The 144,179-nt window shown below is 41.0% G+C and overlaps 4 protein-coding genes and 1 long non-coding RNA gene across 7 annotated transcripts; 3 read left to right on the top strand and 2 right to left on the bottom strand.

The window, feature by feature from the left end:
- Positions 1-4,761: 4,761 nt before the first annotated feature.
- On the bottom strand, positions 4,762-17,477 carry LOC146499024 (uncharacterized). Its single transcript, XM_085138534.1, has 2 exons — positions 13,558-17,477; positions 4,762-13,310 (listed from the first exon to the last, which is right to left on the bottom strand). The coding sequence occupies exon 2, from the start codon at positions 7,178-7,180 to the stop codon at positions 4,928-4,930; it is 2,253 nt and encodes a 750-aa protein (XP_084994660.1). The 5' UTR covers positions 7,181-13,310; positions 13,558-17,477; the 3' UTR covers positions 4,762-4,927.
- A 4,833-nt stretch (positions 17,478-22,310) lies between these two features.
- LOC146499025 (adenylate cyclase type 1-like) lies at positions 22,311-86,340 on the top strand. 2 transcript variants are annotated; one of them, XM_085137661.1, is made up of 21 exons: positions 22,311-23,139; positions 24,756-24,905; positions 29,486-29,604; positions 34,354-34,465; positions 44,205-44,332; positions 46,059-46,217; positions 50,115-50,256; positions 52,419-52,574; positions 55,265-55,459; positions 57,561-57,658; positions 57,805-57,889; positions 58,629-58,718; positions 60,456-60,730; positions 61,136-61,262; positions 61,362-61,505; positions 61,661-61,777; positions 73,590-73,736; positions 74,960-75,058; positions 75,537-75,651; positions 77,780-77,904; positions 81,491-86,340. In XM_085137661.1, exons 1-21 carry the CDS (start codon positions 22,525-22,527, stop codon positions 81,818-81,820), a joined length of 3,528 nt encoding a protein of 1,175 aa, XP_084993787.1. In that variant the 5' UTR covers positions 22,311-22,524; the 3' UTR covers positions 81,821-86,340. The 2 variants fall into 2 exon arrangements, with proteins under 2 accessions (XP_084993787.1, XP_084993785.1); XM_085137659.1 differs by lacking the exon at positions 61,362-61,505 and having other exon boundaries at positions 22,312-23,139; positions 81,491-86,339.
- Positions 86,341-106,189: 19,849 nt separating this feature from the next.
- On the top strand, positions 106,190-108,782 carry igfbp1a (insulin-like growth factor binding protein 1a). Its single transcript, XM_085137708.1, has 4 exons — positions 106,190-106,695; positions 106,834-107,006; positions 107,313-107,441; positions 107,614-108,782. Exons 1-4 carry the CDS (start codon positions 106,314-106,316, stop codon positions 107,722-107,724), a joined length of 795 nt encoding a protein of 264 aa, XP_084993834.1. The 5' UTR covers positions 106,190-106,313; the 3' UTR covers positions 107,725-108,782.
- Positions 108,783-114,164: 5,382 nt separating this feature from the next.
- LOC146499027 (insulin-like growth factor-binding protein 3) lies at positions 114,165-133,168 on the bottom strand. Of its 2 annotated transcripts, none has more exons than XM_085137706.1 (4): positions 132,805-133,168; positions 128,950-129,193; positions 126,354-126,473; positions 114,165-114,336 (listed from the first exon to the last, which is right to left on the bottom strand). In XM_085137706.1, the coding sequence occupies exons 1-4, from the start codon at positions 133,166-133,168 to the stop codon at positions 114,165-114,167; spliced, it is 900 nt and encodes a 299-aa protein (XP_084993832.1). The 2 variants fall into 2 exon arrangements, with proteins under 2 accessions (XP_084993832.1, XP_084993833.1); XM_085137707.1 differs by having other exon boundaries at positions 114,200-114,336; positions 128,946-129,193.
- LOC146499028 (uncharacterized) lies at positions 114,326-137,727 on the top strand. The gene is made up of 3 exons (XR_014870157.1): positions 114,326-114,409; positions 114,642-133,202; positions 133,622-137,727. It is a non-coding gene; the product is annotated as an uncharacterized LOC146499028 (long non-coding RNA).
- The last annotated feature ends 6,452 nt before the right edge of the window (positions 137,728-144,179 follow it).

Genomic DNA, 144,179 nt, shown 5'->3' on the forward strand with positions numbered 1-144,179 from the left:
TTCCCTCCTATTGTCACCAAAGAGCTTGCTCATAGTGGGTCATCTGATTGTTGGGGTTTTCTCTGTATTATTGTAGGGTCTTTACCTTACAATATAAAGTACCTCGAGGCAAATTTGTTACTAATATAAATATAATTTAACTGAACTGAACTGAACTGAACTGAACGGAAAAGCTGCAGAAGTGACAAGCTAACAGTAAATGGTTTGGTTAATAGCAAACATGTAGCTATAGTGCTATACCAATCATCCTTAGCATTATTTGGTTTCTGTCATTTCCACTACTGGTGTATCATGTTATTGTGTCCCCAGAAACACTTCTGTTGTGTTTTGTGAGGTTGATCTTGACCTCTCAAGATCACCATACAGTACATTTCATGTATTTCAATGAGATCAGGTTGAATCTGGGAGGTTTTTCAAGCTGTCGTGACCTGTATTTTCTTATAAAATCCTTCAGCACATCTATCCATGGAGACATTTAAAGCATTATTTGCTTGGGGTTAGTATTACCAGGGGACTTTATGTAATTTAAAAATGCACCTCCTTCATCTGTGTTTGATGTTTGCACAGAATGAACAAAGTCCATTTTACATGGATTTACTGATATTATCTCCAGATACGATGACAAATAATGACTGGAACGTGTCTGGCTGCTGGACACTATTAATATGCTATTAATATTGAGCCTGTTGAAAGACACCAAACTGTTCCTTAAATGCTGCCATTTATGTCAAGCAACTTATCATCCTCTCTTGGTGAATTTGAGCTTGCTGTGAATATAAATGGGTGTCCATGCTATGTAACAAAAGGAGCCTTATAATTTCCCTATACCAGGCTACTTTGTTGCTGTGAAATTTGTTGCTGTGAAAAGAAGAGGCGACAACTGGCAAAGCAGATATCTCTACACTATGGAGTCACTGTAATAGGCTTGTTTTGGTGTTTCAGCCTAAGGAGGGCATTCTTAACTTTCATTCAGACCTCTCTGAATCTCATACTGAGAGTTCTAGAAAAAGGTTACCAAATACATGTTCAACATGGATATTTGTCTCCTTAATATGTCATGGAGTAATAGAGGACTAGTTGACGTAACTGAGGTCTGAAAATTGGAACTGTTTATAAAAATGGCTGTAATGCCTAAGCTACTAATTTTTCTTAAACCCCTTGAGTTAAAACTCGAAATTGGTGCTCAAATCACATCTTGATTGTGGTTTGTGGTTTACCGAGTTAAAATTCCAAAAACAGTGTAGTTCTACTAAGGTATATGTTAACAACTTGCACATATAAAACATATTCCCACAGGAGAGAATCTATTGGTAGCTGCTTCAGTTGCTCCTCTCTAAGTTGAGAGAAATCTATCTCGGTTCCCACCCACTTCCCATCACCAGTGGTTATTTTTCCTGTTGTAGCTTGAAGTTGCCACAGTGTCCGCCACAGTCTATCTGGTCTGCGCATCTGTCATGGTACCTGGGCTTGTGACCCAGTGTTTTGAGTCAGTAGGTGTCCTAGTTTTGTTTATTATGAATTCTGCGGTTGGTTAATGTTTATATAGTTTGATTCATTCCTTTGGTAGATTTAGTCTTGTTATTATTCCTTGTATTGAATAATTCCTCCCTCGGTGTTCCCCATACTCTTGTGTCTAGTTTCCTGTGTTAGTTATTGGTGTGTCTTTGTGAAGTCAGTTTCACCCTCTCTCTCTCCGTCCCCTGATGTCTCTGTCCTTCAGTTCTGCCTGTCTGTCTGCCCAGTGGTCTGTCTGTCTGGTTTCTCTCGCCCTCTCTGTCCCTCGCTTTTCCGTCTTCCTAGTCTTGTCTCTGTCTCTTCTCTCTGTACCCTGTATTTAGTCAGTCTATATCTCAGTGTGTGTTTCTCATGTTTCCTGTTTTATTCTGACAATCTCTTGCCCTGTGTGCATCATGTTCAGCTTTGCTTTCCCTGTCTTGTCAGTTAGATTATGTACAGCCGTGTTCCCTGGGTGTTTCCTCTCTGCTCTGATTCCATATTGTTTGTGTCTCCCTCCGCCCAGTGCCGCGATCTCCGTCTTGTGTCCTGTTTGTTCTTCAGTGTTTGAATACATGTGTTCTTGGCAGTTTCTTCAGTAATAAAGCTATTGTTAAATTCAGTCCAGCCTGAGTCCTTCATTTGGGCCCAGTCTGCCTGCTCCACACAGCATCATATCATGACAGAAGATTGTGACATCGTGAAAGGAAAGAGGAAAAAAAACCCCTCTAGATTCAGACATGTCAACAAAGGTGAAGTGTCTGAAGATACTGATGCACAGGACATGTGAGACCTCACTCTGCTTCAGTCCTTCGCCCTGTTCATTGGGTTTCCATGTACAGTTACACAAGCTCTCTACCTCTGTCACCAAGTGCTTCCCACCCATAAAACAAGGGCTCTCAGTAGCAGAGAAAGGGTCTGTCATGGTCCCCGCACCTCGCCAGCTGACAGCAGTCAGGTGCTATGTTTTGTGTTGTTTGTTCTCCTCTCTTGCCTCTGCTCTCTTTCTCTCTCGTCCTCTCCCACTCTCTTTCTCCTGCCGGGGCGGAGCTCAGTATGGGCTCCCGCCCCTGGCCCACGCACCTGGGAATGATCAGCACACCTGCTGCTGATTACGAATCAGAGTACTACTTAAGATGGCGAGTCTGCTCTACTCGTCGCTGGATCGTTGAGCCATCAGCGTCAGTCACCCTGCAAACCTGTTATTTTGAACTCGTGAGTACTTGTGAACCTGGAAGCTGACTGTCTCCCTTTATGTGTGTAGATCTCCCCTGGACCCTGAGCAACTGCGACTGAGTGTGTGCAAGACGAGTGGTGGTGAAGAGAGGAGCGGTCGTCTGTGTATGGAAAGCCCCCACCCTGGACTCCTTCCCCTGTCACTCCTGGACCCCGAACCCCGACCCTTTTCCCGCACACCTTTGTATATATATTGCACCTGTGGGAATCACTGTAAATAAATTCACTTTTGTTTGAAGGAACTAGTGGTCTGCGCCTGAGTCCGCTTCACAAGCCGTGACAGGGTCATGTGCCTGGGTCCCGAGACCTCACTCTGCTCCATTTCCAAAGATATTATTTCTAGTGACTCTTCTGTTATAGTGTCTGCCAGTGTTTATGAAAGGTGTTTAACGACCCATTGTCATTCCAAATGAATCTTTAGTTTCAATGTTAGTAAATCTTTTGTTTCTGAGCTGTTTGATTAATCATCTTCAATTTCTGTTCCTGAAATATGCAATATTGCTGAATGGCCTAATAATGCAAGTAAACATATTCTTGAACTAGCTAATATAAAGGAGATGTTTAGTGTTTTGGTGCTGACTTGTTCTAAAACCATAACCTACTCTCAGGTAGCCTCTTTAAAGACTCCACTCACAAGTCCGGCAGTATTCTGCTTGTTTCTGAAATCTGTAAATCTGCAAATTCTGGTAATGATTTGGACATTTCTGTTCCCTAGAGGAGGGGTCCAAGTGTTCTATTCTGCTGTCAAGATAACTAGCGACGAGTTAAAGTCCTCTGTTTCCAAACATGATTATTGTAAGCCTGTCCATTTTTCTCCAAGAGAGTAAGTGCTGTGATTTGTTTCTGAGCCAGACAGTTTTAAGTGTATGTTTACTTTTGATCAACCGCATCAAGGAATTTAGGGAATTTCAACCAGGTAACACTGTGACTGCTTATCAGAAACCTCATTCTGATTGTGTTTTTCAGTCAGCTCGGTCAGTTTCAAACAATAAACTAGCCCCCTCAGAGATTGTTTATTGTACTGCTGTGAAAGTTGTTCCAAAGACACCTTACTTTGCACTGCCTTCACCCACTGGAACTGTTTTTAGTACTTCTAAGCAAAGACTTCCGAAACTGTTTTTGCACCATTCCGTCCTCTCCAAGACTGTCCACTTATCACCACCTGCTCCATTTAAGTTTATTCTCAAGTTACCCCCTGAGCCTTCTCCTATGCCTGTTCCTGCTTCCAGGGTGGCTAGGGGTCAGCCCATCCCTGTCCTTGTTGCCAGGGCAGCTAAAGCGCCGTTGGTTCCTGCACACGTACCTGTTCCGACCGTGACTCAGCCAACTTCTGCACCTGTACCTATTCCTCGGGTAGGAGTGACTGGTACCCGGTCTGCTCCAGTACCCATTCCAGTTACCAGGGTGAGGCCAGCGAAGACACAGTCAACCTCCGCACTCGTACCAGTTCCTTGGGTGAGGTCTCTGTGCCTTAAACAACAAAACAAAGCAAAAAACCCCAAAACACTTGTAGGGTGTTGTTTATTGACCAAGTCTCAGAACATGGTTGTGATCTGACATGTTTGAAAAGATCCACAGTCAGACGTCAGAGGCCAGACTCAATAAATCAGACTATCACATAAATGAAGTAAATACTGTTAGATTTGTATTGTTTATTGTCATTTATGCTTAGAAATATTTAACCATATATGCTTAAACCTATCAAATACCACAGGTAGTCAGGAATTTTAACATAGACTAAGTTTACAAATGTCGAAACTATTTTCTTCTTCTTCTCTAATTTTTATCTCCCAAAATGCTGTTTTCGAGTGTTCTTTTGCAGAAATTCGACTCTTGGTACACTAAAGACCCTAATTTCCCTCGAGTGCATTTGGTGTATTGTATAACATTTAAGACTTTACAAACATTTCAGGCATCTTTTGAAATGCACTGCTCTCCAAGTATGTCAGCGGTTGATTACAGGGTCGGGTGCTGAGTAATCTTCTCTCACTGTACTGGTTGAACCTTTTCTGCCTTTTACATATAATCAAAGGAGCTTGCAAAGAAAAGCGTCTGGACTTCTTTAGTTACTTGAAGACGTTTCACCTCTCATCCGAGAGGCTTCTTCAGTTCTAAGGTCAAATGGTGGAGAGTCCCAGATATAACCCTAGTGGGAGTGTCCCCCCACAGAGGGACAAAAGGACCCCCTGATGATCCTCTAATCGCCTGAGCCAAGGTGTGGAACTGGGTGTGGGTCCCAATCAGCCAGAGTTTCGGGTGATTTCATTGTGAAACCTGGCCCCACCTTATCATGCGAATTCCTGAGGTCAGATGGCCCAGGGTGTGAGTGGGCCTTAAGGCGTCTGGGAAGGGATCTCAAAACTGGATTATAGATGGCAGAGAGTTGGTGTCGTAAACCACCGCCTCTGTTCAAAGATGGTCGCTCACAGTGGACATAGATGGCTTCTTTCACTCCTCTTTCAAACCATCTGTCCTCTCTGTCCAAAATGTGAACATTGGCATCCTCGAAAGAGTGTCCTTTATCCTTAAGATGCAGATGGACAGCTGAATCTTGTCCTGTGGAGGTCGCTCTTCTGTGTTGTGCCATGCGCTTGTGAAGTGGCTGTTTGGTCTCTCCAATGTAGAGGTCTGGGCATTCCTCGCTGCACTGTACGGCATACACCACATTGTTAAGTCTGTGTTTTGGCGTTTTGTCTTTCGGGTGAACCAGTTTTTGTCTGAGTGTGTTGCTGGGTCTGAAGTACACCGGGATGTCATGCTTGGAGAAAACCCTCCTGAGTTTCTCTGATACACCGGCTACATAGGGGATGACAATGTTGTTGCGCCTGTCCTTCTTATCCTCCCTCGCTGGTGTCTGATCTTCTTTTCTGTGCCTCTTTGCTGACTTTAAAAACGCCCATTTAGGATAGCCGCACGTTTTGAGTGCTTCCTTTACATGTGTGTGTTCCTTCTTTTTCCCTTCAGGCTTAGAGGGAACATGTTCTGCCCGGTGGTGTAGGGTCCTAATTACTCCAAGTTTGTGTTCCAGAGGGTGATGGGAGTCAAACAGGAGGTACTGGTCCGTGTGTGTGGGCTTCCGGTAAACTTCGATGTTGAGGTTGCCATTCTCTTCAATGTGCACAGCGCAGTCCAGGAAAGGCAAACAGTCATCCTTCGTGTCTTCCCTGGTGAACTTGATGTTTTTATCCACAGCGTTGATGTGCGCAGTGAAGGATTCCACTTCTTGTGTCTTGATTTTGACCCAGGTGTCGTCTACATATCTGTACCAGTGGCTGGGTACTCTTCCTTTGAAAGAGCCAAGAGCCTTCCTTTCCACTTCCTCCATGTAAAGGTTGGCTACAATAGGTGACACGGGGGAGCCCATAGCACAGCCATGTTTTTGTCTGTAATAGCCTTCGTTGTATTTGAAATATGTAGTGGTGAGGCAGAGGTCTAACAGTGTGCAAATCTGATCGGGTGTGAAGTTGGTCCTGTCCTCCAAGGAGCTGTCTTCTTGTAGTCGTTTTCTGACAGTCTCCACTGCCTCCATGGTGGGTATGCAAGTGAAGAGAGAGACTACATCAAAGGACACTATGGTTTCATCTGGATCCAGGGTAAGTTTCTGGACCTTGTCAGTGAAGTCGGTGGAGTTCTTGATGTGGTGTGGGGTGTTCCCCACGAGAGGAGCAAGGATGTTAGCAAGGTGTTTTGCAATGTTATAAGTGGCTGAGTTTATGCTACTGACTATGGGTCTGAGTGGGACAGCTTCCTTGTGGATTTTTGGAAGTCCGTAAATGCAGGGTATGGCATCCCCTGGGTAAAGGCGGTGATAAGTAAGGCGGTCAATGATTTTGTCCTTTTCCAAGTCTTGAAGGCAAGCTATAACTTTCTTTTTGTAGCTGCTTGTGGGGTCTCGCTTTAAGGCTTCGTAGGTATTGTTGTCACTGAGGAGAGTAGTGATCTTTGTATGGTAATCTGTAGTGTTTAGGACCACGGTGCATCTTCCCTTATCCGCTGGTAAAACAGTGATGTTGTGGTCTTTGCTCAGGGAAGAGACGGCCTTCTTTTCCTGTATTGTGAGGTTGGACGGAGGGACTTTGGCACTGGAGAGGGTGGCTGAGACTTTCATCCTGATTTGCTCTGCTTCTGTCTGTGATAATTTATTAATCCGAATGGCAGATTCTGTGGCTGTGATGAGGTCCACTATGGGCAACTGTTGTGGAGAAATGGCAAAATTGAGACCTTTGGCTAATACTCTCTTTTCAGGTTCAGTGAGATTCCTGTCTGAAAAGTTCTTAACCCATTTCTCCTGACTGTCTTCAGGTGTGTTTTCTTCTATGGGTTGTGTAGGTTCAGATTCAGAATGAGGAGTGTGTGTTTTTGAATGCAAGGTGTGAAATTTCCTGCGTTGTCTTTCTTTTCCTTTCGAGTGTTGGGCCCGCTGAGCCTTTTTTACATATAATATATACATTGTCCTTTTTAAAAACAAAAAACAAAACAACACTCCCTTTCTTTGCTGTTTTGCTACAGTGTGCGTATTCGTATTTACAATATGTCTTCATGAATGCATTTGCGTACAAACATAGATAGATCTATGTTTCTATCTGTGTTGGGTAGGTTAACTGAATTAAGATGACTGAGGCTGGTGCTCTTCCCAATCGCCCCAGATTGGGCTTTCGGAGTCAAAATCCTCCAGGGAAGCACTAATCCCTGACTGTCGGGAGCAATTTTTATTCCGTAAGCAAAGCTTTCTCGCTCTATCTCACTCTTGCTTGCTCTCTCTCTTGCTTCATTGCTCTATTTATAGCCCTCCTAAGCTGCTCTGTGTTGTACTGTTTACATTTAGAGCCCCCACTCTTTAGATTTAGAGCACCCCCGCCTCCTTTTGCTTGCGGTCTTCCCTTGGTTCTTCAGCTGAAGAAATAAAAGCAAGAAAATCTCTACTGACTAGCATTCTCCCAAAAAAGTAGGGGAGGAGATGGGCAGAGAGATTATGAGAATGTGTGCTAGACAGATAGAAGTTGAGAGAGGAGAAGGAAAGACAAAGACGAGGAAGATGTGAAGTGACAAGCAGATCTGAATGTGTATTCAAGGCGGTTAGGCAAGCTGTCTGTGTTTGAGTAGACGGATTGTTATAGAAAGGAGGAAGAGGCTATGTTTTGAAGGAGAAGGGAGGCAGAGATTGTTTATGTGAAAAATGACGACAAGTGATTGCATCTTTTATGTTTTCCAGCAATTGGAGAGTTTTATAGGAATAGTTTCAACAATTTTTAAAATTCTCATTTGCTTTTGGACTAACACAGATTGATACCAAACACTGATTACATTTGCAGGATCTGTCATGGAGTACATTAATATAGCTATCCTGTTTTTGTTCAGAGGTAACAAATATCCTATTCCCTTTGGACTTCTAACTACCAGTGTCCAGGAACTCCCCAAAAAAATAAGGGTTCCTCCAGGTCTTTGCAGCTATCCATGTTCCTATCAAAGATACAGTCATGGTCAGAGGTTTACATAGAGTGGGGCTCGAGTAGAGCCACTACTCCTCCACATTGAAAGGAGGTGGTTAGAGTGGTTCAGGCATCTGACAAGAATGTCTCTTGGGCAGCACCTGGGTAAGGTGTTCTATGCATACCCTACCAGGATAAGGACTTGGGAAAGATCTAGAACACACTGAAGAGATTAGCTTTCTCAGCTGACTTAGAAACACCTTGGTGTCTCCCCAGATGAGCTGGAGGATATGGCTGGAGAGAGGGAGGCCTTGGTTTCTGTGCTCTGGGTGTTGATGGATGCACGGATGGATAGAATTATTGTAAACACGCATCTTTTGTTATTTTAAAAAACAAGATCAGGCAAACCTGTTTGAATTTAGGGCGTGGAGATTAGCACTGTTGCTCACAGCACAGAGGTCCTGACCTCGATTTCACCACCTGGCCGGGCCTTTCTGTGTGGAGTTTGTATATTCTCCCCGTGTTTGGATGGGTTCTCTCCAGGTAATCTGGCTTCCTCCCACAGTCTAAAGACATGCAATTAATGGGGTTAGGTTAATTGGTAATTCTAAATAACCCATAGGTGTGAGTGGCCCATGGTCGTCTGTCTATATATGTCCAGGGTGTACCCTACCTCTTGCCCTATGGTAGTTGGGATAGGCTCCAGGCCCCCTGCAACCCTGACAAGGATAAGTGGAAGAGAATGGCTGTTTGAATTTTTATTTAGATTTTTCTCTAATACACACGGGATCAAATGTATATATACAGGAGCATGCTGATGGCTACTGAAAGTGTCTGGCTGAGGTGCAACTTCATAATGATATGAATGATGATTAGACATATGACGTTTAAATAAGACTTAGCACTACTCCTGCACAAGATAATGTCCTCACAGTAATACCAAAAGACACATGTGATGGAAACAAGGAAATCAATGACAATGATGATGATGCAGTATAAATAAAATTGAATTGAACTGAATTTAAATTAACTGAATTAAATGTCTGTTCCTGATATTTGCCTGTACATAGATGGTGAACAAAGAACGAACTTTAATGGTCCATTTATTATAGGATTTATTTATTTTTTCTGTTAAACAAATATCTGTACTTTTTAATCTTACATTTTCAAAACAGGCTTGTTACTTTTGGTTTAAGGCATTTAATGGGAGCCATTATGCCACGTCACTGTGGGCCTTCAAACATCAAGCCGTTTTGAGCCCAAAGAGTAACACATTAAAGACCGTCCTGTTTGAATATTAATCATCAGCAGATGTCGCATAAATAGAGTGCCGAAGTCAGGGGTTGCAGATGTGATACTTTAGCATCTAGCTAGCCCTACAGAAGATGAGCAGGCGTAGATGGAGTAATATTTTTTAAGTTGCCGGTAATTTCCAATGCAGTGTTTCTATAAGCTCAACAGACAGAAAACACACAAACTGTTTATGTGGAGTTTGTCTCACAGTATATTGCTAACAAAAGATGGAGATTCAATCAGAGAAGGAGAAAGATAAGAAAGACAGGACAGGAAGAAGAGAGGTGATATTTAAATGTTTAGTTGTATTTGATACACTGGGTCTGCACATGTGACATGTGATATGTTTTTTTATATTGTGAAACCTGCTGCAAAAGAAACTGAGGCAGACTGACGGTGTTATTTAAAGGTTGCATGAAAATATTGCAGGATAAATGGGTTAGTTTGCTGTACCGTGACGGATTCAAAATAAAGAACAGTGTGTGACTGGTACACAGTGGCTGTGGTGCTCATGGTTTGGTTCAGAGTCGGGTTACATCAAGTTACATTCACTGAATTCCACCTTCATACCAGCTGTATACTGTCTAGTATGAAGACACCATAAACAGTGCCAATGTAAAGGATGGAAATCAGACAGGACAACTCATGAAACATCTGCTGACATCTGGTTGAATTCAGTTGTGTACATCCACAGAGAGCAGCAGGTCAGCTGATCACACCATGTGTGAAAATCTACTGAGCTCTCAATAGAAAACATTCCCACACTGAACCATTACATGTGATTTAAGTGTCCTCCCACCTGCTGAATCCAACTTTAACCTCTTCCCTACTCATTTTCCTGTTTAGAGGCAATGTCACTCTCTACAATGTAGGCAACAGAAAATAATCTATAAAAATGTCCTTCTTTTTCTGACCACCTGTTTGAGCACTAAGGATTTAGTCAGTGGCCTTTAAACCTCACCCACACACCAGTTAGCGACTGGTTGACAAAACCTCAAAACAATAGGTTCACCTACTGGTCTTTTAAGGACTTTCAAGCACATTGAATGATAATTCTGAAGATTAACTCTAGATATATAAATCTGAGTTAATCTCAAATTTTTGATAATTCTTGTCATTGGAATCGTTCAAATAATCCCCCCCCCCCCCCCCCCCCGTTTTAGCAATTTTACTGTTACCTTGTGAAAAAATATGTGTATTAAAAAAAGAAATATAAAATTATGACATATATTTGACATGTGTTTAGTCTAGGTAGGCATTTAACCACCAGACATTTTAGATAAAACTACAAACATTTCTCATTGAAATTTGGGTTATTCTAAAAAAAGACCCTAAACATGTATTTTGCACTGTTGCAAAATAAACACTTCCTTTATCGGTTGTGATCTACTGGATGAGAGTGGCTATGTTCAATATTTTTTGTTGTTGTGGTCAACAAACCCCACAAAAACACCAAAATGACAAATGTGTACACTGACCTCCCTAATCTGTCTATATGGCTCTGAGCTGATAGCTTTAGTTCTTTATAAAGCTCTACTCAGACAGTCAAACACCAATTTGGGGAATATGAGCAGAGTAATCAACATTCATACTCTATTAAAATATCTGGGGCAACAAGATGTGAGACTAACTTAAATACGCTTCAGTGTGTGGTCACTGAAATAAAGGGAACCAGTTCAATAAGTAGCACTTTAATGTATTTTTTATATTTTGTATTCCCCTGTGACACAAAGCACTGAGATCATCAGGCTTTAGTTGTTGTTAGAATTTCTTTGATGGTCTTGGTCTCTCCCTGAAATTTGCTAACAATAAAATAAACATAGTATATATTTAGATACATTACTGTCAAAAAATACTTCCCTAAGGACATCCAGATTGAATACAAAGGCTTCTGGAGCCTTTGTATTCAATCTTGTGGAGGTCAGCTTGCCCCCCACAGCTAAGAAGTAGCAGTTTAAGGCAGCAGCTAACATTTAGCTCATTATGTAAATGCTAATCATCAGTTGTAGCACCGACCCCGGGGCTTTAGAGATGCTCAGACACAACTAAGGCTGGCAAACAACACGCTGCATTAACAATTCTCGTGCACAAACAAACTGATTTATGGATTGCAAGGATTCGCTGTGCTAATCTGTCAGTTTTGTTCCCCGCACACAGAAAAGCAGCGGTGATGTAAACCAGTTATGTCATTTAATAGGATGGAGCAGCCTCGTCCTCTGTGTATTTTACACTCAGCTGAGGCACGCTTCCACTTGTGTTTCTTGCCCAGTGTCAATAACGTAATCAGATGTGGTGCTCGCAGCTGCTCTACCTGTGAGGTTGTAAGTGTGTGTGTGTCTGTTCAGAGAACAGGCAAAAGGACATGATGCAGTATTTGGGCATGGAAATGGCTCTGTTAGCTCCAGTGTGATAGACTTGAGTGAAGCTGCTTTTCTGTGAAGACGTTGTGCTCACATTAGCTAAACTGTTTGAGAACTGCAGAGCTGATACGTTTTGAATATGTAGCCATAAAACCTTCATAAGAAAGATCATTAGAGGTGAGGACATAATTTTGTCTTTGCAAGAGGTTTTTAATTAAATATTTTTATGTAGCGTTTTGTAAAACAGAGCGAGAAAACATAAATACAGCCAGCATGAAAAGCTAAAATAGATCTGCAGTTCCTTTAGTAGCCACTTTGTCGACTCCGGCTGCCAAAGTGAGTGAGTCCTTGCAGACTCACATATTAAAATGAAGTGGAAAGTCATTTCAGTTACACGTGAAAATTTGTTTGTTGCTTGACCTAAACTGGTTCTCATGAGCATGTTTGTTTTGTTGGAATGTTTTTAATGTGATTGTCTGAAGAACAATATCAGAATAAGAATCATCTTTATTTGGCCAAGTTTCTTTAAACAAACAAGGAATTTCACCTTGTGCATACAAAAAAAAAAAAAAAAAAAACAATACAAAAAAAAAAATAGAAATAAAAGTAAGAAAAAATAAGTTACAGAAAGTCTTAAGATACTATTCAAACTTTAAGTGCAAAACTGAGTAGTCAATGTACATATGGGCATTTGACCTGAATGATAACAGTGGGTTGTTTTCATTTTGGTAGATGTGTGTGTCTGTGTGTTGCACCATTACGAACAAGCTTGCTAGTCTTAGCTGGTGTCCCCACATTCTTGTCCATATATGGTCACGTCTGACTCTAAAAACCAACACAGCACCAACCAAAATGCAAACATTAAGGCTCAAAATTGAGTTCCAGAAGCAGTGCATGACATCACGAGGTCCATGTCCATCTTTTAAATACAGTCTTTGTAGAAAAACAGATTTTAAATAAGTCAAGGACTGGCTGACTTCTAAGCTAACTCTTGTGGTCTGATGACCACAAATGCACTAATACATTGTACATAAATTTAATCTGGTGGTTGCAAGCCTAAAATGTGTCAGCACAGGTTAAATGTCTCAGCACCTCTGTACAGCAGCAGTGTATCCGAGGCTCCACAGTTCTACTCAGCTGCCTGTGTAGTACGCACTCATTAGTTCCTCCTCTGCCAGCTGAGAGCTCTGATCTGCAATCATTGATTGGAATCAATAATTCACACCGCCGCTTTAATATTTGATGTATGGAGCTATAATCTGCTGGGGATAAGTGTCAGCGTTAAGTGTGAAACACATAGCTCCTGGTGATAATGAGTATTTGTGATCATGTCCCTCGCTCTCCCTCCTCTCGGTCTCCAGTGTGAGTGGTTTCAGAGTGGCACCGAGGCGCTGCTGAATATTTGATGTGTCAGGCTGATTGTGAAGTTGACCCCAGATCACGGTCAACGCGAGTTTCTCCAGCTCCTGCATTGATCCGACTGTCCACCCGCCACTCCCTCAACCAAAAAAATAATTAAACTGTTGAACTGCACTCTCTGAACAGTAACAGCAAAAAATACTTTCGACTCATGTAAAGATCAGGACTGTAAAATTTGAACTACTATTGCAGTCATTACAGCTTTATTAATTCTGAGCAGTTTTGGGGGAGAACTTACGGGGTGTGATAAAAATAAAAACTTCTGCAACCGTAAAAAATAAAAAAAAATATTCCTGATTTTAAATTTGGCCCACTTTTCCTCTCACCTTCATTTCCACGTGCACCTCTGGATGTCAGGGTTCCTGGGTCGTTGACCAGTGTTTTCAGTTTTGTCATGTTTTTCACTTCCTGTTTTCTGTGCCAGCCTATCGCCTGTGTATTGTGTTCCAGTTATTTCCATTTCCATATTTCTCATTAGTCAGACTAAGTTCAGCTGTGTACTCACCGGTTTCTAATCACTCATCATCCAGCGTGTATTTAAGTCCTCAGTTTCCATCAGTTCATTGTCGTGTCATTGATGTTGATGTCGTCTTTTCCGCATGTGTGTTCAGTCAGCCAGTCAGTCGTTTCAGTTCATGTTCAGTTCATCCAGCCTACAATAAAACACCATTATCCTGCACCATAAGTCCAAAGTTTGGATCATCTCTTCCTCGCCCGCACACAACAACCTGACACTGGACAGCTTCCAGAACTGGTGGAAGATCAGTTTAGACCACCACTGGACTTCAGCCTGGATATCAAACTTTTTCTGGGAGAAAACATCAACTTTGATGCCAAACTGACCACAGCTTCATGTTGGACATCTTCACTGCTGATGAGAGCTGGGTTTGAACATAACACATACAGTTTGGGTCATTTAGGAAATAACCTCAACTGAGATGTGTGATGTTGTACACTAAGAGTACGCTGAAAATATGTTTTGTTTTGTGGTTTGTAGTTATAGAAATAAATAGAATATTTGCTTTAGCTCTGTGTGACTTTGTGTTCTTCTCTAAAACTAAATTCAAATCGAATTTCATAGGGTGGCCATGAGGTCCCCTTCAAGACCTTCAAGGTCATGACATGGTAAATAGACTGGTTCTTATATAGCGCTTTTCTACTCAAGCACTTTATACAACGTGCCTTACTCACCCAAGCACTTCTTTCTCTATCTAAGTGTTTTCTATCTAACATTCACATTCCAATGAATTCATTTTGAGCAACTTGGGGTTCAGCATTTGCGAAAGTTACTTTGACAGCTGGGGATCAAACCACCAACCTTGTGCTTAGTAGATGACCTGCTCTACCTGAGCCAAAGACACAGCATCTTGCCTTTTATTCCTTTTTAAGTATTAAAAAACCCCCAGCTGACTAAAAGATTGGACATAAGGACATAATATTTTCTGTCATTTCTACATGTTAAGATTTCCACAAATTAATTTTAAAATCAGAGGCGACCACACTTTTGAACTTGTAGCTCCTAAATGTTGGAACAGCCTTCCACAGCCAGTCAGGCTGACTGAGCTTGTGATTTATTTTGAACGACTGCAGAAAAAAGATTTCTATTGGAGGTTGGCTTTTCTATAATATTTCTCGCATAGCTTTTGTCTGCATGCTAGAACAGGTATACTTACCTTCAGTGTGTAGTTTTTATTCAAACTGTGAAGCACTTTGTAACTGTGTATTGTAAGTGGTACTATACAAATAAAGCATTAGTTTAGTTTATATTAACATCCTTAAAGTTCTCCTTACGCTGCAACAAAGTTGCTTAGGTTTCTGTTGTAAATCTGCAAATACAAAGAGGATAATAATCTGAACAGCTGAAATCAGATTCCAGAAACATACTTCACCTTCCTCCGAGCAGTCTACAGCTCCAGTAGTCCACAGACAATGACAATTAACTTGTCTGATGTCTTACTGATGCCACCATGGGTAAATTTGTGTCAGTTTGCCTCTTCGCATAGATTTTGTAATAATGCTGCATGAAAACTTTGCTTTGTATTTGGTGCGAACACACTGTACAGTAATACAGCATGATTTATGAATCTGCTTCTTCTTTACGCTTCTGTTTTTGTTTGTATTAGAAGGAAGAAATCATTACTTGGTAACAGGTTAAACACTCAACAAGTCAACGTGTTTGAAAGGAGAGAACCTACAGCGAGCTCTTGGTGACATGCCTGTGTCAGCTGTTGTTTCTGTTCGTATTTTCCCATGTCTCCTCTCTGGGATTCATCCTAAGCATTCAGCTCTGATACAGTGGGCTTCTGCATTAACAAACAGCAGAAAATGCCCTCATACATGGCGAGTATTGGGGATTTTATGCAGATTTTGGAATGCAGATACTGTGTTACAAGTCTGGATAGTCAAATAGAACAGGATGTCTTTCCTGCTAAGGGAGAGGGGGAGCCACATGAAGTGAGTATGCATCCTGCTGTGCTCTGTGTGATTGAGACAATTGTGCTGTTTCACAAGCTTCACTGAAAATAGGAGTGTGAGCAAAATCCATTTACCTTCTACTTGAGAGAAATCCTGCAGCGTATTCCACCAGGATGACCTTAATCCTACTTTGGAGTCCGCTGCGGTTTCACATGCACCTAAAAGCAATAGCATGGAAGAAAGTCATTAGGCCGCTGACGGCTGCTCCACAGGGAATTATTATTGCCATCATCTGCCATATGGTGAAGCATTATTTAGTCACCGGGCCTCAGAGGTGTCAGGACAACTGAAAACCTTACTTGTCTTTCTAAACAGCAGTTGTTGATTTCTTTTTATCTTTTAGCTTGACAGGGAGATTTTAGCAGTCACTTGGATTCACAAGGAGATGTATCCATCCGGGATCACATTCATGTTTTAATCTTGTTCATGTAAAAATTCCCTCACAAGCACTTGGAGGGGAAATTCAGAAAAAAAACCCACTGACAATCTGGCAGGCTTTTTTTTTAACTTTCAAAAACGCAACTGGTGCCATATGAAAGACTTCTGAAACTGTATGTGTTTGCACTAGTGTGTGTGCGTGTGTGTGCAGAAGTGTGTGTATTTAAATGATAGTTGCATTGGAAATGTTTTTCTGCTTCCCTCCGACGTCTCTTGCTGAGGGAGATGAGAGGAGCTGACACACAGAATTAAAAATATCTCTCAATAACACTCCCACACACACACTGTAGCCCAGAGACCACACACGCACACACACACACACTTTTACAATCGTACACACACACACATTCTAACACACAGCCTACTGCTGAAGACTCTTTTTTGTGTCTCTCTCTCATCTATTTCATTTCCTCTCTTGTGCATATGGATGCATACGTACAATCTGCTGGCTTGAAAAAGACATTAAAGCAACAAGATTGAAGTGTCAATGAGATCTTTAGATGCTTTTTTATTACAATTTAAGTAGGTTCCTATTATGTAAAGATGGAAGAATAAAATCACTTAGGATTGCAGGGAGATTATGCGGATGATGGTGCTCACAAGGTCCTTTAGTGGTTGTATAAATGCCAGCGTTTATGTATGAGAGCAGGCTTCTGTGTTTGTCTATTTCTGTCTAGCACATGAGAAGCACGGAGTTAATTGTATTTGTATGAATGGCAGCAAGCAGGTTTTTATTCATGAATGCAAATAACGTTGAAGCAGCAGCAGCACCCACCTCAGCCCTGGTGAAGAGCTCCTATTCATGAATTTACTTAAGAGACGCTTTATCTGTCCCTGTGTCTCCCTGCCAACTGGCTCCAATCGCACACACACAGACAGACATCGGGGCCCCACGACCAGGAAATCACCTGGCTGTGATTACCAGAGCAGAAGGCAGCAATCTCTGCCTCACCTGGTTTGAGACGACGCTGGGTTTGCTCTGACATTTTCAAAGTTAATAGCAAATTTATGGATTTACCTTTAGAAGCATAGCTTCCCCTGCATGCCTACATCTTCCAACGCCACCTGTGTGCTTTTGTGTTTCCTTTTTCTTTTTTTTTTTTGCGGTAGTCGGCCTCAAGTTTTGAGTAGTTCAGTCACTACTGAAGCTTCATTCTCACCGCACGTACTTCATGTCACATCCTCAATCCTCAAAATGTCAACAAGCACAATGAGCCAGCAGGGCAGGGCACTGTGGCACCCCTGTGCAGATGGATACGGACACAAACACATCGGCTGCACTCATCAGCTCAAACTACCTGAAAGAACATCAGACGGGAAAAGAGAGGGGGGGGGGGGGGGGGGGGGGGGGGGGGGAGACAGCAACACACGGGAGACTAAAGGATTGGGAGAGGGAGCCAGGGTGTCAGATTGGGAAACACCTCAGCAGCATATCAGTCACAACTGCTAGCCTCACTGCCTCTGTTGCCATGACAACAGAGGACTGTCAGGCATCCTGGAGGGAGGGACGGTCCAAAACATCTGCAGCTGTCACTTACTTCAGGAGAGAGGGGAAATGGAGCCAGTGTATGTGCTGCCTGACTGCGGTATCACTTCATTTCAACGGAGGAGATGCTAAAGAGGAAAGATGAGACACTTTCAATGAGCCAGTTGAGATGTGACGATAGAAAATAATTCTGCATTTTCTGCTCCAAAACTACTTAAAACAGATCCAAAGCTTGGACTGGTTAAATAATATAACACAACATACAAAGGGGGTGTATCTCAGAGTGTTTTATTGCAGAGTAGGCTACATAAAGAATGAATGTGGCCACAGTGACATCACTTATTGCTTTTAGGGTCTATCTTTAGAAGCGTTGGCTTTAGCATTGTAGTCGCTGCTATGTTGATTTCTTGGAGACAGAAGTCACCATAATGGCAGATGGTGGAGTGCTAAGCTAACAGCTAATGCTACCAAGCTTGGTTACCTAGCTACAACCGCAGGATGTACCAGCAAAATGAACAGATATCTGGTAATTATTGCTAAGGGGGGGACACAAAACAAAAAGGGGTCTAGCAAAAAAAAGTTTGGGAACCACTGGTATACAGGAACATCTTTGCCAAGTATGGAAGCCCTGAGATCAAAATAGGATATGCCCCACGGCGTGGTTAAGAATGAGCAAGCTAAGATCCTGTGGGATTTCCAGATAAAGACAGACAAAATAGTGATGCTTAATCAACCTGACATAGTAGTGGTGAACAAGCAGAGGAAGATATCTACCCAGTGAAAGCAAAATCAGGAAAAAGGAACATGATAAACTAGAGAAACACTAAGGGCTTAGAGAAGAGCTACAGAAGATATGGATTGAGAAGGCAATGAGAAGGTAGATGGGGCACTTAGGGTAGTGACAGAACCCAGGAATGACATCCGAGATCTCTGTCCAGAAGAGTGCAGTCCTGGGAACAGCAAAGACCTCCAAGCTCTCAGGTCTCTGATAGAGGACTTGAGCTTGAAAGAGAAAGACTGCCAGCAGGACACACTGGGAATTCTATTTTATGCAATGATGGCATAGGGAGGACAACATGGTTTTTATCAATAAATGGGAACTGTTTGCCCACCCCCAGTGATTTTCCCTTAGTTTTTATGATTAGGAATTCTGACTCTTACTGTCAATCACTTTGTGAATAAATAAACATGAATAAATAAACAAACAATACACTCAATAGAAAAGAATAAAGTGGGTTTCAGACACTTGAGCTGTGAGTAAAATAGCTTCACTATCTGTAGGTTATCTGCAATATTTAGTGTCCCTGGTCAAGTTTCACCTTTATACTGTTTTTCTAAAAGCACCTCTCATGACTGATTTCCCATATGTTGCAACTCATTCCCTCATCCCGAGGTTGTTGAGAGCAGAAAAGGAAGTCAGCTATATTGCATCCTAGCAGGGACTGAAGAATCAAGAGCAGTGTGTTTTCACTCTGTTGGCTGGCCCACTAGACATAATCTTTCTATTCTCGCCTTAGAATACAGTCAGATTGTCACTATTGATCTCAACACCGCAGTCTATTGATTACAGGCGTGCTGGACGATAGTGGATATTGACCATGTAGTAATTGACTGTGCGCATGTAGAGACTTTTTGTTAAGGGAGCCCAAAGTGCTTCACATTGACTTCTTCATTGATGAACCAGTTGGCTGACTTCTCCAGAGATCTTAGCAATCTAAAGCACACGTTCAACAGCAAACAAGGTCATCAGTGAGGGCACCAAAACACCTGCATTTGTCCTCTGAAGATATGTATGTGCACTCAGCAGCGGCTTTTTTTAGATTTTAAAAGCTTGTTATTTTTGGCTTTGTCTGATATCACAGTTGCTGAGAAGATGCTTCACACTGCTGAGGAGAGTTTATGTATCATTCCTGGGCAGCCACATACAGAATTATGTTTCTTTTGCTTAGGCCATTTCTGAAGGACGAATGTAACCCTGATATGATATAGCCTCTAGCCCAGCTTTTACCAGTGTTTCATTTGGAAATGTATGCACATAAGATTAGTTAGAAGATTGTATGATAACAGCCTCAAGGCCTGATTCACTACTATACTAAAAGGAAGGTGCGAACCGAGAAAAAATTTAATGTGAGAATTGAAACTCTGTACAGTAAAAAAATTAAAATTATATATATATATATATATATATATATATATATATATATATATATATATATATATATATACATATATATAATTTTATTTTTATTTTATCTTTTTTTTGGGGGGGGGGTTATATATATATATATATATATATTTTTTTTTATTCTTGCATGTGGTAAACCCCCATCTTTTCTCACGACCGTAACATTAAGAGAAGGAATGACATGGAATGAGATCACTGGTGCTGTCTTGTGGTGTCTGGCACTGGAACTTTGGTGGTGGATCATTTAGATCCTGTGGATTGTCAGGTGGAACCTTTATTGATCAAGCTTGTTCTGGCACATACATGAATGCTCAGTGGGAACGTGCTCCAAAAGGAACCAATAACTTTAACATTCTTGTGAAGATCAGGTCAGTGACTCAAATTAGTGGATGTGCAGCCTAGCAGAAGACTACAAGCCACATGTCAGTCAACAAGGTCATGAACCTAATATTCTGTCTTAACAGGATCCAGATGGCTCACCTATTGTTTTAAAGTAAAAAATGTTTATGAGGGTCACTGCTCTTTCCAGACTTTCACATTGTCTCTGTTGTGCATGTGTATTAACACATCCATATAATATACACATCACTAACACGCGCACACATGTTTATGTTTCATAGCAAACCTTTGCCAAAGACTCCTGCTGAGCCATCTGCATATTTCACACCAAATTCAAATATTTCTCCCCTTTGATATGTAATTTCCAGCCCCTGCATGGCTTCATTTTTCCTGCTGTTAATCTTTGAGTTTTATATATTTACATATTCTTTTTTAGCTGTATTACTTTCACTAATTCAGGCCATTATTCTTTTCAAAATGGATCTGACAGCATGGAAACTAACAACAAGAACAGCTCAAAGCATATAAAATCTTTATATTTGATCTCTGTTTGGATATATGGACATTTTTAGGTGTCATAGAGATCTGGGTTCTTATATTTTTATACATTTATATGTATTTTTTATATTTTTAAGCAAAATATGTCCTGTCAGAGTGTTTCCGATTCAGCAGATGCTGCCACTTTTCAGGCCTTTAAGCCTTTTACTCCATTCTATTATAAATTAATACGCAGTTATTCCACAGTAAATGGCCTTTTACTTCAGAGCTGTGCCTTCTGACGTGGAGGGAAAGTCCCCCTTACGAGCTGTCCTGTCTGTACAAGTCTTGAAAAAACATTTACTTAAGCACTAATTGCACATTCCACCCCATTACAACTTGGCAGGATACTTTATGACACAGTCCACCGCCTATTAGTGTGGAATGACAACGTAAGAGGTAGCGATTTTGATACTCTATAATACAGCCCACATTCTTATTAGTAATGTACAATTATATTGTCAGAAGAAGAGGTCAGGGAAGAATACTGCGTAATTACATAGTAATTATACACGAAAGCAATCATTGCTTAACAAAATACTTACACTATGGCCTGTATTTCTTTTCTTTTCAAATCCACGCTACTTCTTACTTCAAACAAACAAACAAACAAAACAAACATAAAATACAGACGTTAGAATTTGTTTTTCCTTTCCTTTAGAACTGCCCATTACTCTCCTAGTTCTACTTTAACTGCATTCTAAGCATTAACATGAACCAGAAAGGTACATTTAGAATAATTCCGCGTTAAATGTTGGCGAGCTGTACAATAACTGTATTGAGTGATGAGTGTTATGAAGCGCTACCTGTTCTTTTTGCATTGTGCTTGTTTAGCGATAATGATACGCTTGTTGTACCACGATCCCACCTATTAATGTGGACAAGAGCTTCGAAACTTGAAGTGCAAACTCAGACTCAAATTAAATTACCTACAGCGCAATGCACTAAGATGCGAATAATTATTTACGTTTCTGCAAAAATGCGCCACATTTTGATTTTAATTCGGGCTATTTTATCCCTCTGCGGGATTACCACCTTGTCTGCTTAAGCATCATTTTCTGTTAATTATCTGTGTAAAACTGGCGCTTGACTGCAATAAAACACACGAGGTGTGGAGCTGCGGGAAAGACCAAATTATTGCTATATTGGAACATCCACGGGTGCAGCTGGTCTATTTATAGCTGGGAACTACATCAGCTATGACTGCAGACACTGCGAGGGGAAATCACCAGCGCTGTTTCTGCCGCTGTCTTCTCACCCAGCCGCTGACATTTCACCGAAGTGAATGAAAAGCAGGAGAAGATCGCGGTGCAGAATGTAATGTTTACTCCGTGTCCCACATGGGGAAAGTGCACGCGGGGGAAAAGGATGATTAAATTGTTTTGTTTTGTTTTGTGCGTGTGTGTGTGTATTGAATGATGCCCACTGAACCTCGTGGCAGTGTGTTTTGATTATCACCACGAGCGTGACCCAACCGCTGAGCCCCGCTGAAGCGCAGGATTGCTGGTTACCCTGTGTGAAACGAGGCAGGTGGTCTGAGAGAGAGAGAGAGAGAGAGAGAGAGAGAGAGAGAGAGAGAGAGAGAGAGAGAGCAACAGAGAGAGAGGGGAGCGGGGGGGGGGGGGGCGTGCGGCACACACTAGTCGGGCTACTCGGCAGATCAACAATCGTCAACCTGTGGGTAGAGCGCGCAGCGCCCTGCTGTGTCCTCCACTGCCACCCTCTTCCTTGTGGCGCCGGCCCCGAACCTCGGACATCCGGGACGCACGAACCGGGAGATGGTGCCGGTTCGATTCCCTAAAAGTTGAGCGGCTCGTGCGCCATCCCCGCTTCATGAATGGCCGGAACATGGAGGAGATGCCATTCGAAAGAGTCAAGACGCGGCGGAGGAAGGGTCACTGTCCGACCGGTGCACCCTTGGGTGCCATTGCCTGCGAGGACGAGTTCAACAGCCAGGAGCTGGAGGCTCTCTTCCAGAACTACAACCTGAAACTGGAGCAGACCGCCACCCTCAAAGCGCTGGCTGTGCTCATCGTGGCCGCGTCGTCGCTGTCCCTCGTAGAGCTGCTGTCCAGCCCGCGTCTCACCTTGTCCAAGGGCTCCAGCCCGGTGCACTGCGTGGTGTTCCTGTCGCTGTTCATCGTCACCAATGTCAAGTACCTGCAGGTGACGCAGCTGCAGCAGATAGCGAAGCTGGCCCTGCTGTTCAGCTTCACCTTCGCGCTGCTCTGTTGCCCGTTCCCGCTGGCTTTGGGCACGTCGGAGCTGGTGAATGCCGCTGCCCCTGAGCAAGGCGTGTGGCAGCTCATGCTAGTCACTCTCGTGGCTTACGTGCTGCTGCCGGTGCGGACCCTACTGGCCGTGCTGTTCGGGGTGATGCTGGCGGCATCCCACTTCATCGTCATTGCCACGTCGGTAACGGGGAGGAAGCAGAGGCTATGGAGACCAGTAAGTGCTGCACCTGCACCCCGATCAGTCACCCATCCAACTCGGTTGCTTAACAGTGTCTTCACTTAAGCAATGGGCGTATGCAGGTGGCGAGTTTGAGTTCCAACAACTTCTGTCCAAGTGTGCTTAAGCAGCTCGCTCCTGTGCTGCGTGGGAAGCTCCTAGTTGGACTGTGAAGTAACCGCATGAATGTAGACTGGTGCCGGGAGGCGGCATGCTTACTCAACCGACATTCCCAGGGGGAGAAAAGGTTAAAAACATTGTTAGTGATCGATTTTAGCTGCGAGGCACTGTAGTTGTAAAGCTGGAAACGAGCACTTTCACTTTTGCGCACCAGCAGTAATGAAGTAGAGGAGGAGCTGTTCAACCGCCGGTGCTGAAACACAGATCCTACAGGGTCCAACATACAGCTCAGCATTAGGACAGGGAAATAGATTGTAGATAAAAGTAAGAACAAACAAACAAACAAACAAAAAACACATCCTTAAGCCTTAAATATATATATAAGGGTATTTATTAATATGGTTCCATGAAAAATTATCTTTTGTGAAGCTGTGTTTGCTGCTTGTCCAGTTCACAGCACAACAACACTGCTAAATCTTTGTGTGGAGATCTACAAGGACGCAGTGTTCACCAAACAATAAGCGTAGAGTAGAACAATGGTCCTGACCTCTCAGAAGTAACACACTCAGGAAAAGAATGTTACTGCACCTTTAGAGGTATAAACAGCTCATCACTGAGGAGGTACCCACTAAGATGACATACTTGTAGTCTTTGCGGGGTGTTCTTGTGGTTTATACCACACCGGACACCGGGGACCAGTCTCTAACCACAACTTTTGAGTACTTTTTCCTGTATATTAATGCATCAGCATAACAACGAGATGAAGGTGCAGAATTAAGTACAGGATTCCCCCTTTATTTAAATAGGAAACCTGTTTGGAAAAATACATGTACCTTTATAGACGTTTAAGTTTTTCCTAACCTTTCCAGCTCATGGCCTCTGCAATGTCTAATGAACACACATGACTTGTTCAACCAAAGAGCAATCTTTTTCTCTCTTTTCATATTAGAGATCCGAGGGTGTAAAATCACCCGGTAATCTGGGAAAATTGAATTTCCTGTTAATCATTCCTCACACATCAAATTTATCTTCTGTCTCAACCCCTTAATTGGAAGCCATCGTGCTAAAGCTGTTTGATTATAACCCGGACTAAAGCAGTTTTTGTTTAAGAGGTTGTAATTTGCTGGTCACAGAACAGAGAATGTATCACTCATGCAGCTGTGCTGGGTTACACTGCATGTCTGAGCTTTCACCTCTGACCCTATCGAGAATCAAAGACATGGACTGACTACAGGGTTCAATCTCCAAAGTACGTGTTGGATGGGATCGATAACCTCTATCAATAATGCACTTTGTCTGCCAGCCATTCCTCTGTAGAGCTTTTGATGCTTACCTGACATTAATTTTTTAATCCTGTGTTGACCTTCATGTCTGCCATTGAATCTGTCCCATGATCTAATCTAGCAGTATGCACAGCAGACACACACGTAGTCTTCAAAACAGCATCTGGATGCTGCCAGCTTTGTTTGGCATGTCTGTTCTTGTCTGTGCAGCTGGTGGCCAACGCCGTGCTCTTTACCAGTGTCAACTTGTCAGGCGTGTTTGTGAGGATTTTCACTGAACGCACCCAGAGGAAAGTTTTCCTGCAGGCCCGCAATTGCATCGAGGAGCGGCTGAGGCTGGAGGACGAAAACGAGAAGCAGGTGAGGCGGCACACACGGACGCACCGGTGGGCAGAAAACAGCGGCCACACGTTTTAGCTCATCTTGCAGCACGTATGTTCATAAAAACCTTTGCAGTCTTTGAAGAGCTTTTTGTTGTTTTTTTTTTTTTTTCTTTTTTTCATGAAGGTTTCAGGTGCCAATGTATTCTCACAGCCTTCCCACGGGCACGCAGTAACTATGACAGCAGCTATTTAAGGAAAGAACAATTACTGTGGCACATGCACCAGCGCCACCATCCACCCCCTCTGCATACACCTACATGGATTTAACTGTGGAACCATCAGGCAACTTTAACACACCAGAAACACTCTCTTTTGCACAGCACCCTCCCCACCCATCATGGGCATGAAACCCACTGATTTATAGTATTGATTGTCTCGTGTACAGTACAAAATATGCCCGAATATGAATCTCACCTTTGCTATAGCAAACATTTGCAAGTGCACGTGCACACTTAGCACCTGTGCTTTGTAGATTAGGTGATGTGTGTTTTCCTCAGCAGTAACAGCCTCCCTTCTGACAGGTAATTACACAAACAGATTGCTTTCATGGCCTTCCTACTCCAATAAAGGTCACGCTTTATCTGACTGAGAGAAAGATGTGCAGAACCCTGATTCGGATCTATCAACAGACAGCAACCAGGCTTCTGCTGATGTGCTCATGAGCAAAACATCTCAGGCTTGAATATCTCCCATCACGTGGGTCAAATGAGCGTTTGCTTTCAGGTGGTTCTACGAGTTGCACTGACTCTTGAACATGTGTGGACTACACACTGCACTTCTTGTGCGGTGAATTGATTTCCCCGTTCAATAGTGAAGCTTCCTCTTCCTTCCCACAAGCCGGGAGAGGCAGAATATTTAATTTGCCAGTGACTGCAACAAAGCAGTCCTGACACAAGGTCCACTCGTGAGAATTGTCTGAAGCTTTCTGCTCTATCCCGCAGCCTTCATCAGTCTTCATGAGTGGGCTCAGTTGTCAAGGAGATGGATCTGTTGTAGGAACCCAATATCTGTTAAGCTCCAATGAACTCCAATGCGTTTCAGTGCTCAATGGATCCATTGAGCACTGAAACGCATTGGAGTTCATTTTTGACTTTGGAAATTGTCAGGTAATGACAGATTAGACCATCATCATTATTATTATATTTACTGTACACTCCATGATATCAGTGAAAATTCTATCATCAGATGAAAATGGTGAGACATTGATGGGCCACGAAAAAACAAAACAAAAACAAAACAAGCAAACAATAAAACAAAAAACTTATAAAAAAAAAAGTAATTTGAGTTGGGATGAGCACCAACCTCGAGTGTGAGAAAGTGAGAAACTGCAGTTCCTGGCATGACCACTTGGGGCTGATTCTAAAAGAAGGTCAATCACAATAGATTCCCATTTTAAAACTGCTGAATTTAAAAGCATTCATAATAACTGTACAGAGGCTTTCTTTGTCAGAAATCCATCTGGATTCTGGTAAGAATTATTGGTGTGGCTGCTTTAATTGACAGGTAAACTGCAAACCATAGCTGTCTGTTAGGCTTCATCACTGCTAATCCACTCCGTGAAGTGGACCTCTGTGCTGTGTTTGTGATGCTCCTGCTTTTAGGAGCATTTTAAATCAAAGTGTCTGATAAATAATATTGACTTTCATGTCATACAGACCATAGAAAAAGTGTTTGCTTCAGTTTTGAATGACATTTAAGGATTTTATGTTATTTAGCACTAATTAAAAGATATAGAATGTGTGTCTGAGCATTGCACGTCTACAGTCTATGAATACAGCTTTCTAACCAGGCTTGCTTGCATGAGCTGATGGCTTACTGTAGCAAGTCATGTCAACATCAAGTCTTGAAACTGCAGAGTGACGAATGCCTATTAATGAACACCATACTAATAGCTTTTTCTAATCGGAAGACTTTGAAATATTTGGTTCAGTGTTTTTGGTGTCAAAAATATTTAGTTTTTTTAAACCCAGAAGTGATCCTAATACACAAGTGTCGAACTTCAGGCCTCGAGGGCCGGTGTCCTGCAGTATTTAGATGTGTCCTTGATCCAACACAGCTGATTTAAATGGCTAAATTACCTCCTCAACATGTCTTGCAGTTCAGCAGAGGCCTGGTAATGAACTACTCATTTGATTCAGGTGTGTTGACCCAGGGTGATATCAAAAACCTGCAGGACACCGGCCCTCGAGGCCTGGAGTTCGACACCCCTGTCCTAATGTGATGATAAGGTAGATTTCTTGAATTATCAGGTAATGCTGAAAAAGCTTGGTTAGATAGGTGGTGACATACTACACCTGTTAATTATTGTAAAGAAACACAAAAATATCACACTGTAAATTCACTCAAAACTCAGGTTAGAATACAGCAAGCAGACCTTGATGTAGCTGAGATGGCACCCTGGCAGTCAGCAGCCGGCTTTCGGTCAAAGCCATCGCACTACAAACAATATGAGGTTTTTAGCCTTAATTGAACTTGAATGGTTTTAAAAAGTGTTTTAAAAAAGAAAAAAAGAAATCCACACAGTTGTCATGAAAGGAAAAATCAGATATAGACTACAAAAGTTTCTTGTACATTCTTTATTGATATTTTCACTTTCACCTTTACTTTTTAAGCTCTGGAAGTTTATGCATGCTAGATTCTGGTTTGAGAAAAAAAAAAAGCCCAGAAAAGTTAACTTTGTTTTTGAACAATGTAAAAGTAAAATTTGCATTGAAATATTTCTAATAAGCCAATAACTGTTGTACTTCTTTCTGGCATTTCAAGGGAAATTATAAGTCAACTCCATCATTGCATCCACATTGGAATCTAACAGGTGTCTTCCAGAGAAGTGGAAGACATTAATAAATTATTATTTATTTAATCAATCAAATCAATTATTGTGTTACACATAAGTCAAATACATTAACAAAGCACGGAACAAAAAACGATTCAGACTGTTGTCATCATGATTTGCGCACCTTGCGCACATGTAGAACAGGAAAGATGCGTGCACACACAAACACAGTGACAGACTCACACTCAGTCTCCATAATGGAGAATGATGGCTGTTTTTAAAAGCTGCTCTCCAGTATCTCTTTGTGTTATTCTCAGGTGAGGAGCAGTGATGTGAATGGAAGTATTATGTGAAAAAGAGTTGGAGGGAGACACGGGAGAGCCCTGGCTGCTTTTATAATCCTGCCACTCAACAGCTATTCACCATAGCTGCCTGATGATTCATTGTGCATTTACAACCGCTTGACATCCTGCTAGAGTTTCAAGCATACTTCATGCTGCTGCAACTGAGACTATTCACACAAACAAAAACAAATATGCTTCTAGGTGTAAATGCCACTTTATGCCTGTGCTGAAAGGATGTTGTTGATGAAGTCATTAAATTAGCTTTCAAATGTTCTCTGGGCTGCATTCTAGACATACATGGGCATGCATATCTAGAAAGTATTGTACAATGGGAGAATTAGACAGAGAATTGGATGAAACTACCATACCATACTTTTCAGATCTTTTTCAACCATGAATGAATTCATAGAAGAATACTGGAAAAATAGTCATCCATAATAACCAAAAATATTTCATTTATGAAAGTCAGAAAATGAAACACGTAATAAGCAATGTTTGGGATTCTAACGGTATTGCAGCAAGTGCTGTTGCAAAGATACTACTTCACCAAACCAGGAAGGAAGGTTTTGTTACTTCCTTTGTTATGTTTATTACCAGTTGGGTGTCTGTTTTAGAGCCCCTTGAATCTCAAAGTGTTCTCTGCTGTGTAAATGCTTTTTCTATATTAAGTCTTGCTTAGTCCCATTTTCTGTCAATCTCAGAAACTGCTACTATCTGCCACGACAAATAACTACTTTAGCTTAGGTGGATAAGCTAGCTACTAGGCTAACATCTATGATTTTTAGACCCTTTTAGGCCTTAGCTGTGGGCTAATTAAGTGGCTAAGTGACTTGCTTAGCCAATAAGCTAGTGGCTAACCTAGGCACTCAGCCACCTAGTGCATACCAGGTTTGGCTGCACTGTAAAAGTAACCTGTCAGCAAGGCTACTTTTTGGACATACATTAAATCTGATATGTGCATGGGAAAATTTGAGTCTGGTGAAATAGTGGTGGCAGTACTCAAAGAAAGATTTATTAAGGTTTTTCAGTCACATGACCACTAAACACGTGATGATAACTTGTCTGCCATTTTGCACATGTGACAATGTGGAGTCAAGTGAATTAGGCACACAGAAAAGTCTGTTACCACCTGGTAACTATTGGTAATGAGGGAAAAACCTTTAGCAAAAAAAAGTTTTTGCTAAAGGTTGATGGAAGCTGGTGTGTAACTGATTGCTAAACTGCCATTCATGCAAGCCTAGAGATTGGTCGCTGATCCTTTGGCAGCTGCTGCATTCTTGGGAAAATGTGTATTCCCTGATTGGTTGCCAAAAAGCCTCCTTATGATTGTTTTTTTCGCTCGCAGATATCTGCAACTGCAATACAAAATGACTTATTATGCTTGAATAAAAAAAATACACTTTATATCCTTCTCTCCTCTTTTAACCCTTTCTTCTTCAGGAGCGTCTACTAATGAGCCTACTGCCCAGGAATGTTGCCATGGAGATGAAGGAGGACTTCCTCAAGCCGCCTGAGAGGATCTTTCATAAGATCTACATCCAACGTCATGACAATGTCAGGTATGGGGGTGTCATGACAACTGTGGACCACAGACGTGTGCGGAGCGACTGGAGTGTTTTGATCCAGGTGTCACTGGTTGTGACGTCAAGGTCAAGAATAGAAGCAGAGCAATTAAGATTAGCCATTAACGCAGATGCAATCAGGCAGCATAAAGGTTACAGGGGGCAATGGGCCAGAGTGCTGTTGCCACCATAAACAGATTAAAAAGAATTGTCTTTCCTGCCTCACATACATTTTGCAGACGCAAAAAATGGTTTTAAAAACAGATATTTTCGATACTTTAAACATTAGGTGTAACAGATTAAAACCTGAGCTTTTTTTATTAGAAGCCCTGATGAGATCATTTGATGAAAGGCACATACTGGAACATCTTTATGACTCTAAATCAAAAGTTCCATTAACAGTTAGACACAAGTTTATTTACAGTCATGTAAAAAAGGAAGTTTTCACAGGATTTTTATACAGTCCTGTGAAAAACTAAGCACACCCCATGATTTAGTAGCTTGTAGAACCATCTTTAGCAGCAATAACTTGAATAACTTGATCTTTTACTGTATGACTTCATCAATCTCTCACATTGTTTTGTTCCTCACAACATTATTTCAGGTCACAGAGGTTTAGAGGCATTTGTTTATGTGCACCTCTCCTAATGTCCAGCTACAGAATTTCAGTCAGGTTGACGTCTGGACTTTGACTGAGCCATTGCAAAACCTTGATTATTTTCTTTTTCAGTCTTTTGCTGCATTAGTCAATTTTAGCCAGGCTTTAGCTGTCAGACAGATGGCTTGTCTTGGTCCTGTAGTTGCAAAAAAGGCCAAATCACCACCTCTCCTCACCACCATGTTTTAAAATTGGTACTTTGGTCTCATTTTGTTGTTTTGTTCTTGTTCTCCTACAACATTAAATATGCTAAATGAGCGTGTAGAGTCGGACATATAGTGCATATTTTGCATTTTCTCTAAACTATGCACAGTCTGATGTCGGGTTGAATTTGCTGGGATTTCCACTTTTGTTTGTGGCATTGTATTTACACCCACCTGAATGCTACAGCAAATGAACAACCCCCCTGGTTTTATAGAAGTGGCACACAACACTTGACTGCTACTTACCCTCTTAATTCCTGGCAGTAAAAATGCACTCAGTTTTTCACAGGTCTGGTTAGAATCCTGTGGAAATGTCCTTTTCACATGACTGTGGCTTGTTAAATTGCAATTTCAACACAGAAAAGTTTGAGAAAGCAGACTTGGTCAAACTTAAAATTAAGTGATCAAACAGAGTATCTCCAGCTCCCATCGCATTTTTGTTGCTTATTTGTAGCTCATTTTCGAGCTGTTTAGTTTCACACTCACTGGTTTCATGGGATCATTTTCAGCATCAGCAAGCAGCTGTTTCATTTGTAAAGGAGCCCTAAAATCTACTGTTTCAATGGGAAAATACTGTTAGCAGCTATCTGTCGAACACAGCGGTCCCATCGAGCAACTAAAAGAGCTAGATGCTAGAGTGAGGTAATGATTAAGTTTGCACCCTATCGCACCAAAGGAGACAAAATGACAGATGAAATACCTTAGTTTCAAAATTCACTAACAAAAGGTGTTGCAATTAAGAGGCAGTAGATCTCCAGTGCAAGAATTTGTCTTATACAAACAGTGTTAAAACTCAAGCAAGATAATAACGGGCATGACTGTAAAATGGATAAAGAACAAAACAGACAAAGTTAAACATAATGGTGAGTGTGCATCAGCAGTATAGAAGTTTTCTATTGTGTTCTTTGTAGTAGTAACCCTTGCAAGCTTGAGCTAAAAAACGTCCAGTAACCACGTATGCTTTGTGTTCGTAATGCAGGCAAGTACCATAGATATGGGCTAGCAACTAGCTGTGCCAGTTGTAATTGTCCATGTTCTACAAGTCCAGAACAAAACACTTTCTTCCTGTATTTACTTTTGTTGCTTCTGCCCCGGACATATCTGTCCAATGAGCAGACTTAACACTCTCACGTGGTTTGTAGGGAATCATTTTGATTTGCCTGGAGTTCACTTGGATTTTTCTCTGTGTGAAAACAAACAAACTGATCAATTGGTCTGGATCAAAGTAAGTGAAGTATAGGTGTGAAAATGCCCTAAGGAATGGTTCAGCTTCACCTGATCCAGTCCAAACTATAAGCATTCAAACATCTGGAAAAATTTTTTTTTTTTTTTAAACTTTATCTGAGACATATAGTAAGTTAATTAAAAATATCTTTTGGGCTTATTGACTGTTGGCTGTGCAGAAAAAACAATAATCTGAGCAGAGTTTGGTTTGAACATTTTGTAATTTACATCATTAATAAGTAATCTACTCATCAAGCAGCTAATATTTACAGGTGAATTTTTAAAGCTATTGGATGGGCCAGCTCTAATGCGCTTGTAATGAAAAATGTGTGTGAGAACTTGGCTTGACTTTGAGCTGATTACATTCCAACGAGGCAGTAAAAAGAATAGGAGAGCTGTATTAGTGCTGCTGAGGGTAGGAGTCGAGGACTAGGTAGCATATCAACAGCACTCCTGTCAAGAGACAATCCTCCCCACTCTCTTCTTGCTCATACTGTCTGCCTGTCTGTCTGCTCGGCTCCCACACTCACTCACATCTCAGGAACATTGCCGCCTGTTCACCAGCCTCTACTGGCACTCAGCCAAACATCATGGGGCTGTGCTCAGCGAGCATGCTCCCGCTCGTCTCTGGGGAGCTGCTGGAAACACATACACACATAAACACACGGCAGTAAAAAAAAACCAAAAAAACCAAAACACCTCCATGTTCCAGAGCAGAGACATACAGCCCCCCAGATTTGGTCCACCTTTTGATGTGACCCTGAGAACGTTTGATCATACACCTATTTAGCTCCGGCACCACTGCCACCTTCTCCTCTCTACCCCACTGCCCCCAACACACATCAGCACGATCTGCAGCACAGCACCATTCAAAGATAAATGGCACAACGGAGCGCTTCTGTCGAGCGGCAGTCGTGATCCGAGCTTTGCATACATCAGACTCCTCAAGAACTATAGTGTACTGCCAAAAAAAGAGTGCAGCTACTCAGTCACGATGCAGAAAATAGGCCTTCCTCATGCTATCGAGCTTTCACTCATTTTAGTGACTGAGGGGAATGTGTGTGCGCCTGTGTAACAAAAAACATTTTGTCATCGTGTAATTGGTCTGGTGTGTAGTCTTATTTGTTCTGTGACTATTTTTGTAGCCGTTTGACAACATTTGAGAAAACACAGAAACTACAGCACTGGTCATTTGTTTATATAAAATGGATCATTTGTGGTCCATTTTATCCCTAGTGGTCAGGTTTGGTGTTCCTCTTCACTGAACCTCCCCTCCCTCATCCAGAACATTGCTTAGCAACTACAGTCAGTCAAGGTTTACCGACAGGTTGAACAGGAATGTCCAAGATTACTAACATGAATGGCCTGGTTCTTCCAGAGATCTCTTCCTGTTTGAACCAAGTTCTTTTTCCCCACTTTTGCCAAGCGCCTGCTCATTAGGGTTTTCTCTCTAATATTGCATTCTTCACCTTCCAATATAAAGCACTGTGAGATGACATGGTTTACACTAAGATTATTGACTCTGCTTTATTTATTTCATCTGGGAAGGTTTGATTTCCAGCAAATCTAGCAAAAAGTAACGAGACAGACAGTGCAATGATGTAGTGCTGAAAACAAATTAGTTCTGACTAGGAAAAACTGTGAAAATTGTCAACTTGAATTTGCTGTACCAGGGATTAGTGCTGTCACTGACATTATACAGAGCCAGGAGTGAAAACAGGGGACCTCATTATTTGAAGTTTGACATGTTTCATATGACAATGCAGGAACAGTAAATGTATGATAGAAATTAAGACTAATCTTACAGGTCTCCTTAGAAATTAGTCAACAGAAGCATTTGAAAAAGAAAAAAACTATTTTAATCAACTCTTGCAGCTAAAATTAGCTCAGTCTGCTAAATGATATGCAAGCTGCTGTTGTTTGACTGTAAACGAGAAGCCTGATTATGCCTACCTCTGTCTTAAATCCAACTACAATCTGCCACTGTAAAAGCTATCACAAAAGAATAGAAGGCCTATCAGATGTAGCATAATATCCTTATTACTACTTAAAAACCTCACAGGCTGGAGGTTATGGGGAAAACATGTCATTATTTCTCAAGAGGTATCTATAAAAGTAAACCTAGGCCATTATGATCAGCTCCACACAGCACACGCCGGCTCTGATCTCTATACTCCACCGAGAGCAGTGATTTTTCCACTGAGTCAATAAGATCCATAACACCTTGTTTTGCTGCCATCTGGCCTGCCTCTGAGCAAATGAATGAGGGGCTAAGTAGCTTTCAACACCTTCCTCCACCCCACTTCAGCAGCTAGCCAGAAGCAGGCAATTTAGCTCCGTAATTGATTTAGTGTTTGGCCTAAAAGATGCTTTCACTTATCAGACATTGGATTATAGTATTTGCTGTTTGCTCACTATTAGTCAATTTGTCGCTCCTGTGTGATCTGTTGGTATTGTTTTGTTAAAGAAAAACATTGCTCTGTACAGTTAACATATCCCATCCTTGCTTGTTGAGTGTATTTTTTTTTACTGAATTGAGAACCACAACATGTTTGGTTGATGGTGAACAGGAGGGAGAGCAGGAGGAATCAAAATCAGCTGTCATCGTGAACTGAGCGCTTCACTTTAGATTAAAATCTCTTTTTCATTCTGTCTCGCCAGCATCCTGTTTGCAGACATTGTGGGTTTCACCAGCTTGGCTTCTCAGTGTACAGCTCAGGAACTGGTCAAGCTGCTCAATGAACTCTTTGGGAAGTTTGATGAACTGGCTACAGTAAGTCCTCTTCCTTTCCTCTCTGGCTACTATCTATACTTAATTAATAGCAAAGACCATTAAAATTACATTAAGCCTGTGTAAAGGATGGAATTGTGATTTAACACAGGTGTTATTCTAGAAGGGAAACCCTCCTCAAAAACAGACGGAGCAGTGGAGCAGCCAAGGGAATGCGCTGAATTAAAAACTGTATCACTAAGATATAATTTATTATACAAAACAGTTAAAAATGCAAAAGCAATTAAAACAACCCTGGCCAGGGAAAACTCACAATAAAAATCAATAAAACAAAAACATTAAAAGTCCAGTGGTGTCCGCCACGGCGTAAAAGTCACTAAAAGTTAAAAATCCAGCCAATCAGAGCAGAAGGGAAAACCCGGCATTGTCCTCGCCGTCCTATCAGTGTTTCCGCTCCGGGGTGCTGGAAGAGAGGGGCAGCGACAGTCACTATTCTTATTAGTGGCTACGGTTATTATAGTTGGATAAGTCGCGAGACTTACCCCGGATGGGCAGAGCTCTTAACTCTGCCCGCCGCTTTCCTGTATCCAATGAATACCATAAAAACATTCAATAAAACCCATAAAAATAAAACACTGTACAATATTAAAATATTAAAAAAGTAAAACACAGCAAAACATGCACAATAAAAAACCCTAGGTAACTTGTCCCTTTCCACCCCGTGACACCTGTTCTCAAGATACAAGAGCAGTTAATTGAGATTAAATACCAATTGCTGGCTGTAAATTCTCCCATATTCTCAGAATTCCACTTTGTCAGATTCAAATGTCCAAGTTTCACTAATATGGTAGCCACTTGTTGATATTGGTGTGTCACTGAAGATAGATCATCAAATAGCCACCTATTTACACAGCTAGCAAAAGAGGTGCTAGAAATGCATTTGATCTTATTAACTGAAAACTGTAACTCAGTTACCCTGAGCACTTACACATTATGCAGTAAAAAGTCATTACAATACCTAGCAGTGAAAGCAACAGCAGTTTAACAAGCAGCAAGGAGCACAATTGGAAGGGATTTATGGATAACTATTTTATTCTTTCATGTGCACTCAGCATTATAGAAAACCCAACCCCTAAAAGCACCAAGATGAAAAATCCCCCACGAAAAATAAATTAAATGCTTTACTCAAAAAGCTAAAGGAACACTCACTGGGGGAAAAAACACATGCTGGATATCTAATCCATGTAGACTGGATCCAGACGTACCCGGGTATTTTTGAAAACGCAGATTTTCTATGCGTTTGCACCTTTCGTCCACACGTAAACGGCGTTTTCGGTCACTGAAAACGGAGAATTTTAAAAACTCCGGCCAGGGTGGATATTTTTGAAAACTCAGTTTTTGCATTTACGTGTGGATGAGAAAAACAGAGAAAACGCAGAAAACGCAGCGTCAAAGGTGTGCGCATTTTTTGACGTCACAATGTGTGCCACGTTATTGTTTCGGTGAAATGAATTTCTACAATACTGTTACTGTTAATTGTACTCTCTGCAGTGTTTAAATGCTTACATACACACACACAGTTACTGTCCCTCCACACATACGACTCGGTTCTGCTTCTATGCCCCAGCTTTGTTTACTATTTCCCACCGAGGCTTCTAGACTTCTGATTGGCCAACATTTCTGCATGGTTAGGAATATATCGCCACCTGTTGCTTTGTCATGTTCCTAGCAGCGTGTTCCTTCATTTCTGCCTTTACGTGTGGATTATTTTTTAAAACAAAAACGGAAAATCTCCATTTTCAAAAATACCCGTGTACGTGTGGACGTAGCCTAAGTAATGTGTTAGGTTTAAAAGGATGGAAATAATAATTGAATAATTCATCATTTTGATTATCAATCTGCAGAGGGCTGAATTCAAAGACACCAGTGATGGACCAAAACATAATGTCCCAGAGATGTTCAATTGGTTTCATTGCCATGCACCATGAGGAACCCAGGACCCACTGCAGCAGTGTGAGGTCTGAAACCGGGTCCAAGGTATCATCCTGATACCTAATGTCAGTCAGGGTGCTGTTACCTAGCATGTTTGAGGTCTGTTGTTAGTCTTCTCAGCCCATCACTTACCCACCACCATAGCGGTCATACTGAATGATGGTACAGACAGCTTAATGTTTTCCATGGCTTCTCCAGACTCCTTCACATCTGTCCATATGTGCTCAGGGTGAACTGATCTTCCTGTCTTTAGCCCCAAACATTTGCAGTAGATGAGCCTGTTTCTGCTGGAGGTTCCCTTCTGTTAAAAGCGAGTTTTTCCTTCCCACAGTTGCCAAGTGGGTCGTCTGATTGTTGAGGTTTTCTCTCTGTTATTGTAGGGTCTTTACCTTACAATATTAAGCACCTTTAGGCGACTGTTGTTTTTATTTGGTGCTATGCAAATGTAAATTTGAATTGAATGGAACTGAATTGAACCCTTGAAAAGCACACGGCATCGGTGGTGGATCTGCCAATTCTGGTATTCTATGATAAATGCTAATCAAGTTCCACTGTGCCGGGCTGTGAGCACAGGGCCCACTAGAGGATGTCAGGCCCTCAGGCCACCCTCAAAAGTCTATTTCTGATTGAAACCTTCACATTCAGGTAATAGCATGTATTGATGTGGTATCCTGGTGAAATTGGACTACATGTCCAACAATAATGATTTAAATTAATACCAAAACAGCTGAAACCGATTAACAACCCCTCTGCTACTTCACTGACCTGATCGATATCCCAGAGGTTTAACTGAATTGATGCTATACTCTGATTAAAGAGTGTCCGTTTGATATTTTTCAAGCAGTATATTAACGTATTTTTGAAGTTAGTGAAATTTGCTCAATTTTGTGGCCTTTTTCTTTTTCAACATGGTTACAAGAATTGCTGTAGGTAGAAACCAACTAAGGATTTTGTTGGGTGAGAACAGTCTGAAAGGTACTATAAACCGCTCCACAGTGGGAACAAATCTCAGGCCAGACTGTCTCCACAGCACAGAGAGTAAACTTATATCAAGCTTCTGTTTAGCTTCCAGTGATAGGGAGCTAGCCAAGCCCATGGAACATGTATTACTGGAACTAGTAACAATAATTTATTAATGGATGTAAGCTTGGGAGATAGTTGAGGAAGGAAACTCTAGTTGGACACACATACTACATGCTCCAGTCGCCTCATGTCACTTAGAAAATACATCCTTCCACTTTTGGTGGCCTATTTAAGCGGTAGGATTTCCCATCTCTCCTTCTGACATGCAAATACTGCTGCACTCTTAACTGCTTTTCGTCAACATCATCCACCTGCAGGCTCCGGGAGAGATATTTTACTCATTACTCCCTAATTTAATATATAGCTTATTCAGAGCATATTTCTGCTGCTTTAATACTTTATTCATTTCGATCACGAGTCGTTTGCATTAACACACAGTTGGTGACAGTGATGAGACTTACAAATAAACTAAAAATAGACCAAAAATGGTGATATGAAAGGCATTAGTGGTTTTATTATTTGTATATGTGGCAGAATCAGCATTCACATTCTCCCCACTTCAGATATTCATGTTGTTAGCCATTCATATCCTCGACAGCTTGCTGTCAAACTCTTCCACAAGAGTGCATCATCTCCCATTTGGCTGTTTGCAGTCTTCAGTGCAGAGAGAGCCAGTCGGTTAATTGGTTAAAAAATAATTAGGTGAATGATTGGCCTGACTTCTTGCTCTGGCTCATTCAGTCAGTATATACAGGGTGATGCTGGGATGTGTAGGTGATGCTGTTTTCTTATTGGTTATTCAGCAACATCAGCAACTCATTAAGGAGGATAACAAAAAAAAAGAGAAAAAAAAGTTTTGAAGGCATTTTTTTAGTCCATCACACAACTAAATGACACTTTGTAGCTAAGTGAGAGTTTGAGCATTGCACAGCCATTCATTCAATTGTTCTGTTATTCGAGTGTGCACTGACAATCAAGCTGAGCTACACTCCTGGCAGCGATCTTGGTGGTTTGCTGTATACAGGGCACATCTGTTAAATTGCTTTGGTCTTCCCACAGTTGTTGTACATATTTTAATGCCGGATCCACTTGAACTGCTGTTGTATACAGGGTGGGCCATATGGATACACCGTAATAACATGGGAATGGTTGGTGATATTAAAGTCCTGTTTGTGGCACATTAGTATATGTGAGGGGGCAAGCTCTTCAAGATGGGTGGTGACCATGGCGGCCATTTAGAAGTCGGCCATCTTGGATAAAACTTTTGTTTTTTCAATAGGAAGAGGGCCATGTGACACATCAAACTTATTGGTAATGTCACAAGAAAAATAATGGTGTGCTTGGTTTCAACATAACTTTATTCTTTCATGAGTTATTTACAAGTTTCTCTTTGTTCACAGCCATTGACATGTCGAAGAGGTTAACACATGAGGAGCGGATTGAAATTGTGTTGATATCTGGTATATACCACTGCGGATTCCTCCCACAGTCCAAAGACATATAATTAGTGGGATTAAGTCACCTGATGAGTCCAAATTAGCCATAGGTGTTAATGTAAGTGCGAATGGTTGTCTGTCTCTCTGTGTTAGCCTTGCCACAGACTGGGTGACCCTGGACAGTTCAGGCTCCAGCCTCCCTGTGACCCTGATAAGGATGAGCGGAAGAGGACGGATAGATGGATTTCCACTATAATCCGCTTTTTTTTTTTTTGGAAATAGTAGGAAAATGGGAAAGCGGTTTACAACTTTTGAGTAATGGAGACGTAGACTTACTCCATGGAAAAGGACAAGAATGTGTAAACTTCAGCCCAAACCAGCAACAGCTATCCACCGCTGGTAACATGACATCAGCTCTTTCCCAGCACCTGCAAAGAAAACATGTTAACAAAAAGTATATACAGTCAGGCTCGTAGCCTTCATTTCTATCTGTGTATTTTTCTGCAGTAGGATTGCTCTGTTTTTTGTGTCAAGCGCTCTTTCACCAGCTTTGGTGTTAGCTTATCGTTAACACTTAAGCTATGACAGCAGTCTTGGTCAAGTTCTTTGAAAATAGTAATTAGTTACTAATTACTGATTACTTCTCCAAGAAAGTAATCCTGTTACTTTATTGATTACTTATTTTCAAAAGTAATTAATTACTTTATTACTTAGCTACTTTTTAAAAACATGATACACAACCTGAATACATAAAGCAATAGACCTTTGCCAATTCTATTTTTTCTGCATAGCCATCATATAAAATTGAATCAAATGGAAAAGTCTCTTTTAAAAGCTTGTTTTATTAGTTTTAATCTTTTAACTTTATGCACATTGCATCAAGCAAAATTAAACAATATGCAACAGTCTTTGACTGGGAGAAATTTGTTTAACATTTAAACCTATTTTCTGTATATTCCAGCATAAAAAATAAAATAATGTTTTGTGTTTACACTCTTTCAAATAGATGCAAGTAAAATAGAAAAAAATAAATAAAATCAAGGACTCAGCAGCACTGAGTCCTGTCGCTCTTAAATCTATTTTCACCTGTTTAGCAGGAGTGGGGCGGGTGGAGGTTTGCCTGGTGCCACAGTGATCATGTCAGTGGGGGCATCCGGGGGTTTCTCTGTGAATTTCACATTCCTGTAGCAGCGTGCTGGTGCTTGCTCAGATTTGAAGGTTAATTTTTCGCTGTAGAAAGAAGTTTTCTTCCCATGCAGAATGTACAGCGGATGATAATGTTTTTGTCACTTTTTATGGACTAAAACTTAAGTAATTTAAGTACATCCAAGCTTTAAACGCTGCATGGTCATACTCTCTCCTGCACTCCATATTATTCATTATTGATCTATACATGTCTGTTGCTGCCATGGACGTCGCACGTGCTTACATCATTGTCATGAGACACTGACAAACAAAATCACATTTTAGTAATGCACTAATGCAGCGTGCTTACAGGAAAGTAATAGTAATCTAATTACTTTTTTGCAATAGTAATCCCTTACTTTACTCACTACTTTAAAAAAATTAAATGGATTACAGTAACTTGTCACTTTTAACGTGTTACTGCCCATCTCTGACTGACAAGAAAACTCTTGTGTACAATCATTAGGACAAGGACGTGTGTAGCCTAAACTTCATATTGTTAAGTAGTGTTAATTATCTTAGGCCATGTTCAATTCAATTCAATTCTATTTATACAGTCGCAGCTCTCATCTGATCTCGGAGCTGTGCGATTACAAATCAGGGCCGCATAAATGATACTAGGTGTTGTGACCGTAGTAGTCCATTTACCATATCTGTTGTCAGTGATGCCGTCTCACTGTACCATTAATTTTCTATATTACTAAAACTGAAATTGTAAAATATGTAAAACGATTTAATGGGAAACCTACAATTTCCTTATTAACTACATCAGCTGTAATAAACTGAGGCCTCTCATATGAACAGTCCTTTTTTTAGAATATTAATGCAGCATTACGTTTTACTTTATTGTCATAGAAAAACAGAAAGTTCACTGCTTACAGCATGAGCAAAAGTTCATTCTGCAGAGGTGGATTTGTCTCTTTAAAAATCAATAAAATGAGGAATCTGCATACAAATGTTGTGTTTGTAAGTCTATGTGGTTTTAGTTGCAGTGAGGCAAGTATACGGGATGGTGAAACTTGCAAAACAAAGTTGCTTTAAAAAAAAAGAAATAATGTCACTGAGCCATCACACTCACAGCCTACAGTGAGGGAGGAAGGCTGGCTGCAGCGAGTCCAAACAGTTGGTGAGCTCCTTTTTTCAGCATGTTGTTCCGAAGAAGCCTCCAAGAAAACAAAATGTATTATTTAGTCCTGGAGCTCATTTATTATGCCAAGTCATGTATTGATCCAAAAAGTGAAAGTAAAGCGGGAGAGGTTAACTGACATGTAGGAGGAGGAGGAGGAAGTCAAGAAAGAGAAGGAATTTGGAGGCTGAGAGAGGAAGAGATGACAGGATCGATTTCTAGACAGAGGGGAGATGAGCTGGGCTGAGGAGGAGGACTGTTAATGTGTGTGAGAAGATTCCTTCGCAACAATGTGAGAAACTTATAAAGTCATGAAGTAAATGATTACTTCAAGTTACTGCCTCAAAACATGGTTATACAAGCTACTCAATCAGAGGGTGTACTTTTTCAGAGGACTGCACAGAATCCTGTAAGAACTTTCTTTGTCACATGATTGTATATAGTCAATATATAACATTGTGAATGGATGTATTTGATCTATGATCTTTTCATTATACTAAACAAGGTGCTTTGGTCACTGCTCCTGTAACATTTGTTGTTAATATTCAGCACTTCTCTGGCCTCTGGTAGGTACAAAGAGGCTGTGGCCTTGAGAAAACAGACTGTACCATTAGAAGTCAGTCCTGTCCAAGATATTGCACTCACACTCAACTCTTTACCACATGCTTGACCTCTTCCATGAGGCCAAGAGACAGTTTACTCCTGCTTTCTACATGCAGACACGCACACAAGTCACATGATGGGCAGGATTATCCGTCATGAGCTCATTCTGCATCTCAGCAATCAGTCGTGGCTTAACATAGAGAGAGCGATAGACCGAGGGTGAAAAGAGCAAGATACGAGTTATGTGTCTTGCTAGCAGCGCTTTGAAACTCAGCAAGCCATTATATAGAAACCTTGTGATGAGGATATATTGGGTGCATGTGTGTGAGCATTTGTGGGTAGCTGCAGCTGTAACCTAATTGAGATTTATACCCCGTCGTGTTAGCCAGGGAGAAATTCTCTTTCAAACCAGCTCTGTCACAGCTGCTGAGCCTGTCTGGCTGCTGTATGCTACACAACACATTAGTTCCCTGCGGGCTCAACTTAAACTTAACCACAACAGACACATTCCTAACACTAACCTTCACCTAACCATAGTGAAGACAGCATCAAGCAAAACAGAGGCACAAAGTCTGCACTTGAATCAGGTAGCTTTATTCCTAAATGTGTCTCCCAAAGCAAACAGAGATACCTTTCTCTTGTGACATGGTTTGCTGTCAGCAGATAATTTCTGTTCACGGACACGGACGCACACACAGACACATGCACACTTCTCTCTCTACCGAGTGCCGGGATAATCATGCACGTTCTGAATTCTCATATCCTCCCACGCCAGAATCTTTCTGCTTCCGTGAGCAGAAAACCAGAGCACCCCATCTTCTTTCTTCTCATCTCTGCCTCTTACCCCGCAATTGTCATGAATCTTCTGTATATATGAATGTGTGTGTTTGTGTGTGTGCACATGTGTGCTTGTCAGTCAGAGGTTGCCTGCAGGCTAAGCTTTGTAGGGTCTTCCATTGCAATTTTCTGATGACTCTGTGTGATACAGTGCCAAAAGGAAACCCTGCGTGTGCCACTAAATCTTGTGCAGTACAGTACGTGTGCAAGTTACCATGCAGCTGTTTTTTTGCATTTTTTTTTTTGCAGGTATGTGTCTGAGTGGGGATTTGTGTGTCTGTAAAGGTGTCTGTGTACATTGGTGAGTGTGTGTGTGGCACCATTGCTGAGTTTGTGCACAATGTGCACTGTGACAAATAGCGGATCTGTCTGGAAATGTGGGGGCGGGATTCTACTTCAAGAGCATGTCGGAGCAATTAGAGTTGGCCTCAACTACAAATACACAAACAGTAGCACAAGCACACACATCTGATTAAAATGAATCAAAATGCAGCTGCAGCTTCCATACAGTTTCTGCAGAAGAAAGGGTTTAAAATAGCAATGGTCCTGTCATAATTAGCTATTTATGGGGCATTAAACTTTACAAAATCTGCGATCCAGATGGAAATAAAAGTTAGTCACACCAGCTCACGTCACAGAAACATTTGACCATGCTATCTAAGAACAATTAGGAGTCATGCTCCGTGTAGAGTAATAATGATAGAACCATCAAATAAGATGGCTACAGGTAAATGTATATCAGGGCAAGTACCAGTAGTTTACAAAATCAGGGACGTGCTAGGATTAAGCTGACCCCCCACAAGGGTTATCTACTTGTGATTTTCAATTGAGTTAAATTAAGAATTTCATTAGCTTATAGCTAATGTTAATGCTTTGACATTTAAAAAGAGAAAAAATGAAAACACAAATAAGTAAAACAGGATTAGAGAATAAGTTAAATAAAAAGAAAAGCTACTTTTAGCTACTCCTTTAGTGATCCCTTTATTATGAGTGAATAAAGGGATCACTCATTGTGGTGATCCCTTTATTCATAAGGGATCACCACAATGAGTAGCTCTGCATGTTTGATTGGGCAGCAGGATCTTTTGATAGTTAGGCAAATGTGTAAGCCACTACACTATGGAGGACCTGTTAGACAATAAGTTAAATATTTTGACTTACTAGTGCTTTACCAGTTTAGTTTACCTTGCTAACCTAGCAAGGTAGGCTAAACAGTTCAGTCCTATGTGTAAAACAATTGTTTTCTGTGCTCTTATGCTGGTATTAAACTTTCTCCTCATGCTGGAAAACGGTAAATAAACTCTCTGATATCTGTCTCTATCTCCCTCATATCTTTTCCAGTGTACAGAGCTGTAAAAACGCAGCTACGTTAATCATTATGTGCCACCACACAATTAAAGATTTGTGTTAAAACCAATGGGAATGGATGCATAGTATTACATTAATCCTGTCCAACACTTAATGACATTAAACCTGACAAAGATACATTTAAAGATATGTGTAGTATAAACTCAAAATAACTACATTTTTCTAATCTCCCTGACATTGCTCATCTTGCTTTTTCTCTTTGTGTCTGTAGGAGAATCACTGCAGGCGCATAAAGATACTGGGGGACTGTTACTACTGCGTGTCAGGACTGACCCAACCCAAGGCGGACCATGCCCACTGCTGTGTAGAAATGGGCCTGGATATGATTGATACCATTGCGTATGTCACACACTGACATGCAGGCAAAAATTTCTTTGTTATGATTGTTTTGGGGAAGGACCAGAAGTCAACAGTTACTCTACAATGTGTGATCATCCGAATTGTTTCATAAGAAGAAAACAATTTTATCCTTTTACGTTGCTTTCGGTGCATTGCTTCTATGACAACAGTTTCTAGGAAATCCGAGAAAACTGGGGCACTTCTTACCTGCTTCAACTGTAATATACATCGATCAGGGATAACATTAGGACCACTTGTCTAGTATTGCGTCGGTCCCCCTTTTGCTGCCAAAACACCTGTCACAAAGGTAACCTAGAAAACTGACCTTTGTAACATGTGATTGATATTGAGTGTGTATATATTCCAATCCAAACAATTTCTAACCACATAGATTTGGTTGACTTCCAAATCTAATCCCTCTACTTCTTTTTCGTTCATTTGGCACCTAAAAGACACTTGCTTGCACGTAGCCCTGGTTTCCACCCCTCTCCCTAAAAGCATGTAGACACCACGTACACAGAGAACCTTTGCCTCACTTTCCTGTGTGAACCTGCGCCTGTCATGTTCTTTGCCCCACCGCTCTGTCTGGGAGGATGGATGCCGCAGTGGGAGCCCTTTATCTCAAAGGACAGGTGCTGCCATGCACACGCATTCCTCAGTATGCGTGTGAGTGTAAGATGTCCCTTCTTCAACCTTATGGGCAAACCACATTTTCTTTTCTGCAATCCTGTAAACAGACACCCCCCCACACACGCAAATACACACTTTGTGAACCCTTTGCCATTCTCAATTTCCTTCCTCGTCTGTGACTGTCTCACATCTGAAGTGGGTAACCTCCCACAGGTTACTAGGTGATTTACCAGGGAGGAGAGGCTGTGGAAAAGTCCTGCTTTTTCGTCACTGCCCCACAGTACGACTCAGGGAAGGTGATCCACACATGCGCATTCATATTGTCAACACATACATGTGAACATAAACTTTTTTGAAGGCGCATTGAGTAGTTTGTGCTTTTTTTGGAACAAAGCTGAAATGTGTTGGAAGCGTATGATTACAGATGCGCCTCTCTACATCAAAGATTTTGTACTCACGTAGCAACCCTGAATCAGTTTTGCTACACGATTCAGAACTTTAAGATTCAAGATTAATTCCATTATCATAATCTAACACGAGGCTGTAAAACAATATCCACAAAAATAGCAATTAAAAAAAGGGCTCTTGTGCTCAAATGTGGTTGCGCTACAGCAGATGTTTCTGATTGGCTTGCCACATGGCAGGAAGGTAAACAGGTTGTGGCAAGGGGGGAATTGTCTTTTAATATCTTTTGGGTTCTGCACCAACATTTAACCTCATTGTACAGATATCACTGATGCTTGGTAGATGGTTGCCTGATTTCTTCCAACACATCCCATACCAGTTAGTGGTGTTTCCTGCTGGGAAACAACTATGCTTCTTTAGAGATGTTAATAAGACCTTGTTGTGAGAATTTATCCTCTTTAAGTTTGAGCTAAAGGTCACTGTAGTCTAACCTAGTGTTGTTAACACTCAGTAATCTGGAGAAAATTGCTGGGCATCTTTTACTACCCAGCATTATCATTGCTTCAGCCACACTGCTTCCTATATGGCAACAAAAAGAAAACAAAACAACAACAATAAAAAAATACTTTAAATGTTAAATTGTCCTGGTTTTTGTTCAAGTAGTTATAAATCATTCTTTCCCCCCCTGCAGGTCGGTGGTGGAGGCCACAGAGGTGGATCTGAACATGCGCGTAGGCCTGCACACAGGACGGGTGCTGTGTGGCGTGCTGGGCCTGAGGAAATGGCAGTATGATGTCTGGTCAAACGATGTCACACTGGCGAATGTGATGGAGGCTGGAGGGCTGCCTGGGTCAGTACTGACTGTTACACCCACTGAAAATCAGACGAACGCAGCACACACACTCATGCAAAGACACGGAATACAGTATGTCAGCTACAGTAATATGACACAGTGTTATGACAGACTTTCTGTATGTACACTACTATGTTCATAGACTTCTCAAATGGTTATCATAATTCACAGGGTCATTTACATAGAAATTTAAAATTACCATATTTTTTGGACCATAAGGGTGCGAATTATATTAAGTGAAACAAAACAGTCAGATAAGTCTTTTAAAGTATCCTGCCATGTAATTGCATTTGTCCATAACCATCAGGAACCCTCACGTTGCCATTTAGAGTGAAAAAAAGTTAGCGTTCATCCTCCAGTTTCACTGTGTTTATGTTATGCTAACATAGCTGTGTTGCTAGTGATCACGTAGCACATCATTATATACCAGCTAGCCCAACTTCAGTAACCCTACAAATGTCACTGCTGTTTAGTTTTCTGTATTCATTTATGTTGGAAGTGATAGCAGAGCTGTAAGTTTTATGTTTTTCAGAAATTTCTCAGTCAGAATATGCTATATCATGTTTAGGTGGTAACTAGCAAGCTAACTTCCCGCTAACTTCTAACTCCGTTAAATTTAATAAATTCTGTTTTCATGGATGCCTGGATGTTAAACTTAATTGTTACACCTGGTAAAGCTGCAAAACAATCATTTTATTAAAGATGAAACAATTTAGACCATGTTTAACTCTCAGTAATGCCTCAGTGTTCGTTTGACTTTGGAACCTGAAGAGGACAGATTTTTGGACCCAGATTACTCCGTGAGGCTCCTGATTACAGGAGGCATAATGCTCCGACAATCCATCAAGGGGTGCGGTTTTGTAGCTTACGAAGTCGTACTAAAGCATTTTTTGACAGATTTTTGAGCCCGTGTACCACATAAAATCGGTTTGAGGTCAGTAAGCACAACCAGAATTCATACATAAGGCGCACTGACGTTTTTTGGCACACTGATGATTTTTGAGAAAATTGAAGGATTTTAAGTGCGCCTTATAGTGTGGAAAATATGGTACCTTTAAAAAAAAACAAAAAAAACAGAAAACAATGAATTTAGCAAGCTATTGCTTACCTAAGTATTTTTCAAAATGTATAGAAATTGTGAAAATGCACTTGATCAGTCACCCATTTTCCATCCATTAACTGAAGATCAATGAAAGAGTGTAAAAAATAGTGTTTGTGCATGAGCTGACATTGTTACCAGATATGAAAGAAAGCTTTCGCAAGACTCTAAGCAGTCCCATGGAAAACTGTATCATTAGCTTGTTGGACAAACTTTAAAAAGCTAGAGGCTGAAGTACTGATTTTCTGTAGGTCTCTATCAGTTTTTTACATTATTGTGAAAGTTTAGCCCCTCTGTTTGAGGCCATTGTCCTGTTGCATGATTCCATTTTGGTCCAGCTTTACCATTTAGACAGATGCCCTCACATTTGACTCTATAAAATGTACAGGTTCTGTGCCTGAATCATCACCTCTCCAACACTGTGTTTGACAGCTCGTAGGATGTGTTTGTACTGATATGCTGTCTTTGTTTTCTTCCAAACATGTTTCATCATGGCCAAACATCTTTACATTGATTTCACCTGTCCAAAGGACATTGTTCCATTCTCATGAATTCTTTAGCTACAGCTTTGCAAACCTAAGCCATGCTGCCATGTTCATTTTAGAGAGAAGAGGCATTCTCCTGGCAACCCTTCCAATCAAGCCATAGTTCTTCAGTCTTTTTCTAATAGTACTGTTCTGAGCTTACCATTTTACTTGCTAACTGGGGCCTGTAGAGTGCATGGTTTGCATGGTTTGACTTGGTGGGATGTCCACCCCTGCTGTGGTGTCTTACCTGAATACTCCAGACTAGCAAACTGCCAAAAAATCTGCCTTTATCGACCTGCTCACATTTACTGATGATGATTTGAATAACAGCATCCAACTGCTACTTACCAATTCCTCTGGAAGCAGTGAGGGTGTGAAAACTTGTTTTTCACTTGTTTTTTCCACATGACTGCACATTGTGTAGCACTTTCTCTAATAATCTATCACATCTGATAAATATAAATTCTAGATTCAAAAGCGTGCTCAGAATAAGAGCACATCAAATCATTAGTTAAAAGAAAAATCCTACGACTTTAGCAAAAAAAATGTAAATTGTGTATTTACAGAATTCACACGCAAGTATTATAAAATATAAATAAGATATAAATTCACTAGCTGTGTCCATGTCCTCATTTTAGGCTTGACAGCGTTTTAGTAGATAATACGCCCTGCCACAAAGCAAAGATGGTACAAGAATGGTTTGAGGAGCACAACACAGAGTTTGAGGTGTTGACTTTGCCTCTAAATATGACAGATCTTGAGATCTGTCATATTTAGAGGCAAAGATGCTCGACTGGATTGAAGATGCTCGACTGATCCAGTCGAGCATCTTCGATCCATGGAGGCCCCACTTTGCAACTGGTAGGACTTAAAAGATTTGTTGCTAAAAGCTTGGTGCCAAATACCGCAGCACACGTTCATATTAAGCAGCGGGTCATAATGTTATGCCTGATTGGTGTATACATATATGCAGCCATCAGATTGTGTTTTGGACAGCACCACATTTTTTGACATCAGAAGGGATCATATTGGAAAAAAAATACTAGAATTTCTCTCACCTCACTCAAGCACAAATTTATTGGACTTTACTACATATAATTTGTGTAATAATATCATACTATAACTTATACTAAGCTACGGTTTACAGTTTTCGTACTTTTTCCAATAAATAGAAAAGATATTACAGGTCCGATTGAATAAGGTGCTGCTTACAACTGTTGTAAGATACATCCTTAAACTTGTCAAGTCGATCTGACCTAGAAAAAGCCAAACAAAATATCAAAGCAATGTAAACATAAAACAGCATTCCTGAGTAGGCACACCAACATCTGCTCAACAAGTAACTGAGAAATCACAACCTGTGTTCGTTTACAGAGTTGTACCAAAATAAACCACACGGGTCATCCTGATATTTAGCTAAGTGTTTTTAACTGTTTCCATACAACATCTGGATTGACTTGGCTTACCGTGATCATTTGTGGAATCATTTCGTTGGTGCTCATGCTAATTGTTGATGAAGTAGTAAATAAAATGATCTTTTAAGAGGTCAACTTTTCCCACATTCTGCCCTGAAAAACCGTTGCAAGAAAATAATTCAGATTTAATGTAGTTGCACAAATGTGCTAACTAGGACATAAACAGCAGCTAATAATAAAACTGACCACCACGATTAAATTAATGTCACTTCATTAAACTGGCTGCAGAAATGATCAGACCAACACAATGTATATGGACGTGGCTGGGTTTCTTTATTTTGTTCACTAGTTCTTTTCAGGTTACGGCACAACTTGAGCCAGGAGTCAGCTCCTCTCGAGGCTTCCTCCACTGCACACTCTCCCCGTCAGTCTCCTCCGTCACTATATACAAGGAGAGAGTGATTAGTCTCTGCACAAACACCTGTCCCCTCTGCCACCCCGACGTCGCCCCGAGAGCTAGCTGCGCCACCCGTCCCACGGCAGCAGGCCAGAGACCACACCCCTGCCACACTGGCATACAGTAACAAGCAGATTTGCATTTTAAACAGCACTGAAATGAGATTGCCTGTTTGGCTAAATTTGGTTCTGTTTCAAGTGAGGTAATAAGATTTTAGGACTCGTTACCAGATTAGATGATTTACCAGGATGAAAATTTCTATGATGTGACGAGTTTTGAGCAAGCCGAGGGGCTATTAAGCTGATAAAAATAATGAGGGGATAATGATTTGAGACCTTAGCATTGGACTTTTTATCACCAACTGCTTTTTGTCCTCTGCTTTGCTTGTGCTCCCAGCAAGGTGCACATCACAAGGACCACCCTGGAGTGTTTGAACGGAGACTATGAGGTGGAACCGGGCTTTGGCCACGAGAGACATGCCTTCCTACAGAAGCATCACATAGAAACGTTTTTCATCGTGCCATCACACAGACGGAAAGTACGACAAAATGATTTCTTTTCTGCAGATTCTCTTACAACCGTATAACTTGAGAGGTGACACAGCTGTCAGTGTTGTAACAGTTAATCCTCTGATGGAGGGAGAGGGAGGCAAGCCATGTGCTAAGCTGGCATGCACATGACTAGTATCAATATCTCACACCAACTGCACATGTGCATCGGAGCTGGCTGTTCGTGTCAGAAAAAATGTTTTAAATCCCTCGTAAAGTGCACATGCACAACGCTGGCACCGGCATGCACACGCAGATAAACACTTGATCCAGGTTTTGTAATATCCCACATTCACAGTTTACTGTAAAAATCCCACTCAAGCCTACTTGATTTCCATGAATGAGACAATTCTCCACATTTAATTTCATGCCATGTCCTTTTAACCCCTTCATTAATGGAGAATATAAATTTTGAATTTAAACATTTTTGAATTACATTTTTTTTATGGATAATTAAATGGAGGGAAGATGCAATCAGAAACACTGATGTTGAATTGAAATTTCAGAAGTGCATCCCAGGCTAAATTACCTGGGTGGCCTTCAGGAAGCAAAGTTTAAGTTGTGGAGGGTTCCAAAATAATAATAATAATGATGATGAATTGGCGAGAAATAATATTACTTGGTTGTACAAGTAATCAATGGTGCATTCGTCCCTAAAACAGAATATATGTTGCTTTTCCTTTCCACACATGACACTGAAGTAAATCTCTTTCGATTTTTGAATCAAATGAAATCAAGACCTGATGTCTTCTCTGTCCCATCTAGCTTAAAATGAAGCATAGCAATAGTGAATTTAGGATTTTTACATTTGTTTGCTTTTTTAAATTTAGATGCATTTTACTACTTATTATGAGAGCTGTGCTATTTTTGGAGCTACATATTTGTTATTGTCACATTTACTCATATTTAGTCATATGACTAAATGTAAAAAGAGCGTGCCTGCTTATATTGTGCTTGTTCAGATCTACTGCGCACTATCATAATACATTTTCTTTATTTGTAATACATGTAGAGTGATACGTCTGTCCTAAGGGGCAATGGCAATACATAGCTCTGAAAAATGAGGACTTAAAGGCAGCCACTGGTGCAGTGTGGCATGACACACATTTTGTGTTGCTACTGTGTTGTTGATAACAGCTGGCTAGTGGCGACTTTTTATTGACCCTGTAGAATACAAAGAAATGAGCAGCACATTATTTTTGGTAATATATGAAACTGATTTAAAAACAAAACAAAACAAAACAAAAATATTTATTGTTTTTTCAGCCAGTATAAAAAAAAACCCTTAAAACCATAATAGCTTTAACAAATTTACAAACATAGAACATTTAATAAGACTTACAATTTCCTTGATCTTAATCAAAGCTTTATAATGACCCACAACGGTCAGGGTGACTTGAACTGACTAGTCTTTAAGCACCCTTAAAACAATGAGAACAAAACAATCACATTCACATGTCCAACTATTTAGTTAAAAGATTAAGTACCTTTAAAATACATGGCCCAAATCAATAATTGTATTAATTATAAAAGCAATAGTAATGTAAATGTTCCAGCCTATTTAACCTTTTTCATCTCAACCATATTTAACGTAGTACAACATACAGTAGCAACAGTAATACAAAAATCCTAACAATGTATGCCACAAAGCTAAATTTATAAGTCTGATACAGCACATGATAAATGGTAAAATTCTAATGTTACGGCAAATATCCATATTCAAATACGAGACTGCATAATGCTAATGATAATTACTTTGACTTTAGCATGTTTCAGTTTCATATATTTCACATTTTCACTTCGCAAGCAAGAAAAAATAACATAACAAATGAAAGACGGATTGAATTTATGGATGTATTAGTTACGAGTTTTTGTGTTTACTGTTTGTGCTGTCAATTATTCTATCAAAGCTGTGCTTAATTGTGCTATATACACTAGGCTAAATGTTAGCTTTTTCTTCCTGAAAAATATTAACGAGACAACTGTAAGAGACTTAATGCTTCATTTGATTTATGTGATGTTTTCTTTTTCTTCTTTTTTTTTTTCAAAAAAGCCTATTATAGTATATCATATCAAGCCTTAAATGTGTTCAGTATGTTGAGTTCTTTATCAAATGTTCTATTTATTGTTTTATTTTTATCTTTATTTCCAGATCTTTCCTGGTATTATCCTATCAGACATCAAACCAGCCAAGAGGATGAAGTTCAAGACAGTGTGCTACTTGCTTGTGCAGCTCATGCACTGTAGGAAGATGTTCAAGGCCGAGATCCCCTTCTCCAATGTCATGACCTGTGAGGATGATGACAAGGTATGTGTAAAAAGCACTAAGGGAAGCATCTCTTTGGTTTCAAATTACAAAAGTAATTTGCTGTGCTTGCATATGAGTGCACAGAATATGAATTACTAGTTCACATAGTCAAATGGAAATCCTTTTATTAGACTTGCCTATAGGTGTTTTTTGGGTGGATTGAAATCCTGCTTGGATCCATAATCTGCATGTCAAACAATCACACAAGCAAACATTAATATGTATTTAATGTCTGCTTGTATTGTATTAATGTATTAATATGTACATTTCACATCTTCAGAAGTACCACAGTACTCCTGCTTTATGACAGACTCTTAAAAAGTAAGCCACTGGGACTGATACAACCACTGACATTGACTTTATATATGCCAGATTACAATTTCATGTCCATATGAGCATCACATTGTTCTTGTTGATGTGTTTCTTAGCTCTGTGTGTGACGCGGCAGTGAGTCAGTCATGGAGTCGTCGAGTGTTTGGGCGATTGGTGTTGTGTCACAGTGTCTGGCTGTCAGAAATAGCCTGCTAGCTCTAATCCACCCAACTCTGTGAGCCGGTCCAGGCATTAACACTTCATGATTTTGATGAGGTTGCATTACAACTGCTGGTAATCACCCACTGCCTGGTATCATCTCTCATAATAGCATTAGACACATTGTTATATGATTATCCAAGTAGCTAAAATCCTTCCTTTGTGACACATAGCAAATCTATAATAGAATTATGACTGGGAATTGTTTGGTGCTATTTACAAGATCTAATCTTGCTATACATGACACATTAAAAATGGTGACTCTTGCTTCACTGTCACCTGTCAAGGGGCGGAATACATTAGGCAGCAAGTGAATATTCAGTTCTTGATACAGATGTGTTGGAAATAGGAAAAATGGCCAAGCATCAGAATCAGAGAGACTTTGCTAAGCCAAACTTTGATGGCTAGGACACTGACTGTTCCAGGAGGGGTTTTCTAGTTAGTACATACTAAAAGTGATCCAAAGAACCGTTTTGAATGACAACACAGTTATCACCAGGTTCATATGGGAAAGTTTGTGTTTTAGGGCGTTACTTTGATGGGTTCACAAACATAAAAAGTTCAAGCTTTAGACGTGATTTCAAATATCTCAGTGTGACTGAGCATCTGTGGAATATTCTAAAAAAACAAGTCAAACTGAGGGAGCCTTCACCTGGCAACTTTGCTGCTTACATCTTTTTGCTACAGGACATCGTCAGAAATCTTGTGGAGTCTCGATTCACCAACATACAAAAGCTGATTTTATGACTAAAGGGGGTCTTTAAAGCATGTATGCAGGATGTGGCATGTACTGTGCTTTGAAACACATTATCTTGATTAGCTTGCACCCACTTTAAGGGGCACTGTGGTCAACGTTAGGGATAACTTTGATTGCTGCATGCTGTGAAAGGAGAAGGGGGGTATCCAGCTGGCAGCACAGAAGGCTGGGTGTGTCAACAGTTGTGGAGCTCGGTTTTGGTCAGTAACATGTGTAAAGAGCTTGGATTTGTTATACGTTCTTCCAAATAGGTCCATAAATCTGTTATACCTTCAGACATAATAAGGAACAGGAGTTGAAAAAGCAGATCTTAAAGAAAAATGTCTTCATATAATATTATACTGTAGCCAATGAGCAGTAACTTCTGCAGGTAACATACCATTCTGTAGTTTGTTATCATAATTTTCAAATTGGGCATTATTTTATTCATTATTGTATTTGACAACTGAGTTCCATCTCCCTGGATTCCACCCACAGGACCAATAAAAAACCGTCACACAGAAAAAGCAATTAAAACACACCAATGTGTACTTTGTCTACCTACTTATTTTCTGATTAACTGCTACCTGAAACTTCAGTGTGATGTGACATTAGTGCCTCTGCCTCTGTATTACCAGCAGCAAATAAGTATTTATAACCTTATCATCAGATTGTATATTAGACCTTTTCTCTTTGCCACCATCAGATCAAAAGCACAATGTCAATACAATGCCCATTTTAATGAGGTTCAGCTATAGTTCTACATCTTTAATTTACATTATAAAATGTGATCACAACTTAATCTGCTACGTGGAACTTGTAGTAAGTTGACATGTGCTCAAGAAACAAAAGACCCCCCCCCCCAAAAAAAGGCTATTATTGGTTGGTGGAGCAAAGAAAAACTGTTTCTTGTCTTTCTTTCTTTTTTTTTTTTACCAAGGTCTTTTAATGATAAGAGCCTTGTGCCTAAATTTGTGTCTGAGCTCTAACTTCACAGTGGTTAAACAATATTCAAGGCCCTGTGGTTTTGATCGGTTAGATTTAAAGCCTTTTGCATGTTAATTTCTTAATCTGTTTAAAAACAAATTCAGTCACCTAACTTCTAATTTCAGCCTTCTCTGCATTTATGAATTTGTGCACGCATAACATGCGTGTGTGCATCTCTGTGAGCTGCTATTGGTGAGGTAGTTGGACGGTAAGTAATGAGTATTATATCCTCAGATATTCAGACAAGCATGTCTGCAAACTTTTTTTTTGTCTTTATAGAGTCAAATTCTCCTGTGCTCAGGAGCTGTGTAAGTGCTGAGCTCACAAAACTCGTCATTTGTATGCCTCACTGCATCAGCTGACAAGCAGTCAGCCTTAACGCACGAGGCAGGTCTCTGCAGAGACTGATTGTGTTGTCTTTTTCGCTGTATGACAGCGGCGAGCCTTGCGGACTGCATCGGAGAAGCTGAGGAATCGGACGTCTTTCTCAGCCACTGCCGTGCAGCACTCGCCAGGAACGCGAGTCAACCGTTACATTGGGCGGCTCATCGAAGCGCGTCAGACCGAGTCTGAGACATCAGACCTCAACTGCATCACCCTGTTCTACAAGAGCAGAGACAGGGAGCGCAGGGTGAGGACACACGAGACCTGAACATCTGATCGAGAAACTCGTAACTTTTCAACAGATATACAAATGTATTAATATATACTTTGCTCAAGATACAACATGCTTCGTGACTGCCCCCCCTTCTGTCTTACTCTCGCACATACACACCCTACACGAGCTCTAATTCTCTTTCTCCCTCTCTCCCACGCCTGTTGTCTATGTGTGTGTGCGTGCAAGAGGAATCCACCCACCCTCTCAGGAGGGGGTGCAGATAATGATTTGGGAACGTCTGAGCAGCACACGTGATATCTTTCTCCAATGTGTGCGTGGGTAGCCATAAAGGAGAAACAGAACAGAGATGGGTTCATGCGTCGACGTGTGCGCGCGTGTCAGCGTCTGCATTTAAAGTTGTTTCAGAAGAAATAAAACCTGTGCAAAGTAAAAACATAATTAATTGCCTCTCATGTTTAACTTGTTTTAGCCTTGCTATCTTTTAGGAGAAGCGCAATAAATAAAGAAGACACAAATGAGCATAATGGGTTTTTAAAAATATATTCCTGCACTACAAGATTTATTTCAAAACACATGTTTTACAAATTTAGACATCCCCTTTCCTTTCTTTTGCAAGAGATAAGTGAAGTTTTTTATTAGTACAAACATGAGCCAAAAGCCTCTTTTCCAGTTAAATAAAAACAATTGTGGCAATCTGTATTCTGGGTAAAAACTATTTTTCTTGTTAGAGTAAAAACAGCTGTGATAAGTAAATGGCTTATGGCTGTCACTTTTTGTGGTCATAAACAAGTGAGGATCCAATTGGAAACACCATAGGAGATGGAAAAATCAAATCCTGTATTTTCAAAGGGTAAACAGAAGGCTCTGCAGATATGAGGCAGGAAGTCTAAAATGTGTCCTAAAAGTCTACGTAGGGTAGAAGGAAAACAAACTAGATTCAGGATTAGATTCAGGAATAACAGAGAGTTGTGATAATGACAAATACTGAGGTAGGACATAGAGAATAAATGAGCACAACAGGGAAAGGGATAATAAACCGCATGTGAACTAAATCAGGACAGCAACCAGGGCAGACAAATGAACAAAAGGGGGACAGGAACTATTCTTTGAAATAAAGCAGAGAATATTAAAAGAAGTAAAAAGAATGAACAGTAAGATAAAGACAGGTGGAACAATGTAAAAAAGATGGGTGTACCTTCCAGGTCTGTGGCAGTGTCTTAAACCTGCATTCTTTCTAATGACCAGCAGGGAGAGAATCTACTGGTTTCAAAAACACAGTCTGAATGTATAGAAGTCTGCCCCTCTGCCTCTCTGATCCATTACCTCAGTAAAGATTTTTCTGGTGAAATTAAGTGCTCACTCACTAGTTTCAAGTTACACTGAAAGCATAATATTCATCTGATGAACTATAATCCCCATCAGAGGCAAAAATTGCGTACTGTGTGATTAAGTATGCAGTATCTCTTGGTTTCTCACGTTTTAAAATCACTGCACTCTTATCACCTTTGGTTTAAAGATTCCAAAATGATGACAAGAAAACATTGCTAAGACTTTGCTAATGTCACGTTGAATCCTCCATCTTTTATATACAGCCAATGGGAATTACAGCTGGAATTGAGAAAAGTAACCAGCATTTAAAATCACAAAGGTAAAACATCCAAGAATTATAGTAAAAACAAAAACAACGAAATGCAGTAATTAAAAAGACAGTTACAAAGAAATCTATAAATTCCTTTGAATAGATTTTCAAGTTCAGGTGATGCACATCATTGTTGGACTAAAACAGTTTATAGCACCAGCACCAGAGTGTTTGGATGATACTTTCGAGACGTAAAAACCAACAATAGCACCTTTAAACTTCATTAGTATCATATCATGTTAATATCTGTAGCTGGTCAGTTTCTAATAAAACTGAAATGACCATGTAGTTGTCTTCAAACAATCGTATGTACTTATCTCTAGGATGATGTAAAAGCAATGCCAGGATTCCCCATGATAAAGGATTTCCAACACAGTGCTCTGAATGGACCTACACTGTTTTTGCAATGGATGGATGGATTCTTTGTGCTTCTTCTTCTATTTACATTTTAACTCTTGTTTCCTCTTTTCTTAGTATCATCAGGTATATGATGACCAGTTCATCAGTGCTGTGGTTCTTTCTCTGATCCTTGCTGCCCTGTTCGGCCTTATCTACCTACTAATGATCCCACAGTATGTAGACACACACATTCACGCACAAAATGTCCAATCATATTACGCAAAATAGTTTGTGGGCCAGTTAGAAAAGGAGCTGTTTTTCACAGCATTTAGTGAAAACTGGAAAGCCCTGCTCACTCTCTTGTCTCTTTGTCTCCCAGGGGGATGCTGGTGCTGCTGCTGTTGGTGCTGTGTGTGTGTTTCCACGTGGCCTGTGTCATGTACCTTCATCTCACCAGTGTTCAGGTAAGACCTCCAGACCTCTCCCAGCAGCCTCACATGTGTAAAGATCACACTCTTAATACACTCTTTGTCAGTGGTTTTAGTCACTTTGTTGTTGCTTTGGGCCTCTTAATGACTATTTTGTGTCTTTTTGTTGTCTAATTCTTTAGGACGTTACTTCATATGGCTTTAAAATAATTTTGAGTCTCTGTAATTGCTTTGCTTATGTTGGGGGGTATTTTGTATTTATTTAAGGTAATTTTATATATATGTTCATTGTGGGTTTTTTTTATTTTAGAGTTGTTTTTTCATAATCTGACATTTCTCTTAGATAAATCAGTGTTTCACTATCACTACTATAACTTCATAGTTTTATTTATTTATTTTTATTTAGCCTCCTTTAGCATACACTTAGTGGACTTACAAGCCTTTTAGCATTTTAGCAATCTTTGATTAATTATATTTTTGTGTGTGAAAAAAAGCCTTCATATCGGAGCACCATGATCCTTTTTGCATAGTGAGCGCATAATCTCTATATGACACTGTGGCATCATGCTACATTGAACTATCATCATACCCTTTAAGTGTCTCCTCTAATAGACCTGAACATAATGAGCCACACCACAAAATGCACTCATTTTATTCCCAGTCCTGGTTAATGATTTGTCCAAAATGCATTTAAAGTAGATAAACAGTTGCTTCATTTACTCCTTCTATTTTCCGCCTCCCTGCCAACCTCCCTTTCCCTTTCCTCTGGCTTTAGTGCCAACCGGGCTGCCTCACCATCCAGATCCGAACAGTGCTGTGTGTCTTCCTCGTTTTGCTCACCTACTCTGTTACCCAGGCCTGTGTGGTAAGTGTATGTGATTTATATAAATGATATCATGGTCTGTGTTCAAAATCAGTTACTATTCACTATATGTAGTTTGGCATATTACCTATTCATGGTTGATATTCCACAGTCATGTTGAGTGAAAGGAGTTGTCAGAGTTTCATCATTTCAGTTCTGGTCTAAGGAGCTCGGAAAGAATGCGATTGGACTTCTTTAAATTTTGTCACCTCTCATTCGAGAAGCGTCTTCAGTTCAAGTAGGGATTGTCCCTTAATAGAGTTGTTCGTTACGGGTCAAACCACTGTGAGATCTTGCCTCACCCTACCTTGTGACCTCTATAGGTCACCTGACACAAGATGTGAGTAGGGGTTGAGGCCCCTGGGAGGGATGTCAAAACTGCACTGGAGGTGGCCTCTTTCACTCCTCTTTCAAACCATCTGTCTTCTCTGTCCTAAATGTGAACATTGTCATCCTTGCAAGATTGACCTTTACCCTTTAGACGCAGACGTACAGCTCAGTCTTGTCCTGTTGAGGTGGCTCTTCTGTGTAATGCGTTTATGGAGTGGCTGTTTGGTTTATTTATTACAGATGGTTTGAAAGAGGAGTGAAAGAGGCCACCTCCAGTGCAGTTTTGACATCCCTCCCAGGGGCCTCAACCCCTACTCACATCTTGTGTCAGCACAGCATATACTGTGCTGTTCTTCTTGTATTTGGGAGTTTTTGTCTGAGGGTGTGGCTGGGTATGAGGTGCACTGGGGTGTCATGATTAGAAGTCATGATTAGAGATAATTCTCCTGATTTTCTCTGACAAAACTTCATTGTTGGTCACGATTACAAATACCAAATCTGATTTGACTGCAACTGTATCAGAGAAGCGCTTGTGTCAACGCACCACTATTTTATTTGGATATTTTTTTCTTCTTTTCTTATTTTTCAAAGGAAATGCCCATATGAGTTTTTGTTTTAATAGTTAAAAAGTTGGCAACACTATAATCAGGATATAGGTAGCTTAGCATAGCAGAAGAAGAAAAAGTTACTTTAAGCTGATGTCACCCCAAAGGAATTTGCACCTTCTCCTGGGGATCTTTTTCCTGATAGTCAAATATATGAACTACTACATTAGGAATGTACTAGTTTAGCATAGCAAAGAAACACAAATACTGGTAAAAATGGGCAGATCCAAATCTAACCCCTTTAACAACCTAATATGCAGACCAGTGTCTTAAGAAGACGGACATCACATAGCCAGGCTTGCATTATTTCAGCTTGTCGTAGACTATTGAATTTGAACATTCAGCTTGATCAGTAAACAGTTTATGGCCTCTCCAGTCATCATATTGCACATGGGTGTACTCTAAAGATAAATGTGTGCATGCAGAATCTGTCTGTCTCCTTCTGCAAGGCAAATACGACCTGAGTGCACGAGCAGGTTGGTCTTTACTGCCACAGCTGAGAGATTACTCCCTTACTGTTTATATTATACGGGAAGATAAGGTTTGGAAACAGAATCCAAAGGCATGGTTTATCACACTGTACTTACGCTTTATTCAAATGTTCGTGGTGCTCTGTACCCAGATGTGATGTAGCAAAATAATTAGTCGAGGATCTCTTGGAAAGGAACAAATCAGGCACACAGATTGTTAAATTGTCTATTCAGGTTTCTAACCTTAATGCCATTAGATCAATGAGAAATTTATTATTTAATATTAAATGTTTTAGGATTTTTTAAGATAAATTATCAAAGTAATTGTCTTTCAGGTGGGTTGTGTTCCCTGGGGTAAAGTTGGGACAAACTCCAACCGCTCTGTGGAGAACATCCCCGCAGACACTCTCATGGTTAGATCTGCTAACGCCACAGCAACGGACCGGGCTTGTCCCAACATGGCCTACGCCTTGCTCTCCTGTGTGGCGGGGACCCTCACCGTGATCCCTTACATTCGTGTCTCCTCGCTCCCCAAGATCCTCCTCCTCTTCCTACTCTCCATCACATATGCAGTTGTCATGGAGACCAGTGGTTACCGTCAAGCTGTGGGGTAAGCTGCGTTGTTAAGACTTGTATATGTAATATATGTAAGGTTTATGGTTATAGTCAGGTTTGGCTAAGTGTGCTAAGTACAAAAAAAGTTGCTGTTTTCCACAAGAACACAAGAAAGTACAATACAAAAGCTCAAAATCCTATCAAATTATTATCAAAATATTAAAACAGTAGGAGAGGAATTGCAGCAAAATCTGACATATTTCCCTCATCAAAATACTGAGTGTAAAGTTCTGATTTACATTGTATTTGCATTTGAAGCATGTATTTCTATGCATATTTTCCCACTTTCTTCTTCCACTCCAACACATTTCAAGTCATTGTTTTGTATTGTCATGAGTTCTTCCCTACATAACAAAAATAATAAACATTATAAAAATGTTTTTATGTCTCCATCTTCCAGTGGTGGCTTTCTGCACACACGGGGCTATGACCCTGTTTTGGCAGTGTTGCTTTTTTCTGGAGCCCTGGCTCTGCATTCAAGACAACTGGACCTTAAATTGCGACTTGACTATCTCTGGGCAACTCAGGTGTGTGGCTGCTGGTACATTCAACATCCTGTTCTTGCTTCTAGGGTTCAGTTTTAGTCAGGATTTGATCATTGTAATACAGATTTGTGTTTTCTTTAGTGCCTATGCTCAGTCTTGGGTTGTCTCAGTGGATCATCAAAGCCTGGATGTTTCTATTTTGGGAAGATGCTGCATGTTTGTCTTGTCTGCAAATCATTATCTCCCTCTAGTGATAAGGACGGGCAATTACATCTCCTCTTTGCTGTAAGCTAGAGTACGCCATCATAGTGCTTAAAACTTAAAATGTCAAGATCAGTGCCACTTTTTAAAGGATCTGCTGTGTGTGTGTGTGTGTGTGTGTGTGTGTGTGTGTGTGTGTGTGTGTGTGTGTGTGTTGCGTGATTGCTGATGTCATGCAGGCGGAGGAGGAGAGAGACGACATGGAAAAAGTGAAGCTGGACAACAAGAGGATCCTGTTCAACCTGCTGCCAGCTCATGTGGCTCAACACTTCCTGATGTCAAATCCCAGGAACATGGTGAGCATCTGCGGGCACGTCCAGGCTCATCCAACAGGGAGCGTCAGTCTAAAGTGCGTAAGCACCTTTGAAATCAGAAAGCACACCCTGACACAGTAGGTGCTTTAGGAAGCTCTGAGGTTTAGGTTTGGTGAGAGAGACGACATGAAAAAAGGTGTCTAGATTTTTAGGTGACAAGTCAAGATTCACACCTGGTTTTTTTTTTCCAACTATTTTGCCTTTTAATGTAAATGTCTCAGTACAGTGCATGTATGTGGGTTTTGAGAAGTTTAGTTACTGATTTTACATTTTCAGGAGCTTATATCTGAGGAATTTGAAGGTCGAAGGTGGAGGGAAAAATCTAAAAAGCATACATTTCCAAATTTTGTTATATCTTATCAATATTTTTGTTCTGTTACAGTAGTAACAGTAATTCCAGAATTGCTGTTACTCAATTTGTTCTTTGAATTAGGAAGTAATTTCAAATTCAGTTTTTCACATTTTGGTTATCATCTTATGTCTTAAGTATTATGTCTACAAGAGATATGGTTAAATAAGTAATGAATAATAAAAAGACATACCAGTAAATCATATCATCTGTATGGCCCTTACAGGTCATACAGATTTGCAGACACTTTGCAGGGACCATAGACTCCCATTGTTGGGAAATTATCTCAGCTGTTTAGGACAATGACACTGCTATCCTAACCATTTGTTTTGAAGCACTTAATATTAGCATTTCAGTGACAACATGATGTCGTGCTAAAATAATTTTCTGATCATTACATAATACAGTAACTCAGAATAAGAAGGAGAAATGAATTTAAACTGCAACTTGACGTGTTTGCAGAGACACACAACTGTGGGGATATGTGTTATGCTCGTTCCCACTGTAATAAAGTAGCATTGCTAGATTAAAATGTCCTCATTTATTTCATACTGGGCCTTGGTGCAACCCCTTAGTTCTCTCTCAATCCCAAACCTCGCTCTTTAGCCTCATTCCCCTCAAGCCAGTTTAATATCATTGGCTGTGTACCTCAGATGACTAAAATAAAGGTATCTATTCTCGGTGACATCATGCAGAACCAAGTGTAGAGAAATATGCATGAAACTGCAAGCAGAGAAGCCTGCGCTTTAGGCTTTTACATATGGCCTCATCATTTCAAACTTTATGCATATGACAGTAAATGTGAAAGCATGTGATAGGTTCCCTTTCATCTTCAATGCCATTTTGAACAATAGAGGAGTTTTATGGCTACTGTGAGAGTACTGGAGGCTGGAATTTGTTAATAATAATAAAAAGATAAAATAGTTCCTTCAACAATCGGTGGGGCTATACATGAGACGATGTAGGATGGTCTGAGGCTGAGACTCGTAAACACAGGGAGGAGGAAGTCAGGAAGTATGTTTCCAGCACATTGGTGACCCCACAGAGTTACGGTGTATAGAAAGGCTTCCTCTCTTTCCTCTGGGCTAAAGTTCACTCATATACTGTATTCATAACACAGCACAGTGGGACTCCACTGCCTGGAAGTTGTGCAGCTCCAGCATAATAATTTAACCAAAGTTTTCCATGCACATGAAACTGCAGCTTTGACCTGCAGGCATGCTGATCTCATCTCATAAACGATCGTTGCATCATTTATGTAGCTCTAATATATAGACGGTATTGTGATTCACGGCAGGTGATCTGCTTCACATTCGTCTTTATTTTCTAGCTCTAGGGTTTAACACCTGTTTCACCACAGTCCATCACTAGTGACTGAAAACAAAGTCTATAACAGGGGTGGCCAACCCGCGGCTCTCGAGCCGCATGCGGCTCTTTGCCTGGTTTCATGCGGCTCTTACGTTCATATCAAAGTTTGTGTTTTGGGTTTTTTTTTATGTTGTTGTTTTAAAATGTGCGCGTTCGCTTCGCTTGAGTTCAATACGGTATTTTCATCAAATGCGCATGTGTGTGAGATGAAAATACCGCAAAGTTTCCCAGTAGGAGCAAGTTCGCCCTTAAAATGGCAGGAAAAAAATGCACAGCAAAAAGAAAATATGAAGATGAACACAGGACGTTTTTAACAGAGTGGGAGAGTTTATATTTTTTTGTTGAACGCAATGGCAAGCCATTCTGCCTTATATGTCAGACGTCATTAGCGCATTTCAAAGCTTCAGATCTTCAGCGCCACTTCAGCTCACTCCATGCTAACATCGACCAGGAATTTCCAAAAGGGACTGAACTTCGCAAGCACGAGTTGGCCACTTTGAAAAGTCAGGCAGAAAAGGAGATACAGTTTTTCCAAAAATTTACGAAGCGGTCAGAGACCATAACGCTCGCATCCTATCAGCTGGCTTGGAACATTGCACGGGCTAAAAGGCCATACAATGAAGGGGAGTTTGTTAAAAAATGCCTCAGTGACGTTGTTGAAATCTTGTCTCCTGAAAACGACAAATTAAAACGCATGGTATCAGACGTCCAACTGTCCCGCCACACTGTTGAACACAGAATATCGGACATTAACACGGCTATTGAATCACAGTTGCACTCTGACCTTCAAGCATGTGAGTATTTTAGTGTCGCATTGGATGAGAGTTGTGATATACAAGACAAGCCTCAGTTGGCAATATTTGCACGGTCTGTGTCAAACGATTGTGTGATCTGTTCTGACTGACACTCATGTGAAAGAATTGCTCCGAGTAGCAACAACGGAATACAAGCCGGATTTGAAGAGGATTGTTCAAGGCAAGGAATGCCAGAAGTCCCACTAAACAACATGCATTGTAAAAGTAAATGCTATTGTAGATTATTATATTTTTGTTTGTGGACTTGGTTGAACTGAGAGTTTGTGTGTGTGAGACAGTGCACACAATGTTCATTGTTGAAAATGACTGGCCTGTGGTTTTAGTACTGTAGGAGTCCATTTCTGTCATTATCGTGTTGGTGTGTGACATTTACAATAAATCTGGCTGAGCAGAGATGTGTGTGTGTGTGTGTGTGTGTGTGTGTGTGTGTGTGTGTGTGTGTGAGAGAGAGAGAGAGAGAGAAAGAGAGGAAAGGATGGGTGATGTCCATGTGTACCTATGCGTATGATGTGGCTCTTTACGGTAACACAGTAAAAAAAAGTGGCTCTTGGTCTCTGACTGGTTGGCCACCCCTGGTCTATAACCAGTCCATATGTGAGTCTTCACAAAGTCTATTGTCTATGGTTATAATCCACAGATGGGGAAAAGTTAATGTCTTTTTCTTGATGACAGTCTGTAAGTACAGTTCTCAAGTCATCAGTGAAAAAGTGTCAGCTTACATTTGCTGGAGTCCATACAAACCAATGGGCTGGGTGCAGTATGACTGCACAGCTGGAAACCATGGAACTAGGCCCGGGTACACAGGAAGCAGTTGCGGTGCTGGCTGAACACTGTAGCAAGATGGGGTGCCCAGTTGGTCATACGTCATCCGTCTTGGCGGGTGTCTCTCTCGCTGTGGCCGCTGAGGTGTCTCCTCCTCAAGTCTCTCGAGTACAACAGGTGGAGGAGGGGCAGGTATGTCACCTGCAGTGGGCTCTGCCTCCTCACAAGTTGTCTCCACGACAGCTGGGTCAGGCGCCTCCAGATGGTCTCCAGCAAGAGGCTCTGGTGTTGGTGCAAGAGCAGGGGCTGAAGCTGCGGGCTGAGACGTTGCTGTGAGAAGTTCTTGTTCTGATGGCTGGGACACAGGTTGAGGTGGTGCGTAATGACAGTGGTATTCATCAACACTGCCCTCATCATCAGAGTCTGGCACAACAGCGACGGGTTTATCAGTCTTTTTCTGTTCATGTCTTGTACGATTATCTTTTTCAGGCACTTTTTCAAAAGGTAAGTGGTCACATGACATAAGCAAGTTTCTGTGAAGCACTCTAGAGCACCCTCTGCCTCTTTCCGGTCTTACCTTGTAGATAGGGAGGTCAGGCCCCATTTGTCTGACTACTGTGTGAACAGTGTCCTCCCAATAGTCTCTCAGTTTCTCTGGGCCTCTAGGTGTCAGGTTTTTGACCAGAACTCTCTCGCCTGGTTGAAACACACAACTACTTACTTTTGTGTCGTAGTTTCTTTTGCTCTTTTCAGCAGCTTTCTTTGCATTCTCATTTGCTATAGAGTATGCTTGTTCCATGCCCTTTCTCCATTTTTCAACATAGTCTCTGTGGTCACTAAAATCTGTTTCTGAGTACAGTCCAAAGAGCATATCTACTGGTAGCATGGGTGACCTTCCAAACAGTAGGTAAAATGGGGAGTAGCCAGTGACTTCACAACGTGTGCAATTATATGCATACATTAACTTGTCGATAGATTCCTTCCAGTTTGACTTTTGTATTTCAGTTAGCGTTCTAAGCATTTGCAACAATGTCCTGTTCATACGTTCCCCATTGGGTGATAGGGTGTTGTCCTAGAACCGGCCATGCCACAGTTTCTTGAGCTGACTGAATAGCTGATTTTCAAATTCACCTCCTTGGTCATGGTGAATGCAACAGGGGAAGCCAAACTTTAGGGCATAGTCATTGAATATCAGGTTTGCAGCAGTTTTGCCTGACTTTGAGGTGGTGGCATAGGCTTGCGCAAAACGTGTGAAGTGGTCAGTTATCACTAGAATATATTCATAACTGCCTTTGCATTTTTCAAGATGGAGAAAGTCTATACACACCAGCTCAAAGGGCTGCGTAGTTACAATGTTTGTTAATGGAGCTCTTGTTTCATGGCTGGGCTTTTTCTGCTTTACACAGGAACAAACGTTGGTCACATAATGCTCGATGTCTGCCTGCATGTGTGGCCAAAAGAAGCGTTCACGTATCAAAGACACTGTGCGATCAACACCTTGATGGCCCATATTATTGTGCAGCTCTTCAAGTACAGTCTTTTTGAACTGATCTGGCAGGACTAGCTGTTTACGGGCAGAAGTGAGTCTGTACAAGATGCCATTGTTATCTAGCGTTAACTTGCCCCACTCTCTGAACAAGCATTTTGTCTTAGGGTCAAATGTTCTTAGGGCAGTGGTTTTGAATCTGTCTGTTTACACTGTAATACAGGGCTTATAACAGGATCAGACCTTTGCGCTTCATTAAGCTGTTCTTTTGGTATGGGTGTGAATGTTGCTTCTGCTGGCTCACCTTCTGCTGTGACTGACATTGCTGCAGCTGAGAGTGTCCATGTGGCAGGTGTGTCTTTCTGTACCTCAATGGCCTGGATAGCAGCTGCGATAGTGTCCACTGGCACTTCCTCAGAGCAGTCTCTCATTAAGGTTTCTACATCAAGTGGCATTCTTGATAAAGCATCTGCGTCACAGTTTTCCTTCCCTGGTTTGTACTTAATGGTGAAGTGAAAATCAGCGAGCTCAGTGACCCATCTTGATGTGGTGGCATTCAGTTTGGCTGTTGACAAAATGTCCGTTAGCGGGTTGTTGTCGCTATAGACAGTAAATGTTGGGGCATAGTACAAATAGTCTCTGAATTTGTCAGTGATAGCCCACTTCAATGCTAAAAATTCTGTTTTCCTGCATGGAAGTGGTAGTTTTTTTCAGCTGCTGTTAGAGTATGGGAGCCATAAGCAATAACTCGCAGCTTACCATCTTGTCTCTGGTACAAAACGGCGCCTAGCCTTTTGTGCGAGGCGTCTGTGTGTACGATGAATGGCTGTGTGAAATCTGGGAATCGCAGAACTGGTGGGTGGAGCAAACAGTCTATTAGTTCCTCAAGCGTACTTTGATGCTGGTCAGTCCACACGATTTGTTTTGAGGAGAGCACAACTTGACTGGCTCTCTTTGGTCTTGCCCTTGGCCCTTTTGTGGTGTCTGAGTTCTCTGGGGTTTTGACAGCTTTTAACAGTTCATACAAACAACCTGCTTTTCTGGAGAAGTCTTTTATGTATTGTCTGTAGTAGGAGAGAAGGCCTAACATTTTTCTGAGCTGACCAACATTTTGTGGTTTTATACCTTTGAGTGCTTTGACTGCTTCAAAGTCTGCAGGATCCACTTTACTGCCCTCTGCAGACATTATTCTGCCCAAATAGCGCACTTCAGACTTAAACATGTCACACTTACTTGGCTTAAGCTTTATACCAAAGCCTCTCAATCTCTGGAGCACTTTTCTCACGTCCTCCAAGTGATCTTTGAACGTTTTGCTGTAAACTAATGTGTCATCCAGATAGGGGATGCAGATATTGTCGCGCAGTCCATCCAGGCACTCTTCCATACAGCGCTGAAATGCTGCAGGGGCATTCATAAGTCCAAAGGGGATGCGAATCCACTCATATAATCCCCAGGGGGTCACAAAAGCAGTGAGTGGACGACTTTCTTCTGACATGAACCCCTGGTGGTACGCTTTCCCCTGATCTAAAAGCGAAAACCAGGAGTTTCCACCCAAACTGTCCATAATGTCCTGGACGTGTGGGATGGGCTGGCGATCAGGATGGGTTTTCCGATTCAGGTCTCTGTAGTCTATGCAGTCTTAAAGTACCATCTTTTTTTCTAACACAAACGACTGGTGATGAATATGACGAGTCTGACTTTCTGACCAGCCTTGTGCTATTAAATCATGCAGGTAACTTTTCATCTCTTGGTAGAGCGGCCGTGGCACAGACAGGTATGTACGTTTGACTGGTTAGTTGTCTTTGAGTGAGATGGTCATTTTCAGTTTTTCAATACAGCCTATATCATTGTCTGTTTTAAAGAAAGAATGGCATTCCTCTCTGAGCATCTGTTTCGCTAATACTCTCTGCTCTTCACCCAGGTGGCTAAGATCTACAGGTGGGTCCCACTCTTCACTAGAGCTACACTGGGCTTGTGTATTTGTCTGGTTAACAGTAGCTCAGACCTTCTCAAAGTGTGTGGCCCGCCCCCTAGGGGGGGCGCAGAGCCATGGCGGGGGAGGGGGGGGGCGGTATGAAAAGAAAAAAACAAAACGCTTGGACACTGCTAGCACGGGGCGCCCACACATACGCAAAGCAGGAGATGAAGCATCGCTGAATAGGTTTCCAAACCAACTTCATTCTAAGCCAAAGACTAGAAAATATGGTGAAGCAAATCTTCCCTTTGGTTTCACCTGCACAAGTGCCGAGGTAGGTCTCCCCTGCAGAACTGGTTTTCCCTTCATTGGGAGCACGTGCTGGGCTCTTCAAATCATATAAACACTTGTTATAATAACTAACTACTCCTGACAATTTGGAGATGTTAGCTCTTTATAAAGTAAAGTTACAGTGGGATAAAAATAATATCAGGCTGATCCTGCCACGATTTGTTCCCCCGGTTCAAATCACGGACAAACAGTATCCCACAGTTATTTATGTTTTTAAACCCATGTATTGATAGCAATGTTGAATATTATTTCACAGAAAAAAACAACAACTACACGTAAAATAATCACACCGTGACACTTCTGCCTTTGTAAATGGAGGGACAGTAACTGTGTGTAAAACCTGCAGATAGTCAGATTAACAGTATTTTGTGTCTATCTGCCATTCTGCGATTCATCTCATGTAAACAATAACGTGGCGCACAGCGTGACATGAAAAAGGCACATACCTTTGACGTTGCATGATGAACTCTGTATTCCTCGTCCACACGTAAACGCAAAAAAGGAGTTTTAAAAAATCTATGTTTTTGGTGATTCCAAACGCCGTTTACGTGTGGACAAAACAGCTGCGTTTTCAAAAATACCCGTGTAGGTGCGGACATAGCGTAAAAGAGTTAGTAGTTTATTTTATTACTATCTGTAATTTATTGCAGATTACTTGCATTTGCTTAATTGTTTACTAAATGTTTGAGGTGTGAAATAAACCGCAATGGAGCAAAATATGGGTGTGTGTGGTTGGAAGATGTGTTAGTGCGTGCGCGTGGGGGGCACAAACATTTTTCTTGTAAAACAAAGGGGGGCCCAGCAAAAAAAGTTTGGGAACCACTGCAGTAGCTACAGATGCGGCTTTTTCAAACACCTGGGCAGGTAAAACAGCTGTAATTGTCTGAACCGAGCCAACTAATGTACAGCCTGGAATGACAATTTCATGGTCAGTGGGGTTAGAGACACCTAGTGTTATGACGGGTAAAGTACCCTTCTTAACTTTAACCAAAGTGTCAAAAAACTCAAGATTGTCTGGCCACTGAGGGTTTAAGTCTGGCTCAAATATCATGACCATGTCTTGTTTAAATGGCCCTGCTGCTATACGACCTTCAACATGCATGTGGCTTTGTTTAGGTACAGTAATACAGTCTTTCTTTGTCATCAGATTGTACTCGTCAACTGTATCTGCACTAACAGCCTGTATAAAAGCTTTCACCTTGTGTCTTTTGAGGCTGGGAAATGCTTTTCTCACTGTGCTGTACAGTTTAGCTTGGTCAGTCTTATTCACAATGTATTCAATGACATTGTAACCTATAATAGGGCATGTGAGCTGAAAACCTTTCATTACCAACATGGGGATGGTCAATTTCTCAGTTTGTTCAGTTCCGGAAACAAGTTGGAAGGTTGTCTCAACCCACCCAAGATATGGCATGTCGGTCCCATTTGCTGCGGTCGGGGTGAGTTCAGATGTGTCCGTAATATCGGCTACATCTCTCAGTTCTGTGTGTGGCAAATAGTCCTTTTTCCATTTCTCATCGATGAGCGACACCTGTGAGCCTGAGTCCCATAGAGCTTGAAGCCTGTGGCCGTCCAGGAGACACTCAACCAGACATTGCCTGCCCACCAGAGATGTGACTTTGTGAGGGGTGTTTACATGAGCTGGCGGCAGTGGTACCTGAACAGTCTCATTGTCTTTGTTAGTCTTTAAGCCAGTGCATTGTCTCTTATGTTGTCTCCAGTGTTGTTTCTGGCATGCTTTTGAACAATAAAGTGCATTTTTACATGCTGAACACTGTCTCATGCCTGACTTTTCTTGTTTACAGTTGGAGCAATGTTGGGACTTGTGGATGATGGGCATGGTTAACACTCGTCCCTCGGTGGTAACCATTGGTGGTTTAAATGTTTCTCTTTATATGGTCTCATACCTCTGCTTCTACATCCAGCCTGAAAGTGTTCTCTACTCCCACAGAGGTAGCAGTGGGTGCAGCGCTCGTTGACTCCATTCTGCTGGCAAATGTGGCACCTCCTCTCACGGCGGGCAGGACTACCTGTGTAGTGCTGTACAGGATACTGAGGGAGTGGTGCTCTTTGACGGGGGCCGTGGAAGCTATAATACTGCTGTTGCTGCTGGTCCCTATCATACTGCATAACTGGTGGTGGGGCATATGACTGAGGATCAGGCACCGGCTGCTGTAGAGTCTCTTTAATCTGAGCTATCTCTGCACTGAGACCTTTCAGGGAGGCTACACCTGTCTCAAGCTCCGCTAACTCAGTTAAAAGCTCGGGTGGTATCTTAGCTTTAAGTTCTTTCACAGGGTTCTTAGCAGGTGACACATCATCTGACTGCACTGCACTCACACTTGTAGCAGTCTGTGATGCTAAACATCTTTTCTTGTTTTTCCTTTCTGCCTCATTGGCACAAGCCATATTTAACCTCTCTAACAGGAGTTCATCAGGTGTCTTAGAGTCTAACAGGAGTGGCTGCATATCTATCCTGACACTGTCACTCTGGAAGCCCGTGAGTATGGTGTGCAAACACATACGCTGGACTAAAGCTGGGTCGTATTTGAGTCCTGACTGACTCTTGGGAAGCAAATAAGACTTTCTGCTTTAGATCCAAATCTCTCATCAGGAAGCTTTGAGCAGTCTCTTTTGGGGTCTGTACCTCAGAGGCAAGTTGTTTATAGAGTTCGGTGGCGCTCTTCTCTTGGAAATGGGAGCGCAGGATGCGGCGTAGAGTCGGAAGGGTGAGTTGAGCTTTTCCCTCCAAATAGCTGCGTAGTTTGTAGACCTGGCCAGATAGCTATGATGACAGCATCTACAATGTCAAGCTCTGAGTAGCCTCTGCTCAGTCCATTTTCGATCTGGTGAGCAAGACTGGAAAATGTCAGTTTATTTTTTTGAACTGGTTCACCAATCTGGCCTGATATTTTGAAATCTTTCTGCCAGTAAGGGCTTGGTCGTTGGGGGGCACTTGACACAGATGAGTTAGGGACAGAGGGATTAGCTTGGGAGTGGGAACTAACCGCTGTGTTAACTACATTAGCTGTCTCTGTTACCAGTGAGGTTGCAGTGTTTAGTTGCTCTCTGTGCCCTGAATAACCCCCCTCCATTTGCATTTGGTTCAGTCTCAACAATTGTCTCTTTCATTACTTCAGCAATCTTATCATTAAGCAACAACAGTTCTGACATTCCTTCATCCTCAAGTACTGTTATACCTTCTCTCTCAATGTGTATTTGGATGTGTGTTAGCAGTGACAGTCGTATTTTTCTGCTAACATCTATTTTCTCTGCAATGCCAAGGAACTCGCAGATTGACACTAGTTGATCTTTGGACAGAGTGTGCATTTCACGCACAACCTCTTCTCGCAGCTCTTCCACCGAAGACATTGTGGCAGTAGGCAGGAAGAATTTTGCATGTACAGGTGACGCTGAGCTGAGTCGTTTTTGCAGCCCCTGATGATCTCTGGCTGGCCTCAGGAAACATGCGCTAAAACACAGCTACCAGTGCGCCTCGATAGCAAACTTTCCTCACTGCAGTCTGCCTGGGTTGTATGGGGGGATTTGGCTGGCTTGGACTACGATGTGCAGATTGTGGACACCGGACATCTAAGCAGCTATCCCAGCGGTGCCTCCAAAATGTTACACCCCTGAAAACAGGGGGAAAAGTATCACGAGAGTGATTATGACTTGCGTCTCTCATGCAGTCGTTTATTGCAGTGCAAATGAACAGAAACGTTTCACATTCTGTACTGCTTAATGTCACATGGTGGAAGAAAAACACTAAATAATAAACCAAAATACTAAAGTGCTTACTATATATGCCAGAACAGGTTTCCTGACCAAATGGCTGACAATAGCGGCGTTTTTAGCTCCTGCCGTTATCTTACTGGTCATTACACAGTACAAAACTGAGGCTCAAAAACGCCACGTATATGTGCACAAAACTGTAATATAATGCTTCTAACGCTTACAAAACAATAAAGGATTACCTCTTAAATATCTTAACAGTGTACACATTAGAAATGTATAAACTTTTAAACACTTTTACCTGAAAACAGGGGGAAAAGAATCACAAAAGTGATTATGACTTGCATCTCTCATGCAGTCGTTTATTGCAGTGAGGAAAACGCGCGAAAGCCCCCTAGTGGAGAATAGAGACACTACTAATCGATCCCAGAAAAGGCTTACTAGCCGATCAGAGATGTATAGATTGCAGTTCTCTTAAGTAACATGAAAGCCATTAATATAACATGAAAAATAATAAACTCTTAACCATTTTCTTACCATATTTACATTATTTTCATCCTTATATCAACTGATATGAATTAGTATTAACTGAACAGTTTTATATGCAGTAGTCCTTCAACAGTAGTCCGTCAACCTGTCACATATAAAAATAAACCAAGTAGTTTAATTGGGATTATTTCTTAAAAATGAAAAGTTTCCTTTAGAAACTGTACACAGCCCATCTTAAGACTCTGGGAAGAGTGCAGCGTGATCAAAAACCAACTTGCTTTATACAGGCAGACATTACAGCTAAAGACAGCTGAATACAAAAATGGCTGCAAAAACACTATGGACATCAGGATGAAGCATGTTTATTTGTTGGGGTTGTGATGGCACCGGGTAACTGCTATTTAATACTGACAACAGTCTTGCTCAAAGATTCAGTTAGCTAGCACAATCTTCCATATGCAAATATTTTTTCTTCTTTGGTAGTATGGGTTGTTGAATTGTTTTTATTGAATTGTTCTACCCTGCAGGATCTGTACTACCAGTCGTACGCTCAGGTCGGAGTGTTGTTCGCCTCTATCGCCAACTTTAATGACTTCTACATCGAGCTGGATGGAAACAACATGGGAGTTGAGTGTCTGAGGCTGCTCAATGAGATCATCGCCGACTTTGATGAGGTGACTGAAATAGTTTGTTCCATCAGATCATCCATAAATCTGCAGCATTTTATATGTTTTTCATGTAGTGAATCTTCTGGCCAGCAGTGCAATTTTCAGAGATGATGTGGCTATGACCAAGGGTTTAGAAAATACTGTTTATTTATGGAATATAAAAAGCAATGGTGGCAGCTGGGAAAATAAGGAATTACTTACAGATGCTTTTTGGCCAACTTAAATCTATAATCAGCTGCACAAAGCATTCATTTACTCAAACATGCCAAACAAGTCCATTTTAAATTGTATTCAGATTAGTTTGTCACTTGTAATATACTCACGCTCACCACTTTATTAGGTATACCTGTTTAGCTGCTTGTTAATGACTGATATCTAATCAATTAATCATATGGCAACAACGCAGTGCATTTAGGTGTGTAGAGATTGTCAAGACAACCTGTTGAACTTCTGAGCATCAGAATGGGGAAGAAAGGTCTTTTAAGTCACTTAGAATATATTGGTGCCAGACCAGTCTAAGTATTTTCAGAAACTGGGGTTTTCCCTCACAACCATCTGTAAGATTCACAGAGAATGGTTTGGAAAAAGAGAGAGTTTCCTTGAGGTTACAAGGCAGTTAGAACTGCCTTGTAGATGTCAGAGGAGACTGCTTTGAACAGAAAAGAAGGCAACAGTAATTCAAATAACCATTCACTGCAAGTAATACAGAAGAGCATCTCTGAACAGAGATAATGTGAAACCTCGATGCAAAAGACCGCACCAGGTGCCACTCCTGTCAGCTAATGAGGGCAACCTGAGGCTACTTTCACAGGGGCTCACTAAAATTGGACCACAGAAGACATCGCCTTCCCTGATGAGTCTCAATTTCTGCTGTGACGTTCATATGGTAGGGTCAGAAAATAACACTAAATCATGAATCCATGTATCTGGTTGGTTGTGGGGATGTAATGTAAAGATGTGGGTGATATATTCCTGACATACTTTGGGCCCCCTTACTACCGACTAAGCATAAACACCACAGCCTCCTGAGTGGAGGCTCAGGTAGTGTAGCGTAGTGTTCAGATCATCTCAAATGGGTTTCTTGAACTTGACAATGAGTAACTGCAATCAAATGGCTTTAAGAATGTGCAACCAACAAATCAGCAGAAAATTTGATTTGAATTTTTTTGTTGTGGTAATCTGTTTCTCCTGTTTTTGTCCAATTTTTCCTTCTTTTTCCCCACTTCCAGCTGATGGATAAAGAGTGCTACAGGGACATTGAGAAAATTAAGACCATTGGCAGTACATACATGGCTGCAGTTGGGCTGGTTCCTACAACTGCTTCAAAGGTAGACCTCCACTAATTATATTTATCTCCTTGAATAAGGTTTTTGCACTTGTTTACAGTGTATTTGCACATTTGAAAACTGTTCTGGGTGTACAGGGTACTGTAGGCTAGAGGACTAGCCTTTCAAAGTTTGTGTTCTCTGAGTGCTGATCTTTTAAACACTGCCACATTTCACACCACAAAATCCTCTGTGGGGGATTACTGGTATCTGTGGTGTCAGCATATTCTGCTTTCATAAAGTGCATTTAAAGCCCACAAAGCTGCCAAACAAAAGAGCCCTTTATGCAACTTGCTCAAAAATTTTACCCAAACATCACGGTTTCACTTTTGGGTAACCCTTAAGCATGTCTTTGTGGTTTCTGTAGATACATATGCATGTTACCACATCAGGGAAACAGAAATGGAGGCTAATATTGCTTCTTACTTCAGGTTTATTTCTGCATTAATATGTCACATATGTGTCTTCCTCTGATTCTCAGGCGAAAAAGTCCATCACCTCACATTTATGCACCGTGTCAGATTTTGCCATCGAGATGTTTGATGTCCTGGATGCTATCAACTACCAGTCTTACAATGACTTTGTCCTCAGAGTAGGTGAGTGAAGAGATACACATACACACTCTATGGCCTATAAATATGGATGTCAGAACTTCTGACCTATTGCACTGGACACCGTGAACACTCGGTGCCGCTAAGCTTGGGAGGAAATGCATCACAGAAAGAGCATTCCCCGCAGGAAGCTCGTCACAGTGAGACCTGAAGTTCTGGGTTCCATTGTGTTGGGTATCCTGTGGGGAGCCTGCAGCTAGAGCCCTTGTTTAATCCCAGTGAAACCTGGTGTACACAGTGCCATCCTGTCTGCAGCCTAGGTGGCTCCACATGTAGAAATTGCCTCTGTTTGTGTGCTTGGATGGACTTACTCTGCAAGAATGCAACTTTTGGTAATTTTTGCAATTCTGGATTTCCAAAAAGGAAAGAAACCAAAGTTAGAACTTCAATATGTGCCATGTTTCTGTCTATCACTGAAATCCTTGGGAAATATTTACATAGATGATGCAATATACTGATGCAAAAATGTCTTGCAAACATGTATTTTCATAGTTTTAGAAATGACATTGATATGAAATTCTTGCACTCATTTTTTACTATCATAAGTATACTAAACACTTCATTAAAGTTGCATTTGCATAACATTAATATTATATGGAAATGACAGCTAGACCAAGCCCATTGGTCCCTGTTGGATTAAACTATTCCTTTGCGTGTGAGTTTAAACATGTGAAATTACAAGAGGCCATGTCTGATAGATTTGAGCAGTACTTTATGGGGTATAAAATATGATGCTCTTTTAGAACAGTGCTAAAAATGTTTAGTGTATCAGAATGACAGTGTGTCTGTTATTGTGCATGTATTATTGTGTAATTTCCTAACAGCCTTGCACTACATGTTTTCTGTGACACTAAGAGTGTACACAAAGTTTTTCTGAGAACTGTCATCTATACTCAGTACTCTTTGGATGCTAATATTAAGTGCAGTGAGATTTAATTGCATGTATTGTGTTTTAATAATCACATAAATCAGTAAACTACAGTTACAATAAGAGAAGAAGTAGCATAAAAACATCTATTGTTGCTATAGCGTTATTACTATTGCTTACTGTGTGCAATAGAATATTATGGTAACACACCAGAACTGGGAATCCGTGAACCTGTTATCACTCATTCCCATTCTTCATACCCTCCTTTGCAGTGTTACTGGGAAAAAAAAACACAGTGTATGCCACATGCATCCTCTGGAAATGTTATCTTTGGCTTGCAACACTGCTTTTCTTCTTACTGCAGCAGCAGCAGCAGCATGTTATACTGCTGGTAAAATGTGTCTCTTAATTCAAATCAGTTTTATTACAGAACACCAAATGGTCATCATAGTCACATCAAGATGCTTTATGTTATAATGTGAAGATCCTACAATAATACAGAGAAACCCCAACAATCAGATGCTCCCCTACGAACAACCACTTGGCAATAATGGGAAGGAAAGACTGCCTCAATCTGCCTCCCGGGAGCTGGTTCCATAGTAGAGGAGCCTGAGAGCTGAAGGCTCTACCTCCCATGGTACTCCTAGGAACCATAAGTATCAGGCCACTGCTTATTTAACATAAGAAGTGGCCTCATTATTCAGTCCCTTGTATGTAAGAAGACACTAAGTTTCATTCTGGATTTAACAGGCAGCCAATGAAGAGACGCCAGTATAGGATATATGCTTTTTCTTTCGCATTTTGGATCAACTGAAGGCTTTTTAGGGACTTTTTACAACAGCCTAATAATAACGAATTACAATATACTCCAGTTTGAAATTAATGACGAGTCCAGACAGGAATTAAATGAGGAATATGATCAAAACTTTTTCTTCACATCTAATCTGCTGTTCATAAAGGAAAAGTTAAAAGATATGCCACCAGCTGCTGAAAAACGGTGGGTAAGTCTAGCTGTTTGGTGTATGTTCGTGGAAAGAGAAATGAATCCTATCACTAACCAACACTCAGCAATTACTTTGTTCTCATTTCTTAGTGCAGCACTGTTTAAATTTGTAATTCCAGTAGAAGCTCGACATGTTTGTTATAATTATATGAAAGCACATGAAAACTATATTTGAAAATATGTAGCACACATATGTAATATGCATGCGTGACCCAGACATTATACGTTCATGTTAACACCAGGCATCAATGTGGGCCCAGTGGTGGCAGGAGTGATTGGAGCCCGGAGGCCACAGTATGACATCTGGGGGAACACAGTGAATGTAGCCAGCAGGATGGACAGCACTGGAGTACAAGGAAAGATACAGGTACAGCTCTTCCGTCCACATGTATGTCTTCTCTGTTACCTATTCTTCTTCTTTCTATTCCCAAATGTAACAATATACAGATCTCACTAAGATTACAAGCTGCTGCTGTGTTATGAAAATACATGCAACGCAGATCAATATTGCAGTCATAGATTAAAAAAATAACATAAATAAAAAATAAAAACAGCATAAAGGTGTCCAGCTAAGATATTTAGAGTGCTATTTGAACTAAAAAGTTAGCGGTTTTGGGGTAACTTTTCCCTGAGTTGGGTGGTTTTTGCTGGACATATCTGAATATTAAGGATGTTCCTTGAAAGCACTTGCATAGACTCATAAAATAATCTCTCTCAGTCATCACCTAAGACCCTCCCGAAGTGTGTAGTGGTGTATTTACCTGTGGAGACTGTGGCCTCTGAGTGTTATTTTTATACATTTAGGGCTTTCCTGGTGTGCTTTCTTTGGGCAGTGAGTGTGCTGCCTGTAGCTAGTAACAGCAGCTGGTGGCACTTTAAATGCAGTGACCAGTGACCAAGCACTGCTGTCTCTTTTGCACTCTGTAAGTAAAGCACATGTTTCACTGATGGAGACTCAGTGAAGCACAGTAATACTACACCACACCACACATGTGGAGGTGTGGGCATGTCTATGCTGTGCCGTAAAACCACCGTGAAGCAATCAGAAAACAACTGTTTAATTCTCTGCTGTGCTCTCACTCACACCGCATAGGTAGATCAGTCATTCTCTGGCTCGCTGCTAGGCCACTGCTTTCTTTCTCTCTCTCGCTCATTGAGTCGGGATAAATTAAGAAAGAGTAAGTCAGTTTGAATGTTTGCTTTACAAGCAGTTGCTGCATACTATAGCTTTTTATTATTGACATGACTAGTTCTCATTTGACAAAGGTAAACAGATTAGAGGGTGTTATTTGGAAATAATTAGAAAAGTTCAGATAAAGTTCATGTGTTTCATTATTTTCATATATTCAATTCAATTTTCTTTATATAGCATCAAATCACAACATCAGTCGCTACAGCTAAAACCTAAAAATCAGAAATTCCTTACGAGCAGCACTTGGTCAAAGTGGGAAGGAAAAACTCCCTTTTAACAGGAAAAAACCTCTGCCTGAACCTGGCTCAGGGGAAGGGCATTTGTTGCGACCCACTGGCTGGGCGGGTGGAAGACAGGACCACAGACACAGTGTGGAAGATGATGACTAAATACAGTGGTGTATAGACAGAGTAAAAGGAGGTGATTGAAGAAATAACACAGTGCATCATGGGGAGCCCCCAGTGGCCTAGGCCTATTGCATCATAACTAAGGACTAGTTCACGGTCACCAGATCCAGCCCCAACTATAAGCTTGATCAAAAAGCAGCTCAAAATGAAAAACATGTTAACTAAGATACATAAACTTTACGGTCTTCTCTGCTAAAACTTCGATGTCCAAACGGTGCTGTTCTAACCATGAATTAGAAAAAAGAAAAATAATGTTTTTAGTGATTAGAGCAGGAATCCTACAGGATTCGGTTCTCGCCCACTTCTTTTATATGTAAATGACTTTGCTTTATACTTGAAAGGAAATTTTCTTATGGTAAATTTTGATTTCGATAGGGTAAGTCTGCTTTCACAGCATGATTTGAAAACACGAGTTGCCTCATATTGTGTGGATGTTTGCCCATAACAGTGAAGGAAGGTGGAGGAGTACAACCAATAGCGGGCTTTACGTTAACATATTTTCAGAAGGTATCAGGAAGTCAAACTAGCAACATACATACATTTAGACTTATTATGAACGGGCCTTGGGGGTCCAGGCTGGTCCAAAAAGTCACATTAATTACTCAAGCTCAAGTTAATTATTCGCACTGCAAAAACAGCCCCACATGAAATGAGCCAAATATTCTAAAATCTTGTCTTCTTTTGAGAAAAAAAAAAAAAATCTGCCATTGGGGTAAGCAAAAGTTGCTTGACTAGAATCCTTAAAACTACCAAATGAATCTAACTGCTGTATGCCTTTAAACTAGACAAAACTGTCTAAAATTTATGCTTAATTGTAGAAGATTTTCCTAGAATAAGCTTAACTTTCTTGTGCAAAACTTGCTTCTTAAGAATGTTTTTTTGTTTTTGGCAAAAAATAAGAAAAAATGTCAATTTTTTCCCCCCTTTTATTTTAGTGCATCTGTAGCAGCTACATAATCAGCATTACTGTGGAGGACTAACCTTGGAGCAGATATTCTTATGCAAATTGGACTTTGGGAAGTTCCCTTCCTGTTTATTTAGCACTAAAAGAGGTCATTCATCAGCTTGTGCAGCTACAATGTACTAAGGACAAAAGTAGTATCTGTTTAGCTTTGAAATCAGGTGTTTTCAGTCACAGCTATATAAAATAAGGCACCTAGCCATGCAGTCTGGCTGTACAAACACTGGTGAAAGAATGGATCATTCTACACAGATGAATATAGGCATGGTACTGTAATAAGATGGTACTTTTGCAACAAGTCACTTTGTGAAATTCCCTCCCTTATAGATATTTCACGGTCAACTGTAAGTGGTATTATTGTGAAATGGAAGCATTTAAGAACCACAACAACCCAGCCATGAAGTGGCAGACCACATAAAGTTACAGAGCAGGGTCACTGAGTGCTGTGGTGCATGGTGCCTAAAAGCCAACACTGTGCTGACTCATTAAACCTCCTCGGGCATTAACATTTGCACAAAATTGGGAGCTTCGTGTCATGGGTTTCCATGATCAAGCAGTTCCTCTAGGTGTAATGTGTAGGTGTCCCAGTACTTGTGTCCATAGAGTGGAGGTTTAAAGCATGACCTCACTTAAAAATTGCAAAACAAATGGAGATGTGGTGACGATATGTTGTGCTCATAGTTCGCTCCCCTAGTATGTGATGATTTGACTGATGCTCTCCTGCGCCGAGAGAAAATTTCTCTCCTGTTTGTCTCCAGCTTTGTATCTGCAATCAAAGATATTGATGATATGCTCAGAGTGAACCTGCTCTGATCTGTGAAAAGCACAGAGTACCAGTGTGGTAGTTCTGGTAGTCTGTTGCCACTACGGCTTCAGAGTGCCAGGCAGTGGGCACAGACCTCACTGGAGGGCATTGGGCCCTTAGGTCACCCTCATGAAGTCTGTTTCTGAGTGTTTGGTCAGAGACATTCACACCAGTGGCCGGCTGGAGGGCATTGTGCAGCTCTAACAGTCCTCGTGCTGTTCTTCCTTGCACAAGGGATGGGTTAAGGACCTTCTGTGTGATTCCTCGCTACCATACAAAATAAATATTTTTATTACATTTTCTAATATTAAAAAAATCTATACTAAAATAAGAAGATTACCGATAGTTCCTCCTTCTGTAAGATCCACTTTTATCTTTTCTTTTTGTGTTCAGGTGCAGATGTAATTCTTTGCCCACATAATATTTTTATTTGTCTTTTTTAAAAAGCATATTATTGTTGCTTCATTGTTTGCAAACTCCTTATATATTTACTTGTGCAATCTCTTGTTCATTTGTGTCATGTCGTAGGTGTGTCACGGTAAAATATTTGGTCATAAAGCTCATCAAACGTCTGTGTGCCTCCACCAGGTAACAGAGGACGTCTATCGCCTCATCACCAATTACTACAATTTTGTGTGCCGTGGCCAGGTCAGTGTGAAGGGCAAAGGTCAGATGCTTACATACTTCCTGGAGGGACGCAGACAAGGCAGCAGGCCATCTCAAACCCAGCAACAGCCTGGCAACGGTGAACGCCGGGCCAGTGCGTTCGCCCACGGCAGTGTTTGCACCAGGCTTAGCCCCGCCCCGACGGTGACCACCTACGCCGCCATGAGGACCCCAAGCCCAAGTGTGGCTAAACCAACCACATCCACCAGCACCACCAGGTACCTGCCCTCTGTTCCCACTGCAGTGGTGTGAAGGGCACTGTCTCCATCGTGACTATGAAAAAATAAGAATGTAAGAGTGGAGGTGGGTGAGTAACACAGATGGCTGTAGCAGAGAAAGGCTATTTAAAGAGGAAAGGTTGTTCTCCACTCTTCTTCTTCTGTCTGTGGAAGGCAGGGAGGCTGAGACACTGATCATCCAACGGGAAGCCCAGATTTGGGCCTAAAGCCTGGAACCTGAGGCGTCCTCGATCAGACTGTCCCTCCACATTCGAACCCTGTTTGTTGTTTCACACAGCGGGATGTCATGAACAGGATACAGGATGCCACGTTGCTCTGTCATCAATCAAAGGCCAAGGATGTCTCCAGGATTTCATAGCCGTCTGCCAAAAAACTGGATCCACCACTACGATAAACTAAATAAGCATAAAAATAAAAACACATCGCAATGCACAATTGAAAGTGTAGCACACAAACCTGTCACAACAACTGTGTCCCAAAATCTAAGAACGTTAGCTGACTCTTTTCTCCCCGTCTAAAACCAAAACAGTGCTGTTGCCTTAGCGACCACTCTTCACAATGAGATTTTTGCCATTTTTTTTGTTGCCTTTTAGATTGATTTATCAGATTAATTCATTTTAGGGGCATCATTGTCCTAGAGACAACAGTGTTTAAAGTGGTTGAAGCCAATTGTGGAATTTTAGATGGCAGTTAATGACACAAACTTGCCAAAATACAACAAGGCGTTGCCTTTGACCATTTGTGGGTGGTTGATGCTGTATGCTTCATTTCTGCCCCTTCGCTGAACCCCTCGTACATGAGGCAAGCTCTTGATTCAGTGAGCCGAGCTGCTCAGCGTCTTTAAGTGCATGATGCCACTGCTGCATTTCAGTCATGTGTGCTGTCTGTTTCCCTGTGATGCTTGACTTCCAGATTCTTCCTTGTCAAAGTGTAGCAATAAAGCAGTTTGTCTCCTATCTCAGCCTATTCACTCCTTGCATGCTGTAGCCAGCTGGATCCTACTTTGACCTGATAGTGTTTGTAGCCAATAGAGTGTGCATAGCTAGCCACACCAGTCTGTATCTGTGGAGTTGAAGCATGAATTAGAAAACCTATTTTTAGTATTGTGCGAGTGTGATTCCTTCTTCCTCAATGAATTATATTTAAAAAAAGAGAACTTTTTTTCTGTGTGCTTGTTTACAAAGAAATATTTTCTAGTGTTGAAAAATATTCTGTTCTACTATTTTTATGAACTCGAAGCTGCTTTGGAAAGGGGGGAAAAAAAAGAAACCTTCTGTTTATGAGGAGATTCCCACAAACCTCTGTGTCTGGATTCCTCATGCAAACCCAGATGATTTATTTTACGGTATAGCATGCTACTCACAGTATGGCTTACCACAGCCATTAACTTTCCTCTAATCTGTACGAGCATGCACTGCCTGGAAGCCTGCAGATCAAACATGCATGCTTTGATGAAGCACTAATGCAGGCGGAGCAGCGGACACACGTTGACTGTGTTTTATTATAGTCCTCATGCATGCGCTAAAGGTAGCGGTCCTCTTGAATGTAAGGTGCTTAATTGACCCGTGTCTTCTTCATGAGCTTGGTGTGCAAACCTTTTTGAGGACATATTCAGGATAGATAGACTTCAGGCCTGGGGGGGAGAGGTTCCTCCTCCTTCTCCCTGCTCCTGCTGTAATCAACAGGTAGCTGGTTTTCTAATGTGCCAACCTATTTTCATAAACATATCAGACTTTTTCGTGTTGAGCTGTAGCACAACTGAATGCGTTGCTACGGTTATTGTGGATTTTCTTTTGTTGGATGCCTGTATTTTTACTGTTCGAGCTGATTGAGTTTTGTTACTCAAAACGATGGCAAGTGTCGATTTTGATCAGATTTATTTGGAACCTGACGGAAATTACGTTGGACTTATCATATTTAAAATAGATTTTAAATCTATATGGTAGCTTGAGTGCTTAATTTAAGTTTATAAAAGGTTTAAAATGAGGATTTTTTATACACTTGCTTTAAACAATTAATTGAAAGTTGATGAAAAGGAATTGTGTACAATATTTTTCCTGTAAATTGGATATTTTCATACTGTATGATACGGGTTTCAATTGTTATATGTAGGTATTACTAGCTATTATTGTACATTGTAGAGCTATATTATGGATGATACAATATTTGTCAAGTTCTTTTGTTGAAGATGTATTTATTGAGATGTTTTATGTGAATGTAAATTTTGGTAAAGAAAATATTTTATACTAAAATATAAGTGTTTGCACTGCAATTATATTGACGTACGATGATTATGAAGAATAAAGCCAGTGGAGACGTGTCTCCTGGACTAAGAACTCTCATTCTGTGCTTATTTTGAACAAACACAGACAGAAATGCACATACAGAGTGCATATGGGGAGGACACAATACTCAGTTAAACAGTTACGTAACGCTAGAAAAACAGAGTAGCTCATGTAAGAAGCTGGAGCAACATCGGGGTCAGTGGCAGTTTGACTCCTCTGGTGCTGCTCAGCATTGGTGGCCTCGCGCTGACGACATAAGCACGTCTGCTCTGGTAAAAACATGTCAAAGGAGTTAAGTGTGTGGGTGTGTGTACAATATGCCTTAAGTTTATTGCTCATAACGGTTTAAATGCAACAGATACACATAATAAGGGTCTATTTTTTGTTTTGTTTTGCAGAAACTACAGTGCAGGGTTTTTTTTATGTTGTGTCAAATCATAAGACATCTTAGGCAAACATCTAGAACCGAGTGTCACAACTCAACAATCTTCAAGCATTCACTAGACCAGGTACTTGCATATAAGGAAACACCAGTCAAATGTGATAAGGATCCACAAATCTACTAAACACAATCCACAATGTATATTTTGTCTTGTCTCCATCCCCTCACCCCTAACCGGTTGCAGCAGATGGCCTCCCCTCCCTAAGCCTGGTTCTGCCAGAGGTTTCTTCCTGTTAAAAGAGAGTTTTTCCTTCCCACTGTGGCCAAATGCTGGCTCTTAGGCCTTGAAATGACTGTTGTTGTAATTTGGTGCTGTATAAATAAAATTCTATTTGAATTAAACACTGAAAGAGACCTAAAGTTAAAGAACAATGAAATACTTTTAGTGTTTTATACTTTGATGTACTTTTCTCCCATGCTGAAGCAGAAGCTTTGATGGTTTGTAGAACATAGAAAGCTGTGATGTTAAAACTAAAATGAACAATCACCACACATACATGGTTGAGAGGACAATTTCAGTGGGTCAGATTAGGCTGAAACTGCTTCTGTTTTTTTGTTTTTCTCTTTGGGCCAGGTTGTAAATATGCTATAAAGTTGGATATTAGGATTACACGTGGGAGTCTAGTGGGATTAATGAGCAATCTTTTTAAATATTTTGCACTGCTTTCCTTTTTTCTTTCCCCAGAGGTTACCAATTCATGGAAACTCAAATTCCCCACCCACCCTTAGGTAGGACTTGGCAAATGGGGGAGGAAGAAAGCTTTAACAGGAAACATTTACAGTGCTTAGGGCACTCCTCCTGCTTAGGGCAGTTAAAAATTTTTGCTTATGAGAAAAATGTAAGTTTCTCATGTTTTTTACATATAAAAGGCATCAGGACCTCAGTGGGTATTCGTTTGTGTCTTTTCCCACCCTCACCCACCTCACCCCACCCTACCGAAGGCTTTGGTGAGAGAAAAGGAATGTTTCAAGTCCTGTCACAGGAAGACCTGACCTCTAAACATTCATCAGTGCTGTGAAAATGTGTGTGTGTGTGTGTGTGTGTGTGTGTGTGTTTACCACTGGTGTGGAAATGCCATGGCATTGCGGAGCATCCTGCGTGACAGGTTGTCATGGCAACATGACAAGAATACACGCTGACATGTAACCAAGGTTGTGTTTTTCAGCGGGTAAATGATGAACCAGTAACCCCCACCCTCGTTCTTCTTCTATTAGCTTTGCTGTGCTGATTGTGTGCAATCACCACAGAGGATGTCAATATTCCACTTGTTGATAACCGAAAAATTTACAACTCTGCATGAGTGTGTGTGTGTTTACCACTTGATGGACTCTCCAATATGATCAAAGACACCCGGTCAGGAGTGCCAAGGTAAACACTCACACACAGCGAGATAAGCGACGGAAATGGTCTTTTTTGGACCTCATTTACAGCTGTGTTGTAGTGGAATGGCCGTCTATCTGCAGCCTGAATCAGACACTGCAGAGCTGAGATGATGACGGCAATGAGGCTGACCGAGACACTTTGAAGGGTTATGGATAGTTTTACTACACTGCTTACTCAATGACTCTGTGTGTCATAGAATCACTTACTGTAAACGTTGCTGTCATTTCAACACTGGCGCGTAGGAGGAAAAACACAACCTGACTGCCAAAACAGTGTTTGTGTGTATTAACTGCATAGATGTATGCAACATTTTAACCCCTCTACTTTAAAAGGATGATGGGATAGTGTCATCACCCTGCTGGGGGTGGACTCCCAAGTTTGTGAGTGTGATAACTCAAGGATGAGGTGCTTTAGGATTTTCAAAATGATACCAGGTGCATCTACTAGAAGGCTGAGTGGCCGTCAGCATTTTTATACTAACTTGCAGACATATTTGTATTTGTCTACAAACTGTAGTTACAGACATTTGTAGACATTTGTCAGACCAAACAAAGTGATGAACTAGCAGCTCAGCATCAAACATGGATTGCATTGGCCACATCCACCCAAGAACCTAACTAGCCTAAGGCTATTAAAGAGCAATTTAAGGTATAGTAGTGCTGTTAGATCAAAAATATAATACACTAAGACATATGAAATCATCATTAGAAGAAAAACAACACTGTAAACACACAACATTGTTGGAGAGGAGTTGCTCTATACAATAGTCCCTCACTATAATGCGGTTCACCTTTGGCAGCCTTGCTGTTTCGCTGATTTTTTTGTGCAATTATGCTTTTTTTTGTTTGTTTGTTTGTTTTTTACAGCACATTGTGTTCTGCGTCCTGATTGGCTGTAGACCATTGTCAATCAATCTCATGCCGTGTCTCCTGTACAGGATGCATTCAGCGTGTCAAATTTACATAAATCTTCGATCGCTAGCAGTGTGTGACTCTGAAGTGCTGTACGTTTATGTACATGTATGTTTGTAAGTTTTCTCCCCAACAAACACAACAAAATGTTGATGAAACGTTTTGCACTGTCAAAAGCAACCGCGGGTGCCTTTGGTTTCATTCTATAATACTGGACTTAAATTTCTACAAAGGTTTGAACTTTGAGAGTGTTTAAACAAGAGAGAAAAGTGTGAAAATGCTCATGCCTGTCTGAGAAAAGTGTATAAAGTGTGTAGTGAGTGGCTTTACAGCCTTAAACATCTATAATAATTGTAAAAAATAAAGTTGGCTACTTTGCGGATTTTACCTGTCGCGGGGACCACTGTATCTCAATCTTGATGTCTTATTCGTGAGTTGGGTAAGAGCAACACTTACACTCTTGCCACTATTCTTCTAGCACACAACACCCTGAAACTCATCTCTATCCATTCCACCCGGCCTTCACTCTGTTCTCCACCTTATATTTTATACACTCTCTTTTGTTTTCAATGGTTGACCCCAGGTATTTAAACTCATCTACCTTAACTATCTCTACTAGCTGCATCCTCACCTTTCCAACTGCCTTACTAACATTCACACACATGTATGTATTCCTCTTCTCTCCAATGCATACCTCCAACTCTCCAGATTCTTTTCCATCTGCTCCCTATTCTCATTACAGATTGCACAATGTTCTCTGTGAACATCATAGTAGACCTCATCCGTCAACCTGTCCATCACCATTGTACAAGATGGCTTGGATTCAAACCTTCCCACTCTCACCTTGGACCGACCGATCTGTCACTCCTACCAAGCACCTCGCCACAATCTCTCTATCCTCATACGTGTCCTGCATCACTGTCACATACTTCTTTGACTTCCTTATGCAGTACCACAATGCTTGTGAACTTATATGCTTTCTCTAGATCCACAAGGACACATTGCTACTCTTTCTGATCATCTAACACTAAATCTATAGTGCTTTTTTTTCTTAGCATGATGCCACACTGCTGAACTTAGCTTGAACAAGTCATTCCCATATCTTCATGCTATGGTTTATCAACATTATCCCTTTGTAATTACTACATCTCTCTCTACGTCTCTGGTACCAGAAAACTTTTTCTTCATTCTTCATTTAGACATCTGCCCAAACTCCAAGATTGTGTTAAATAATGTGCTTAAAAAGTCCACTGCCTCCCATTTACTCTCTAGTCCCTTAACCTTAGCACACCTCTTCACAGTTACCCTCACTTTCTACTAATCCTCTGTGCTTCCAGTACTGCTGTGTTATTACATCCATCCTCTCTCATTTGCATGATTAATGAGTTGATCAGTGTACTTATTCCATCTTCTCAACACATTGTCTTAATTTGTTAGCACATTTCCGTTTCTGCCCCTAAGCTGCCATACAATCTTTCCAGCTCAATGATTCTATCTAGACACTTGATGTAAGTTATTTTCACCTTCCTTAGTGTACAGTTTTCTATAAGCTTTTTCCTTTTCCTTTGGCACCTCTCTCTTTGCTTTACTCCTATCCTCCCAGCTACAGTGGTCCCTTCACTATAACTCAGTTCACCAGCAGTTCGCACCGCAATTCGTGGCCTCCCTGTTTCCAGGATTTCTTTTGTGCAATTTTGCATGGTTTTTTTTGTGTGTTCTGCATCCTGATTGGCTGTAGACCATTGTCAATCAATCTCGTGCCGTGTCTCCTGTACAGTACAGAATGTGTTCAGCTTGTCAAATTTACATAAATCTTCGATCGCTAGCAGTGTGACTGAAGTGCTGTACTGCATGTTTGTAAGTTTTCTCCCCAACAAACACATGTTGGGGAGCCTTTGGGTGCCTTTGATTTCATTCTATAATACTGGACTTTATTTTTAACGAAGGTTTGAACTTTGAGAGTGTTTAAACAAGAGAGAAAAATGTAAAAATGCCCATGCCTGTCTGAGAAAAGTGTTTAAAGTGTGTATTACTGATGTTTTACAGACTTAAAACATCTGTAATAATTGTAAAAAATAAAGTTGGCTACCTCGAGGATTTTTTTTAGAACGTAACTCCCGTGATAAACGAAGGACCACTGGCTACATGGCTAGGAGTGCATCCTCCACCTTGCCTAGCCTCATTTTCCACCATTTAATCCATACCTCTGCTCTCTGCCTTCACTTCACTGCTTCTTGATTACCAAAGTCATCATGCAGGCTACCATCCGATGCTGCCTAGCCACATTCTCCTCTGACAGCACCATGCAGTCTCCTATCACGTTGTTATTTTATGTTTTTGGAGTACACTGGTTAGTGTACAAACAAATTAAATTCATAATTGTTGAATTTTTCAAAATGAACTCATTCTTTTGTGATATTTTCTCTACTGTGAAATCCTGAAGAGTTTTAAGACTCCAAGAATTCTGAACTCAAGGGTTCATCTAAAACTCTAGGTATCAGTGAGTGTCAAAGATCATACAGTAATGTTTTTAAGCTTTAAAGGGCTTCACATTATACAGTCAGGCACAAGACAAATTGTAGAGCTCAAGCACATGAGTCATCCTTAAGGTTTGTTGTTGTTTTTTCAGGTTTTATCAAACCCATATGAAGCCCTAAATCTTCACATACTTTCAGTGGACAAAACATTAAAATGAGTTTCCAAGAAAAGCGGTTTCACAACCAAGCTTCTGCAAGGTTGTGAAACCAAATGCTTCCTAAGGAGCCCAAAACACAAACTACTCTTTTCTGATTAGCTGAGGAAAAAAAACATCCTCCCCCTAGATTGTTTCTCATCACAGATTTCCCCAATGCATGAGTGTTATCTTCTGTCTTCTACAATATGTTTTTCCTACAAGCACATCAGCCCAGATACAGGCAGGGTCAGTGAACTCCATGTTGTGTAAGAACTGCAGTGACCCCTGCTAACCTACTCGTACCACTCCTTCGTGTTTGGTCTCTTCTGAACAACCATGAAGATGGAATGTGACGAGGTGCCAGAAAACAGCTTTAAACATGCAAGAAATGTTGTAATAACCTCTACAAACAGAGCAGATCAATGTGAACTGCTGTAGATTGATGAATCCTTTGAAAAACAGAGCAGCATAACAATAGTTTGACCTAGAGACTTACATCTGTAAGCACACACAGAGAACCTCCTATCACAACACATATTTTCCCCCTCACCCTAGTCAAGCAGGTAGTATGGAGTTTATTTGTCAAGACTTTGAAATATCTGAAGTTTCTGCCTCCACCCCAAAACAATAGAGGTGATATTTTGAGGGGATGCTCAGAGGCAGATCTTTCAAAGAACCACATGTTGGTTTCTTAGGATAATCCACAGGCAAACTTGTCCTGTGGAGTATCCTGCATATGGTTTCTGTAATGCAAGATGCAAGCTATACTGGATTATAGGCATTTTCAATACTTTACAGTCACAAATTAGTACTCAGCTCTGCTGTTACTTTATAGTAAAAACAAATCCTGGAATTTAAAGCAGAAATCATCTACACTATGTCTTGTGGTGAGAAAATAAGGCTTGTATTTTTTGTTATTGGGGTGAAACAATCTGTCTCTATCTGTTATGGTTACTGATGAGACTGCTGACAGCCTGTTGAACTTCCCTTTCACAAAGGTTGTTTTTATTCCTCTGGTTAAAGAGATCAAACAAGCCACTTCCAAGAAACATGAAAGTGGTGCGCTGAAATAACTTTAAACCTCCATAAGTTTGGATCTATGTGGGAACAATGCCATAAAGCATCCAAACTATAATATATATATTTAATATATAATATATGTTGTAAGCAAAGTTAATTTGCTTTGTTTAATTTGATATCTACCTCTCATAGAGCAGTAGTTATCTCTTTGAGCATAAATGTGAAGTTATTTCCAAACGCTGACATTTTTTTTGACACAAGCTGTGGCTGTAACTTGTGAGGCATGTCACATGTTTACAGTTCCCTGTCACAATGTAAGTACAGTTAATGTGAGAGGTGGACTGTCACACACTGAGATTAAAGGATCTTGCTTGAGAAAAGAGATTATGGCTAATATTGGACGATGAACGATGTTGAAAACTTAAGCAGAACCTGCATTCTTTATAAAGGTCAGCAGGGGGCGACTCCTTTTGTGTTTTTCTTTTTTTCCCCCCTTTCCCTGACGGGTTTCTGGTCTCAGTCATTAGTTTAATCATTTAATGAACAAAAATTATATCCATTTTATAAACAGCATAGTCAAATAGGAAGATAAAGCATGAAAAGCTATTGGGCAGGCTGTTGCATGTCAAGTGATCTGAGTCATCAGAGTAGAAAAACTAGTCTGTTTACCATGTACCTGCTGTAAAGTCCTAGCTTTCATATACTGTTTCATATTGTTTACTAATGAGTGGGTGGTGACACATTTAACATTTGCAGTTGGATTTCTTTTCTTTTATGATGTAATCACCATTGCAACCTGTGTAGCAACAAATGTTTGGCTTATTAACATATTGCCAATAGTCAAGCAAAGCTCGAAACACTGGAAAATACAAAATCTACACATATTGGTTTGTTTACAAAGTTTTATTTTGACCTAATTCTTCATGTATTATGTAATAGCTTCAGTGTATTTAGTATAAGGGAAAAAAAACTTCAAACATTTTGACTCATACCCAATATGTACATTAATGTAACTGAAATACTTTTTATAACAAAATACAAAACTCTTTCCTCGTGCCCAGGTTAAACACCACACCATATAACTGTAGTTGGTAGTGCAGCTGTATAGTTAATAAAGCTGTACAATCTGTTGCTTTGACTTTGTGATGACTTCATGAGCAGAAGTTGGTTTCGGTTTACAACACCTCAAATCAGAGAACGTATTAATCACTTTTGGTTTGAATTAATTTCCTCTCTGTCTTGGTGTTGGAATAAAACAATTAACCTGGAAAATAAAACACAATATTGTCTTTTTAATGTAAATCAAATGTATCTTTCTTAAACCTCTGTATGATTGGATGAGTGTGTTATGTGAGTGTATTATTCACCCCATTTGGAGTTAATAAAGTTAAAAGACAAAAGAAGTGAAGCTAAACCTTTGTCAGTATCACAAAGGGTGGTGAATGTGTTTATTCGCTGTTGCTCTTCCTAACTGTACATGAGCCTTCAGTCTCTATTTACTCAAGTGGGGATTCTTTGATGTGGATGTTTTGGACAGATCGTTCTATTGTGAATAAAGAAAGGATCTGCCGACATAGGTTGGATGGAATGTAGGGGAGGAGTGTATCTTAAGTAACCATGAGTCTGGATGGAAAACTCCATTCTGTTGCACAGGGAGATAATAACAGCTAATCCTACCAACACAACTCCCCTGACCCATTCATGAGACTGTTTCCAGTTAACTTTGCCAAGTGCAATCCTCTGGCTTGGGCTTCCTCCTACTTCTCATTAGAGCCGCAGCAAAGAGGGAAGCATTGCAGCTAAACACACAGAGTCACTCAGAAAGAGAGAGAGAGGAGGAAACTAAACACAATGGATGCTGGCGCATGGGAGACTGGATTTCCTGGGTTTCCCACACAAAAGTGTACAATCACAAGCTCACAAACATATACACTCATTTGGAAACACACTGTCCGACACACACACGTGAGCCATCATGCAGCATGCCAAGATGCTCGGGTCTAACGGATAAATCCGTTCCCCTATTCACAACCTTAAAGTGGTGAGAGCAGCCCCCGATGTCAAACCCCAATCTATGATCTGCACTGGCTGTTTAATAAGACATAAATGATCCGATTAAGGAAATCTTGTGAGAAGGGGAGGAGAAGAAAAAGAACAACTTTGCTGGGGATTAGCGTCATTGTGCCCACTCACATCATATTCCTGACTGCTGATTCTGACCCCTGGTACTACTGTTCTGTGAACAACTAGAGAAAGGGAACACAGAGCACAGAGTTACAGAACAAAACTGACTAGAAATAAGGGAGAGAGAGAAGAAGAAAAATGTAATAACATGCTGCCGTGGCATATAAATACATGGGGAGTGAAAACAGGTGTGTGGAGAAGAAGTACACAGTGCCCTGCATAAAGTCATGCAGCCTATTGCAACATAACAAAGGGACGCTTCAGGATCACCTGATCCAGCTTTAACTATAAGCTTCATCAAAAAATAAATTAAGTTTTAAGCCTCCTACTTTTAGAAACTCTAGGATGTCTGACAGCAAAATGCTCTATTAGAATAATATAGTACTATGAAGTCTTTAAGCTATGATGGGACCTGATTATTCAAAGTGTGTGTGTGAAAAGAAGGATTGCAGGGATTGGGAGCCAATGCAATGAAGACGGAATAGGAGAAATATAATCTAGGTTTCTAATTTTTGAAGTATTGTGCAGATGTATTTAAGTATTGTTTTTGTATTTATGTATTTAAGACCAAGTAACAACTAATTAACTGTTTTAATTGTTAATTAATTGTTTTGATCATTTGGCTTCATAGACAGATATAACTGGGTATCATCGGACATATTAATCCTTCTGTAACCAGGTTTCTGTAAGGCAAATAAACCAGTCTATTAATCAAATATTAAATCATTTACTAATGTGAAGTCGGAGCACAGTCCTCTAATGTTGAATAGTCCACATTTATGGTGATTGGTTTTGGCTGGTGGATAAACAAACTGGAAGTCTAATTTTAAAAACCCAAGCAGGATCCAAAATCTGTCCTGGTTGAAAATCTTGTATTTGACACCGTCACTCAGCCCAGCCACTCCCACATGGACTTTGTTTCTCTATGTAATGCCTCGCTTGACACCCTCAGGCCCTTTAAAAAGCTTTCTGGAAACTTTTCTTCAACAAGCAAATACACCCAACCTCTTTCAAAGATGCGTAGAAAAAATTCTGAAGAATGTGGGATGTGGGAAAATATTTAAAACAGATGGAGTCTTCGTCACAATATATATCAACACTGCAGAAACAGTTTTGCGGGTCCTACATTCAAAGTCTGGGCTTCCAAAGGACTTTATAAAATTCAAGATCTCATCTATCATCTAAACTGATGATTTTGAAGAAGTGAAGCATAATGCCGCTTTAACGGGAAGCTTCGTTTTCACTCAAATAGCTACACCTAAGAAGTTTTGTAAAAGCAGGTGGACTTAACTCACTTAGTAGACCCTCGACAAGCACCTGGTGAAACACAGATCATGCAGGAATTTTTGTGAAAGTGCGTGAAATGTTCCATTCTGTCCATCAGAATGTTAACATTACAACCTGAGTGCATGAAACAAAGACTTAATCACTTAATCACTTTGTGCTGGAGCTCAGACTTTGATTATACACCTCTAGTTAATGTTAGCATGTGTAACTCCTGCGAAATTAAATGTCAGAAAGATTAAAACATTTTGAGCAAGAGGTCAAATTGACACATGGGGAGATTATTTCAAAACAAATCCCGGTAGACCCAAAGCTATTTTTACTTGTTTTGTATTCAAAAGGACACAATTATAATACAAATGAACGGACACTAACGGACGTCAGACTTTGAAATGCCAAAAACACAATGGTATTGTATTAGAGGGAAGAAAATCCAAACTTTACACACATCAAATGATGCAAAACCTTCCTCTAGAAAAAGCAAAAACTATTTTCTGTGGGACAAAGTGGATTTAAAAAGGTTCAGTTTCCCTTTGTTAACACTGTAAAGAATTTGGATCTGGCAGAGGGTAAATCAGAACAGCTGTTTGTTTTTTATTTAGATAAAAATAATACTATGAATGAAATGAAATGAAATGAAACAAATGTGGCCATTAGATATAGATATATTAGATATACGCTACATTAAAAAAAAGTATTCCCCATATTGTGGAGACGTTTCTTGAGGGATCGTCTGCATCTCAATCAAACATTTCCAGGTTTTCACTACTTTGATTGATCCTGCTGACATCTCTGCAGTTTCAGACCTAAGAAAGATGGACTGTATATGGCACTTTTCTATTTGAACACTCAAGGTACTTTCTTCTGAAAACTTCATTCGCACACACATTTAACCTAACGTTAACACCCTCACATGGATACATTGGAAGCAACTCAAAGTTCAGCATCTTGTCCAAGAACTAAAGGAGACGAGGATCGAACCTCCAACATTCTGATTGGGAGACAACCTGCCCTGCCTCCTGAGCAGCAACTGAAGACTGAGCTGAAATTTCTGAGCATAAACTTGAGCCTGTTTATTACCTTACTGTACACTCCTGCACGTATGTCTTACCAGAGATCATAGATGCACTGTTAACCATCTCTCCCACAGTCTGTGATTCTCTCTCTCTGTCCAGTCTCCTTGTTCCTTTCTGCAGGTATCTCAGGCTGCAGAGCTGCGTGTTCCTGCTCTGTGGTTAGTGGCCTCACCATCCAGCCACGCTTCGATTGTTTGTTGCATTGAATGTTATTTGTTACCTCTACACTCTTTTGTTCTCTCTCGTTGCTTTCTCCTCACCCTGTACCTGGTATTACCAGAGCATTCTTCCTGATAAAAGGGAGTTTTAGTGCTGGCACAAAGAGGATTACTGGATAGTTGGAGGTTCCATTTGTAATTCTATAGAGCCTTTAAAATATAAAGTTCACTGTGATTACTATTATTGTGCATGAAGACAATAATAAGTACATAGAAGTAATTCAAGCAGTTTTTCAGTTTTTCAGGAGAAGTAGATAGAGAGTAGCATTATTCAATTCAATTCAATTCAATTTCATTTACAGTGGGGCAAAAAAGTATTTAGTCAGCCACCAATTGTGCAAGTTCCCCCACTTAAAATGATGACAGAGGTCAGTAATTTGCACCAGAGGTACACTTCAACTGTGAGAGACAGAATGTGAAAAAAAAAATCCATGAATTCACATGGTAGGATTTGTAAAGAATTTATTCGTAAATCAGGGTGGAAAATAAGTATTTGGTCAATAACAAAAATACAACTCAATACTTTGTAACATAACCTTTGTTGGCAATAACAGAGGTCAAACGTTTACTATAGGTCTTTACCAGGTTTGCACACACAGTAGCTGGTATTTTGGCCCATTCCTCCATGCAGATCTTCTCAAGAGCAGTGATGTTTTGGGGCTGTCGCCGAGCAACACGGACTTTCAACTCCCGCCACAGATTTTCTATGGGGTTGAGGTCTGGAGACTGGCTAGGCCACTCCAGGACTTTCAAATGCTTCTTACGGAGCCACTCCTTTGTTGCCCGGGCGGTGTGTTTTGGATCATTGTCATGTTGGAAGACCCAGCCTCGTTTCATCTTCAAAGTTCTCACTGATGGAAGGAGGTTTTGGCTCAAAATCTCACGATACTTGGCCCCATTCATTCTGTCCTTAACACGGATCAGTCGTCCTGTCCCCTTGGCAGAAAAACAGCCCCATAGCATGATGTTTCCACCCCCATGCTTCACAGTAGGTATGGTGTTCTTGGGATGCAACTCAGTATTCTTCTTCCTCCAAACACGACGAGTTGAGTTTATACCAAAAAGTTCTACTTTGGTTTCATCTGACCACATGACATTCTCCCAATCCTCTGCTGTATCATCCATGTGCTCTCTGGCAAACTTCAGACGGGCCTGGACATGCACTGGCTTCAGCAGCGGAACACGTCTGGCACTGCGGGATTTGATTCCCTGCCGTTGTAGTGTGTTACTGATGGTGACCTTTGTTACTTTGGTCCCAGCTCTCTGCAGGTCATTCACCAGGTCCCCCCGTGTGGTTCTGGGATCTTTGCTCACCGTTCTCATGATCATTTTGACCCCACGGGATGAGATCTTGCGTGGAGCCCCAGATCGAGGGAGATTATCAGTGGTCTTGTATGTCTTCCATTTTCTGATGATTGCTCCCACAGTTGATTTTTTCACACCAAGCTGCTTGCCTATTGTAGATTCACTCTTCCCAGTCTGGTGCAGGTCTACAATTCTTTTCCTGGTGTCCTTCGAAAGCTCTTTGGTCTTGGCCATGGCGGAGTTTGGAGTCTGACTGGTTGAGGCTGTGGACAGGTGTCTTTTATACAGATGATGAGGTCAAACAGGTGCCATTCATACAGGTAACGAGTGGGGGACAGAAAAGCTTCTTACAGAAGACGTTACAGGTCTGTGAGAGCCAGGGATTTTCCTTGTTTGAGGTGACCAAATACTTATTTTCCACCCTGATTTACGAATAAATTCTTTACAAATCCTACCATGTGAATTCATGGATTTTTTTTCCACATTCTGTCTCTCACAGTTGAAGTGTACCTCTGGTGCAAATTACTGACCTCTGTCATCATTTTAAGTGGGGGAACTTGCACAATCGGTGGCTGACTAAATACTTTTTTGCCCCACTGTATATAGCCCCAAATCACAACAATAGTCGCCTCAAGGTGCTTTATGTTGTACTGTAGATCATACAATATTAGATTCAGAGAAAACCCAACAATCATTATCCACCATCCACAGCCATGTAAGAAGCTGGTGATTGTTTTGCACCATAAGCTGTAAGTAATAATGTATAGTATGACTGTATACACACAGATTTGCCCACATTGCTGTATCTTTATGCCTGTCATGAAAGGTCGTTCGTTTTTATTATTGTTATCAAAACACTTCCTTTTTGTTCTTATGTAAAATGAAAAGATAAGACATAATTGAGGCTCATCAAACGATAAGACACTGAATGCATATTTTTTTTGATATGTGATAACCGTGAAGTAAATAGTCTTCCAGTCACAGATACGGTAACTAAAGGTATGGGTGTTAGGTTGACCAGCTTTAACCAAACAAAATTCCTACTTGCAGAAGTGCCTGGTGGATTTTAGGAGGCTAACAGATGATGTCATCAAGACTGAATGGCTAATTATTAGTTGAGACTCACTGAAGGGAATTTCCATCTCATTCTCTAGTGTGGTTTTTGTCCCGTCTCCCTCCTCTCACACCACACTGAGCCAGATGGGTAAACTTCCCTGAGCCTGGTTCTGCTGAAGGTTTCTTCCCGTTAAAAGGGAGTTTTTCTTTCCACTGTCACCGACTGTTTGCTCATAGCCAACCAGCTAATTGTTGGGGTTTTTGCTGTATTATTGTACAGTCTTTACCCTAAGTTATAAAGCGCCTTGAGGGGACTGTTGATGTGATTTGGCGCTATGTAAATAAAAGTGAATAATTAAATTGAAATGAAATTCTCATCCCCAAGACATCAATCAAGATGTCAGTGTTATGACGGTAACAAGTGTGGATAATTATGTCACAAGATCTCTTTGTCATTTGTCCCATGGGTCACTGTGTCTGACTGAAACCCTTCAAATAAGCTATTCCTCTGCAGACAAACTGTTAGCTGTTTGACAACTACTCATTCAAGACTTTTTCATATGAAAAGAAGGTTGGAGATTGGTCTGCAACGTTTGTTCTTATTTTCCTCAATCACTGATGAATAATAAGATGTTCTAGCTTTACGGAGGGCTTTCTTATAAAGCAACAAACTATTTCTCCAGGCTAAAGGATGATCTTCTAAATTTGTGACGATTTCCTCTCCGGCTTACGACTTGTCTGTTTTAGGCTACGTGTTTGAGAATTATACCAGGAAGTCAAGTACTTCTGATTTTAGGCTCTATTTTTCACAGGAGCTACAGTATCCAGTGTCATACGTAGTGAGGCGGTAAAATTATTAACAAGATAATTGACTTCTGTTGGAGTAGTGTTCAGGTAGCTGCTCTGCTCTGTGTTGGTACAGGCCATTGAAAACAATAACAGTGTTTGGATTATATTCTTAAACGACAGCGCTTTCAGAAAGACATCAGATTTAAATGTTGTCATGAAATGAGCAGAACAGAGACGGTTTTCAGGAAACACTGTTCATATGTTAAAACAAGATCTAGAGTGTGATTAAAGTGGTGGGTGGGTTCTTTTACACCCTTTCTTTACTCTTATAGGGACCACAAATTACAAAATGAACAGCATCTAGGATGTAAGAGTTTGCTTAGGTCACAGATCAAAGCAGTCAAGGGCCATTTTCATATAGACTTCTATACAATCTGACTTATTTTAAATTCAGACAATCTGCCTCCTGCTGGTCATTGGAAAGAATACAGCTACTTCCACGTTCTTTTCATTTTTCATAGCTGAAAGTTACGTTCCTCTGTTATATGCAGTCTGTGTTTTCAGAATTTGTTTGTATAACTTTATTTGTATAGAAGCTTTTGTCTCAACAAAAGCTTAGGTTTGAGATTAGGGTGATTCCAGGTGCTGCACAGCTGACTGACAAGTAATACAATGTTGAAAAGAGCTGAACAAAGTAAATAAAAGACAAGTATAAATCTCATAATTTTGTAAAGAAGAGAAAAAACAACATGTTATTCAATCAATATTTACTGTGAACAGCCTTTGACTATAAGGCAGCATGCATTTTCCACTTGCACAGTGTTTCTTGTCGGGTCCTTTGGGATGATTTTGTTGAATTTGTTATCGTATTCTCGTGTAATCCTGGACTGACTCATGGAGAGAGTACTGTGGGGGCCAGACCATCTGTTGCAGTACTCCTGTGTCATCATGCCACAGATGTTGCCTGATTAATGACGAACACGTGCTGATGGTGTTAATGTGTGACAGATGAGAATCTAAACACATTAAGTGGATGTAAAACTTTTGCACAGTGCTGTATGTAAACCTCAGAGAACTTTCAGCGTCAGCGCTCGTGCAGGTGTGCGTTCCTTGAGTGGGTGTGATTGCAAACAGCCCTGTTTTTCTCATCCCTTCTGTCGTGTAAACCTCCACCCTCCCCCCGCCTCTCCCGACGCCCTCAAGAGGGCAAGGTTTAAATCACCTTAAGTGAATCTGGGGGACCAGCATACGTGTTTGTGTATGTGTCAGTGTGTGCTTGCGTATATATGTGGGCGTGAGTAGCTCCTGACAGAACCAGACTGTTTTTCCCGTTGCTCTTTGTCAAAGGTAAACATTCCAGTCTTGGGACGTTCAATGCCATGTGCCGTTTGATCTCCTCATCATGTGACACCTGAAAGAGGTGGAAAGCCCTTCTTATCGTGGATCTCCCAAACACAAACCCTGCAGAAAGCACACGGGGAGGGGGGCTTTGTGTTCAGGGTCTCCGGGTTGTTAGGGATCTGGCTGCGTTCGTGTGTTTTTGAAAAAGTAGGGCCGACTCTGACCTGAGATAACTCTGCTCTGTTTGACCAGTCCGCCTCTCTGATCTGACAGCAGAAGAAAACCCCACACAGCCTGGCAGCTACCACATGTAGCTTTTCTATGAGAATACTTCACATGTTTTAATGCCTCATGTCTCTCCCACTTTATATCAACCTTTAATTACACAGATGTGTGCTTTACAGCTATGTAAGGCAATATCACACAGTATCACAAGGACCAGCTTTAAACGGGGGCATATAAGGGCTTGTAAAAAAATATTTTGAACTGTTTAGGGTTAAGGAACATTCTCTATTATTTTTTAAAAAAAAGCAAAGAACATTTGGGTCACATGAAAATAAAAAGTGCAGCCAGCTCCCAGCGACCCTGGAGACCAGATTCCCTCACAAGGACATAGACTGCAAGCATCATCCTGAAATCACAGTTCAGCTGAGGACAGATGCTGCACATACCCCAGGAAACATGACTTTGATGACTTTGATGACAGCGTATTGTTTGAACAGGTAAACTGGCAGCAGGGGAGATAAGTGGCAGTTAACACTAAAGTTAAAAAAATGTTCAGCACAACTTTATATCTGCTCATATGATGACTTTGTTAAAAAAAACAAACAGAACAGGAAGCACTTCACTCCCTGGGAAGTATTTACTTTTAAGGGAATAGTATTGTATTTTGTATCTATTCATGCCATTTTCTTTGTTCTTTTTAAACATACTTTAAGAAATTTGTAGTGGAGTAAAACTCAGATAAGGGAAGCATGACAGATGTTTACTGCTATTACACAGTGACGCACTGGTGATGCAGGAGTAGGTCATGGATAACAGGTACTGATTTGTAAATAAGTGGACATGGATAACTTGAGCTGCAGAATTTTAGGCTCTGTTTTTCAGATAAAAGACATTTTATGAAAGTTTGGGCTAATTTGACCTTGAAGCAGAAGTCAGAGGTCCAAACTAACATTATGTTTATCCCTATATTATTCCTAGATATCATTCCTTAAACATCCATATGGTGTCAATATAAACAATGGCAGGAAGAAACGTGGTTTTAAATAGCTCTATATAGCATTATTATAACTTTGACCTTCAGGTTAATTTATTGACCTTGAAGGAGAGGTCAGAGGTCAGATGTGACATGACATTTTAAATCATTATACGATGCTTTGTATATATTTTTACAACACACACCACCTTATATTTTCAAAGTTATAAGTTTGTCCAGTTTTTACCTATAAATCATTACAGTAAGCTGACTTCGGAGACCTTGGTGGAGGTAAGTCACATGTTCATGGATCGCTAACATGACCGAACTCTACACCCATACAAAGTTTTATCAGAATTCGTTCAAAACTTCTTGATCTATGTTTGCAGACAGAATGGCACGCATGCACACAAAAACTACCAAAATCATAACCTCCTTGGTTGCAGTAATAACATTAATAAGTGGAAATGTAGGGGAGACCGGGGATAGTTGTAACGTGGGTCAGTTGTAACACTTCCAATTTCTCCAATCAGGGCTAAGTTACAAATGATGTGACTCATTCTGTGCATGCCCAACTCAGTTCTGCTATCACATGTGAAAAATCAGCACATTTTGTCAAACACAGACAATTTAACACGAAAAAAAGTAATTTGTATGCCAAAAAGTACGTTTTTCTACTTTATTTCAATTTCTAATAGCATTAACTGCTTTGCAGTTAAACTCATCAAACTTAAATTATGTTATTTGTATGTCTATGGAGATATATTCTTTGTAGGTCTTTAGTGCTAATGTTTTAGCCGTTGGCTGTAATGTTAGCTAGTTCATGGCTATAGGAGTCTGGGTCAGTTGTAACAGCAACAGTCTGGGTTAGTTGTAACAATAATGCAGATGTTACAGCTTACCACACTATTACTTTAACTTCTATTAAACAAGTTGGGGCAACGACATCAGCAGAGAGAGGTTCACTGGTCACCTTTGTATATGCGGTGAATGCCATTGGCAACACAATTCCTCCACTGTTTGTGTTCCCACACATACATTATGCAGACCACTGTGTAAGAGATGGACCAGTAGGAAGTACTGGTAGTGGAAATAAATCAGGATGGGTGCAAGAAACAGATTTCCTCATCTTTCTGAAGCACTTTGCAAACCACACCAGGGTAAGCCATGATAAAAAGTAATGGAATTGCGATGTTGGTGAACAACTACATTTTTTCAGCTTCATTGTTATGTTCAAAGTTGGTGCAAGAGTTGTAGGTTATAATGCCCACTGAGCCAATGAGGCCAAACTCAAGGAAGACCAACCAAAATTAATGAAATATTCAGTAGCAGAAAATTCCATAATTTGTCTTTTTTGGGGGGTTGGAATATGTTCAAAAGCTAGATTTCTGCATTCTGTCACACACACACACATAGTTACATAAATGGCTCTGAGTGCATTCATGTGTTGAATAAACAAAGATTACATTTTAATGTTTTGTTAGTACCCTTATTTCATTGTGTTACATTTCACCCCAGGATATGTTACAACTAACCCAGACTATGGGGTTAATTGTAACATTTCACTCTTTGTGTTTGAGGCCATATCATGCAATGGGTAATTGTGCTGCAGAGAAAATAGCTGCACTATTTAATAGCCGAGACATGTAAATACTTTGCATTACATTTTGAATCCACTACCTTAAAAGAGCTCAAATTTACAGACAGAAATGTCAAAAATGTTACAACTATCCCCGGTCTCCCCTACTGCTAATAACACTGGCACTGCATTTGTAAAATAATGTCCAATATTATGAGTACTACTCTGCAGCATTATGAATAAAATGATATCGAAGTGTTTGAAAACTTGGTTAAAATCCTTTGATATGAAATTATACACTCTTATAAACTATATACTCCTGTAAAGTTTAAAAAGCTTTATATGAGTTTTTGTTTTTTAAACTTTACAGCAGGACTTTTTGTTATGCTGACATTGCATTAGATTAATGGGATATTTTATTATGTGCACAGTGACTATGGATTATGGTTCAAAGCCCCAGAGACAGCTAAACTTTTGTCAGGAACATTAAAGGACCTTAGATGTAAGCTGCTTTCCTGTGTAGTAGCTCGTTAGGATTGAACTGTCTGACAGTTTTAACCCTTTATGCACTAGCCTATTTTTTTAAGATTAAAAAGGTGTTCCTCATATTCAGTTAGTAATAGCTTCACAACTATGAGACCAAAATAAACCAACACGGACTGTAAGATACTTGGGGCTGAATTGTGATGTTTCTGTCCTGTTTCTTTCCTGTATCTCAAAGCGATATATGAGATAAATAAAATACAAGTAAACATAAAATAAAATGCTGTACAGCCCTTGCAAAAGAAAAAAAATGTTTTGCCAACTCTAAGTCGAGAGAGGATGCTGTCAAAGGACTTCCTGTCCTGTGAGAGTGAGAAAAAATAAACACCATTAGGACATCCTGTAGGACATAGTGTATAAGCTGCACATGTGCACGTGTTTTATTGGTGAATGGCCTGAATGCTGCCTCTGTCCTTTTAACCCTCATAAAAGTAGCTGCTGTGGCTCAGGGGGTCACCCAGACTTCAGAAGCCATCAGAAGGCCAGTGGTTTGATCCCTCGGCTCCTCAAGTCTTTATGTTTATGTTGAACAAGGAAAAACTAATATGGTCATAGTGCTAACAACAAGTGACTAAAGTGCATACAATAAAGTGCTGTGTGGGAGTAGAGTAAAGGCATTTGAGTACTTAATAAAGTTTTTAAATATCGTACATAAATACCACAATTTAAACCTCACTGGTCTGTTACCAGATGGACTATTGACGTCACCCCTTGGTTTGTCCTGTTTTCAAGCCCTCGAGTTTATAATTTTGGTCATTGTCATCTCATGTTGAAACTGAGGACATCGGACACTCACATCCATACCAACTTGAACATCACACATGGAAACACACACTAAAGTTCTGCTTCACCCTAAAACCAGGGGTGTCAAACATAAGGTCCAAGGACCAGGACTGGCCCGACAAAGACTCTAATGAGGCCCACTGGATGGTTTTTGGAAATGCTTTGGAGGGCATAAATTTTGGATTTCTAACTGTATTTAACATGGCTTTCAACTTTTACTACTGATAAAGATCATGGCCATTCATATAACAACAAAGTAACCGAGTAACAGACAAACAATTACAAACAATTACACGACAAAAGGATTGCTGTTTTTTAGTATCTCCTATAGAAATATCCTTTTTATTTTCCAAGGTAAAAAAGTGTGGTTAAACTTCTTTACAAGGATAGGGGTGTTTTACCCACTTGAGCTCAAAGTAGGCTGTACGTGGCCCAAAATGAGTTTGACATTCGTTTTCGTAATGGAACCATAATTAACATATTGAATATGTTTTGTTCAAGAAGACCTGAAAGTATCTTCTGAGACCATGAATTCAAGATCAAAAATTTTCCCTTTCAATTTTTTTTCGGGTCAGAATCAGTAATGTAGTCGAGATGTGTTTTCAAAATATGCCAAAACATATAATAAATCTGAGGCTTTATGTGTTCACTTATAAAAAGAGGTTAAAAACACATTTAAACAAGTGGCCTCCCCAAACGAGAAGTAAAGAAACTCTCTACTCATGTGGACTCAGCAGGGATGATATCAAATCAGAGAAGTTGAGAATGAGTATTTATTGGAAAATGATATAAAATATCACGGAGCACATTGTTTACTGTAGCATATGAATGCAGTATTGAACTGTCACCTTGCTGCTGATTTTTATGTTTTCTTTACAAAATTGTGCGCAAAAAAGTGAATTGGATGTGCAAAATTTCCAGAGGAGGACAACCAGCTCAAATAAACCCCAGGATCTACATATTACATTCAAACAGGACTTCAGCTTGTTAGCTACGAGTCCCCCAAATCTTTATTTCACCCCAGGGCTTGGAGGAACAGAAATCTGGGCAATGAGTTTGAGTGGCTGTTAAACCAACTGGCAGATGATGCAATCTCACAAAGCAGTTACATAGAGATAATGACACCATGCAGGGCATTGCATCAGAAAGTCAGATATTAGGTGATAATTTATCATAGCGTGTAAAGAGGGTTTTTAAATAGGGGACAGTGTGCACTGGGAAAGGAAAATCTTTTTTTTCCCTTTAGTGTGTGTGTGTGTGTGTGCTGGGGGAGGAGGGGGGTCTTTTCTAAATGGAGGGAACATTCTCACATGCAGGTCAGCAGTGACAAGACTGAAAATACCTTGCAGCAAGCCGTGAAAATGTGCATGTCGTCCACTGTGGGACCATCAAAGTCCCCAGAGAGCGGCTGGGAGGCCTGGGACGTGTCTGCGGCCACGTCAGGCTAGCCCCCATTCAAAAGCATTGGTCTATTATTATCCCCGGAAACAGATAATTACGACGGGACATTTCCTGGATGAAGCTCAAAGCCGTCTCCAGTGCGCGCACGAGGGGTGGACGGGGATCGCATACAGAGAGTCCCGAGCCCTCCAAACGGCGACCCCGTTTCACGGAGCTATTTCTGAAACTGGAGTTTTATTATCTCCTCGCAACGCTCCGATGCTTTCTCATGTCAAAATTAGAGCCACCTATTCGCTCTCGGAAGGCCCACGCTCCAGGCGCTCAGCGTGGGCGTGCGTAATTTGCGCCCATTGTTGTTATTTTTTTTCTTTTCCAAAGTTGTGTAAGAAGTTTGTGGAGGACAATTAATAAAAGCCTCTTATGAATGGACCAATTCATGAATAATCAGTGTTGTTCCAGAGGAGGTCATCTGCAGCAAAGCCCCCCCCCCCCTCCAAAAAACAAGGAACTATTTCTCCCCTCAGTCAGTTCATGCGTGTCCTCTTTACAACTTATAGAAAAACAAAAAGAAACAAGAGAAAAACGGCGCTGATAACTCATTGCCCGCGCCTTGTTACTTTAATGTAGTACTCTGGAGTTCAGTGTGGCACCCGGGTGAGGAAAGGGGGTCCTTGATTGCAACAGCAAACACTGGTGTCGTCACTCATCGGCGGTACACGCAAAAAGCACTGCCTGTTCCAAACTAAATATTGACGCGAATGTTGTATTCAAATGAGCTGCCTGACCGGACGTGGACGGGCCAATCAGAGCCCATCGTATCATTACACCTTCTTTTCAGAAATCATTCATAACGCCGACGCGTCAAAGACTCGCAGAGGAGCCGGCTATAAATACGGCTGCGCGCAACGCACAGTTAGACATTTTCCCAAAATCAAACGAAAGACACAACTGAGGAGCAGGAGGCGACCCGGCTCGTACCTCTGATCATCATCTCTGCCTTGCGCTACATTTCATATTTAGTATCCAGATAACAATGCTGGCCGTGGCTGGATTATACGTAGGACACGTCGTGACGGCGGCTCTGTGCTCCGTGCTGCTCACAGGGACGCTGGGGTCCCCGGTGGTGGGGCCAGAGCCGATTCGCTGCGCCCCGTGTACTCCGGAGAAGCTGAGCCAGTGTCCAGCGGTGGCGCCCGGATGCGCCGAGGTGTTGCGGGAGCCCGGCTGTGGATGCTGCCTCGCCTGCGCTCTGAAAGCAGGGGAGCTGTGCGGGATCTACACGGCGCCGTGCGGCTCCGGGCTGAGGTGCGTGCCGAGACCCGGCGACCCCCGGCCTCTGCACTCCCTCACCCGCGGACAAGCCGTGTGCACGGAGAGCCCTGAGCCCGAGCCCACCCCCGAGCCCCAGACACAAGGTAAGGCCTATCACCTCCACATTCTCCATCAGTGTTTCAGATCATCTCAGCAAACCCTCAACATTGGGATCTTTTACAGTCGCACTCATTCATTCATTCATTCATTCATTCATTCATTCATTCGTGTTTTCTCTCCAGATCAGGAAGAGCCAGAGCCGTTGGAGATGGACAACGCAGCCATCATCTCGGACCCCGGCTACAGCCACTATCTCCCCGGTCACGGCAGGCCGTACGACCCGCGGGCTGCCGCCGACGCTCAGGAGAGCATGAAAGCCAAACTCATCGCCATCCGCAAGAAGCTGATAGAGCAGGTACTGACACTGGGTCCGCATTACTGTGCTGAAAATCCTCACTGCGATGTGTTGCTAAAAGTTTCTTTGGGAGGTTTGAGAGAGGGCTGGTGCGCCACAAGGGCGCGCTCGTGTGCTGTTTGAAATAATGGAAAATGTGTGCGTGTGTGTGTCTGCAGACTTATTGAATTTATTGAAGACTTATTATTACAAGTTTGATATGTAGTTTCATGTCAGCCCATGCTTGCTGATAATGAGACGCGGCTGATTATACTTTGTTTGTATCGACTGAGATTAACCCATCTCCATCCTGTGTGTGCTGTGCAGGGGCCCTGTCACCTAGAGCTGCAGACGGCTTTGGAAAAGATTGCCAAATCCCAGCAGAAGTTGGGGGACAAGTTAACCAGATTCTACCTCCCCAACTGTGACAAAAACGGGCTTTACAAACCCAAGCAGGTTGGTACCTTCAGTAAAAGGACTGTGTGTGTGTGTGTGTGTGTGTGTGAGAGAGAGCTCCCAATACCCTGCTGTAATATAATTGTGGGTGAATGAGAGATTTTGTATGTGTGTGTGTGTACCCAACAAAGGCACTGAATAAGAGGGTTTCTTCTTCCCTTTCTCTCCACAGTGTGAATCCTCGCTGGACGGACAGAGGGGTCGATGCTGGTGTGTGAATTCCTGGAATGGCAAGAGGATTTTAGGTTCGACAGAACTGCCTGCAGATGCCGAATGCCCTTAAAGAGATCAACCACTGAAGCGGATCTCATGAGAAGAAGAAGAAAAAGAAGACGCAAGCCACTGATGTTTCCTTTATTTTAATATCTGTTTATTTATTGCTCTTGTCCATGGTGGTGTTTAATTCAGGTACACTGTCATTGCGGGACTGTGGGTCCCAACCACCCCGATCCCCTACCCCCCACCTCCTCCTTCTTCAAACACCCATCCCAAAGAGAGAAAAAAATATATTTTTGTTTTTTCTGAAAAGGAGATTTTAATATAAATGTATTTACTCTTCAGCCTTATTTATTTCAATTGTATTGCATTTTATTTGTAATTATTTCATAAGTATTTATATCATCTTGCGTTGCCTTATTGTTATTGTTATATTATAATTATTATTTTTATCTACGTGTATAAAGTGTATATATGTATCTTGGCCCTAAGTAACTCCATTGCTGAGTTGAGCTCGCTCTACCCTTAAGGAGTTGTTTGGAGGTTTGCTTGATGAACCAAGCAAGAACAAAAGCACTGAGTGACCAAATGTCATTTAGAAGTATTTCTGAATGCTGTTTCTTTTTAATGTTCCTGTTTGTCATTGTTTTTGTTTTTGTGTTGTTGCTGTCTTTTTATTATTTTTTGTCAGTGAATGCAAAATTCTCAGTCGGGAACTCCTTAAATACTTAGAAAATGTTCCCCATGATCCCGTGGGGATGCAGATAACATCACAGGCGGCGGCTGCTCACGTTCGGCGCCTCTCAGACGGGTATTTCAACATTTACCTACCTCCGATATTTACGTGTCTGTTGTCACCTGTGTAGATGTCATAAAAAAAGATTTGCTACTTTATACATGTTGCCATTCCTCTCTGACCAACAAGAAAAAAAGAGAAAAAAAAGCCCTGATGTGTGCGCTGGCTCGACTCTAGCCACATGCTGCTGTTGGAGAGAGAATTATTGTTTATGTGAGTCTATTCCAAAGTGACTAACTGCTCACTCGTGTGTATGTACACTTTTGTAATTGAGATATAAGAGAGAGAGAGAAAAAATGGTGATATATTTAATAAAAACATTAACCTCAGCTATGTGCTCCTGACATTTCTTTCCCCACAAGCAGGCTTGTTTTGTGCACTGTAAGGTGGAGAAAACATGAGAATAATAATAACAGCTTCATCAGGACATGATTGGCAGAGGCTGTGTCGATGCTCTCCTGGACCACTTTTGCTATATTCAGTGTGTGTTTGTGAGCAGTGTTATCACAGTGATCTAAAGTGGAGGTCCTTTTTCTAACTTTAGCCGGTTCTCTGGGACAAGCAGCTCTGCGCTGCCTTTTGACCTGTTCTCTGTTTGCCTTGGTCGGGCACAGGAATTTGCCTCAACCTCTCATGCCCACTGCCAGCCTGCCTGGCACCACCACATTTATTTTTGTTCTTTACAAATTGAACCTTTGCTTTATCCTTATTGACACATTCCAAGACTGAAGGGAGCCCAACTGCATTCAAAAAACAGGAGCACAAAAAAAATAGTGTTCCTGAAATTAAGATGAAGACAAGTCAGAGAAGTGGGGAAAAAAGACACAACAGAGGCAGCAGATTAAAATGTGTTGCATTTTTATTTAAAAAAAAAAAAAAGACATTAAATATTCAAAATCATCTCCTTTCTCAGAGAAAAATAATAGCTGTGTGATTTCTAGTTAGGTATGATAAAAAAAAAAATCATTGCATGATAAACTTGAATACATTTACCCGTGAACAGAGAAGAGTCTTACCAGCAAGAAGAAAACAAAAACAAGAAAGGAAAAGATAAAAGGTGACATTACACAAGTGTGACCCTGGCTCTGCTAACAGACTGGGGCAGGATGGCTGGGTGTGCATGGAGAGAACTGACTTACTGAGAGGTGAGAGGTTCACTGGCCTTAAGAAGCAGTGAACTACGATGAGGATGTATCTGAATGTCTGACTGATGTAGATGTGCACAGAGCTATCCAAAGAGCGACAGAAGGAAAAGGTTGATTAAAAAAAAGAAGAAAACATTCATTAGTGATTATATTCCCCAAAGTACACTGAATCATAGACTTTTGCTGTGCAATTGGTGAGTCACTGGTGTTCATAAGAAGTTTGGATCAGCTTATAGTTCTTTCTTATATAAATAAGTTTTTTTTTATTTTTACGTACTGTACATGATGTCTAGTCAGACACAAAGCTGGCCAGGAAATAATAATAATAATAATAATAATAATAATAATAATAATAATAATAATAATAATATATAAAAAGACACACAAATATTAGGGAGGGAATAGCTTAAACATATTTTTATGTGTGTCCTCCCCCTTAACATCAAGTCTTTGAATAGATTGGATATAGCACCAACAGGCTGGTTCTAAGATGTTGCTGTCTGTTAGAGGAAGTTTACAGCCGATGTTTTTTATGCTACCAAGCTACTGGGCAAGCATTCTTTGTCGGCGCTCTCTCCACTTTTCAAGTCTTTACACAGGACGCAGGAGAGCATCAGGGCAGGAAGCTCCTCGGGGAGGACCACGCCTCCTCCCTCGGACCCCCTACCACTTGTGTGAATGCATATTTGGTGCCGTGTTCACCTTGTGGAAATTTGTTGGCGTACGATCATACAAGCAAGTTTTTTCAAAGAAACAACAACAACAACAACAACAACAACCAAAAGAAAAGAGAAAAGAAATAGTTGCATTGAATGGAAAACTTCTAAAGGGGGTGATCTCTAAGTTTGCTGTCAGAAGTCCTGGTGTAGTTTTGTTTCTTTGTTTCTTACATTTTTTTCTCCTCCTCCATAGGTTAGTATTGTTTTTTGTTGTTGTTTTTCTAACTGTATCACACTCTTTCATCTGACATTACCTAGGAAAGGAATGCAGATGCTGATAGGTCCAATTGTCTTTAACTGCATGCATTGACAAGTAGCAGTGCAGCTAAAGTGCTTTAAGTGCTTGTGCTTGAAGCATGAGGGGCAGCTGGCACCTGTGGCAATGCAAGCCAGTCATACCGGGCTCACCCCAATTAAAAAAAAAAAAACCTACACCAGGTTGCATCACTGACAAGAGAGGAGTACTGGAGGTGGGCAGGGTGCTGGAGAGAGGAAATTAGGCACACGAATAGGACAAACCTTCCAACAGTAGGGGTGAAGACAAGAAGGGTTGGATGGGCTCAGTGAGAAGATGTATGACAGAGGGGCTGAAGGCCAAAGGGGGACATGGATGAAGACAAGAACAGCAGGGGCACCAAAAAGAAAGATGAGAAGTTAAACTAGCCAAAGTGATCCCTAAAATTGCAGAGCAGCATGCAAGTGCTTAATACTCCTCTGAAAACATGTCTTTCAGATATCAAACGTGAACCTGTTAGCATGACAGGACACTCTGAGGAGCTTGTGACTTGCTATTGCTGCGGGGACTGGCAGCTGCAGTTACCAAAAAAGTATGCAAAATTCCACTAAACATTCCTGCTGTTGCTACATAAGCCATCTTTCCACTGCTCATTCCCATTGTCATTTTCACTTTGGTTGGCTTTTCACATCAACAAAAGAGTTGACCAACCTTCATAAAATATCATTTTCTTCCACTTTTTATGCCAATTTAGTGGATGTTTTTTCAGAAGCTGGTGAAATTCAATTCAATTCAATTCAATTCAATTCAATTCAGTTCAATTCAATTCAATTCAATCCAATTCAATTCAATTCAATTCAATTCCATTCAATTCAATAGTTGCAAAACACAACAACAGTCACATCAGGCGCTTTATACTCCAAGGTAAAAACCCAACAATAATAAAGGGAAAACCCCCAAAATCAGATGACCCCATATGAGCAAGCACTTGGCAAAAGTGGAAAGGAAAAGTCCCTTTTAACAGGAAGAAACCTTGAGCAGAACCAAGCTCGGGAAGGAGCAGCCATCTGCCATGAACACTTGGGGGTGATGGGCGGGAGACAAGACAAAATATATACTGAGTCAGAAAATCTTCCCTCTTACATATTCTGTGATCACTTGACATTAACAGAACAAAAACTGTATGCCAGGAGCTTCATTGCATAGTCTCCATGGCCAAGCAGCATCTGTAGATATAACGTAATAATAACGTAGCTTTTCCTTCAAAAGCAGTTTATGAAGTTTACAGTGCCATGAAAACTTTTTTTCCCCTGATTTTTGTTTAGTTGTTTTGCATTTTAATCACACTTAACAAATTTTAATGTTAGACAGAGATAGCCCTAGTTTTCGAGCATGAACGGTCTGTTTAAGGTCACGCCAAAGCATCTTAATCAGACTAGACCTCGACTAGTCCACTCCTAGTCCACTGTTTTCTTGAGCCATGCAGAGGTGGACTTGCTGGGGTGCCTTGAATTTATTGTATTGCTGCATTACCTAAGTGCCCTTCGGGCTCAAGGCACAAACTGATGGTCGGAAATTCTCATTCAGGATTTTCTAGAAGAGCAGAAATCCCATTACTTTTTTTTAATATGAATGGCCAAAACAGGAGGTTCTTATCAATATCAAAAGCCGTCAAACTTACGAAAATACAGTAAAAATCCAAAACTTCTGGTTGTGCTTGTTTATGGTGAGCAGCAGATCAAACAAGATAAGAATTCTAAATCGCTTCAAGGCACATTCTCATTAAGACACTTAGACACTGAGCCACGGCTCTGTGCTACATGCACACATTTCCGCATCTCTGCCATTCAAAGAAACTTTATATATAGGTTATTTTATGTAATATTCAATACTGAACTACAAATTTTGTCTTTTTCAGAAAAGCAATTTTTTATTCACTGTTTTTTTTTTATTCACCTAAATGCCTTATTTTTATACATTTACTATGAGGGAGAATACGCATCAGGTTTAAGGCCTGGAAAAGTTTGAAAACGTTTGTTTTCCACAATGGAATAAAAATTGGGATCACCTTAGCCAGCTCCTAATTTTATAAATTGTGCACTCAGGTTTGCGTCTCCAATATCATTGAAATGCACCCAGATGCAGCTAAGTTTGAACAGCTTTTTCCCCTTGCTAAACAAAAACATTATTTGAAAACTGCATTTTGTCTTTCCTTTGGCTATCTGTGTCCAATATTAGAATTTATTTGATGACCTGAAACAATTGTGGGGCGATCGTGGCTCAAAGAGTTGGTAGTTCGTCTTGTAACCGGAAGGTTGCCGGTTCGAGCCGGTCGTTGTGTCCTTGGGCAAGACACTTCACCTACCGCCTACTGGTGATGGCCAGAGGGGCCGATGGTGCGATATGGCAGCCTCGCTTCTGTCAGTCTGCCCCAGGGCAGCTGTGGCTACAACTGTAGCTGCCTCCACCAGTGTGTGTGAATATGAGAGTGAATGAATAGTGGAATTGTAAAGCGCTTTGAGGGCCCCGAAAAGCGCTATATAAATGCTATCCATTATTATTATTATTATTAATTAGGTATGGCAAATATACAAAAAAAGGAAGAAGAGAAGGAGAAAATACTGTTTCATGGCACTGTATCAGGATCTTTGTGTATACTGTTTTAGTTACAGGTGCTCTCCTCATCAAAGATGCAAGCCTCAAAATTGTCAAGCACGATACTCATAAGGTAGCTTTTCAGTGAAGTATTGCTTTATGCTACTGAAGAAGAGGAAGAGCTGAATCTGAAGAGGAGGTAATGAAAGGCTAGTTTTTAAGGCACTGTGGCTGCATGGACTGCCTCCAATCCCTTTGCCCTTCAGGTTAGTAACAAGGAACTAGAAACAGCAAGGCTGCCCCCCGAGCTGCACTAAAAAGTTAAAGCCCTACCATCTAATATTTTATAATCCTTCACTTAATAATGGACCCTGAGCCAGAGTGCTATGTTTTTTCTGCATTGTTTAATGGAGCAGGGCCTGGGGATGGGCAGTCAGGCATCTCTAAACTGAGTTTAGTGACATGCAGTATTTACACAAACAAACACACAAACTCACACGCCACTTGCATGCAGACATGCAGCTGTGCATGTTGCACAGCCACACACACACGCAGTTACTAACTGGCAGATGGGCACACAAACACAAACAAACAAACAAACAAACAATGGCGTTGGTTTTTTAAGAGGTGGGGGTGCAGGTCACAGTCACAAACAACTCCTCTTTAAAGTGAGTGGAAAAATCCCTCCTTCCTCTCTCTAAAAGAATAGTGCAGTTGACGGGTCCCCCTCCCCTCCCCAGCTTTCAGCTTAAACCTTTATTTTAAAAAAAGGACAGAGGTGGTTCCCCCTAGCACAGGACAGATAGCTGTGATGGACAGAAGGCTGTGTGCTATCCTTTACCCCTCCCCCTCACTTTCCCCTAGCCCCCCCCCCTCCCTCCCTCCTCCAACAGAAGCAGGACCTGAAATCAGAGGTCCAGAGTTCTTTCAGATGTTTACATAAAACTAAATGCAAGAGCACAGTGGGATCTCGTTCTTTCTCGCCCCCCCTCACCCCTCGCCCATCCCTCCCCCATATTACACCGTCTTCCCCTTTCCATCCACTCGTCGTTCCTCCATCCTCTCATTTGCTCTCCAGGTTGTAGCACTGCTTCTCGCCCCACTGCCTGCCATCGTAGCCGGGGAGAGGCTGCCCATATTTGTCCACGCACCAGCAGTAGCCCCGCCTCCTGCCTTTGGACGGACGGCACTGTAAAAAAAACACGAGGAAGAGAAGACAAAGAAGTTTAGTCTGCCACTTGTTCGATTTCACAGAACCAAAGGTAAACCAACCGGTGTCAAAAGAAAGACCATCGCTCATCGAGCTTTGACATCCACCTCTAGTTTGGGTGGGGTTAAAAAGGTAGCGGAGGACTTATCCCTCTGAGACACACTGGGAAAACAGATTAGCGTTTCCACGGAGAGGAATTAATGCCTTGACACAGCTTTAACAACACCACCTTCAATGTGCATGCTTGTATTATAATAACACCCCATCCCTCTGTTGGTTTTCAGATCTCAGATGCTTGTCAGCAGGCCAAGTCATGCCTCAGCAGAACTCTCATTAGACAAACCCGTCGATCACGGAGTGGAATGCCCTGCTACCTGAGTTTTTATGTGAGTAAAACATCAGCGATACACAGCGCAAACAATGCAGGGGTTTGCTTTGTGTAAGACAGTAGTAAATGCATCATGATTAGAGCAGGAGAGCTTTTGCAGCAGCATTACGTGTGGGCAGTGTGCTGTTGAGTTTGCCCAATTTAGGTGCTGTGGAGGAGTTTACTTTGTGCTCCCGGCCACTGGGGGTAAATGATGAAAAAGCAGATTATTTCTGATAGAGAGGCGCTTGGAATGAGGAATGCTCTGAGTGAGTGAGAGTGTAGAGTGTGAAGGTAAACATGGGGTTGCTAAAATATTTGCCAAGGCCAGTTGGAGGGCTGCAAACCAGCGCTGCTATTCTGGGAAGCTGGCAGGCACTCAAAATCATCTGGAGTTAATTATGGCTTGCCCCAGTGCACGGGGCGCATGTGAGTATAAACACACGTTAGCAAACACGCAGCAGCACACAAACAAGAATTGTATGTGCTGTACACATACACCCCCCCCCCATCCCCCCACCTGCTCCCACACATGTACGCAGTAATATCAGATGTCCCACAGGAGGTTCGGCTTTGTAGAGTGGCAACTTTATGAGGTGTATTTTGGGGGTACACATGGAACAGCACAATCAGTTAAACCAGGTTCAGATCTCAAATTGTCCCACTCCTCGTAGCTCCCATTATCTCCCACCGTGGGAGTGGTGAGAGAGAGGTAAGAAGTCCAGCCACGACCGAGACACGCCTGTCTGCCTCGATGGCAACCGTCGGTAAGTACTGGCAGTCTAGGTGTGTGATCAGAAAGTATGTACTGCAAAGAGCACATATGTTTTGCTTTGCACACCAACACTTTCTATGTCTTTTCTGCATGAGTTCAAACACTGTTTCACTCAGCCTTTCATACTTAATTTAAATTTTTAACTTTTATTACATTATGCACGCCAATCACCCACAGCTCTGTTAGGTCTAAATTATCATTGATGATGACCTGAGAACCTAAATCTCTAATCTCTAAGCCCATCTTTTCTTAAAAAAAAAGAAAAAAAAGACTAAACTAAATGAATGCAGTACCCCATTTAGGGAAAGTGTTAGATTGCATTTTAGTGACAATGTGATGGCCCGAGCAGTGAAGGAAGTCAGACACAGGTTAAAGTGTATTAACTTGCCAGTGTATCAGTCAGGGATGTAAAAAACAACAAATTAACAGCTGAAAATCTGCACTTCAATCTTAAACTGAGTGCTATACTTAGATTTCTAACATCTATCAGTAAACATTGTAAACAAAACTGCAATGTTCCTTGGCACAGGGAGACAGATGGAGTGTGGTCAGGTGTCCTTTTTCCAGTGTAATCAAGATTCATGTACAGCCTGAGTGCATGATCAAAGAAAGCTTTATAGAGACAGCAATCTATTAAAATACCTCACTAACAACTAGTGGAGTCTGGAGATAGGTACACGACCACATGTGCCCCTAACATCATCCAGGCATTCTTGTCTGTGAACTCAGTATTTTGGTTGTATCGTCTTCCTACTCCTGTCCCCTTGGAAAGATGGAAAGGAGAGGAAAAATGTGCATGTGTGCATATCCCTGTTGCTTGGCTACCTTTTAATTTCTATTCCAGCCTCTGCAGTCCTTTCTTTAGTGCTTCACTCCAAACACATGCATAAGCACAAAACATCCACTAAGCAGTGAATGTCACTACAGATGACGCTGCGCACAGAGCCAATGCTGACCGGTTGAAAAGTTGGAAAGGGAACAACAGCTAAGTTCACCAAGAAGGGAGAACAAAAGTTAATAAAAAAGTAGCATAAAAAGGACAGACAGCAGCTGCAGTGGATGGTTTTCACTGTTTCTTTTCACCTGATTTCTCTTACTCTCTCTTACTCTCCATGGATGTACTCTCTCTGCTGAATATGTCCATCCCTTTATGACACAATGTAACTATCTTATGCTGGCTTAGTGCAGGATAACAGCCATGGCACAAAGCTCTGATCATTTCAAACTGGTTTCTTAACACGACGATGAGTTTGCTTTACTCAAACAGCCTCTACAGTCACCCGATCACACGCAGAGTCCAAACCCTGCGCCAGCCTAAAGCCCATGCCCTATATTCTGAGCCTCATAGCCCCAAAACTAGCCCTGCCTGGTCCACATGGTTGTCACTAAAAAAAGCAACAAAAAACAAAGCATATCCTTTATGAGGTGTGCATGCATGTGCGTTGTGTGTATGAATGCAAGCTCTTGTAATGCTCATCTTAATAGCTAACAGCAAGACTGCTGGGCTTCACGCACATTAAAAAGAGCCTGGTCTGACCACTGGATAAACACCAGCTCATAAAATGCAATGTGTTTGTGTGTGTATGGGCGCATGTATATGTATTTGTGTAATCAAGCGGGCATCTGTATGTACTTGCAAGTGCATTTGGGAGTAGCTGCAGGATATTGATTTTTCTTTAAAAAAGTGTCTAAGTGAAGAGAACTCCAGAATAATTTGTTTGTTTTAGAAGAATGGCAACACACAAACTTTAAAATAGAGTCTTAAATATTGCTTCACAAAGTTTACAAAGTGGTAGACTGGAAGAAGGGAGATCAATATAAGTAATGACTCAATGTGGTCAAACCATGAGAGGGAGAAGAGGGTAAATTTAAAACAGCGTATTTGGACGATTATCTCTAAGAGAAAGATTTCTACATATACACTGCTTAACAAATTTATTAGACCAGCACCCAATGTAAGGTTTATTAACATTATTAAAAATTACACATTTAATTTTTGATGTTTCTCTAATGGCTCATCCCCCAGTTTGCGCAAGCTCTTTAAAGATGATTAAAAAATATTTACTAGTAAAATATAACTATTGCTGTTTTATGTGATAATAATTTCCAAATGTACTGTTTTACAGTTCAAATTCAATTCAAAGGCCAAATTGCTGTTTACTTGCAGCAGAAAATTCATTTTAATGGTAGTCAAGTTTGGGTTTAATTTAATAATTAATTTAACTCAGCTCAGTGATTAAAGTCATGTCTAATTTTAAACACGTTTTTGACATGTATAATTTATAACATCAATAATTTGTTAAGCACTCTATCTGTTAACCATAAACATAACCACCTACTAGCCAATATTTGCACATTAAAGCGTCATTTATTTCTACTTGTTTTAAAGCTACATCGATCTATTTAATATTATTATGATAAACATTGATTATCTTTTAGATAACAACAGTGTTACATATAGTGTAATATAGTTAGTGTGACAGAGTCAGCTACAACATTAACCCTCTGAGATCCAAGTCATCATAGCTGATAATCCTTATCAAGACCCTTCTCTGTTTTAGCGAAAAGCAAAAAGGGATATTTTTGAAAAAAAAATGTGCAGGTGAATAACATGGATCATTCTGTGTTCTCCTGGTAACCCTTAAGTCTGACTACTTATGTGAATGTTAATTTGACACATACGTACTATGAATCTTAAAATGCCAATGGCCCACCCCAATAACAGCAGGCTCTCGCAGCACAAGATGCTAACCTGATCAAGCGTCTGTGGATGCGCTGCTCCACAGCCTGCATCCAGTAACACACAGAATCCTAAAGGAATCACTGCCAACATTCCAGTGACAACCAGGACACCCCCAGAGGTTCTGCCAGCATGTCCTGTCAGAACAGAGCTGGGACATAATATTAGGCAAGTGATTTTAATGTTGCAGCTAATGGATGTATACCTCCCAAAAAACATTCATACATGTAATTGAGTTCAATTAAAGCAAAAATAATAATCACCATTATTTTTGTTCAGTAAATTTGGAAATATTATTAATTTATTGAAAAACAGATATACTTTGTCATGATAAAAAATCATATTTACATTACTGTTAATGGTAGAGCACTGTGCATTTACGTTCCCTATCACGAACGACAAGACAGGCATGTCTGAGAGCCTAAGCAGAGAGCTACTTCAGCAACCCCAACAATACAAAATATGCAAGAAAGATCTTCCTGCTAAAAGTGGAAGAAACAAACACATAGCATACAAAGAGGAAATACTGGCAGTTGGTGATGTGCAACCCAAAAATAAATAAATGGCTCAAACCCAGCACTGCCGGAGCGCTTGCTATCTGCATTCCATATGAGAGGAAGAATAAATTGTGTATGGATTACTGATGGAGTTAATGGTGCTGCTTTAAGTAGTTGCTTAAGGCAGGGCTTTAAGCAACTACTTAAAAAGGTTGACCCAAGATACAGCCATATTTTGAATTAGTGTGTGTGTCAGTATGTCTGGACTGTGTTTTATATGTGTCTTCTGTGCCTTTAAGAGTCTCTCCAGGTCCTCCTGGCTTTGGCCTGGTGGCTGCTGATTGGCCCCCATTATCAACTGGCTGCTTCAAAAAGCCCGTCTCCAGCAGTTGTTCCCCTGGCAGCAACTGGCAGCAGCAGATCTGTCTTCAGCCTCCAAACTTGCAGTGCTTGATCTTGTGTGTATTTTGACAACAACTAGGTTTTGTATATAGTATTGTAAATAGTCGTGTCCATCTGTAAATAGCACTAAAGCAGAAGAGGTGAACTGTCTATATAATTTTGCACGCTTTGTCTTGTTTATGAAGCTAGGGAGTTAGAGGTAGCACTTGTCTTTTGTTTGGTTTTGTTTCATGTAGGGTTGAGGTAGCACTTTTCGGGAATAGCTTGTTTGGTTTGTTATTTTGGCCTTTGTTCACCCTGGATTTTATCCTTTCAGTTTTGGTGTTATTGGTATAGCAATAAACCTCACCTTTAATGATAAAACGGCTATTGGGTCTGGCTTTGGGGACAGGGACACCCTTTTGAACCCTTTTGTCGCGCCCCTGTACTCCTAGACCGGGACATAGCACAATACTGTAGGTAGAAAATAATGTTCACTTTCAGCTTTTTTGTGTGACAAGGTTGGGGAAGAGTTTCAAAGTTTTACTTGTGTGTAAACTAAAGTGTTAAGCAGTCATGTTATACTTTTACTTAAAATTTCAGAGAAAAACACCACCTATGCTGCTGTTGTGCTTACATATTGACTTACGCTGTGTCACTACAGTTACACTACAAGATGCTGCTGCTGACACCTTGTGGCAACTGATTCAGACTTTGATTTAGGGGATTTAGGTCTGTCACTTTGTTTTGTTTGCACTATTAAATATTGGTTCTCACGAGCTGCAATCACCAATAAAAGATTAGGTATTTCTTTTTTTGCATCAGAAATATCATCATCACACATTTCCTTGACTTTGCCACTAAACTGAATACATTTCAAACATTTATCTGAAATATGAAAATAAATGGAAATTCCTCTGACAGGAATATGAATAACACCTTTCAGGACTTTACAGAGTTGCCTAATTTGCAGCATGAAAAGGGGATTTTTTTTTCTTTATTGAAAATGTTTATATGCTCAAGTAAAACTACTGAGAAGTACAGTTTGGTTATTGGCATCTAAATTTAGGTACTGTGTTGTGTCTGTGTTCAATAATAAAAAATATTCCCCTGCTCTGCGTATTATGCATGAGACACTGGAAAAAAAGGCTTATATTTCAAAGTGAAGAAGAAAGAGAGATGGATTATAAATCTAGGGAGGGACGAGAACTAGAGAGAGACAGGGTGAAAATAGCTGTCTGGATCCCCAAAGGTTGGCCAGTTATTATAAAGCCATTGTGGTTGGTGTGTACATTTCCACAGATCCTTCTGAGTCACGCTCAATAAGTCAACCCTTATGGGCCTGGCTGTGTCAGGACCTAGTGAATGAGGACGCAGAAGGGTACACAGGCACCTGGCTCAAATCCTTAACCCACGGCCTCCTCCTCCTGCTCCTCTTCCTCTTGACACACACTCTAAACTGTAAAAGAGTACACACAGAGACACACACTGTCGTTCCATTCACAACCCTCTGCGGGGTGATTCCTGTCCAAACAAGGAAGGAAAAGCCAGGTGGGTGGAAGGGCAGGATGGACGGAATGATGGAGCGGGCAAGCAGAACAAAAGATGTGTGGATGACCGTAGGCACGGCACAATGGGGGTAATGATGGGTGGTGAAATGATGAATTAAAGAGAGAGTGAGATTTTGAGGGATGTAATGAGTGGTCAGTGTTGGGAATGTCTGGCCTGAATGGGGATACTGAGCCAATTCATATAACTCCAGCTAAAAATAGGTTCCTCCTTGCAGTTTTTTGCTAATGGCACGTACCTTTCTTATATGAAAATGACACCACTATAGGGTTGATACGTGAGCATGGGTATGCCAAAGAGGTAAGATGGAAACCTAACCTTAACCCTGACCCCACCCTTAAACCAGTCACCTGTGACTGGGTGAATGTTAAGAGGTCAAGGCTATTGCTTTCACTCTCCTCACTGGCTACATTACTGCACCATTTTGCATTTAAATAGAAAAGTACAGCAACAGAGGTTGAATGAAGCTTGAATGATTAACGCAACTTGAAGTTGAACTTGACTTATTTCAGCATTTATTTCATTTTCATTATATTGCTCTTATTTTTGAAAGTTCAGGTGCTGTTAACCCCCTATCTCTAGCCCTTCCCCTAACACTAGTCTGACTAGTGCTGTGATGGACCTCAGCGTTGTTTAGCTAAAATCCAGACACTCAAACCCCATAGCTGCAGAATGCAACTGGGGACAATGATTCTTCTGCTCTAGAAAAATGGAATTAGCTAGACAGCGACTCTTACTAGAATCTGTCTCGGATAGTGAAACAGTCCATGTGCCACGGAAGCAAACTCACCAGGGCTGCAGAAGAGCCACAACTAACCTTGCTACCTGCAGTTCATTATGGTGGAGCTGGAGTCATTCCAGGATGGGAGGAACTGACTTGAGAGGGAGTATATGCACTTATATGGACAGTCCATAGGAGCTAAATAGTCGAATACTTTTTCTTTTTCCAAAATATGGTTAAATAAAAATAGTGCCGGGGAACCACTTTGAAAGTGTTGTTTTCAAAATTACCACTAACTTGACAGTGGAACAAGCTGAACCATAGCAAACCTAACCAATGGTGTAAAATAATGTTAAACTGTTGAGAAAAAAGTAGTTCAATGTACATTATTCAGTTGGTAACTGAGTCAGCTTTGGGTTTACATACATGTCTGTGAGTCAGAACCCTGCCTTCTAGAGACTTGAGTCCAGGTGGGGGTATTGCACACAGCAGAATAACTCATTCAGCTCAAATAGCATGTGACAACTTGTCTGAACATTTGTTTATCTATAATGACATTGCTGTATGAGCTCTGAGCCACACTCACCCTTTTGCACATGTTCCACAAGTTGCCTATGGATTAACCCTCTGTGGTCTAAGTCGTCATTCATGACAATCCAAACCCTAACCCTAACTATAACCTAACTTATTTTATTTAAGAAAATGTTCTTCTCAAGTCTTGGCTAACAGTGAACAAAGAAAATAACCATTAGGGTCGTCACTTTAAGGGTTACCTGTTTAAAACTCCAGCAACACTTGCAGGATACATAACAACCTTTTTGTTTGACTCGTGCAACAATGTTTGACCAAACGCATGTGTCTTTAGGGTCTGCTTTGACAGCTTCATAATTTGTTGTCTTGGAAGTAGGTTATGGTGTGCCAGAAGCGTCTACTTTGTCTTGACAAATGCATTACGCCATATTCATAGCCACGCATTGTTTTCATAAATGTCTTCATTTACATACTCCTGTAGCTATGCAGGGAGAAGGATGACGGAATGAAAACTGCATTCAGTCCTCTAAAAATCTAACAGCAGAAGGTGGGCACATTACAAATCCTATTTTATTATAAATGTCTCTGGAAGAGAAAAGGGATGGCAAACATCCACTTTCTGTCACTTATCCATGGCAGGCACTTAGGCTCTGAGGCATTCCCAAACCAGCCAAGAGGCACACTCTCTCCAGTGTATCCTGGTTTAGTCCTGAGATCAGACCACACATTGACATGCCCAAAACACCTAACTAAGCAGGCAACCAGCAGGCATCCTATTCAGATGCCTAGACCAGCTCTTCCAATGTGGAAGGATCACTTCTGAATCACAAAGCTCCTCATCCTGCCTCTATTGTAGAGTCGGAACAAGAAACTTATTTCCTGCCCTGACTGGAAATGAGCTCCTCGCACACAGCTCTTGATCATAGACACCACACCATCCTTCCATCATAAAGGATGGCAGGGTACCCATGAACATGACCCTGAGATATGAACTCCTCCATTGGGGGCAAGTATGAATGCCACCATTTCCCCATTGAGAGCCATAGCCTCAGACTTGGAGGTGCTAATTCTCACCAAAGCCACTTCACGCTTTGTTGCAAACCACCCCACTGCCACTGTGACCTGGAGGTTACTGTTTGATGACAGAACCACATCGTCTGCAAAAAGCAGAAAACAGATCCTGAGGCCACGTCTACAGTAGCCTGGATGAATTTGAAAACGGTGTTTTCGTCTGAAAACGCTCCGCGACCACACTATTGTTTTCAGTCGCTTTCACAGAGTTGTGCGTCCACATTGAAAAGGTCGAAAACACTTACATTCCAGTACTGCGCATGCGTGAAACGCAAGACGATTCGACCTTTTTTTTAAATGGACTAACAATGAGGTGGAGTTGTTGCTGTGAGTAACACAAAAGTGCAAAGTTGCAAAAGTGAGTGAGAATTAAAGAATTTGAAGAATTCTGGAGCATGTACAGACTGATACCAATCCTTAATAGATTGAGAGCAAACAAAACAACTGCTGTTTAATGCCTCCACTATCTTAGTTTAATTGGTCACATGACTGCATCACATGACTAAAACGTGTCATCGTTTTCAAAAAGGCTCCGGGTTCGCTGTCCACACTGTTCGCTGTCCACGCCGTGTCCACACTGTGATGCCAAAGTATCCGCTTTGGAGAGCGTTTTCAAAATGCCGTCTCAGTGTGGACGGAAAGCCAAAACGAAGAGAAAAAGATGTGTTTTCAAACAAAAACGTATTAGTGTGGACATGGCCTGAGACCACCACCATTTTCTTGACCACCCTCTGGCTGAACCAACAAATTCTATCCAATAAAAAAAAATGCAAATAGAAATAGTGGCAAAGGGCAAAGTCTAGCTTCAGCCCAGTACAGAAAAAGTTATCACATTTTAACAATGACCCCTGTTGATGCAATACAGCTTATGGATGCCTATGGATGGCCACCACAGTACCATGACAGGATCTTTACCTGGGTATGCCATCATAGTGGGAAGGATCTGGACAGGAAAAGAGCCTTTATTACAGTAGACAAGTCATATTTTTTAAACTTCCTTTCTTTTTATGGCCCACAATTTTAGTTTTAGTTTTAGAAGTTAATTAACTACCAGCAAGCTCCGGGAAAATGTTGTTAAATTACTAGTTTTATTACATGCCGTTCTCTACTCCCCAACTCTAATTAAAACCTTTCACAGTGAATGGCTCAACAACAAACATGCCAGCATAATCCCAGAAAGATACATTCTGCAACAACTGAGCAAACTACACAGAGAGTTCAGCAGAAATATAAGCTATATAAGCTATCAAGTGGTTATTTAATTGATTTTTTTTTGTCTTTGGCCATTAAAAATGTCACTGTTAGAATTAACTGTTACTGAAGTGAGTCAAATCCATGCCCACCCACATGCACTGACTTTGAAAAAATCTTTAAGGCCCATTTCCTGATTTCAATGAGAAAAGCAGTTACACTTAGCACATAAAACGGTTTGAGCTCCTGCCTTTAAAAAAAAAAGTCCCTAAGCTGAATACAGGACTTTCTAGTTTCCCTGAAACTACCAGGAGGAGGTCTCGTAATATCAACTGTCGGACTTGATAGTACTTTAAGCAAAAGTTGTGGAAAAACCCCCTCCAATAAACTGCAACTGAAATTCAACATCTATTAAATCGCTTTTGTCTGCTGTTGTACTTAAAAAAATCAAATGACAATTATATGTGGCCTTTAAGGGCTTTTCATCTTAAGCTGCAGAGACGGACATGCAGCATGCAAAATTCAGATTTAGATAAACACACACTTATTTACTGGAACTTCAGAAACCTAGACACAATTGGGATAGCATAACTTCTGTTCTCCTTTTTCACTTCTGTGAATCTGTGTGTGAAAATGTTATTTAATCCATCATCAGTGTCTTCCTAACAAGCGCTTCAAAAGTGCTGTAACACAATTAAGGATGCAAAACGCTGACTTAAAGTTCTCAATTTTAGTTTCCTCTGAGCCATCATCGTTAAAAGTAAAATAAAAAGCTACATTTCTACAGCATTTCATATTTGAGGGGATATACTCATACAGAGGTACAGAACCTGCATATTAGGTATATAGTTATGCTACTTTTTCCTCTGTTTAGTCCTTCCCCCCAACCTCATCCCTCCCACCTCCTTTCCCTGCTCCCTTCTTTTCAAAGTATTGTCACCCTAGACGGTTCACACGGTCTCCTCTTCACCATGTTTCCGGTCATAAATCTCTACAACACACCGTGAAGGCACATCCCCTGAGACGGATTTAACACAACACTCCGCACCCCACTGGTGCTCTGAGAAAAGGGCGACAGGAGCTGGCACACTGCCACACACACATTTGCAAACACTCCAACCAGAACTGACACTTTCCCGGTAGATATTTTGTTGAAGGAATCCAGGAAATGAGCAAGGTAGAGGCTGACTTTAATGAAAGTAGCAATGAAACTACTGTGGAGAGACCGTGGGGAACGAGTGAGGTAAGAATTTAGAAGACAATTCTTTCTTTTTTTTTTCTGTGTGTGTGTTACGGCTTGAGTTGGACTCTGACTCATGGTGCTTGTAGGGGGTTTTCGGTGACTCATGCTTTTCTCAGAATGGGCCTGTGGAATCCCTCCGATAAGACTCCCCACCCCAGGAAATTGGATAGTGGTATTTGTCACATTGTGTGTCTCACTAATGCCCCACAAGCCCTCCTCTTCATCCACCACCTTCCCCCGTTTTATCCCTTCTTTCCTCAGGTCACAGCACATGTCACCCACCTACAGTGCTCTGCCAAATGTCAGCTTCTTTGCTCTCCCTCCCCTCCCCGCCATCTTTCAAATGAGTAGCCTATGGGTGGCCCCAGTCTGCACTACGAACGCGAAAAACTAAACCAGTGACAGCCTGTTTGTTTTTTTACCTCGCCAACAGCACCCCACACCTACTCTCCCACACCAAACTACTGCCATCAAACAAGCGCCATACATATACTCCCCTGCTGCCACATCTACCATGCCACACACACTCCTGGACCACATTCTTACATCCCTACCCCCCACACTCTCCCACACCACACACCCACAAACACACCTGACCGACTTCATTTCCTGTGAGGCATGAGTCAGACGGCTGGAGTGCATTTACTGGAGTAATACATGGTTATTAGCCATTCTGATAATATAGTGTTGATGTGGCTGTCAAGGCAACCTGGGCTGCAAAAAAGGGGGATTGTGTAAGTGTGGGTGGTTGGGATGAGTCTTTGAGGATTCTTTGGAAGTGTTCAGGCATGCGGTGGGTCTATTTGTATGTCCGCAGGTGTGTGTGTGTGTGGGTGTGTGTGTGTGTTTGAGGGACAGAGACGAGGTATAAAGAAACAACAGAGATAAAACAGCAGGGAGAACCAGTCACCTGCTTTTTCTTGTAGAAACCCTTTCTGTCACAGTTGGGTATGCGGAAGCCTCTCGGGTTAAGCACGTTGCTGATTTTAAGGCTGTTAAGGATGCTCTCCATCTCCCGCCGACATGGCCCCTAGCAACATAGCAAACAAAAGCATTAATATTAGGCCGCCATCCTTACACATTCACAAACAGGAAGAACACCGGGCACAGCCATGCAAGTTCAAAAGTTTGTGGTGAACATCAAAGCCTATAAAAGGTACCGTGTTGAACCTTTAATGTTTTTATCCTACTAATCGGCTCCAAAGCTATAAGCTAAACGTATCATATCAATTCTGATGTAATCCATTATTCTTATACTTATTCTTATAATATGTTTAACATGCCATTGAGCTTCTGGAATTTCCCTGTGGTTTTAAATAAAGTTCTGTAAGTTTGAGCAACCTATGCTGAGCCCGTGTCGAAGTGCAGAAACAAACACACTGTAAGGTCCAGGTTGAAGAGGTTAAATCCCAAAATGAGATAGTCACTTTGTGAAAAAGTGGTACCTTCTGTTACAAAATGTTTGTAATCAAAACTACTGGTGTTTAAACAATAGTAGATAACATAAAAGTACCCTGTGGATTTTTGGACCACAAATTGCACCGTATAGCTCGGCTATAATGAGAGATTTGCCATATTGTTTGTATTTTGTTTCTTTCCTGCACGTGAAAGAAGCTACACATTCATACCACCTACCATGGCTGCACAGTATGCATTTATGCGATCATAGTTGGGCCACAGTGGAATGTTGACCCACTTTATCTATGAGACAAACTGGCTAATGCACAGTTTGCTTCTTTATAGAGAGCTTTCTTTTGTTAATTCAACACTAAATAGTGCCAGAACTTGGTATAGTTTGTTGAAACCTGGGTTGCAAATATTCCTCAAGAACAGGCAAACACATATCATCATTTACATTTCACTGCTTCAAATGGTGCCGCAGCATCGTGGCATATCAGCAAGCATAATACATGTCTTGATTGCAGCTATTGATTTGAACACTCTTCTATTTTCACTCTCTGGCATTTCCAACCTTTTTCTCAAATGTAATGTCTCAAAAGTATTTGTTATCAGTGCCATATAATAATAGCTTTGCATACATATTGTAGTTTGTATTGTATTGCACGTGTGTATAAAAGTGACCTGAAGTTTGCCAGTTTAAATATTTGTGGTTGCAATCACCTTCACATATCAGAAACATCTCTGTTTCAGTTTACAATTATAGTTATTTTCCATGACATCATGAATAAAACGCTTTTGTATTAAATCAAGGTGGATATCATGCTGAATTTCTACATTGTGTCATAATGTAATAGCTCACAGTAAGTCTGCTTTTATGGTTACAGAATTATGGTACATAATGAAAATCTCTGTGGAGAATATACTGTAAATGGGATTTTTATTATGGACTGTTACACTCTATGACTATGCTGCTTTCCCAGAATATATAATTTTTATGATGCACAGTTTTAATAAAAAGTACTTATAAATAATGCAGCTGACCAACTACTGTTACGTTTGAGTTCAAAAATCAATATTAGTCTTAAAGTACAATAATTATTGCAGTGAAAAGAGCTAGGACAGATAAAAAGCTAGCTAAAAACCTAGCAAGCTAACAACCTCCTAACAACTCTCAGTTGCAGACTTTTCAAGTAGCAACTTACTTTCATTTCTGTAATTGGTTGTTTTTGTTTTGGTTGCAATTGTTTCCCCCATAGTGCTACAAAATGGCTAAAGAGCTCATTTTAGTTGGCTAGCAAAAAAAAATAAAAAATTCTGCTGAGACTGTGACAGTAGTCGTTCGTCTCATCTTTGGGATTTGTGCCATTACTGGGATGGCCAGTGTGCAAGGCAGTGTTGTTAGAAAGCAGGTGTGCAGTAGTCCTTTTGGTAAACACGTTTTATTTGACAGCAAATAAAAAATGGCCATAAGCATGTGGATTGCTGATTCAGCAATCAACCATTATGCGAAAAAGTGACACAAAATAACAAATTTTTCAGATCTGAACTGCTCGTGTAATGTATATCCACAATGAAAGTGTTGTGTTTGGGGAAAATTTGTCTGAGGAAAATTAGTGTTACTTTACTATTTACTATTACTGTACAGATGAACATTTTGAGCTATGGTCAAAATTGTTACAGTGGCCTCATTATTCCCATCTGTTTAATCAGATTCAAAAAATCTGAAATATCAAACTTGGTTAGAAAAAATAAATGCCGCAAATTTGTCCAGGAAATTACAAGGTCATAATTTAAACTACTATTAATGCATGATATAGTCACACAGATTTTACACGTCTGGTGTGTAAAGGCCTAAATACTGAGGCCTAGGTTTGAAGCTTCCCTGAGGGCATTTACTGTGTCTTCTCCCTGGTCCTTCTCCCAGCGTTCCTGTCTTCTGTCTACTAGCTTATTAAAGTCAGGCTGAAATGCCCCAAAACAATACATGCAAAGAAAGGCATGGGCATTTTATATATTTTAGTGAGATTCCATGTATTTTTTTTTCCAAAACAGCAATAATCTCATAGTTTTAACAGAAATCTCATTGCCTGGTGTGACTTACATACTCATTCTCCCTCTTGCTCTCCACAGAGAAGTTGTGCACATCCGTATTGGCTCCTCCTGATAATGATTCCACCTTGTAGCTCTGGGTCTTCCTGTTCTCACCCCTCTGAATTAATATGTTGTGCAAAGGAGGCCTGGTGTCCATCGAGCCCCTACTATGTCCATCCTTCACAGTTCCCGCGCCAGGAAGCACTGTAATTGTCTGGGTGACATTGACAGAGTCTCCAACCTGATTTCCATCATTTTCTACATGGACAAAGAAAAGTTCTCAATTTAACAATTTTATGGTTTCATACATATAAATTGGTGCTTAATAAAGACAAATAGCGACATTTAATGGTTGATTCTCTGTCTTGATTCTTGTAAAAATTTTACAACCCTCAAGTCAGTTTTAAAACTTGTCATATCTGGATTAAATTAAGAAAAGACACCAGAGATTGTTAGGTGTTAAGTTGTATAAATGTAAAGAAGAAGCTTTTTGAAATCTGAGTCAGCCTAGTCCAGGTTTCACACACAAGTGTGTGAAACCTGTCTTCCTTCTCTCTCCCCAACCGGTCATGGCAGATCATCGCCCCTCCCTGAGCCTGATTCTGTCGGAGGTTTCTTCCTGTTAAAAGGGAGTTTTTCCTTCCCACTGTCGCCAAAGTGCTTGCTCATATGGGGTCATATGATTGTAGGTTTTTTCTCTGTATGTATTATTGTAGGGTTAACCTTACAATATAAAGCACCTTGACGTGACTGTAGTTGTGATTTGGCGCTGTATAAATGAAACTGAATTGAAAGTGTATTTAGGTTTGTTTGATATGGACGTAAAATTGCCATTTCTTTGTTTCGTTAATATTTAATGGAAACATCTTCCTATTATTTCTTTTCTGAAGCACAAGTGAAGCTTAAGCTGCGACCTCAGAATCAAAAGCCAACATGTCATCGCTGTTCTGTTTTGTATAGAAATTGCTATATTACAAAATGACTGCAAATGCTTGCTTGTGCTCATTCAATCCAGCAGGAAATTCTTGACTGTGTATGAGGACCCTGTTAAAAGCAGACAAAATAAAGTTAGCTCATTGCCTTGTGGGATGTTTGGAGCCAGAATTGAAGCCAAGTAATAAACAGAAACATGACAATTTCATATCCACAAATTTCCACAGTATGCAGGCCAAGAGATAGAGTCACAAGGAGGAACTGGGCGTAAACAAGACATTTTAAGGACCTTTAGAAGAAACGGTTGTATATATGTTTATGTGTGCATATATAAGGTGGGGAGAAGGCTGAGACAGGTATATTAATAGCCAGTGGTGTTGGCAAAGATTCCTGTCAAATTGTTAAACACAGCAAATCAGGGACCATCTGTCTGAGAAGAAGAGGGGGGCTTCAGATGTTCCTCACTGAAATAGGAGAGGACCAAACTACCACCCATGTGCCACCCGGTCGACCACACCACCGCAAGGCCACAGTGGAAGGAGCTTACTGATCTCAGAGACGACGTCCTGGAGAGGCAGAGGGATGATGGGAACACACATGCAGCGACTCACACACACATACACACCCAAACACAGTTTTAAACTGTTAACTCAAAGCAGATTTTGTGTTTAAGAGCTGTGGTGAAGGCGGCGGACGGGCATGTAGGGGTGTAGCTCGTGTGGGCAGGCAGGCTAGCAGCCCACCCTTTCTCTGTGACCACCTGATCAGTTAGTGATGCGGTGGAGCTCCACAGTCTCCCAGGCTCACGAGAACTGAGAACAACAACTTGGATGTCAACAACAGCGTGTGCTGCAATAGAGCAGAATCTGAAAGTGCCTTTTAACCTGAGGCACCCTCCACATGTTTTGCCCCAAACTTTTCAATAACAGCCATATATGTCCACAAGCAGGGACAAAAGAATTATGCCCTGTTTTAGATTTCTGCAAGCATTCCTTTTTATTGTCAATATAAACTTTTTTATAACCCTTCTAGGAAGTCTGGGGTGTTTTAGATTGACACATTACGCAATTTGTTTGTATAATAGCACAGGGGTAAACAGCACAAACTGCGGTGAGGAGGAGAGCTTGTTAATGTCTGGGAGGAGATCCTGTGCTGAATCTGGGGACATGGCTGTGGAAACCGCTGAGCTGCATCAACACACTCTGACCAACAGGGGCACTTGGGGTCATTTTCTTCCTCTCTGCCTCATTTTCTGGATCTCTTCTCCAGTTGTGCAGATGGAGAAGGAAACAGATCAATACCCATGTCAATGCTGTTACTGGTAGTTCTCATTTTAGGTGGATCTCTCAGCTCCCCAATGAGTTTAATTTGTCATAAATTAGAAGGGTGAGGTAGTGAGAAGAAGCAAAGCTGGAAAGTAAGTGAAAGAGTGAGAACTTTGTATTTGTGTGTGTGTGTGTGTGTGTTTATGTTTGTATGACACTGTGACTGCTGAGTGCTTGTACACCACGCATTAGTGTGGCCAAACCAAACAACCAGGAAAAAGAAAACACACACACGGGCTCTTGGGTGCCTGACGTCAGTTGTGTGCCCAGACGCACAACCATGTGTATTCACATGTAGGTGACATGTGTGCCATTTGACTAGTGTGAGCAGCAGCCATACATTTAAATAAAAGACCAGGCATAGGATGGCAGTTAGGAAATCTGACATTGGTATTCAATGGTAATTGGCTGTGATTGTGTGTTTGAATACTTGCGTTGGGAATTTCATCCCTGTTTTGTCAGACAGAGGTATCAAACATAAGGCCCGGAGGCCAATTCGGCCCTTTGGATACCTTTGGAGAATGTGAAGGACATACATTTTGGACTTTTAACTGTATTTTCACAAGTTTTACAGCTTTTCCTATTTATGAAGACCTTTGTCACATCCAGTTATATTAAATCAAAATAGTTAAGTTATACATATCTGTATTTTACACATTTACTACTTACAGTTTGACCCCATAGTTATGACAGATATTTTCCATTTACTACAGAGGCATGTAGAAAAAATGAGTGAGGGGAATTTCACTGTTCCAGCCCACATAAGATCAAAGTGGGCTGTATTGGCCCTAGATATAAAATGACATTGACAGCTGTGATCTAGGCTGTCTGCACCAGGGAAGCACATACTGTGCACATCCATGCTGTGTCCAAGAATCCATTAGCTTTAACATAAGGGCTTTACAGCAGATAGGGACATGGTCTGCACTCGGCCTCAGCTAAATACTATAAACCATAAACTTACAGAATGTAAATGGCTAATTCTGGTTTGGGGGACTCTGTGTGTGCGCATATGCTACTGTGTGCATTATGAAGAAAGGGAAGGAGCAGTAGTGTCCTCTTCTTAAAACAATTTTCAATTGTAACATGTCAATCATAAAACTCCTCGTGTTCTGTTTCGTATTTACGGACGATGTTCCAAAAGGACTTGTAGTAAAGCAGTATTAGCTGACGTGGGACCCTCCAACTTAGAAAGTCACGACTCCTGTTATGAAGTCAAACTTTTAGGAGTCTAGTGGGATTTGTTTAACGCAGGCCAGCGCACAACTGTGCAATGTAACCATCCACCCCCAAACACAGACACACACGTATTGTTGTGATTTGCCAAAAAGCCCGGAAAATACGTTTTTGCATCTTTCTTTGTGCTTTTTAATCACAAGCAGCTCTGTCACAGCATCTTTAGCCCAGCCACTATAAATGCCACACATTTAACCCAGGAGGGAACTGTTGGACTTGGTCAGCGAAGAACAGCACCCTAATGGGCAGGGCGCCTGTCAAAGTCAATGCATAATAACATTCAGGGGCGCACACAAACATACCCACACAAACACGCACACACGGGCAACAAGGTGTCAGGGAATCATTAAAAAAAGAAAAGAAAAGACTTCCCACCTTCTTTTTGCGGTGGCATGAGAACGCTGTTCAGTTTTTTGGACGCGGGACTCGAACACACTCCCCGTCCCTCCAGGAGAGCCTGCAGGGGTCTGCTCTCCCCGGGCTGGTGCCGACAGGTCAAGCCGGAGCCGCAGCGCCCCGTGTACACTCCACACGGTTGTCCCTCTCCGAGGGCGCATGTCATGCAGCAGCCGCAGCCGGGCTCCTTCACCCGCTCCACACAGTCTTTGGGCAGCGGCTTGCACTGCAGGAGCGCGCCGGCGTCGCAAGGCTCACATCGAACCACGGGGCCCACAGTGCCGGCGAGCCGGGCGAATGCAGCCAGCGCGGCAACCAGACAAAGCACACAGACATCGGGCATTCTACCGATTAAGCTGGTCACAAAGGGACAGTATGTGAGTTGTCACGTAGGCTTAAGGGGACTCTCTGTGACACAGCGAGCTGGCTAGCTTTCTCCATCTGTATTTTCTTTTACGCGAAGTTCTCGTTTTTATACAGACAGAAAAAAACAGCCAACAGGTCACACCCTCCTCCGTATGAATAATGTAAATGGAGAGCCCCGATATGAGGGACCGCTATATCCAGTCTCGGGTGGGGGTGAGTGGGGGGGCAGCCGCTGAAAACATTCAACTCTTTGAATCCTTTAACGTATTTTACTGAGTTCTGTTCATTTAGTGCGCTTCCAGCTCCACATCTGCTTCGTCCATGTGGTTCCCCTGTAAAAGGAAAAGTCAAGTTATGTCAGCAGGTTGAAGCTGTTGGCTTTTTTATATACTGTTTACCAGTATAAATCACTTTCATTTTCATTTTGCAGATAAGACAACAAACTGCACCAAGGACAGTTCTCATGTGGTGACTGCTCCCAAAACTCCGGGTTTGGGAATTTGAGGGTTCTGCTCCACTGGTCGCATCTCCTGCTGGCATTAATCCTATGTGAGTGAGTGCCACTGGTGTTACCCCCAGCTCCCCCACCACACCCACATGCAATACTGATAAAACACTCCTCTGGGTAGGTGTATAGGTGGCCTCATACTATAACAATAATTTCTTTGCATATAGTGTTTGTATAAGTGTGACCGCATGCTGGACTGTGGGTGCAGCCAAAGAGGTATTGTTTAACTGCTCTGGTCTGCTAAAGCTGCAGAGATTGGATGCACATGCCAGCTACCAAGCACGTGCAGACCAGATTGCATACCTGACCCTTTTTCACTCGGTATCCAGACCCCCTTGTGCCTTTCCTCCTGGATGCCTCCACCCTGTCATTGACCCCACAGGACTTCCAATGATTAAAAAGAAAATGTTGTGATTGTGCAGGCTCAGCATCTGCCCCCCTCTATGTTCAGCATATCCTTCTGTTCTGCAATAACAAACGCAAGAGGGGGGCACACGCTGAGAAAATAAAGTAATAAGTATAGTCCGTTGTGTGATTTCCACCACAGAAGCAGAAAAAGTGTTGAGACTCCATTATGAAAAACAAGCACTAGGTAAGGAAACACCCCCAGAATAGCGAGAAAACGTCTCCAGCTGAGATTAGTTTTCTCATTACTTGACATGTTTTTTCTCTTTTTGCATTTTTCAGCTTTTTTTGCATCTGAAATATTTAGCTTCTGATCTGTGGCTTGTTTATTGTCTTCCCATCTGTCCAGGGTTGGGTTTAGCTAAACATACAGTTTAGACGAATTCAGCAAAAGGACACTTTTGGAAAACTGTGTCCACTTCGTATGAATACAGAAAACTTCTGGTTTGTGTCTGTAAGGGGTGACCGGGTTCATTGTGATGCGTTGTTATTGTTTGGCTCGCTAAACCAGCCCTCATATAAAACATGTAAACAGACTTGATATGCTGGTCTCCAGAAATATGACAATTTGCTTGATTAGATATTGCGAAACGCAAAACATATACAATGACATGTGGCAAAGGTAAACAGACATTCACTGGATCCTCCTGATTTCAAGATTCAGGAGTCAGAACAGAGTATGTTGTAATTTGCCTCGGGACAGTTTGGGTATAATAAAATGATAAAATGAAATCAGATAACTGCTAGCAAAAACATGCACATCTCATTTCCTAAACCATATGTTCAACTCGTCTCTGTTGCAGTCTCAGCAAACTGCAATAAGAGATACTATTTGTCTCACTCAACAATCTTGTCTTGGTCTTGCATCTGCACTTTTGTCTTTCACCCTCTCTGTCTTCCTCTGCCTCGGGGAATCTGATATCCTTTGGTTATTAATCTCTTCTTTAAAGTGTCCCAGTCAACATTCCTTTGTGATACAGTTTCACAATGCAGCACATTTCAGGCCATAAATCATTAATTGGAAACACAAAGTCACTGATGGTCCTCAGTAACACTGGCACAATGTACATTATAATTTGCGGTTTTGTGAAGCCCAAAGGTTCTACGCTGATTTATTTATTTCCTTCTCCCAAGAGTGATTCAAGAAGTGAATTTCCTTTCTGTCAACATGTACTGTCTTCATATTCAAGCTATACCATCAGCAGGCACTGCACTCACTGACCACATTATGACCTGCAGATCACTTCATATAAAAACACTCATTTTACATTCTATTCATAGATCACGTTGACACCACTGTTACTTAGTGATATGTTACTTGGCTGACTTTCAAGCCCATCACAGTGTGCTGCAGTTAGCCTCTAGTTTGCTTACAGGAGATCTTGTTTTCTTATCTCCTCTTCTTTTCTTTTCTTTTTTTTATATCAAGAAATAGTGGAAAGAATGAGATTGGCATAGATTTTGTTGGACTTTAAATGTGACCCACAAAAAACACTAGGTGAACTTGCTGTCAGCAATAATGGGATACTGGTGGAGCCCCTGCACTCAGTCTGTTTCAGCCCCCCTTGTGATTGGCTACGTGTATATGAAGTCTAAAGTGGTCGTAATGGTAACAGGAGCATTCGGAGCTGTGACCATACTAACTGGAAGAGCGACTCCAGCAGATTCCCAAGAGAACACCAGAGGTCTCTGTCCAGAAGCAGTCCTAGGAACAACAAAGACAGCGCACCGAGTTTCTGAGGGTCTGTTACATTACTGAAATGATGGCCAAAATTAAAATCATAAAAAAAGATATCAATTAATATAAAAAGTTCCTCTCTTGAAAAAAGAAATCTATCCCTCCATAGTCTTTTAAGAGCAACTCATTCTTAAAGGATGACTGAACAAACAACCTAAATTTACCTGAACTCTTCTGTTCCAATTCGACTCTTCATCACAGTAAAATTAGTTCAACACTTCCTCACATATTTTCGTTTTACTGTATCTTCCTATGGCATTAAGTGCATTCCAATGGTCGAAGTGAAATGAAAAAAAAAAATAATCAGGCATTCCTTTAAGCAGCCAAATAAGGGTCCTTCTTATCAACAGAATCCATCCCAACTTCACAAACATCCTCAAACTGCAGCCCAAATATTTGAAGATTTTTTGCTATGTAGTTCCACTTATTTGCACTGCTGAGCCACTTTCAATGTTAACTATTTTTCTAAGGAGTTGGGATGCTTTCCCATCAGAAGGATGATTAACATGTAATTTGTCTGAATTATGTTGACTGTGGCTTACAGAGAAAAGGCATAAATAATGTGTACTGCCAACAGCATGTTGAGGAAAATCATTTGGTGCTCTTTAACTCAACCCGGGTGCTGACAGCAAAGACAGGCCTCGTCCATCATGGTGGAACACGTAGATGGGCTGATGAAGCCGGGATCTTTTCTGCAGGCTGATAATTGCTTCTGGGCTGTTTGGGGCCTCAAATGACAAGACTGTAAAGTATGTAGTAAAATCTGGTAAACTTAGAAAAATGTAGGGATTTCTTGGTGGATCTTGGGAATCTGCTATCCCTATCATAATCAGAACTGACATTTAACATTACTGTTTAATGCTTTTAGCTGTCTTTTGACTCCAGCAAATTAAAGAAGAAGGGATGTAACCATATGTTGGATGCCAACTTGGGTGGCAGACATCTGCCTTTGTTAACCACCATCCTTGGGCCCTATCAATTTGGCTGTTTTGAGGTCAGGACTGACAGTTGAATTGTTTTCCAGAAACTTAAAGGCCTGCAGTTGATGTTACTGTAGACACATCAGTTAGAATTTCTCTTAATGTTCCCTGATAGTTTTTTTTAAAGTTTTCCCAATTGCATAGACATGACTCTTCCACACAGTAACCAAAGTGACATAGGGATGTACATTCTTAGAAAGCATAGTGCTGACTTTTGAAACAATATACAAAAATAGAATATGTGTTTTTGTTATTTCACTTGCAAATTTGTGACACAGGTTTTGCTTCTATAACATAATGGAGGCCTTTCCTAGAGACAATGGTACAGCTTTTTGTTGATATCAGTCAGATGCCAAGCATGCTTTCAAAACCAGCCCTTCTTTTATTGATTGTTACAATGGGGGCTGCACTTCAGGAATGAACTCATCTTTGTATCTGTTTTCAATAAATTGATGGAATGAGCATGGCTTGACGGCCCTCTGTCACTGTCTGCGTGACATGTGCAGAGAAACATCTGGAGGCAAGAAAGAAAGACAATAAGAGGAATGTGGGGAGTTAAAAAGGTGAAGAAAGAATAAAAAAAGATCACAAGCTCTACATTTTTTAAATCAAGGAAACTACATGTAGGAGCAAAGAGACGCAAAGAAGTTAGGGTTTGCGTATGTGTTATGATGTGTTTGCGGTGAGGTCTGTGTCTTTTGTTGGGCTCTGTTGGACTAGAGTTTGGTATGCCTGGCAGCTCTCAGCAGGAGGTCCTGCCCAGCAGAAGCTCACTAATTGTACAAACAGGCAGTGTGGCACCTTGGATTGAACTTGTGCCTTGAGGCCAGGTACAGCGTGCTTTGGCATACTTTCAAGGAAAGATCAGAGTCATGTGCTCACAAGTGCTGATTGTCTTCAGGTCAGAAGTAGGGCTGGGTATCGTCACTGTTTTCTAGAATCGATTCGATTCCGATTTACAAGGTCCTGAATCGATTCGATCCACGATTCGATTCGATTTGATTCGATTTGATTCAATTCGATTTAAATCTGGGAAATTTTGCCTCAGACAGTCAGGAATATTATAATTCAGATCAGTACATTTACATATTTTTGTATCTATAAAAAGGAAGCTGACACTCGCAAGACTATCAAAGGTGTTAGCATCACAGCAGATGCTTCTGTGTCAAAGTAGCTGAAGATAAAACACAGAAAAACATGAAGGTGATTTTCCTGGCCTGGGATTTTATAAAAATATTCTGCAGTACATCAAAAACGAAAGAAAACCATTAATCAACTTATGAACATTACCTCTGAAGTTACAGCGGTTTTGTTAGAGACACGGCTAAGCGTTTTGCATTTTGCATATTTTTAAAAAGTTTACATTTGTTCAGAAGCCCATTGAACAGCAGAAATTAGGTTTTCTTTTCGGAAGTAAAAGGAAAAAAACAGCAGCCAACAGCGCTGTAAACAATGGTAGACTTGTGCGTAACAAGCAAGCAAATAATGCAGAAAACAGATTTTTAGACGGGAAACTGTTCTTGAAGTACAGAGAGAGAGAGAGAGAGAGAGAGAGAGAGAGAGCTGTGCATGAAGTGTGGTGGAAGCAAAACAGCAAAATTAAGAGGGAATTCATGACGATGTTTTTGTGAAGCATAGTTTGGATCTTCTTTTGCTCCTGGTTCGGTCAGTATTGTTTGGAGAGAGATCAAACTAACAGCTTTAGAATCAGCGCAAAAAGGGCGTGAACACAAAGTGCGGCCGAAAACATCGGAATCAGCGAGCTGTCGGCTTTCAGCCCCGACCGTGTCCGTGCCGTCGGGTGAGAAAGGCGACATCTCACTGATTCTGATCCGTCGGCGGGTCCGCGCTTTGTGTTTATGTCTTTGTGCAGAATCCGTGTTCCTGCTCTCATTTACTGTTTTAGCTGTTTGGTGGTTGTTGAAATTTTGTGAGGTTTAACCTGAGATTCTGGCATTTCGAGCAAAATCGATTCAGGATTTTAATGAATCGATATCACGTTATCCAAGCCAGAATCGATTTTAATCGATAAATCAATTATCAAAACCCACCCCTAGTCAGAAGTACTCCCACTGCGAGTTGGCTGAGGTAGGAGGTTGCTATGGGAAGGAGATACACGGCTAGACAATCTTGCCTGGCACTCTCAGGTTGACCAACTCAAGTGACACTTTCCTGAGAGTGGGCCAATTCCAGGCTGCTAAGAGGATCAGTTTCCTCTTTCTGCCATGACACACATACTCAGCTAGCACTACTCAGTAATCTTCAGGATTGCTGTTCATCAGGCACCAAATTTTCAGACACTTTTCCAAGCTTTCCTAAATTAGTGGGATTTCGCAGTATGGAATCTGGACTCTAACGGAAACAACAAAAACATGAGAAACTCTACTGGTCAGAAGCAGGCAAAGGTCTGCTAGAGGAGCAAAATAGATTTGTGAGGTAAGGTATTGGAATCGGTTCTATAGAAAGGGAACATCCAGAGAGAGGAAAAGCATTATGACACAGTATGTGACGTAGAGACGTGTCTAATCTTGGATCTTGGTGCAGCACAGCTTGCTCTGGGACTTCACATGCAGTCACATGACAGCTGAACAGGCAGGCTAACAAATCCATTAGCAGAATCTGTGAATGGGTATTTGGGACAGAGAAACCATAATACCACCATGGTATTATTACAAGACCCAAATCACATAAAAGTAATAATAACACAAATCAAATTAATTTACTTAACACCATAGACAATTGCCTTCAGATGACCCCAAAGATAAAAGTGTAAGGGGGTCAAGATCGGGAGACCTTGGAGGTGTCACGTTTCGGCTGTGTGCAGGCAGGAGAAGGACCCAAACCCAAAACTCACCACGCAGGAATTAAACTCAAATATCTGCTTTATTGCAGAATGGCATGAAAAATAACAAAACTAAACTGGGACATGGATAAACAGACACTTAGGGAAATACAGCCATGAGGGAGACAACGACACTGACAAAGAGAAACACAGGGCTTAAATACACTGAGGGATAACGAGGGAATGAGACACAGAAGGAGAGCACAGCTGGGAGTAATCAGGCTGGACGAGACAAGGGAAGCAGAACTAGAAATGCTGACATGAGACACGGACCATGGAAGTAAAACAGGAAACACACTGACTGAACTCTAAACATGTAAACTTAACAGCAACTGGGGAGACAGAACATGGGAACCTGAAACATGGGACAGAAAGGCACAGTAGACACAACGTGGACATAACAACGCCACAGGGAAAGAGTAAAACAAAACACAGAACCTCTTAGAAAATAAAATAGGAACCCTAATGAAACGCAGACATGACTACATGAACTTGACAACATAACAGACATGAAACACATGAAGGGCAAGGGAGACTTAACAGGGGTTGGAAGACACAAGGGGAATCTAATAACAAATGAACTAGAAAACCTAATGAGCTTAACCATATACTATAAACATCAAAATAAACTAAAACTCAAAACGCTGGGTCATAAGACCCAGGATCGTGACAGGGGGCCATTCAACTGGCCCACGACGACCAATCCACTTTCCAGGAAACTGTTCATCTAGGAATGCTCGGACCTGGCACCCATAATGTGGTGGTGCACCATCTTGCTGGAAGAACTCGGGGAACGTGCCAGCTTCAGTGCATAAAGAGGGAAACACATCATCATGTAGCAATTTCAAATATCAAGTGGCCTTGATGTTTCCATTGATGAAGAATGGACCCACTATCGTTGTACCCCATATACCACACCAAACCATCACTTTTGTTGTTCCAACAGTCTTGGAGGGATCCATCCAATGTGGGTTAGTGTCAGACCAGTAGCGGTGGTTTTGTTTGTTAACTTCACCATTCACATAAAAGTTTTCCTCATCACTGAACAAAATCTTCTGCGTGAACTGAGGGTCCTGTTCCAATTTTTGTTTTGCCCATTCTGCAAATTCTGTGCGCCGATCTGGGTCATCCTCGTTGAGATGCTGCAGTAGCTGGAGTTTGTAAGGGTGCCATTTGTGAGTAGCTAATATCCGCCGAAGGGATGTTCGACTGATGCCACTCTCCAGTGACATGCGGCGATTGCTACGCTGTGGGCTCTTGCTGAATGAAGCTAGGACAGCCACTTTTCAAAAGAGCTGAATACAGCCTTGTGAATAAAAGCTTAACCATTAGAAAAAAAGTTACTCACAGCCATCCCACAGACATGTCATTAATGCCATTTGCAGAGGTATGGCTTGTTTAACGAGTTCAGTCAGGGTTAAGAATGCATCATAGCACAGAAACAGCTATGATGCATGACCTATAGTGAAGGTTACAAATAATTTTCTTATAGCATCTGACAGTGGACTCATCTCTGTGCTTGTCCTGCTTTACCTCAGTGCCACGTTCAACGCTGTTGACCACAATTTTTTATTACAGAGATTAGAGTATTTTAAATTATACATGCTTCCATTAGCAGATATTATTTGAAAATGGTGCATACATGTAATTGCTATGTAGATGATGAAGCTACTTTCCTCTCTTTTCTCAACAGGTTGCTCCAAATGTTTGATATGGCAGAGTTTTGTTCTTTCTGAGATGACCACAAAAGGGATTTATGTTCATGGCTAGAATGACCCACCAACTTTTCACTTGCTAAGTAAATGTGTTAACCACTACACTATTGAGGCTCACTACTATTACACCTCGTTCTCAGACTGCTGGCATACTTGTGGCTCCTAGGATATTAAAGTAAAATTGGAGGCAGAACCTTCAGCTTTCTGGTTCCTCTTTTATGGAACCTGCTCCCAATTTGGATTCAGGACTCTACTTTTAAGATTAGGCTTTTATGAAGCTTATAGTGAAGGCTTGCAGGTGACCGTGAACCCCTAGTTATGCTGCTATTGACCTAGGCTGCTTGGGTACTTTTGATTATGCACTGTTTCTTCTTCGCTCATCTCTTTTCAATCTCTGTGTGTTTATACAACACTGATGTACTTAATCATTAACAATTATTAAATTCTGGCTGTCTCTCCTATTGTTTACCTTTTATCCTGTCTCTCTCTGCTTTCTGCTCTTTCAGCAGATGGCTGCCCCTCTCTGAGCATGGTTTTATTCTGCCTGAGGTTGTGTGGGAAATTTGATCAAACCTTATTAACATTTTTTAACGTGAAATGTACAGTATTTCAGAAACTGATGATCTACTGGAATTTTCCCAAACAACCCATCATGGTCCCCAGGTCTGTTTCACTCCTTTTGCTTTTATTCTCTCTCTCTTTCCTTTGTGTGTGTGTGTGTGTGTGTGTGTGTGTGTGTGTGTGTGTGTGTGTGTGTGAGAGAGAGAGAGAGAGAGAGAGAGAGAGAGAGAGAGAGAGAAAATTGACTCTACTCACACACCCTCCTGGTGGGTGGGGACTCCCTGCCCCCCTGGTTCACACCTGTCAGCAATTATTCAACTGGGTACAATCAGTTGTTTCCATCTGCCTTAGGGTGTACCCTAAGACAGGGGAGGCTGTCTTAGGGTACACCCTGGATAGGTCACCAGGGTTTAAAGCTGAAGAATTCCCTTGTTTGACAGCAGTCCGATCAGACACCACTACCCGTGGTTTGGCTTCTTTGTGCTGTGTTTTGCCTTGTGGATTTTTGGGGTTATGTGTTGATTTTTTTAGAACTCACCTCACTTCCCTCTGTGCTTTGTGACTTTGAGATATTGCAGTGGAAACAAAGCTGTTCAACTAAATCTGTTGACTTACCTACTTGTCTGCTGCCTCATTCCCTCATTCCTAAACAGCTTTATTAATGTGTCAGCCCTTAATGTTCACAGTTAACCTGTTGAACTTCTCTGACCAGCATTTAAATCAAAGGCTTGATTTAAATGCTCTTAGTCTTGACACAGTGACAGGGTGAAAATGTCAAATTGATTTCAGATGAGACTGGCCAGACACTCTTGAACTGATGGAAAGGCAACAATAACTCAAATAACCACTCGTTACAGCTAATTTATTAAGAAAAGCATCTCTGGACACATCTTGTTGCACATGGGCTACAGCAGCAGAGGACCACATTGGATGCTGCTCCTGTTAGGTAAGAACAAAAAAGAGGCTCCAATTTGGACGAGATTACCAACATAGGAAGATAAAAGATTAGAAAAGTTCTGTATGCACTGATGAGTCTGAATTCTGCTGTGACATTAAGATGGTAGTGTCAGAATATGTTGCAAGGAACATGAAAGCATGGATCCATCTTGCCATATATCGACTGTTCACTCTGGTGGTGGTGTAATGATGAAGGCAAAAGTTGGTCCAACCTCGTACTAATTAGCAAGGTTTATCTAACAAAGTCGCCAGTATGTGTTCAGCCTATAGTGCATGCTGTTTCAAAAAGCAACAATGTTTGCAGACGCTTCTTCTTCAACCATTAAGAACTTCAAATTTTCTGAAACTTTAACACGTTACCTTTCATGTAAAGTGTTATTCATTTTGGCATTAAAGGTAAAGCACCATTTGGTGTTTCAAACAGTTGAATTCTATTAAAAGGAGTGAATGTTTACTGAACCCAAGCTGGATCACAAATCACCTGGTGGATGTTACACAGAGATGTGTTAATCTTAAGCTCATTCCTTGTTACAATGCTCCTTGATAACAATTTAAATTAAAAGGGTTAATGAGGACAAACAGACAAAGAGTTGACGTTGACCATAAGATGAATAGACTTCACCATGTAAGATCTCACAGAGGTAAAGTCTTGAGACTTGCACAAAAACATTGCAGTGACTCAAGTTTTAATCCAGAGAAAACACTAAAACTGTCAGTGAAGAATTGTGACTTGACTTTGACTCACCCTAAAAAGGCTTTAAATACAAGTGTGGAAACAGGCATCTCAACATCAGTATGCTTTTTGCAATTTGGGATGACCTTTTAACATGTTATTATTGGGAGCTAATGACAAGTAAAGAGAAAATTAAGGTTCTGTGGCAGTGTGTTGGCAGTCCATGGGCAGCTACAGACGACCCATCTACCTGCAGGGAGTGTCTGTTGTCAGGTGGGGGCAGTGTAAAGAATATGTAGTAAAACTAGTCTGGGGGCTGCTCGTCTTTGTGATGTTGTTGGCCCAAAAAACAAGTTCCAACATACCAAGTGTTAAAAAAAATGGAAAGTGTCTCCTGCAGCCACTGTCTGTACCTTTCACTCTATTTTTAATCTTTGATCTTTATTTTGTGCTTCACCTATTGCTAAAGAACTCTGATGTGGCAAAGTTTCTGATGTTACTATATGGTATCACCAGCTAGCTCTTATTGGCAGTAGTTCCCAAATTTTGTTTGACGCTCATTTCAGCCAAATCTGAACGAGACATGTAGTTTGATTTGCAGTTTTGTGC

Source organism: Neolamprologus multifasciatus, chromosome 17 (genome assembly GCF_963576455.1).
Source record: "Neolamprologus multifasciatus chromosome 17, fNeoMul1.2, whole genome shotgun sequence".
Classification (NCBI taxonomy): domain Eukaryota; kingdom Metazoa; phylum Chordata; class Actinopteri; order Cichliformes; family Cichlidae; genus Neolamprologus; species Neolamprologus multifasciatus.

Excerpts from the sequence above, each read along its gene's own strand:
- LOC146499024 (XM_085138534.1), bottom strand. The coding sequence starts at position 7,180 with ATGTATATATTATATGTAAAAAAGGCTCAGCGGGCCCAACACTCGAAA.
- LOC146499025 (XM_085137661.1), top strand. The coding sequence starts at position 22,525 with ATGAATGGCCGGAACATGGAGGAGATGCCATTCGAAAGAGTCAAGACG. Across the intron at positions 34,466-44,204 it reads AGTTTGATGAACTGGCTACA|GAGAATCACTGCAGGCGCAT; the intron begins GTAAGTCCTCTT and ends TTGTGTCTGTAG. Across the intron at positions 50,257-52,418 it reads TGCCATCACACAGACGGAAA|ATCTTTCCTGGTATTATCCT; the intron begins GTACGACAAAAT and ends CTTTATTTCCAG.
- igfbp1a (XM_085137708.1), top strand. The coding sequence starts at position 106,314 with ATGCTGGCCGTGGCTGGATTATACGTAGGACACGTCGTGACGGCGGCT. Across the intron at positions 106,696-106,833 it reads CCCCGAGCCCCAGACACAAG|ATCAGGAAGAGCCAGAGCCG; the intron begins GTAAGGCCTATC and ends TTTTCTCTCCAG. Across the intron at positions 107,442-107,613 it reads GGCTTTACAAACCCAAGCAG|TGTGAATCCTCGCTGGACGG; the intron begins GTTGGTACCTTC and ends TTCTCTCCACAG.
- LOC146499027 (XM_085137706.1), bottom strand. The coding sequence starts at position 133,168 with ATGCCCGATGTCTGTGTGCTTTGTCTGGTTGCCGCGCTGGCTGCATTC. Across the intron at positions 129,194-132,804 it reads CATGCCACCGCAAAAAGAAG|AAAATGATGGAAATCAGGTT; the intron begins GTGGGAAGTCTT and ends TTGTCCATGTAG. Across the intron at positions 126,474-128,949 it reads GAGAGCAAGAGGGAGAATGA|GGGCCATGTCGGCGGGAGAT; the intron begins GTATGTAAGTCA and ends CTATGTTGCTAG.